General features: G+C 41.7%; 1 protein-coding gene across 2 annotated transcripts; it reads left to right on the forward strand.

The window, feature by feature from the left end:
• Window positions 1-2,131: 2,131 nt before the first annotated feature.
• Window positions 2,132-67,838, forward strand: LOC149318036 (Golgi integral membrane protein 4-like). 2 transcript variants are annotated; one of them, XM_089508899.1, is made up of 16 exons: window positions 2,132-2,949; window positions 28,990-29,064; window positions 34,050-34,099; window positions 36,263-36,316; window positions 38,425-38,575; window positions 38,775-38,857; window positions 42,506-42,589; window positions 46,211-46,372; window positions 49,902-50,258; window positions 53,357-53,595; window positions 55,889-55,968; window positions 57,349-57,464; window positions 59,214-59,381; window positions 62,421-62,489; window positions 64,026-64,106; window positions 66,375-67,838. In XM_089508899.1, exons 1-16 carry the CDS (start codon window positions 2,763-2,765, stop codon window positions 66,531-66,533), a joined length of 2,115 nt encoding a protein of 704 aa, XP_089365025.1. In that variant the 5' UTR covers window positions 2,132-2,762; the 3' UTR covers window positions 66,534-67,838. The 2 variants fall into 2 exon arrangements, with proteins under 2 accessions (XP_089365025.1, XP_089365026.1); XM_089508900.1 differs by lacking the exon at window positions 42,506-42,589 and having other exon boundaries at window positions 2,134-2,949.
• Window positions 67,839-112,500: the final 44,662 nt, after the last annotated feature.

The following is a 112,500-nucleotide window of genomic DNA, read 5'->3' on the forward strand; positions in this document are numbered from 1 at the left end:
GCTGTGTAGAGTAGAATACATCGTAAACATCGCCAAGGGGAAAAGAATAACAGACAAGGCTCACGGGGGATTTAAACAGGGCTATCATACCACCTCTTAACCTTCTCTTCTCCAGGCTGAACATCCCCAGCTTCCTAAGTCATTCCTCATAGGGCATGGTTTCCAGACCCTTCACCATTTTAGTCACCCTCCTTTGGACACACTCCAGTTTCTCAACATCCTTTTTGAATTGTGGTGCACAGAACTGGACACAATATTCCAGGTGGGGCCTGACCAGAGCAGAATAGAGTGGCACTATTACTTCCCTTGATCTAGACACTTTTATTGATGCAGCCTAAAACTGCATTGGCCTTTTTAGCTGCCGCATCACACTGTTGACTCATGTTCAACTTGTGGTCTACTTGGACTCCCAGATCCCTTTCACATGTACTTTCATTCAGCCAGGTGTCCCCCATCCTATATCTGTGCATTTCATTTTTCTGCCCTAAGTGCAGTACCTTACATTTCTCTGTGTTTAATTTCATTTTGTTAGTTTTGGCCCAGCTTTCTAGTCTATTCAGATCATTTTGAATGTGGATCCTGTCCTCTGGAGTATTAGCTATTCCTCCTAATTTGGTGTCATCTGCAAATTTGATAAGTATGCTCCCAATTCTGTCATCCAGGTCATTGATAAAGATGTTGAATAACACTGGCCCCAGGACGAATCCCTGTGGGAACCCTCTGGTCACTTCTCTCCAGGATGAAAAAAGGTGGTTAGCAGTTTGGTTACCACTCCAGGAGATAAAATAAAAATCAAAGTTCATTAGTTCCATGGAAAGAGGGCCCTTGCAGCTGGAAAGGCACAACACAACACACACATCTGGAGTACCATGTGGGTACTACACCAGAAAATAAAAGAGCAATAAAAACCAAAGTCCCATTACCAAGAGCAATGGAAAGGGGGGGGGGGGTCACACAGATACACACAGAGGCCCCTCTTCCTTCTGGAGTACCAAGTGGGCATTATTATTATCATTACTACTAGTAGTAGTTCTGGTAGCACTCCAGAAAATACAAATAAAAATAAAAACCCAAGTCCTATTACCAAGAGAAATGGCAAAAGGGGGGTCTAGCAGCTGGGAAGGCAGCCCCCCCAGACCCCTTTGGAGCACCAGGTGGGTATTACTCCAGACAACGAGACATGATGCCAAGGTCCATTGGGAGGACCCCCAAAGAGCAGACGCCTCCAGGGCAGCCCCCTTGGCTTGCTGCCTCCAGTCCCACCCCCCTCTCTCTCTCTTTGAGGGTTGTGGGGAGGGGGCGGCGAGAGGGAGAGAGGAGAGGCGAAAGGTGGGGACTGGCTGGAGATGGACGCAGCCAGCATCCAATGCGCGCCGGAATTGGAGAGCTAGGCTCGGGTGGGAGCCAATGAGGCGGCGGCCGGAGCGGGACTTCCTTTGGCTGCTGCCGCCAGGAGGAGGAGGAGGAGGAGGAGGTGACACGTCAGTGCGGGGCTGGAAGGCGGCCAGGGAGGAGGAGGAGGAGGAGGAGAAGTTGCGGGAACCCAGAGAGGAGAAGAAGGAGAAAGAGAAGGAGAAGGAGGAGAAGTCCTCGCTTGGAGAAGGGCGCCAAGAAGGGCGCAGCGAGGGGGAGAAGCTGCTCCAGGCTCCTGCTCCAGCCCTGGCAACAGGAGGAAGGAAGGAAGGAAGGAAGGAAGGAAGGAAGGAAGGAAGAGGGGGCAGCCCCGGGGAGCCTTTGCCCCGAGGGGTCTTTCTGGGCCATAACCTTGGAATCCCCCTTCGGGAACTCCCCTCCCCCCTCCCCCCCAAAAGGGCAAAACTTAAAACAAAAACCCAAACTACTAACATCTTTTTAAAAGCTACAAAACAACAGCAAGCCTTGTTTGCGAAGCAGAAGCCCTTCGGCCTCGGCATCCGCTCTCCGCGGAGTGGTTTCTTCTTAGAAAGGTTCACCTCTGTCCCTTTTTCATGGCATTTTTTTCAACATTGTAAGCCGCTTTGAGTCCCATCTTTGGAAGAAGAAGGATATCAATCAATATAGTTATATAACAATATTTTAGTGAGACTTCCTCGCCCTCTCTCAGCTTTCGCTTAGATTTGGGATCCTAGAACAATATTCGAGGGAGACTTCCTCTCTCAGCTTTCGCTTAGATGTATAAATGTAATTATATAGGGATCATTGAGTAAGACTTCCTCTCACTGTTTCAACTTTTTCTTAGATTTGTAATTCTGTAAATAATCTAGTGCAACTTCCTATCTTAACTTTCTCAGATTTATAAATATAATGATAATTGAGTGAGACTTCCTCTCAATATATCAACTTTCCTAGATTTATAATTATATAACAATAATTGAGGGAGACTTCCTCTCGCTACGTTAACTTTTTTCTTAGATTTATCAATATAATTATATAATAATAATAATAATCAAGGGAGACTTCCTCTCTCTCAATTACCAACTTCCTCCTGAGGAGGCCCCATCCAGAAGGCAAGGGCCCCTGAGCAGTTGGTGCTGAGGTTCGCCCTCCTTTGCCCCAAATACAGGTTTCCCCCTCATCACCCAGACTGCTGTCTAGCATGACCTGAGATACCTAGCAAAACTTAAGGGAGTGCCAGTGGGTTGAAGTTAGGGCCTGGGTCTATGGCAGCAGGGGCTGGAAGCACGCCTCCCCGAGTCCCATGCTGCTTGCTCTGACTGTTGCCTAAACGCTGAAGTCTAGTGGTGGACAAGCCCTTGGACTCCCCCCCCTCCAAGGAAGGGACTATGGGCAACGGGATGTGTTCCCGAAAGCAGAAGCGCATCCTGCAGTCCCTCCTGCTCCTCACTGTGGTGTTTGGCTTCATCTATGGGGCGATGCTCTACTACGAGTTGCAGAGCCAGCTGAAGAAGGCAGAGGCTGTGGCCCTCAAGTACCAGCAACACCAAGAGTCCCTTTCAGCACAACTGCAAGGTAAAACGTTGTTGTTGTTTTTTCTCTTACCTTCCTTGGGCAAGATCTACCAAAGAAATGGCCAGGGCCTCCTGTCTTCTGCTGAGTCCAGGAAAACACTTCATATGACTTACCCAACTGTTCTACTTCTATAGCCATTGGGCCATTATTGGTCTGTTGTTTGGGTGTGGTAGTATGGAGTGGAAGCTTCTTTTGCTACAGACAGTTCTGACATTCAGATGGAGCAAAGGTGATTTTTAAAAAATTAAACAATCAAACTAGGGAATAAATACAATGTTACAAATACATTAACATATATGTTCTAGTCAGCATAGCTTCCAATCTGGACATATAGTCTTGGTTAATGAATTAAAATCAGGGGTTCCCAAATTTTGTTCTGCCAGCTGTTTTTGATTTGAAGTCCCAGAAGCCCCAGCCAGGTTGGCCAACTGTCAGGAATTCTGGGGGCTGAAGTCCAAAGCATCTGGAGGACCACCGTTTGGGAATCAGTGGTTTAAACTGTATGTGTTTAGGTGTCTCCCAGCTAGGACTGAGTGTCCATTTGAAAATAGGACTGTTACTTTTAAAAGCCTTTGTTCAACCATTGAGGGGATGGTTGAGGCTGAGTGCGCTCAGTGCTGGGATGGTTGAGAGTTGAGAGTCAACATTCTTGGCCATAACATTCTTCACATTCCCATTCCCATAACCCTCTTTGATAGGCCTCTTTGAAAATTCCATTTCTTTCCTTTAAAGCAGACGGTGTGAAATGAGTGGCCAAGACAGATTTATCAACGCTGCATTTGGAGCAAGTTCACCATTGCCCTTAATGATTAGGAGTTCTATGTTGTTGCTGGCAACAAGCACACATTCTTGTACTGTGCATTAAAGACTCAAAAACATCTGGGGAACTCAGAAAGGGGGCTATCTCTTGTTTGTTTTAATGCTCTTCCCAAGGTTTGGTAGCATTTAGTGCTTGTTTCATTTCCATTTTCTAGCTATACAAGTGAGCTGTAGGCTGGGATCGCTGTCCCTGAGATACTGCCTCAGTCATGCCAAATGGATCAAAGACAGGGGAAATGCCCAGGACTTTGCCCTTCTTCAGGTCTGAAGGGACTGCTTTTCTCTGCCCATCAATGCCATTAAGTGTAATCCACTCCAGCCCTAAGCCAGCCCTCCAATGGGTCCTGCACATATGCCCTCAAAGGACTTTGCATTTTGGAACTGCTTGAGGAACTCCATCACCTTAGTCTGGCCTTGTTTGTGGCCTTCCATATGTTTTTGAACTCCAGCTTCCTTCAGCATCAATAAACATGGGCAGAGTTTGGTAAACTTGGGGACTGCATTTCAGCAACTTCTAGAGAGCCACATTTGCTCTGTCTCTGTTCTAAAGTCATCTCAACCATTGCAACATCCTATACTGGAGGAGCCCATTATTTACCAATGCATCCTCTAAATAATTTCCTTTCAATTGGCTCTAGTATGTGGGTGATGCTGATACCCAATAATATTGGAGAGGGGCTTCCTTTGATTCATTTTATGACATTCATAATGTAATTAATACTGGTTCTACACCATCTCATTCTTTTTGTTTGGAAAAAAAAGACAGTAAGTCTAAAGTCTGAGTACAGCCCTCTGTATCCATGGATTCTACATTCATGGATTCCACCATCCATACTTTGGCAATATTTCTTTTAAAACTCCAAAAAGCAAACCTTGATTTTACAAATGTATACAAAGGAACACTATTTTATTCTGCCATTATATATAATGGGACCTGACAATTCACATATTGTGGTATCCATGGGAGATCCTGGAACCAAACTTCAAAGTCTTACTGTACATAATTATCTGGGATTAAGCACTGTTGAATTAAAATAAGCCTTTCTTTTATTGTACATATTAAAATATTTTAAACCAGTCTTCATTCTGGTGGATCCCAGGGTGATGCAGAAGTATATTTAAAACAATTTGTTGACATGTGGTACACTGAAATAGTGGGAGAGTATGTTTTGAGTAAATATGCATAGGGTTGTTGTACCATTTCTTATGTGGTCCAGGCTCTAGAGGAGTGTTTCTCATTCATTTCTGTGAAGTGGTAGTCATCTAAGTGGGACATAGGTTTTCTACAAGTTGCAACTTCTAATAGAATTACTGTTTTTATTTCATCTGTGATTACTCAAAACATTACAGTTAGTTTTTAGCTCCTTTAGAGTTACCATAAGTCATGTTATAATAATAGATGTCATTCTTGGTAAAAGTGTTTTTTTTTTTTTAATTTGTATCATGGTGAGATCAAAGTTTTTGATAAGAGTATTTGATGGGATTTCAGATGTGAATCACTTCTGTAGAGAATTTCAGTTGTTCATTTGTTTGTGCAGCGCCCTGCTCTATCTGTTTTCAGATTCTAAAAAGAAAAACAGAAAGAAAAATACAGTTTCATCTACTTTAAGAAAGTGTTTTAAACTGTGAGGGTAGCTTGCTGCTCCCATAACCTGCTTCTTTGTTTACATAGCCTCAGATTATTGATAAATAGTTGGATTTAGTTATGATTGTTTGCAAATACTTGATTCAGCTTGTTAACCAGTAACAAACTGATTCTTACACACACGATGTTTCTAACAAACTCTAGTTCACAATTTAATCTAGTTGAGAAAGCACTTGGCAGATCCATTGCATGTTGTTATTAATAATTTGTATTGTCAAATAACATACAGCAGATACTTCGTAAGACAGAATCTCCTGGTAGCCAGGGCCTACATACTGAGTACGTTTGGGTTGCTAGCAATCAGCTGCAAATTTTCATCAAGGGATAAGGAAGTTTTGCCAAGTTGCAAAGCAAATAATAGTAAGTTTTCAAACTGTAAGAAACAAGAAATGTCATGCCAATGGCTACAGGTTGGGAAAGGTTGAGAAAGTCTGCTTTAAAGTTACAAAAACTCCAAAAGATGCATATAAGGGCTGTATTACTTATCTGTCACTCAATCAGTCAATCACTTCATCCCCAAGAGTGGTGTATTATCATGGGGCGTTATTCCCTGCATAGTTATATACTACGTTATACATTACATGTAATATATTGTATCATATCAGATACGTGTATCACATACATGCTGTGCAATATATAGCCGCCTTGGGTCCCATTTTGGGAGAAAGGCGGGATAAAAATAAATAAATAAAATATGTTTTGGCTGCTCTATAACTGTAAAGCTACTTCTTTCAGTTAGTCTCAAATGTACTACAAGATCCCCTTGTAAAGCTATTGTTACTTATAAATAAATGTTGTTGAGGAACTTTGAAAAGGCCCATTTTGTGTGAAATACATTTCTAGCCCTCTCACTCTTTGGCATAGTGGTTTGAGCTTTGAACTACAACTTTAGAGGCCAGAGTTTGATATGTGCTCATCCATGAAACCCACTGGGTGACCTTGGGTAAGTCACATGCTCTGAGACTGCAATGACAAACCTCCTCTGAATAAATCTTTCCAAGAAAACCTTAGGATAGGTGTGTCTTAGGGTATCCATAAGTTGGGAATGACTTGAAGACATACAGCACGCACACGCACACACAGAGTTTTCTTTAGAATGAGGTGACAGTCAGAAATATGAAAGTTGTACTTTCTGTGTCTTGGTCCTAACCGAAAAATACAGAAATCCTGAATGCCTCAGTGGGAAGAGTCAGATGAGTTTCAAAGCAGTCTGAACATGCAAATTCTTCCTTGGGTAAAGCAAGTAATCAAGGCATTCAAACAACAAATCCATCTGAGTTGTCCTACAGATCAGTGGAATGAGGACATGCACTTTATGGCTGGAAAAGATAGGAAAAACAGGGATTGGGATTCTGGTCTGGTAAAGAAGCTGTGGTCTCCAAATTAAGAATTTGCATGTTCAAATTGGGAACCAACTTGGCATTAAATAACTTTGGCACCACTGGTAACAATCACCCTTTGCCTCTTTGTTATTTTTGCAATCTTGGACAAGACAAAAACATGGGCATTGATGAAGCACTTACTGCAGTATTATATGTGTCTGGTAGACTTTGTTGTACTTGGCAATTTAGACATTATGCAGGCCTGTTGTAATTCTTTTCCTATGGCCCAATTGTTTGCATGTTTATTTGCAAGAAAACCCTGTTGAGATTGATGAAACTTGTTTTTAGTAGGTATCTACAGGGTTATGCTGTCAATCTATTTTATATGGAGGTATGGTTTGGAATTATTTCTTTGTCTCTTCAGGGTATATAGGATATCAAATTTAGGTTAACTAAGCAGCATCAATGTGTTAGCCATAAAAAGTAGCATTTGGACTAGGATTTGATCCCAGATTATTATTTTTTTGTACCATAGTAATTGAAGCCTGTAAACTGGAAAATGTGGTTCTAGACACAGAATAATTGACTAGTGCTATTTGTATGGTGCTGATGTGAGAGTAGAATGTACTTTCATGCAATACGTTTGTGAGAATTAATGTTCTGTGAAGCAATACTTGGAAGAGGAATGTAATCTGTAATAAAATAACTACAATTGGATCTTCATTTTGTAATAACATGATGCAGGAAAACGTTGACTTCCCATTTTCTGCAAGTGACTGTGTTATATGTGGCTCAGTATTGGAAATAGTGATGGTAGAGTTAATTAATGCAAAGTTAATAGGGTAAAAAAAATAGGAATCCTTAGTATTTGTGTATAGAGTGTGTACCAATGTCCTGCCACTTTGCATGTTCTCAAGAAATTTGGGAATGCTAGTAGCTGATGGTCTTTGAAGCAATTGTTCCTGTTCCCTGTTGCATCCTATCAGACTTCAACTGAGTTGTTAAAATAACAGGTTGTTGCCTTTTGTAAGTGGGCATGGTTTTCAAAAATCCTGCAATTCCACACTGTCCAGATTATATAAGTAATACTCTATGAGAGCATACACTGTATCATTGTGATGCCTTCTTAGTCAGTGTTAACAGTTCTGCCTACTGACCTTGAGATCGGTGAAATTATTTTTTAAAAATGTCATTTACTTTCGATCTTTCTTTCTGTCTTTCTTTCTTTTTTTGGGGGGGGGGGCTTTTAAAAATCAGCTATACACACACACACACACACACACACACATATAAATTGTTTACAAAAGGTAAAACACAATTACATCACCATTCTACTTTAAAAACATGAGCTAAAATACAGATTTACAGAGCTGAGGTCACATTCAAAACTCCAAACCAAAATCTGCTGTGGTGGAACATGAGTATGAAAGTCGGAGTTTATATATTCTATAAGAGGTAACCACTTTTCCTTGAACTGATTGCAGTTCCTTGCCCCAGATGTTCTCCTGGCATTGTCTGCAAGCTTCTCCATTAACCATCCTTCCCAGAACTTCGTCCACCATTGCTCCATGGACAGATGACCTGTTTTCCAGTTTCTAGCAATTATCAATCTAGCTATAGCAATTGAAAAGGATATAATGGAGAAATTTATTGTCAAATTGAAATATTGACAAGAGAATCAATTCTGGGGTGGGTTGAACCTTTTGCTTAGTGATGTCTGACATCAATTGAACAATCTCTGTCCAGAATTGTTGGACAATTGGGCACTCCAACCACATGTGTAGGTATGTACCTCTTGCCCCACAACCCCTCTAGCACAATGAAGATGTCTTCCTTGTCATTCGTGCTAGCTGGACAGGGGTCAGGTACCATCTGTATACCACTTTCAATGTGTTTTCCCGTAGGGCAGATGACTTAGACTTATAAAGAGGACATGCCCATATATGATGCCATTCTGCATCTGAAATAACCGACTGTATATCCAACTCCCACCCTGTTTTAGAAAAAGTACCCCTCCCATAGGAGTTCTCAGTCATCCAGTTATACAATGTAGCTGAGCCTCCCTTCACTGGGACCTGGGACTGTACACATTTGTTCAAGTGTACCTTCTTAGTCAGTGTTAACAGTTCTGCTTACTGACCTTGAGATCGGTGAAACTATATTATTTTTTAAAAATGTCATTTACTTACCATCTTTCAAGGCAGTATAACTTTCCCTCTTCCCACTTTATGGTCACAATATCCCAGTAAGTTAGCTGAGTTAGAATGATTTGCTCAAAATTATCTCGTGTGTTTTATGGCAGATCATGGATGTGAACTTGAATATCCCAATTCCCAGTCCAACATTCTCACATATGCTGGTATCTAGAAACAGAGGTGTTTGAGAAACTGAAACATCCTAATACTAAAGTGAGCCCTTGGTATCGACTGGGCTTTGGTTCCAGGACCCTTCCCCCTGTGAATAACAAAATCCATGGATGTTCAAGACCCATTAAATACAATGGCATGATAAAATGGTGTCCCTTAAATAATATGGCAAAATAAAGGTTTGCTTTTGTAATGTGTATTTTTTATAATGATTTCAACCTGTGGATAAAAAAATCCATGGATATTGAGGGGCAACAAAGGTTAATAATAATAATAATAATAATAATAATAATAATAATAACAACAACAACTGTATTAACAATGAATAAATCTGTATGCCAAACCTCTGTGTACCAAACAGTAAAAGAAATATTTTAGTTCAGGGTTGTCAGTATGGCAGATAGGACACTCTGGCAATTTGGCATGTTTTTCTAAATCTATTTGAAGAACATTTATTGGGAATGAACATCCTGTTCCTTTGTAAAGTTAAGATTCCTTTGCCACAGTTTGTTTGTACCAAATTGGAAAACACCATGGTCTTGCTCCTGAAATTTTCAGGTGTGGGACACTTTGGCCATTGCTCTTTTCCTCTGAAGCAAATGTTGAATATTTTTTTCTGTTATCAAAATAAAGTAATGCACAAAAGGCCATCACACAGAGGCACTCAGTCAGAAGAATAACATATAATGGATCACAGAGCAGTGTATCCAAAATGTAGATTAATTAAACTCTCATTGTGTCCTGCTAAGTCATTTGTTTACACTGAGATCAGATGAAGTGCAGGAAAGGGTAACCCTTTGTCAGCACATAGTTTGTGTAACAAACAAAGAGATGATGTTATCTGCAATGTTACATTTACAGTCTGTTTTATGAATGATGATTCATACAGAAATGTGCAGCGCTTGAGAGCACTTGATGATCTGCGGTAGAGCATTCGGATTGGTGCCACCCAAAAACACCATGTTCAAGCCCATGCAAAAGTTTGGTTTCTGGCATTTGATTGATGTCTCAGTCATGCATGCACCTTAATATGCATATTGTTGCTTGGTGCTGCAGTTGTCAAATGATCATCAGCTTTCATGTGTGAACCAGCCTTGGCTCCCATACCTATTAGCCAGTCTGCACTTTCTTGCTATTTGTAAAGTTAGCACTCTTGTACAAAACTGTAGTCTTTTGGCTTGTCTTCCTACCTCCTACCTCACATGCTCATTGCTCTTCATCCTGAAGATCACATCAGAAAGGAGGAGATAAAGAAGACACTGGAGAGGAAAGCCAACAGGAACATTCTAAACTTAAAGAATCCATTTCTCCTGGCTGACTGAACTAATACCATGAGGTTACTCTTGTCCTACTTGTGTAAATGTTCAATGTGCGGGGGATAACTCCTACAGAAAGGACGCCATTGTTATAATCTAGACTTTTTCTAGCAATAACTTCTAAGTGTCATGAGGATTTTGCATGTGTGTGCACATGTCTGTAGGTGTTCACTTTCTTCTTTAAACTCTGTAGATGCCACACTCTGTAATTGACTTGCCTGCCTCCTGGGCAGGGTTTGTCTAGCCCCTCTAAGGTTGAGGATAGCAAAGTAGGAAGAAAGAGAGTCTATTGGGATGCAGTTAGGAAAAACATGGGAAAGCGAGTCGTTGGCTGCTGCTGTGAAAAGGGCTTTTACGAAATTGGTGCTCTACTGCATTGTATGCCTTCAAGTCATTTCCAATTTATGATGACCTCAAGGTGAATGTATCATGGAATTTTCTTGGCCAGATATTTTCAGAGGGAATTTGCCTTTGCCTTTCCCTGAGGCTGAGAGCGTGTGACTTGCCCAAGGTCGTCAAGTGCGTATCCATGGCCAGCGGGGATTCAAACCTTTGTTTCCGTAGTCATGGTCCAATGCCCAAACCACTACACCATGCTGAATTTCTCTGTACTTGTCACTCATGTCTTTTCAATGAATAGTGTTTTAATTTTATAATTTGGTTAAATGTATTTTAACATTATAATTCTTTGCCTATCCTGGCTTGGTTCTGTTTTGTTTTGTGGGTTGCTTTCAGTCCCAGTTCTAGTAGAATAATGGGATGTACGTCACATAAAATAAATAGGCTTGAGTCCAGATTGTAAGATCATATCCGAAAGACCATATCTCCCCATATGAACCTGACTGAATCTTAATACCATCAAGGGAGGGCTTTTCCGTCAGTTTCACCCTTATCACAGACACAGCTGGTATGGAGACATCAGAGGGCCTCCTCACCACCCCATCTGCTGGGAGGATTGATTTGGGGGGGGGGCGGTGTGGATTTGTTAATTCACAGTGCTCCAGCCAAAAAGCATGCAGAGATCCCAGGCAGCAATGTTCCCTTTCAAGACCGGTGTGTGGAAAACATGTACTCCCACTTTTAAGATGATTAAATGGAACAAAATACATCCATATATAAATGAACATCTCCTTACAGAGGGAAAATGGCCTCCTCTATGCTAAAAAATGGTGCCTCTATTAAATGTAGGTATGTTTCTCATGTACAAAAAGTGAATATTGTTTGTATAGTACTTCTTGTTTACCTTTTGTTAAGGAGTGAGTTCACTAAATAAGAAATAGAAAAGAATTAAAGGATGTTCTGCAAGGGCCTGTTCATTAACAATTTCATTCGGTGGCATTTAATAACATTTAAGCATATATAACTCTGCAAGATTGTTGTAGAAACCTGTATAAACAGTTACTTTCTCAGTTTCCAGTCCAGTCTGACCAGTTATTTCTTTTGTGAAATGGATACTGATGTAATTTTGGAAGTGCAGGAATGTTAGCTGATCCTGCTGAAGTGCTTTAAATAGGAATTGCTCTGTGGTCTTGAGGAAGAATTAAAAAGCTTGTATGCCAAAACTAGCTTCAAGAAATGTGATAGTGTGGAAGGTCTAGACGGTTACTACATTGCCTTTCAGATGAAAATGGTTAAGTAAGTGATGGGGCAGGAACAAGAGAAAATCCAGGGTGGGAGGAATAAAATGAAGCTCTATATTTATTTTAGTTTACAATCTATGGAAAGATAAATCTCTGTAAGGGACATTTCATCTCTGTACTCATCCTGCCAATCTGGAAATTACATTTTCATTTCCTTTCCATTACTTCTTTAGGCATTACATTCATTGTATTCCTGGACAGGGACAAACTTACCATAGTAATTCAAGTTCTGTTAAATTTCAGACTAGACTATTGTAATGCACTCTGTGTGGGACTGCCCTCAAAGATGACTCAGAACTAGGGTTGCCATAGGTCCGGACCTCCAAACCGGGACAAATGTAGGACAAAATTTTCAAATGTAGGACAAAATTTTTGTGCCCTACATTTGAATAGGAGCCCCGGACCTGGGCCCCGCCCTCACTGCTGTGGCGATGGGGGCGGGGCTAAAGCGGGGAGGGAATACTCCTCCCAGGGAGGCTTGCCCTCCCGGCCTTCGCCCTGCCCTCGCTGCTGTGGTGACGGGGGCGGGGCTAAGGCGGGGAGGGAATACTCCTCCCAGGGAGGCTTGCCCTCCCGGCCTTCGCCCCGCCCTCGCTGCTGTGGCGACGGGGGCGGGGCTAAGGCAGGGAGGGAATACTACTCCCAGGGAGGCTTGCCCTCCCGGCCTTCGCCCTGCCCTCGCTGCTGTGGTGACGGGGGCGGGGCTAAGGCGGGGAGGGAATACTACTCCCAGGGAGGCTTGCCCTCCCGGCCTTTGCCCCGCCCTCGCTGCTGTGGCGATGGGGGCGGGGCTAAGGCGGGGAGGGAATACTCCTCCCAGGGAGGCTTGCCCTCCCGGCCTTCACCCCGCCCTCGCTGCTGTGGCGACGGGGGCGGGGCTAAGGCGGGGAGGGAATACTCCTCCCAGGGAGGCTTTCCCCAGGCCTGGGCCCCACCCTCGCTGCTGTGGCAATGGGGACGGGGCTAAGGCAGGGAGGGAATACTCCCCTCAGCCCGGGGGCGGGCGAAATCCTGGGGGCGGGGCCAAACCGGGGCGGGACTGTGCGGCCCCGCCCAAAACCGGGAAAGTCCGGCCCACCAGCGGGATATGGCAACCCTACTCAGAACCTGCAGTTAGGGCAACATAGCCATGTAGTTTCCAGGGAAGGGTGAGAGGATAGCTGATAATTTCCTGACTATGTCTTGCTAGCTGGTGAACAATGTCCACATTATTATTATTATTATTATTATTATTAACTATAATTTTACTTTGCCTTTTCTCCAAAACAAGGACTCATGGCAGCCAAAATAAATAAATAATACAAAAGACTGAATTGTTGTCGATTGTTATGTGCCTTCAAGTCATTTCTGACTTATAGCAACTGTAAAACATGAGATTTTCTTGGCAAGGTTTGTTGTGGAGGTGGAGTTTGCCTGTGTTCAAGGGGGGCTTTGCTATTGTATTCCTCTGAGACTGAGAAAATGTGACTTTTCCAAAGTCATCTAATGAGTTTTCATGGCCAAGCAGGGATTTGAATCCTAATAGCCCAGAGTCCTAGTCTAGCACTCAAACCACTATCCCATGCTGGCCTTGAAAATAAATTATTAATGACATTAAAAAGAATTTAACACAAACTGATAAAAGACCATTAAAAAACAGTACAGTTAAAACAATACAGCACACATTTTCGATTACACCGAAAGATGGAAAGAGGTCCAGCAGATCCAGTAGGAACGCACATCTCCTATCTAGTTTCTCGTGAAGATTGTGTGCTAATGTGACCCATATGGGGCTGTTTCTGTCCAGGTCTGAAACCAGATTGAAATGGATTAAGATATTATACTTTGGTAGTGTTTTTAAACAAATAATTCCCCTCACCCTCTTTACATTTGTAAGAGGTTTTATCATGTGGAGGTTTTTTTTAAAAAAGGAAGGAAAGAAGAGAGAGAAAGGCCTGAAGAAAGTGAGTAGGTTTTTTTTTACTACTTCTAAGATTGGAGCATAGAAATCATCCAATAGAACAGATTTACAGTACATTCAGCAGAGACAGAAAATACTTTCTATAGATCAGTACCAATTTATAGAATTGGGATGAGAGTCTCCTGTTTTAAGAGAGAAGCTGGGCACATATCAAATAAATAACATGATATGGCAATGGCCACTAGAGCCAGTGTGGCATAGTGGTTTGAGTGTTGGACTGTAATTCCCTGCCCAGCCATAAAACCTACTGGCTGACCTTGGCCAAGTAACATGCTCATCATTGGCAAAGGCAAAGGAAAACCTCCTCCGAACAAGTCTTGCCAAGAAAGCCCCATGATAGGTTCACCTTAGGGTTGCCATAAATTGAAAACTACTTGAAGGCACACAACAGCAACAACAATAATAACTCTGTTAAAAGAGATAAGAGAATTTTATGACTATTGTTTGTGCTAGCTATATGGTATTTGAAAATTCAGAAGCAGAGTGTCATCATAGCTCACAAGTGGGCAACTGCATAATCCCATACCATTGACTATGGTGGATAGGGCTGATGGGAGTTTCAGGTCACAAACATCTGGAAGGACACATTTGCCCACCTAGCCTAGATTAACCTTTAGCTCAGTCCTTCAAGGACTTGTCTTATGTTTTGCTCTAAGGACCTTTACTGTTTTCATACTAAACATACAAAAGTCCCAAATGACAAAAAACCCAAGATGTAAGAACACAAAACCAAACTGAAGGGTTCTACCAAAGAAAATATTTATGTATGTAAAATATGTCCGAATAAAATGTAACCCACCTCCAATTACCGAAACACACAACTGTGAAAAAATAAGGGATAAATTAAACCCTCAAATACATACATAAATATTTTCTTTGGTAGAACCCTTCAGTTTGGTTTTGTGTTCATACTAAACATTCATTGATAAGAAGAAAAAACAACAGTGGAGGAAGCTTAACCTGATTTTTGTTTATATTTTTCTGTGACTTACAGCAAATCCTCTCATAGAGGCAGTAACTGGCACAGCTTTTGGATTTCTAAACTTTCATCAGGAGACTCAAAACCTCTGAGAAAATCTTCGTGTTGTCTTTGAAGGGATCAAAATGTTTGCATTAGTAACACTGACTGCATGCTGGATAGATAAGAAAACATTTCAGTGGGTTGGTAATTTTTGTTGCCAGTGACTGACAACTCAATTTCATCTCGCTGACCTGTAAATAACTACAGTAGTTTATCTTATTATGGAAGCTAATTGTCATTTTCCTAGTCTGGTATAATAAGGTGTTTTGTTTTATTTTGTTTTTTAAAAAATCCTTTGCGTAACTAGGTAGAAAAGGTTGGAGATTAGATTTTCTTTTTCTGCCAGTCTACTGCAAAGTACTAACCCACCTATCTATTTGAGGCAGGCAAATAACACTGTCAGCTACTAAGGCCCCATTCAGACTCAGCTTTTTGCGCTGGATGGAACTGGCCAGATTTGGGGGGGGCTCCTGAATCTCTCCGGAAGCAGGTGCCGACTATCATTTACCTTATTTGGGGTTATTTACCCCTGAAAGCCCTTGCAGCTCTTTGCAGAGAGTTGGTACCGGTTTAAAAGAAGGCTCCTGCTGTCAATCAAATTCTCTTCCGCTTTTGTCAGAGGTGACGTCTCCTGCTACCATTGGCCAACAGAACGGGGGCTTTTCCCCTTCCTTTTTTTAAAAAACTGGCGGCAGCGTTTGCATATTTTCTCAACTTGTGTATGTATGTGCGTGTGTTGTGTGCCTTCAGGTTGTGAGCTTCCCTCCCCGCTTTAACGCTTTGTCCGTCTCTCTGCTATGGAATTCTGGGAGTTGTTTGTTTGCTTTTGTGTGATGCTCCAAATGGAGGAGCTTTTGGGGGTTCCCTCCTGGAGAGGAGGAGGAGAGGATCCTGGGCATCCCTGCCATCCCTGCCTCTTGCACGCTGATGGCACAGGAGCCCTGCTGGACATGACACCAGAGATCCCCGGCAGAAGCAGCCAGACCCGCGCCGCCGGGCCACGAGCCTCCTCTCCCTCTCGCTCTCTAGCCTGGTCCCCTCCTTCCCTTCCTTCTCTCTTTTCCTTCTGTTTTGCCCTCCGCCTTCCCTCTCTTTCTCGTTGCTTATCCCTTCCTCCTTCCTTCCCTCTCCCTCATTCCATGTTGTCCTTCCCTCTCTGTTTCTCTCTTTCCCTCCTTTCGTCTTCTCTTCCTTGTCCCACCTTCCCTCCCTTTTTCCTTCCTTCCCTCCCTCATCCTTTCCCCCTCACACACACACTCCTTCCCTCACTGCAGATGCTCGCCTGTCTGCTTGCCTGCGCGGGAGCCGAGGGTCTTTGGCTCCCAGGAGTCACTCCCAGGCCACCCCGCCTCCTGTGCATTCCTCCTCCTCCTCTACTCTGTTCTTCCTTGGCTGCAGCTGTGGAGGAAGCAGGGAGAGGAGGAAGAAGAGGAACAGGAAAGGGAGGAGAAGGAAGAAGAGCAGGAGGAAGAGGTTAGGAGGAGGAGGAGAAGGAGAAAGAGCCTGCAGGGGGTGGCGTTGGCAGAGGAGGAGGAGGAGGAGGGAGAAGGAGAATGAGGAAGAGCGGAGAAGAGGAAGAGGAGGAGGAAAAAAGGAGGGCAAGCAGTGACAGGAGGCGGAGAGCGGGAATAAGAGGAGGGGGAGGAAGGCAGGGAAGGCAAGGGAAGAGAAGAACGAAGAGCTGCAGGATGCACATAATCTGTCATTATAACAACAAAAAAGGGAGGGGGGAGCCGCTTGCAAAAAGCCAGCAGGAGAGGGGAGGCATGATCCTCCCACTGCCCGCCCTCTGACCTAAATCCCTCCCTGATCTTGACCCGATCATGACTGGGGCTGAGTTCTCATTTGCCGGCAGCAGGGAAGAGTCGGTTTTTCCAAAAAGAAAGGGTAAATAGCCCGCTTTCAGAAAAACCGCGCTAAGGGGGATTTGCCCTGGATCTCTTGTGCAAGCCCCTGATTGAGTAGTGTAAAATTCAGGGCGAGTGAGAACTTCTAACTTTTAAATCAGTTTGGGAACCGGGGTAAAGTGTAGTCTGAATGACCCCTAAATTACTGGCAGAGCTAGTTTCTCCTGTTCAGTAGACAAATCAAGTCGATCTGTCTAACAGTAGTGCCTCCGCCATTACTGTTAGACTGGATCAATTTGAGTCGGTAAGTACTGAAGATGTGGACAAGCTTCTTAGTAGTTTGAAAAAGACGACTTGCCCTCTCGGCCCTTGCCCAACCTGGCTGGCTATCCAGGGGGGAGAAAAAATCATGGTGATGCTGAAAAACATAATTAATGCAATACCTTAGGGAAGGCTCCCTACCTCCCTGTCTCAAGGAGGCAGTAGTTAGACTACTTTTAAAAAAGCCTGCCCTGGACACCCTGGATAAAAATAACTATAGACCAGTCTCGTTACTACCATTTTTGAGCAAGGTGATCGAGAGAGCGGTCGCCAATCAACTACAAACAGTCTTGGAGGAAACGGATTTTCTGGATCCATTTCAAACCGGATTCAGGACGGGATACAGAGTGGAGACTGCCATGGTCGCCTTAGTCGATGATCTCTGTCTGGCCATCGACAGGGGAAGTGTGACCCTGTTGGTGCTCTTGGACATCTCAGCAGCATTCGATACCATCGACCATGGTATCCTTCTGGAGCGACTGAGAGAGTTGGGTATTGGAGGCACTGCATTGCAGTAGTTCCAGTCCTACCTCTTGGGCAGGTTCCAGATGATGTCGCTTGGGGACAGTTGTTCAGCCAAGAGGGAGCTTAAATTGGGTGTCCCTCAGGGCACGATTCTGTCCCCAATGCTATTTAACATTTACATGAAGCCACTGGGTGAGATCATCCAGAGACATGGGGCGGGGTGTTATCAGTACGCTGATGACACCCAAATATATTTCTCTATGTCTCGAACTGAAGCAGTGACTAAGGATGGCATCTCTCCTCTGAATGCCTGTCTTGGGGCGGTAATGGACTGGATGAGGAAAAACCGACTCAAGTTGAATCCAGGTAAGACGGAGGTACTTGCTATAGGAAACCTGAATCCAGGAATTGAGTTGTGTCAGCCAGTTCTGGATGGGGTCACATTCCCCTGAAGGATTCTGTCGTCCACAGCTTGGGGGTGCTCCTTGACTCGTCGCTCCAACTGACAGCTCAGGTGGATGCGACAGTCAAGAGCGCCTGTTATCAGCTTTGTCTGATACGCCAACTGCACCCCTTCCTGAGCCGAGGGACCTGGAAACAGTAGTACATGCACTGGTAATCTCTCAACTGGACTTCTGTAATGCGCTCTACGTGGGGCTACCCTTGTGCCATGTTCGGAAACTTCAGTTGGTACAAAATATGGCTGTCAGATTGATAACGGGAACTTCTAGGAATGACCATCTAACACTGGTCTTGAAGTCCCTGCACTGGCTGCCTATCAGTTTCTGGGCAAAGTACAAGGTGTTGGTGATTACCTTTAAAGCCCTTCATGGCTTGGTCCCAGAGTACTTGAGGGAACGCCTTCTTCCCTATTGTCCGCCCCGCACACTAAGGTGTGGAAGAAATTTATTACAGCCAAAAAAATCTAGGCTAACATCAGTTTCCCAGAGGGCCTTTTCTATTACTGCTCCAAAACTATGGTATGACCTGCCGGAGGAGATCCATCACATTTCCACTCTGACAGCTTTTAAGAAAGCACTCAAGACGGATCTCTTCCGGCAGGACTTTCCAACTTAGTTACCCTCCCCAGATATAGAGATATTTGTTCCCTCATTTGTCTGTTCTTCCCTGCCTATCTTTCTGCCTATTTATACTGTTACTGGTTAATTCTGTTTTAGTACTGGGAATGAAGGGGGAGGTCTACTTTTTTTTTTAAATAACTATTGTAACTTGATGTATTTTATTGTTGTAACCCACCTGGATTCTTTGTGATTGGGCGGGCTAGAAATAAATTATTATTGCTTTTCTGCCATTTTTGCACTGAGTGAGCTCAGCACAAATACAACTTTAAAAATATGCAAAAATGGGTGTTCTCAAACAGTTTCTTTTGATCACAATCAGGGTGTTGCTTGAGGATATTATGTTATTGCTGAAAATTTCAAAAAGTTAACTCTTCTAATAATTCTTCTTTATAAGAAGAGCATAGGAATGGGTTTCTGCCCTAGACAGATTATTCCCCCCCCCACTTTTAACCAGTATTTAAAAGGTTCTAATTAAGTGCCAATGGGGTTTGTTCCTGATATCCAACAGCTTAGTTTCATCCCTGGAAGAAGCCAATTAACAAACTAATTATTGTGCTTGAAGTCTAGCATCTCATGCAGACAGTCATCAGCACTTTACTAATTACACTCATTAGGCACCATAATTTATTGACAAATCCATGAAAAATTATCTATGCTGTAACCTATGTGTTTCTCTCTTGTTAGGTATTGAATATTGCAGAGAAAAATATGCTTTTATTAAAGGTTTCCTTTATCTTATGGGGCTTTTAAGACTCTATGGAGGTATATACAGTTTTGATGAGAAAAGGTTTTTCCAAAAGACTACGGTCAAATGATGTGGATGATGAGGCTGAAGATGAGGGATAAATCTGAATAGAAATTCATTTTAGGTTTATTTTAGACTAGTGGTTTTTAGTCTTTGTTTCTCTGAGGTTCAAAACATACTGCAGAAATAATCCAGTTTGACATCACTTTAACTGTATTGGGTCAGTGCTAGGGAATCCTGGGATGTGTAGTTTATTATGGCACCAGGGCTCTGTGACACAGGAGGCTAAATGTCTCACAAAACTACAGTTCTCAGAATTCCCTAGCCAGTGGTCAGAGATGACTAAAGGATCAAAGGCTGAGAACCACTGTCTTAAATTAATAAAGTATGTTGGAAGGAGAAGCAGAAGGTTACCTGGTTCTTAAACAACATTGGTCAGGAATGATGTGCACAGTATGTAAAAACAACATCTCTCTTAAGCACTCTGCTAATTAATGCTTTAGTCATGAACAATTAAAGACATCAGATTAATAGCTCTTACCCTAGCCTCAGTGTGTACTATGAAGGAAAAGAGTGCCACGTTAAGGGTTGCCATATCCCACCGGGGGGCGGGACTTTCCCGGTTTGGGGCGGGTCCGGACGGTCCTGCCCCGGTTTGGCTCCGCCCCCGGGATTCCCCCCCCCCCCCCGCGATGGACGCCAGGCAGGGAAAGGAGCCTCGCCTCAGCGAGGCTCGTTCCCTGCTTGGCCTCCTCCGCTGGGGACAGAGGCGGCCTGACAGGGGAAAAGGGCTTCGCCTCAGCGAGGCCCTTTTCCCCAGCCTTGGCACCTCCTCCGCCGGCCAGGGAGGCGGCCTGACGGAGGAAAAGGGTCTCGCCTCGGAGAAGCCCTTTTCCCCTGCCTTGCCCCCTCCTCCGCCCTCCTCTCCTCCTCCTCTTCTTCCTCTTCTTCTTCTTCTTCTTCTTCCTCCTCCTCTTCTTCTTACTCTCCTCCTCCTCTTCTTTTTCCTCCTCTCCTCTCCTCCTCCCCCTTCTTCATCTTCTTCCTCCTCTTCTTCTTCTTCCTCTCCTCCTCCTCCTCTTCTTCTTCCTCCTCTCCTCCTCCTCCCCCTTCTTCTTCTTCATCTTCTTCTTACTCTCCTTCTCCTCCTCCTCTTCTTCCTCCTCCTCTTCTTCTCCTCTCCTCCTCCTCCTCCCCTTCTTCTTCATCTTCTCCCTCCTCTTCTTCTCCACCTCTTCTTCTCCACCTCATCCTTCCCCTGTTCCTCGCCTTTTTCTTCCTCTCTACTTCCTCTTCTTCCTCCTCCTCCTTTTCCCCTCTTCCTCCTCCTCTTCTTCCTCCTCTTCCTCCTCCTCTGCTTCTTCCACTCTTCCTCCTCTTCTGGTTTTTGGCCAGTAAGGGAAGCACATTTCTGCCATCTGTCTAGGAATAATGCCAAATGTCCTCCATTTTGATCATGCCTAAGAAACATGCATTTATATGAAAAATTTTTAAAAAATAATCAATTTTTTGCGTGCCCTCGATTTAAAAAAAAAAGCGTCCTACATTTGATCATTTTGTCCTACATTTGTCCCGGTTTGGAGGTCCTGACTTATGGCAACCCTAGCCACGTTTAAAACTTGAGAGTCTTACTATAGAATTCTTACAGAGCTGAAGGTGGAGAATCCATATTACAATTCACAGTCCAGTTCCATCATTTGTTTCTATCATTTTCCTGCCATCTGGAAAGAGATAATAATGGTTTTGTAGGGTTGATGTGATGTGGGATGCATGTAACTCTTCTCTTCAGATCCAGAAAGAAAGGAGTTAAATCTCAGGGGAGGAACAGAACCAATAGCTCTCAAAGGCTGTGCCACCAGTATGTAAGTGGTATGTTTAGAGCAGAAGTAGGGAATGTCTGGCCCATGGGCTACATGTATCCCCAAATATATATTTTGTGGTCTCCAAGGATCTCTTTATCCCAAGCCTCCCCCCCCCCCTTTTTTTTTTTTTGGAGGAGATGAAGGTTTCCCCAGGTGGCCAGGAGTGACCCTTAAGCCTTTAGGCAAGACCAGGTGATAAACGTGGCCATTGTAAAAATGAACCCAAAGATAGTATGGAGTAGGTGTGATCTGCCATGATGGAGAGATGGAATTACAGATATTCAAATATATGATTGAAAAGGTATAGGATCAGCTAGGATAGAATCTTATTCTATTGCAGCTCAGGCTTTATTTCATTGTGTATTGCAGACATGTGGCTGCAACCAAACATCAAACCTGGTGCTCCATCACCATCCTCCTAGTGTTACCACTGCTAAAAAAAACCCCTTTCAATTAGACAGAGGATGAGGAGGATATCAGTGGCAAGTTGGGTGGTCATAATAAAAAGGAGCTTCTTTGCCAGAAGCTTTGTTAACTGAAGTATGCCTATATTGGTCTGGCTACAGTGAATAGCGATAGCAATAGCATTTACATTTCTATACCGCTTCATAGAGAACTCAGTACTCCCTGAATGGTTTACAGTCTGTAAGCCAATTGCCCCCAACAAAGCTGGGTACTTATTTTACCAACCTATGAAAGGATGGAAGGCTGAGCCCTGGAGCCCTGGAATTGAACTCACAACCTTGTGGCTGCAATACCGCCATTTAATTACTGCACCACCAGGGTTCCAGTACAATGAACTGTACTCTCAAGGAAGATCTGGAAATGACTTTTCCTGTTTTTTATAGGCAGGATACAGACCGCCCAAAAAGGGTGGTCTGTCACCGCCTCCATTTCCACCGGCGGGAAGCCTCAGCTGCCAAACAGCAAAGCTTCCTGGCAGCGGAAAAAGAACTCGCAAAAAGCCGGGGGTTTTTTTGGCATTGCGCTTGCGATGCCCGAGTGCGCAAATGGTACACTCGTGACATCGCCAGTGTGACAGGATACACAGAGGCTATGTGCCATTTTCACACCCCCGTCACGTGCTAGGGGTGAGGCTGGTATGGATGGTGCATCCTCGGCCAACCCCTAGCAAGTGACGGGGGCAGTACAAAGGCCCATCTAAATCGAGCCATAGATTACTTTCCAAATAATAGTCCTGAATTATCTGAAGACTTTTCGCAACAGTACTATATCTAATTAGTTTTAATAATAAAAATCATTTGAATAGGTAACTCTTAAAAGGGGGGGGGGAATCTATCTTAAACCCCTTGGAGATTATCAGATGGGGTAATAACATGAGAAGGATGGGAGTGAAGCACAATGCTCTTGTCCTTATTGCACGATTGCATGAAGATTATCAGATGACATCACAATTATCCTGTCAATGACAGGACAGTTCCTCTTCATTGATACTATAATCACAATAAACACCATGTGTCTGATAATCTTTGTGCGATCAAACAATAAGAATGGGAACATGGTGTTTCGCTCCAGTCCTTTCCCTTTAATAACCCCTTCCCCATCTGATAGTCTCCCTTGTAGTGAAACTACATTGAGGAAGTGGGTTTAACAGTTTTAGATTGTAGTGACCACATCTGTCTCTGAGGTTTCCTGTCTGGTCCTAATCTGTTGGAAACAAGGACATGACCAAGAACATTTCTAGTATGTTTAGGGATTGTGTTTTAAAATGCTAATGAAAAAAGTAACTTCCTAACTTTTTAGAAGACTAATGCTGGTGATGCATTAAAAAATGTGCCATGAAACAGATTGCCAGTCAAAAAAGTACCATAAATATTGCAAGAAAAAGATTGTTAAAAGTTGTTGTACACAAATAAAATTATGTTAAATATTTGATACGTGTATTTCATATGTTCAAGTTTTATGTAGAAGCCATGGGGAAATATGGCCCCAGACACACTTGCATGCACCTGTTGTTTTTAGAAGTCAAGCAATATATATAGAGAGAAGGGGGGGGAGAGGAAGTGGGTGAGAAATGTAAAATATAATGGGAGAAATGTTGTATGACTGGAAATAGGGAAGGATGTAAAAGTCTAAATCTCACCCAAATGTTAACACATTCATGATCTCATCTCTCATTGCATGTACGTCTATACTAATACTAGGCTTAAAAACCTCCCTGTCTGTCATTTCTGTGACATTGGGTGACTGCTGAAAATGTCTTTTCATATTTGTAATAATAAGAAGAAAAAGAAAAAGGAGAACAGCCTCAGAAGTACTGTTCTAGAGAACACCAAACGTCCTTCTTATCTAGCATGCTGGACACAGTTAGGCAAGTTTGACCCAGCTGCTAAAGAAGAAGCAGTAATGGTGCGAGACACTTTTACCCATGGAGACAGAGTAGTGTACTAGGTAACAGTGGCAGCAGCATTTGCACCCATATTCAAAGGTTAACAGTGGCAGCAGTGCTTGCACTCCTGGCTGCTGCAGGGAACAGAACACACAGTCTAACAAAAAGGATCCTTACAACCACAGCCACAGCCTCTTTCATTGCTATGAATGAGATGGAAATTAAGATTTCCTGAACTGCCACTAGCCTTCATGAGGCAACTGGTTCAGGTGGCAAATATTCAATCTCCACTCATGGTCTCTGTCTCTGGAAAGTTGACATCACACTACTCTCTCTTGGGGCAGGGATTCCAGCTGCCTCCACCATCCCTTTCAGTGAGCAAAGAGGTGCCTTCTCCCCTTTCTCACACAAGCAGGGGCAGAAGTGTGACTTTTCCTACTTTTGAGCATTTGGATTGGAGCAGGGGACATCATCTAATTTGGAAGGTGTTGGCATCCTCCTCCTTTAGGGAAGGGTGGGTAGGCAGCGGGTACTGCTGCAGCGTGCCCCAAAGGAGGAAGAGTCACGCTTCTACCCATGCTAGACTGCCTGTTTTGTCTTCCTGCAGAAGTCAGCCAGTTTATCCTTGTGAAGATACAGGAGTGTTTGTCCCAGGGATACAGGATATATGTAAAGGTGATGTTGTTTGTCCTAAAAACCTGGCAATGAGAAGTCTCCTGTCCCTGAATAAGTCTTTTGTAGCTAATGTCTATCAAGAGCTAATGTCCATTCTTCTTCAACATTTCAAACCTTTTTTTCCCTAAATCCATGCCCGTTTGATTGTCATGTCATAATAAGGATATGAAAGAGCAAGTGTAGTCCATCCACTCCCTATGTTCAGTGTCGGATATAAAAATGATATTTATATGAATCTGCAAAAGACAATCCTGATAGTGTCCCTTCTGCTGAACAACTGATCCATCCCATGTTCAAAGGAAAATATTGAATCGAGAAGAGATGAATAAGCTCTTGGTTTTCAAGAGCTCCTTCTGCCAAGTGGAAAATTTTGGGAGAGCACAGATTCTGCTTGTTCAGTTGGTCTGTTTTGTAAGTGTTCATACAAACAGCCAGATGAAGCTACACTTCTTCATTAATACTGATGTTTATTTAGGGCCCTACCTCTCAGTTTTTTTCTGTTTTATAAAAATAAAAGTAAAAGCAATAAAAACAGAATTTAATCTTTACAGGCTTTGTTAGTCACCATTCTGTAACACTTGGAAGCTACAGCTATGGTGATGTAATGGGTTATACATTTCTAAAGGCTGAAGTTTTGCTGTTTTTTGAAACTTGATTTTTCATAATGTGTGCAGCACAGAAGAATACTGTTATTAAATCATTTGTTATGGAGGAGTTGTCTCCACCGGAATAGCTGTGTTTGTGTGTTGCAGAAAACAGAACAGGGTTATGTGGCACCTCAAAAACTACCATATTTGCTATAATCTGGACATACTATCATAAATTCCATAGTATTTTAAGGTACTACTGGACTTGTGAGGTCATTTTATTGTTATTGTTATTCTTGCTATTTTAGGTTTTAGAGGGATGAACCTGTAGTCCACTGGGAAAGTACATGATGGTACTGAAAGGTCAAATTTAGACCTCTCTGGTCAAGACGTGCATGAAAACCCTGGGTAATTTGCCATGAGCTCATTTTAAGCAAACCAGAGAGCAAATATAAAATATTAGACTTGAGAATGATGAACAGCCTTTCATTATTTCTGCCAACACTGAAAAACATACAGCGCTCCAAATGTTGGACTGCAGCTCCCAGCATTCTGTACCATTAGCAGAGGTTACTGGGACTTGCAGTGTTCAGAGAGGTATGTAATTTACATCACTGATCTATGAAATGAGAGAAATCATTGCCATAGTGATTTTCTTTCTTGAATGGCTGCAGTAATTTAACATTCGTCATTAGCTTAATTGATTTGGTAAAAGTGAGGCATATTGATACCAGGTGCTGTAAATGCCAATGTGGTATCAAGTAAGCTGCAGTTGGCCAGAATGCAGAGCTGGATGAGTTGTTTTGAACCAGAAATGGCACTTCATACAAAATGTTCTATCACCTTACTGAGAATGTTCTAGATATGAAGGCCTGTAAACCTAGCAGCCTCAGATTATTGCAACCAGCTCCTCTTTAATTTAAGCTATCCAGGATGGAAATGTTTTGTGGAATTTAAGACAAGCTGAACAGCTGTCTGAATTAGGATAGGACTGTGTAAATCTTACATGGTTCCGTTTTAATTTAGACAGCTGCTCTGCTTGTAAATGGAATGCATAGTTTATGTGAAGATGGAATGTAATAAATTGTGGTTGCAGTCATAAACATATACAAAGGGACCTTGCAGCACCTTTGAGACTAATTGTGAAAGATAGAAGTTGGTAGCATCAGCTTTCTTAGACTTGAGCCTACTTCCTCAAATGCATTCCTCAGATGCATCTGAGGAAGTAGACTCAGGTCTACTAAAGCTGACACTACCAACTTCTAATTTTCACTTAGTCTCAAAGATGCTGCAAGATCCCTTTGCATTCTGATTTTCCAGACTAACATGGCTATGTCTGTGAAGTCATAGATGGAGTTAGTTTGCTTACCTGAAATAAATGGGTTGGGCAGATGATGATTTCCTCTTGAGTAGTGATGCAACTTGGGGATAGTGGTTGTAGTTGTTTAGGCACATGGCCTTACGTACATAAGCTATGCTGTATCAAACCAATTGCCTATGGAGTCCAGAATTCTGTTTCCTTTGGTGGTCAGCCAGATGCTAGTTAGAAGCCCTGAAACAGATTATGGGTGCACTAGCCCTTTTTGCCATTGTTTTTCAGTGACTGTTTATGCTGCCTCTGACCCTTGAAGTAATATATGGCCATCATGGTTAGTCACCATTCATACCCTTATCCTTCATTAATTTGTTCAGCTGTTGCCTTAAATTCTATGGATTTTTGTATTTGTTATTGCAGATGGCCGCCATCATCATGTCTTGTGCTCATCCATCAGTGGTACAGAGTATGTCTTGCAGTCACTGAGTGAACTGTGTACACATTGTCACTATTTGCAGTAGGATTCACAGATTGTGGGTTGTTGACTTCTAGCCTGTTATTCCTGAACCACTCCTTATGAACAAACTGTTTTTCAAAATCAGTCAGTAATATCAATTAGAAGCCATGGTTTGTTGATAGATTATGAATTCTGCCATGTTTAAACCATGGTTGTTTGTCCCATTAAAACCAAGGCTTTAGCCTTTTCAAGTCCACCCTGAAATATGAGCTCACAAATCTGCAGAGAGGAGAACAAGCAAGAAATGGGAGAATGAACTGTGGTTTGTTTGGTCATCTTTGGGACAATTTGTGGTTCAATTAACAAATTGTGGCTAACTTAAACCATGCAGGAGTAAATTCATGACGTTCTGAAGATGTTTTTGGACTGTACCTCCTATCTTTCCTCACCATTGGCTCTGCTGGCTAGGTCTGTTGGGAGTTGTAGTCCCAAAACATGTAGAGAGCCACATGATTGCCATTTCTAGCTTAATGAGATGTGCAAATGCAGCCATGTTGGATTTTGATGCAGGAGAAGAGGGAGCAGGGAGCCTACATTTTTTGGTTCTGTCATATTCCATCCATTTCTTGTGCTACAGTAGAAAAAATCTGCATGATCGGATGGAAAATTCTAGCTTTTTGTGCTTTATTAACATATTACTTGATACATACATTACTGACCATGCCTTGATGTCTGTCAGTTGTATTTTTTTAAAGCCATGCAGTAATCTACACAATTGCAAAAAGTATTTCTCTGTTTTCATTGGTATCATTTGTGCTATTACAAAGCACTATTGGCCTCCATGTATTCAAAAATGTTTTTGAGATGCAGGGCAGGTGCCATTTCTCAGAAGTCAAGGCATTTCTTTAAAAATTGTCAGAGACATCTTGTTTTCTTTCAAATATATGCATCTTTCCATCGTAGAGGATAGTGCAAGAAAATCCATTGCATCACTTTAAGCAAGTTTCCACATAGTTAGAATCTTCGTCTTCCCAATCCTGTTCTGCTTGCTATATGTGTGCACCTAGCTTCATAAAGGGGAGAACATACCAGTTTTCAAAGAAACAGGAGTTTTATATGAAGTATCTCCTGTGCAAACTGCAAATGTCACAATTATGAAAATCATACACCATTAGGAGTATCGGCCTCATACTTGGGGAGTGGGGGGGTAGAGACACTCCTGCTGTGCCAAAATGGTCAGTTCTGTCTAGAATTGTAAGAATGGTGTTATGACATGCTGAGAAAAGGTAGGGGACAAGATGGTAATAGTGATGGTGATAATAATGATATGGTTTGTGCCATTTCTTGATGGTGAACCATCACTAGGAATCTTGATTTGGAAGCATTTACTCCAAGCAGTGGTCCATTAGCTGGAAGCCAAGTTCTCACCCTTGTCAATCACTGCAAGTCACATCATGCCCAGAAAGGAAAAAGATCAAATGGGAAGTGGTTGGAATTTATTTATTTTTATTTATTTATTTATTTTGCTGTCAGGGTTGCAGTCAAGGTTCGGTGGGATTGGTGCCTCATTTCCAAGCAAGATCTTTGTCCCCATTTTTTTAGTCTCTGGGGCAGGAGGTTGCCCAAAATGATTTGGGGAAACACTATTTGCCCATCCATGATATAGCTGAATAGAAATTACTGAACCCCAGACTGGGCATACGATGGAATTTTGTAGGACTCAGGGTGGCATAGTAGTTGGACTGTGGCTAATAGGTAACAGGTTCAAGCCCCTATTGAGCCAGGGAGTTCAGAGGTTGGGCCAGTCACACATTCATGACTTTACCTACCTCACAGGTTATGTGAGGATAAAGTCCAGGGGAGAAGAAGTCATAAAAGGTGGCTTGAGGAAAGACATGATTTAAATGCAGCTGACATGTAAAACATAAATACAATACATACTGGAGAATCCTGAGTTATTGTTCGTGAGCAAGTACTAGCATATTCATTTGCTAGTATCCATCGAATTCATGAGAACTTGACAAAACAAAATTTGTATAAATTATATTAATTCAGTGGATTAATTGGGACCAAAAAGTGGATCTAGGCCATAGTTCTGATTTTCTTCCTGTTCCTCAAACATATATTTCAGAGAGATTTTGTATGTTTGTATTTCACCCCCTTGAAGCTTAGAACAACTTTCATGCCCCATTTCTCTCCCTCTCCAAGACTTACATGCCTTTTTTCTTTTTTTTTCTTTTTTCAGTTGTGTATGAACATCGATCGAGACTAGAGAAATCTTTACAGAAAGAAAGGCTTGAACATAAGAAAGCCAAAGAAGGTAACATCATTTTACATTTCAAAATGGACTTAGGCCCTGTACAAGCTGGCTCAAAAGACTGGCCTGTGGGTGGAGTCGAGGTGCAGTGTCCTGATGATGCATGCCTGATTCTGACCCCTCCGGTGCTGCGTCCAGATGATGCAGTGCAGAAGGGGCACCATACAGTTGCGCTGCCATGGCTGTCATGCCCTTTGGAGGGCACAAAAAAGGAGCCGCTCCTTTTTGTGCCCTCCAAAGGCTGGATCGGGGCCACCGCATGAAGTTGCTGCAGCCCCGATCTGGACAAGAAAGGGCTGTGTACCGTCACCCCTTAGGGGCAGCCTGCAGAGCCCCATAATCTTTGAGAGCAAAACTATTTATCTCTTACGCCTAGGCAAGCAAGAGACCCTGTTGGAAGATCATCTGTTTTCTGACTGGGCTTCAAATGGTTGTGTGCCATAAACTTGTTGTTTTGGTCAGGCTTATATAATTATTCCTTTTGTATGATGTTTACTCTGTGTGTGTGTGTGCGTGTGTGTGTGTTTGTTCATCCAGGCTTTTTGTATTTTATAATTAAACTGATTTGAATTAATTTGCTGCTGTTAATACTGAGCATACTTGCTGGGAGTTTGTACATTGAGAATAATCTGAAATTGAGATACAACTTAGTGGATGGGGACAGAGGAGGCAAGTTTAATGTAGCTTTCATTGGGGCAGTGGTTGGTATGAGGAATATGGAGAGATCGGTAAGAGGCATCATGATAAAAGAGAAAAAGGCACATGCAATTTCAATCTAGGCCCTTACTGAGTCAGCTTCTCTTCTTCAGACTTAGGCAGCCACTCCTCCTCCTGCTTCATGGTGCTGTTGTTGAGTGCCATGTCATTTCAATAAAAACAACATAGAACCTTAGAGTTGGAAGGGACCACAAGGGCCTTCTAGTCCAACCCATTACCATGCAGAAATACGAGTACACAATTAATGCACTCCTGAACAATGATCACCTAACCTTGGTTTAAAGACCTCCAAAGCAGGAGAGGCTTTTGCCCTTCAAGGCAGTCTGTTCAACTGTTTAATATTTCTTTTTATGTGCCTTCAAGTAATTTCTGACTCTTATAATCAGGAATTCTTCCTAATGTCTTAGATAGATTTTTTTCTCCTTGTAGTTTGAATCCCAATTGTGCCCTAATCTCTGAAGCAGCAGAAATCAAGCTTTCTCCATCATCTACATGAGATCCCATTAACTAATTAAAGATGACTGTTATATTAGTTCAGCCATCTCTTCAGCATGCTAAGCATACCTAGCTCCCCAAGCCATTTGTCATAAAGCTTCATCAGACATTTAACCATTTTGGTTGCCCTCCTCTGGACACATTCCAGCTGTCATTATCCCCTTTGAACAATGGTGCCTAGAACTACAGTTCAATAAGGGTATGAAGAAAATGGGTAGGACAACCAAGATGATAAAAGGTCTGGAAATTACTTACTCAGCTATGACTTGACAGGTGAGGGGCTGGAACAACAAGTATGGCTAAGACCTAGACTCAAACCATATTTGATGCAACTTTGGCCACTGGTGCAAATTTATAACTTTAGTTTGTGAAAAATTCAACTTGTGTGATTTTATGATTCACTGACCGTGCTATGCAACCTTTGCGAATGTGAACTGGTAAAATGTGCCCTCAAATATGCAGCCTAATGCACAGTCAGATATTCAGATGCTTCTGCAAGTACAGTGGCATCTCACAGACACCTCCATTTCTACAACTTTAAACTGTAAATGTTTGAGATTGTTAGTCTCCTCTTAGATGAGTAGGGTATAAATCAAATAAGTAAATACATTTATTTTGCTTATTTTTCCAAAGAGTTCAGCTAGGATAAAGCCAGATACAGAAGAAATTTTATTCCCATTTGTTTCTTTAATGCAAGAACCCTATGTCACATTTAGAGCTGTGTGCGATTTTCAGAGTAAAAATTAGCTCCTTTAAAGTAGGTTTTGATTTACCCCAGCTTTTGCAAAACAAGTGGTGATGAGTGGGTTCATTCCATTTCAGACACATCCCGCTCTTCACAGCTGTCAAATGCCATTTTGCCCTATAAATCTTGAATCTCTTAATGGTTTTCTGCTGCCATCTAATGGACAACAGTAAAACTAAGATTGCCCATAACAGTAATGTCCAAACTCAGTACACTCTAGATGATATGAGTTTATTAATGTTCTTCCAGCCTTTCTCCATAGCCAGAGTTTAGGAATTGGGGGGACTGGGGGAGGGCAAGTCCCTGCTGATGGTAAGAGGTATATGCATATGTGGAAGATAGACAATGAGAGAGAGGGGGGGGGGTATTTGAGTGAGGAATTACTTAGTTTTATCAAGTGGCCAAGGTGGTTTACTCTCTTTTCACACACTTTTGTTCAATGTTTTAAAAGCAAAGCCAGATCATAAGCTGCTCTTTTATAGGTAAATGAAATTGAGAGAGGAAGTGAGACTTATTTTAATTTGCATGAGAACAAAAAACCTGGAATAACACTCCATGATTACATAGGCTGTGTCTGCACTGCAGAAATAATCCACTTTGACATTGCTTTAACTCCCATGGCTCAATACCATGGAATTCTGGGAACTGTAGTTTGTTGCAGCACCACTCTGGTGCCACAACAAACTACAGTTCCCAGAATTCCATGGCAGTTAAAGTAGTGTCAAACGGGATTATTTCTGCAGTGTGCATGGACTCATAGTCTTGCTTTCAGTACAGTAATACTAGTGCAACAGCACCATGGCTTTTAAAATGTTAAAGGCAAAAGAAAAGCAAAAGCCACCCTCACCCACCTTGTTAAACAGCACCTCAAAGCCAGGCAGATCTGCTCTCCCTATTAAAAAGGTCCTTACTTTTGTCCTTCTACCTTCTCCAGGAAATGGAGGCTATGCAGTGGCATAGGAGTATGTGAAGAGATTGGTGTGGGTGACTGCTCAGGTTTGGGGAACCATATTGGCCCCTCAGGGGCCCTGGAAAGCGACATTTCATTTTTCACCTCTTGTATTCCCATAAAAAATTTCTGACAAGTTGAAAAATACTGAGTTTGGTCCCCAAATAGTATTCTTAGGTTGTAGAGGGGAAGTATTGCTGCTGACCAGTTTGTCACTGTTTCTAGTATCCCTCTTGATTTTTTCAGGCTTGAACAGGGTTTTTTTTCACACCCAGAAGTGATTAGATCCAGTCACTCTTTTTTACAAAAAGCCTGCAAAGGCCAAATGAAATGAGGGGTGCTTACAAGGGTGAGGGGAATTCAAAATGCTGGAAAACATAGCAAAATGGGCAGTACTATCTCTGCAGAGGCTTGGGGATGAAATGTTTGATATGGAGAGAGGTTTCCAATTCCCTTCAAATTCTCTCTCTGTGGGAACCCTTGATACACTTGTACATATGTCTCCTTTTGGATGGGACAGAGGGAGCTATTTGATACTCTCTGTGTATTCATCCTTCTCCCATAGCTGTCAGGACCTATGAGGGGCTGCTATTGCTGCTGCAGTAAAGATGTGGCTGTTCTGGTCTCCTATGGAATAAAATGGAGGGTGTTGTTTGATCTGTGAGTGCATCTTTGTTCCCTCCTCATACACCTGAGACCAGCTGCTTCTACATTATTTGAACTGGTTCCTCCATCCTTCCCTTCACTGTTGTTAAACAGTAGTAACAGGAGCCTCTCCTGGGATTTTCCAGTTGCTGGGGTGCATGAAGCACATGGAACATTTTGCATTACGCTCCAACTCCTTGATACAGATTCTCGGCTTTTTTCCAATCACTTGTCAAGTAGTCTCACTGCAACTTGTGCAACTATCTAGTAAGTCAGTACATTCTGTCCACATCATACTCTCTCAAGGGTGGGCAACTGTATGGAGGGCAGGGCCAATTTACCCTCAGCCTTCACCATCCACATATCTCTTTTGCATGCCTGGATGGCTCAGAGCATGCCCCTGGAGTAGTCTGGCCCCTGTATTCCCTCAAACTCTCCCACTCTCTCACTTGCTGAGGACAACAAGCAGTTGTGGTCTCAGGAGAACTCAAAGGAAAGGATAGGTTTTTAAAATATGGGACAAGTGGTGGAAACCCCAAATCAGGTCCAGCTCAGACTCATTTTGGAGTTTTGGAGCTGCATGGTATAAACACCACACAGACAGTCCGGAGGGGATTTGGGATATAGAGTTGATGTAGGCAAGCCTTCTGTTTTCTTCCATAGCCCCTCTCTAAATGGAAACTGATGGTAGCATAGTGTAAGTTCCTATTGCCATTTTGAGAAAGTCTATAGAAGAGAGAAAAGGAGATATTTGGAGGTTCTGGGAAGGTTGTGTTGGTGAAATGAGAGTGTTTTTGCATATTTTTAAACCTTTGTGGGAATTTTATCTTGTGTTTTCAGTCTAAATAGATGCCTAAAAATCATGCTGATTTTTTTGAGGTGGTGGCTTTGGGGAAGAATGGTGGGGGGCCCACAAAAATATAATGTGGGACCCATGTGAGGCCCATAGACTAAACTCTGCCACCCTTGCACTACCTCCTTTGTCCAGTCTGTCAATGCTTACTACATTTTAAGGCACTATTGCTATATCTGGGATTGTCTGCCATTTGTCTGGTGTATTGTCAGCTTCCTCAGGGAATCCTGATAATCCTGCTGGATAGAGTCATTACATTCTGATTTACTTTTTTTTTTAAGCAATAAGACATCATTGTTAAATTTTAAGACTTATTTGTTATTTATTATTAGGTTTTAAGTGGAGCAGTTTCACATATGCAGTTGACAGTTAAGTGTACAACAGCTGTGTGACAAAATTGAGTTGAGTACATATGTGCAAAGTGGGATGAATTTGTGAACCAGCTAACATCAGTAAAAGTTTGTTTGAACCTTGAAGTGCCTCTACCATCTGTGAATCTTTTGGCTCTTTTTTTGTCTGTATGTTTGTTTTGTCTTTGTAAACATTCCTCAGAAATTTTCATTTTCTTCCCCTTCATTTTTTAGACTTTCTTGTTTATAAACTTGAAGCACAAGAAACATTAAATAAAGGAAGGGTAAGTGAAAAGATACAGTTGATAAGCTGTCTTGTAATAGTTTTCCTCTTGTATTAACATAACTGAAAATAGAGTTCTCAATAATTTTAACTTTAGTGTAGCAAAGTGACGTTCATACTTAGGGATGAGCTTCTGGTGTGTGTGTGGGGGGGGGGGGAGTAAAAAGTCCTTAGGATCCTGATCTGTACTTTAATAGTAGAGAGGTTGCCATTCCATTATCATTATGGTTGATGCTTTTAAATGTAAAGGAGTAAGTCCTGGTTCTTGTAAATTTACTGTTTTAATTGCCTCAGTTTAGAAACATTTTTCAAATTGATCCCCTAATTTGAAGCAGATAATTTTGAATATTTGAGATTACTAGTGAAGAATTGCCATCGCATTTGCTTCCTGCTTCTATTAATGTTGAATGTAATTCTAGTGGCATGCCCAATTTCTTCCTATGTGTACTGATTTCCTCTTCCAAGTGTACCCAACAGCAACCTCTAACTTCCGACAGCTGAAAGATAGTAGCTTCTAGCTGCAAGATTGACTGCAATTTTGTGTTAAACTGCAATGGGAACACCTATCATAAGCAAACCAGTCTTTGGAACAGAAGCAAGTTCTAAAATGATTTAAAATATAGTTCTGCTTTGAAAACACAGAACCAAAAAAGAGAGTATAGTTTCACAGAGCTATTGGAAGTATATTGTCACTGCAGCAGTGTAATACACTTATTTTGTAGCCTGAAAGTGGGGAAGAAGGCAGATAGGACAACCATAAAGACTTTTTTCAAAACTTTGAGTGGGGCATTCCACACTGTATAGCTTAGTTATGTTTGGGGAGAAGTTCTTATAGTAGCATCTCTGGGCTAATCCAGAAAAGCAGTACACAAAACAAAAATTCTACTTGTGCATGTCTATTCAGAAGTAAGACAGACTAGAAAAATGCATTTTAGGAGAAAGCATTGGCAGCACAGTAGTTTCAGAAGATATCCACAACCCACCCATATTTATATAATAACAAGGATATTAATAATAATCTAAAAAGCAACACAAAAACATTGCTTTGGACCACACTTTTTTCCCATCAACATCTAACATTGGAAAGCGAAAGAAACTGAATTAAATTTAAATTTCATTAAATTTAAATCATGAGTGCAGAACAGCTTGCAGGATCTATGTATCTCACACATTCAATCAATTCCCAGGGGAAAATCCACACAGACCACACTCACACAGTCTGACCCCCTATTCAAATACACACAAATTGTCTGGAGACATACACAGGTCCACCTACTCTCCACAGAATATGCACATGAATGAATGAACCTTGGCCACCCATTTCAGCTTCTCATGACCTTTCCTAGCTGTCTGACTGACTTTCAGACTACTGAGGATACTTCCCGCTGTTTCTCTAGAGAGTGAATTCTTTTCATCAAAGCATGGTCAGGTTTGGCTGCAGGCATGTCCAAAAAGGAAAATTCTGGGTCCTGCATAGAACACACAGTATTTATGGAAGTCAGGACAAACAGTCCACCCCAGTAGTTTTGCCTGGCCCCTCTTCTGCCTTTGGAGTTGGTTGAAAAACAGGAGAAAATTTCTGCTTAGTAATTCCCAGCCAGTAGTGGAGGTTTCAGGAGATATAGGGACTGGGAAGGAAGAGGGATCAAGGTCCATTTTTTTCCTTCAGCACTGGCCACCTGAACCATTAATAATCTAACCCTGCAGTCCAGAGATTTGTTCTTCCAACTTCTACACTTATAATGTTGGACATCCAAGTTAGTCAGTTGTGGATGAAAGTCTCAAGCAATACTGTGTGAACTTGCAAATGTGTGATTGAATAATATGGCAGAGTGGTAACTTGTTTTGTACTACAGAATGCACACCTTAGGACATCCTTTCTCCAGTGTGGCACCAATCAGAAGTGTTGGACTCTGACTGCTGTCATCCTCACACAGCTAGGACAATGGAGGCAATGGAATTTGCAGTCCAACACTTTTAAGAGATGGTGGTGTTTCCATCTTGGGGACGGCTACCTTAAAATCGTGCCCTGAGTTCCAGTTACCTCATACATTCCAGAAGCAAGCTTGTCATTTTCTTGTAGTTTGTAGAAAGATCCCATAACTTTTTTAAAGAAGAAGCAATGCATATCAGCTTACTCTGTATTTCTCTTTTTGTTTTACAGCAAGATTCCAATAGCAGATACAGTGCATTGAATGTACAACACCAGATGCTGAAGGTAAACATGATTGTTGTTGTAAAAATCCATTCATTTTCCTAGTTTGCTTCTTTATTATATGTTCACAGACACAAAGGGGAAAAAACCCAATTCATTGGGAATTTAGAAAAATGATATTTGTGCTCTGGGTTTATTAAAATAGCTAATTCTTCCACACAAATTAGTCTTCTGGTGTCTTTAAAAGTCCTCCTTCCTGTTGCAAAATGTTGCTCTCCCATTTGTCATGTGCACAAATTTTGAGCACTGTAAAGTGAAATGAAAACAGTTTTTAAAATGGACAGCCTACAGAAACTGTCTTACTCTTCTAAGGTTTTATGTACGGAAAATAATGTACCAAGCAAGCTTTGAAGCACACAATTTCTTCAGGTACTTGTGGAATAACACAGTTCCTTGAAGAATTTTAACACACTGGAGATGTTCAGACTGCTTACTGATCTGCTTTGCAAAATTGCTTCAGTATTCCTACATTTTCTATTTCCCTCCTTCTCTTCTGGTACAGAGGTGAGTAAGAACTTGTAAACTCTTCATCTGATCCAACATGGCTCTTTTAGTTTTATAAAGCATCTGCTTCCTCTTTTAAAACTAACCACAGATTATCATTCTGTCTAGGAAAGATGAACTGAAAAAGAAAGAGACAAGAATAGACAGCAGGCTTTGTCATGCAGTGCTGTTGTTTATGGTTGTGTGGAAGCTGGGGCATTGAACCAACATTCACTAGGGTTCTCATGAGCCTGAGGCCCTTTCATACTCCACAGTTACAGTGCTATGATTTCACTTTAACTGCGTGGCAACTTCCTATGGAATTCCTTGGTTCCAGTTTTTGTGTATAGTTATGAAACTGAAAAGTGAAGAAAGCTGACAAGAATAAAATCAGTTCATGTCAAATGTGGTACTGGAAGAGAGTTCTATGGTTACCACAAGGAGCTAAAAAGACAAATGCAATGGATCCTCAAGCAAATCAGACCTGAACTATCATTAAAAGCCAAAGTAACTAAACTGAGGCTATCATATTTTGGACATATCATGAGACAATGAGATGTACTGGAAAAAGATGGTAATGCTTGGTAAAGTGGAAGGCAATAGGAAAAGAGGAAGATCACAATACAAGTGGGTTGATTCAATCACGAAACTATGGGTTTGAGTTTGCAAGACCTAAGCAGGGGCAGCTGATGACTAGGACTCTTGAAATCTTTCATTCATAGGGTCACCAACAGCAAATACAACATGAGGTACTGGAGGACTCTGGCTGAAAATTTTGAGAACACCCTCTCCCCCCAAAATACCCTGCAGTTCCCAGAATTCCATAGAATGTTGCCATGACATAATTATGTAATATGAAAGGCCCCATCTTTTTCCATCTTAACCAAGCCCGCTCCTACTTTGCAGAAATAAATTTATACCAGCCTAACATGTGTAACCTTAGGGCAGGCCTGCATTGAAAATCCAAATTGATAAATACTGTACATTATTTTAAAGCTGTGGCGGGCAGCTGTGGTAGTCTGGAGGCCAATTTGCTGCTGTCAAGGCCCTATTATTATAATTTTAATTATTAAATTTATTTATACCCTGCCTTCTTCTCAAAGTTAGGACTCACAGACTTACAAAAATGCCAAAACATAAATGAATGAATGAATGAATGAATGAATGAATATATATCAAAGTATTCACATTTGTTTTTGAAGAATGTGTTGTTTTAAATGTTTAATAGTTTAGGGGAGCCCTGCAACCTATTTAAAAGGTGAATCACCACTCATGCAGGCTTCATGGGGAGGCAGTTTATCCTTTGCAGAAGGGCAGATGAGTGGTCTAGAGAAATAAAAGCAGGCTGTAGGAGCCATAGTTTGCCACTTCTAGTTTCCTGAGCTTTGGGGACCTCCCTTAACAAGACATGCAAAAATAGGGACCTCAGAGCTGACAGCAGCCTCCTTTTCTTACTGCTGCTCCTTCTTCTCTCTGAAAAAGGGAGAGAACTTGCAGCTACCAGAGTAATGGACTGTTAATGTGACCTAGTGTAGCAGTCAGACACCAGTGCCTTTAATGTGTAGTTTGGATTTTGATAACTAATTTGTTGTTGCATACCATTTTGCTTTCTTTTGTCTTGTCTGTAGAGCCAACATGAAGAACTAAAGAAGCAGCATTCAGACCTGGAAGATCAGCATAGAAGACAAGGAGAAGATTTTAGCCATGTGGTCAATGATCACAAACAGAGATATGCAGAGCTACAGCAAGAGAAAGAGCAGGAATTATCAAAGTTGAAGGGTATAAATACTGTTACTTAATCAAACTTTGGAAGCAGAAAAGGAGATAGCCAATACTGTAGAACTGGCTCCCTGCTATTCCATTGAACTAGTTTTCATTACGACCCGAAAGCAAATATTTAAATCTATGAGCAATTTAAATCCTCCAACAGGTAATATATCTGTAGGATCAGTTCTTGTTTGCATTTGATTTTTAACAGAATCCATGTATAATCTGCGAGAAGAGAACAGGCAGCTGAGGAAAGCCCACCAAGATATTCATACCCAGCTACAAGATGTAAAGGTAAGATTCCAATCTCTTTAACACAGAGTGATGCAGCAGGAGGGCAGGGGCTGGCGGTGGAATCTTTCTGTTTGCAAAAGGGAATAGAAATGTTGCAACTGGAATAATAAGTTGATGATTCAAGTATGACCTTTCTAGATTAATAGAAAGAAAATGTGTTGAGAAATTTCTTAAGCACACTCTCTCCACACACATTTCTGTCTTGGGGCATCCACACATAACTCTAAACCATGTGCACCATTGGACAAAGAAACTTGTATTCATCTTCCTGCTCTGGCCATGCTGGCTGGGAAATGCTGTCAGTTGTAGTCAAAAACTTAATTTTCCAAACTCTGATTATAATTTATGTGTAAATTCCTTTTGTCTTGAGAACAGCCATGGTTCATTTATACTGTCAGCATACGTCACACCTCTCAGAATTAAATTCTTTTTATAAACGATTTATATTATTATTCTTAACAGAGCTGGCCTGGGAAATGTAGCTGCAGAACAGCAAATGGTGCCCCCATCCCAAGGTTGTAAAAGCCAACTAAGTTATTTTGCCACATGGTGCAGAAAATATCTCAAGTTCCTAAAGTAAAAATAGAATAAATAAGACATTAAACAGTAAAAAAAAAAAAAGGGGGGGGGGGTTGATGATGTCTAAAATACGCTCTTTACGCAGTTGAGTCACTCTGCCTAATGGTAGAACTGGCTCTGACCCTTAATTAGCAACATGAAAACCAGTTCACAAATTACAATAAAGTAAAGTAACATAAACGGTATAAACTATAAATAGTAGTTTACATAGATGGAAAAAATATGTTTCAACAACAATTTCCACAATCCTCCAGCTAGGATAGAGTGTTCATGATGGTTAAGGATTCTGGGAGTCAAAGTCATAAGCAACATTTCTAGCTTTGAGTTAAAGGGAGAGTTGAAGACAGCTATCACTTAGCAGCTACATAACATGTCACATAATGAACCTGGGTAGGTCCCTGCTCTTAATGGGTTTACATTCTAAGGGCAAGATCCAATAGTGTATAAATGTTTAAATTGTCAGTAAAATTGAGGTTTTCTTCCCCACTGCCTCCTGCTTCTCCACTTGATGGTGCCAGAAATCTGTTCCAGAAGAATCCACAGCCCTCCAGAGCAGATTTTTAGGGTGCATGAAGACTTGTAAGAGGGAGGGGGAACTCTAATACTGGCAGAAAGAGCAGGATCAAGCAAATATATATAATTGAGTAGCCTAATCCTGGCATTTAGAAAACACAAGAAAAAGGAGGGAGAGTCAGAGGAGAATATGGGTAAATGGCTGACACATACCTATGGCTGGAAATGGAGAAAATCGGTTTAAGGAAAGATTTCAAAGATATATAATTTAAACACTAAATATGAGCTGTATTACCTATGCAGGCCAGATTGCCTATGATATATATGTGCTTAAACATGTTTGAGAAATAAGGGCATGTCTCTCTGGGGGCTTCTCTTTGTTGTGTTTGCAGAAACAAAACAGAAGAGGCATGAGGAAAAAATACAGGGCGATATGAATGATCTCTTACATTGTAATGTTGCCTTAGGTATTCAGGGAGGGCACCCTTTATTGAATCCATTTAATTAGTCTCAGTTCTGGAAAAGCAAATCTGCTGCAGGACTGTATGTCCATGAACAGTTATTAGCCAGGTATCAAAATGAAAACTTCATGTTCTGTAGCAGTTTATCTGTTTACTAGATGCTTTGGCCAAAAGACCAAGGATACGTATTGACACCATGTCTGGTTTCCATTGAGTACTCCCTAGCTAGGGTGGGAGACAAAGGGTTGAGCTAACTGGACAACATCAACTTACTTTGGAATTCCAAATACAGTCATCCCTCCAGATTCATGGGAGATCCGTTCAGGACTCCCCCCCCCCCCCCGTGAATATGAAATTTCACAAATATTCAAGTCCCAGAAGGCGCAACCTTTTTCCAAACAGCATGGCCTTGCCTTGGCCAGAGTAAGGCTGCACCATCCAGAAAAGCAGCCATACCAGCTGGGACAATACTGCGCTGGCCAGAAGAAGGCCTTGCCTTGGCCAGGGCAGCCTTCTTCCAGTTGGCACAGCCATGCTGAGAATACAGCTGTGCCAGAAAGGGCAAGGCTGCACCAGATGTAAAAAGTACTTGCCTCGGCCAAAGTGGCCTTGTTCTGGCTACTGTGGCTTTGCCTCGTCCAGAGCAAGACCACACCAGCAGGGAAAACAGCTGCGCCAGCTGGGGCAGGGCCATGCTGGCCTGAAGAAGGTCTTGCCTCAGCCGATTCGGGCTTACCTCAGCTGGCACAGCCTTTCCTCGGCCGGAGCAGGGCCGTGATGGCCAGGAAAACGGTTGGGATGGCCAGAGAAAGGCTGCACTGACTTGAGCAAGGCCACGACGGCTGGAAGAAGGCTGCACCGGATGTAAGGTAAGGGAGGGAGCCACTGGCTTGCCATTCACGAGTAATCGAAACCACGAATGGCAAGTTTGTGGATACAGAGGGGGGACTGTATACTTTTTATCTCGCCCACACCACCACCTCCAATACTGAACTCTAGAGCCTGAGGCACATCTGGAGTCAAAAGGCAAAATCAGTTTAAATTAGTATGGGGAAACCTATTTAGTTTTTGATGTTCTTTGGATTCTGGTGCATTATGCTATCAAGAAATAAAAAATACTAAGATAGATGGCATTGTTTTTTCTAAAGGTGAATGATAGCTTATGTTAAGTATGGCATGTCTCACTTCTTTCAGTATAGGCTGGTACGGTGTATGCCCCCCATGTGAAATTTGTGTTGATGATTAAGAGAAAGAGTGAGAATCATACAGTCTTCTAAATGTTGTTGGATTGCATTTCTAGCAGCCCTGGCTAGTTTTGTTAATGGTGAGGCATCCTGGGAATTCCAACAATATCAGGAGGATTGCATGATTCCTGCGCCTTGCTAAAATGCATTGGACTCTAGCAACAGGAAGATGCACCCTTTTCCTGAGCTAATCCTACCTTTCCCCCATCTAATTGCAGCTAATGAATATGTTTACACCAACCTTAACCATTACTGATGATGTAAAGCTTGGAAAGTTACATTTTTAAGGAAGTAATTCATTCCCATTATTTGTTGTAGTATTTGCCAAGTAATGCATTGCCATTATTCATTGTGATTGTTGACCTGCTTGTAATATTTTCCATTACCTTTTTGGCCTGCTTGTCATCCCTGGATTAATGAACAATAGGCCTGTTTTCCTTGCTTAAATAGGGTTTGAAGCAGATAACAAACATTTATTGGAAGGAAACCTGGCTTCTATCAACCATGGCTAAGGTTGATGTTGATGCAATCAGCAGAGAATTAGGAATTCATCTGTTTGACAAGTCCAGTATGTCAGAGGGAAGGAAAATAAATAAACCACACAGCCTGTTCCTTGCCTCTTAATCATAGTTATATCTGCACCAACTCCATCTCAGAAAGGCATCTTAACTGATGTTTGGGTAAGACTGGAAATATATTTAGTGAGTTGGTTAATAGGCAGCTGATGAATCAGCTCTTCAGTCAGGTTGACAGCCCTAAGAATATCTTTTTTTGCTTTGAAAAATGATTGGCACTTGCCTTGATGAAACAAACTTGGGACCAAATTTGATGTGGTGTTTTCTTTTGTGTAGCTACAGCATAAGAGTTTACTCTCCCAACATGACCAGCTTGTAGTGACATTGGAAGAACACAAGAGTGCGCTAGAAGCTGCGCAGGTCAGCCATAAAAATGGCTTTGAATTAGCCTCCACTTTTAATGAATTTGATTTGGCTTTTTTTTTTCTCTCTTGCTTAATATCTTCCTAAAAATGTCTTTCCCTTTTCTTTCTGCTGATGGCAACTTTTGTGCATGTAAACTTTTTTTTGTTTTGTTTTGCATGGGAATCTCTGCTTAACAACTGGCTGCACTCTTGTGGGGAGAAATCCATGCCTGGAAGGTTTCCTACTGAGCCAAAATTATAGCACAATAAATTGTTGTTGTTTCTTGACAGATCTATTATGGGCTTGAGTGAATGCATTTGTGGATAAAAGTGCATCTTTTCTTTTTTGAAGACTGTTAAATCTTCAGCGGATTTTGTTCTCTTCTGCAGCCTGTATAATTCAAGCTTTCAGATCCTCTATGCTTAGCAGAAAGACTTCATCACTATCTGTGTATGTGTGTGTGCACACATGTGTGCACACATATAATTTTACAAGTATGTTTGCTTTGATGCTTCAAAAAGGGAGCAGGCCAACTGTGTTGTAATTAATGCTCTATATTGATTGGGTTGTGTGTTATCCTTCCTGGAACAAGTTTCATTGTTATCCCATTTGATCCTCAAACAGCCTTGCAAGGTAGTAGAAACAAATTAATAGGAAGTCCATAATCAGCATAACAGTTGTAGTACTATCTGTGCAGGATCCCAGAAGAGATCATATTCTTCCTGTGAACCTCTTCCCCTTCCAAACAGTCTTATGGGTCAATGATCTAATCTTGAATTTGTCTGACCTCTGTCTTTTTCTGAGTAGACCATTCTGCTCATGAAGACCTGTGTTTATAGAGGAAGGGTGAACAGAGGTCTGTTTTCCCACCCTGGAAAATTACTGAGCCCCAAAATCTAGTGAGGCATTGGAAAACAAAACAAAACCAGAAATGGTTGGCTAGTTAAATAATTAAATATTAATAACAATAAAATACAAGTTATTTGAAATGTACATTTCCATTCTTAGAGGCTTCCAGTTACCACCACCATCATCATCCAGTAGAGAAGAATGGCTGAGCTAAAAACTTGCCTTGTAGGTCTACTGCAGAGTAGTACACTTTCCGCTCTTGCTCATTGATGTATGGCTAGAGTACAAGCTCTTCAGTTCTCTCTTTTATCTCTTCTGATCCAGATGTGGACATTAGGTGGCATAGTATTGGTGGTGCTCTCACACCATTGGGGATGTTAGCTACAGGGAGAGTTTGCAAACTGCTTGTTGACTCGGAAGTTGTTACTGGTATATCAGGTGGATAATATGTATGAGAGAGAGAGGTGTTTCAGAGAAGAAGAAGAAGAAGAAGAAGAAGAAGAAGAAGAAGAAGAAGAAGAAGAAGAAGAAGAAAGTAGGATGGTAGAGACCTGGTTTCCTGAGGCTTGCCTATCCTTTCCCATTTTCTGTTCCTGTTTTGTGCAGTACCCATTTCACTAGATATGATAGACACCAAAGAGGCAAGAGTATATATAATTTGTTTTTATTTTATATACCCCTATTCCAAAGATCATAGCGGTGAGCAGCAGGTAAGCTAATTAGCAAGTAAGCTAATTTGCCCCCAACAGTCTGGGTACTCATTGTGTTAGAAACAATAACTAATCCATATCCTTCTGAACTCCCTTAAATTATTGTCTGTCTCCTGTCTACAACTGGAAACTGTCAGCCCTTTGAATTCAACACTGTTATGCCTTTGATTTTCACCCCTTTTCTTCTGCTCTGCTACTGAAGCTTTTCCCCACTGGGTTTTCTCTTACATGATGAAAATATTTGTGTCTCTTTCCTTTTACGACTTTATGGTAAATGAGTACCTTAGGTGGAGTTCAGGTGTACTGGGATGTTTTTGTTTATATCAGGGTTATAATGCATTCCCCAAGCTACTGAATTATTATTGAATGGAGGGGAAAGTATTTATTTACAATATTTCTATGCCATGCAATAATAAACAGTTCTCTGTGGGAATCACATTAAATGGCAAGCCTGGTTCCAGCTTTTCTTTGTAGAAAATACAGTATACAAAGATGATATGGAAGATCTTCAGGGGTGGTTAGGTACATAGAGGTGAAGGGATCAGCTCCATTAATCCTCCATTGGACATTCCCTGTTATTTGTTCTATCATTTCTAGTAGGATTCCTTCCTACATTTTTGCAAAATTCACAATTATTCACAGTCTTTTATTAAGCCTGTTTAAGAGCAGTGATATACCAAAATATACATATCCAAAGAGATTTCTGTACAACTTTACTCTTTTCAAGTAAGACATTTGTCTTTTCATGTTTCCTTAGTGACCTTTTTGTGTCCCTTTCTGCTTATGCTTCTCTGGTACTTTTTAAAACTCTCACCATACACACATTCACACCAGTATTACATTGTTCTAAGTAGTACTACATTTCACTACAATTCAAAGTGCACAGGTGTTACTTTTCTTTTTTTAAAGCAAACCAATCTTGTTTTCTCATTGTACCATCATAGAACTTGCTCTGGTAAACCAAAGGATGGTAAATCAAAGGTCCCTGATGGATTTCTCCAACATTCCTACATTCTGTTCCATTCATGCGTTATCTGCTGCTTTTCTTAAGTGGGAAGAATTGTGTGAATGGAGCAACAGTGGATGAAGCCTGTAGCAGTGGCTTAGGTGTCATAAATACTGGCCTAAATCCTTTTAAGAATCCCAACTGATTTAATCAGTTGTTTGCTTGATTAACTATCAATTATTACAACTCCATTGATTCAGCAGTTCTACTCTAATTGGGACTAGCAGTTGGATTAAGGCTGCTGCTTTTAGATTGGGGGGTAAGAGTAACTGAAGATCTTCCACACACTGTGGTTTTGTAACAAGAGATAAAAAGGCCTGTGGGGGAAAATGGAGAAATTGGAGGGAGGAATTCTTGCCCCTGAGTTGGTGGTGAGACACTGTTTTCCTAAGCCTTCATATCACTAGTTGTGACCCAGTTGGTACACTGCATCAAGACTATTATTGAGCCACCTATGCCACAGTCATTTGCCTTTTTTCTAAATTGTTTTATTTCATAGTAAATGGTAGGATTTTTTTTAATAGACTTCTTGTCGACAGCTGCTTGGCCATAGTGACAAGCAGGTTGTGGAGTAAACAGGCCCCTGGATTGATCAAGCAGGACTCCTCTTAGATTCCCACATATAAGCAGCTTTATTAAGATTGAGTTTTTCTTACAAGTGTTTGAGCAAGTGCGTGAAATTAATCCTTATGCTTTTCTCAGGGGTGGTAGTGGTGATGTCTTCACTCCATAGAACTTTCTGTTTGTGGGTTTCTTCTTTTTGAAAGATTGAAAAGAAGTGTAATATTTCATTTTTGACAGTTTGTTCCCTTTCTGTGTGTCATAAAAATACTAATCCCACTTTCTGGGCTGTGGGGATTTTCCGCTTTGCATGCCTGCTGTAAAGTATTAAATTGGTACACTTTGGTGCATAGAAACATGTTGTTCCAGCAGATGGACTTCTTTTTTTATCTGATGAGCATGTCTAAGTTAAAATAACCATTTTGCCTCTGAGCTGCCAGTTTCCCTGCAGTTTTTAACAAGAAGCAATTCATCTGACAGTGCTATCTAATGGTTGCATTTCAATTCTAGTCCCAGGTGGAGGAATACAGGCAGTTGAAGGACACCCTGAAAAAGATGCCTAGTTTCCAGAAGCCAGAAAGTTTTAACCAGCCGCATGTTCAGCTAGTAACACCAGCACCTTCCCTGTTAAGTGATTCCAAAACACATGGCACAGATGTTGCTGAAAAGCAGGTAATAAAAGCTGACTGACAGAGCTGTCTTTGATCTTCATCATAATCATTAGATTTTAAAGAACTTTTTGAGTGTGCAAAAAAATTCACATGACTTCAAATAATCCTTACCTCAAGCTTGTAAACTGGATCAGCTATCATAATCAGTGGGGCACATGGAGAAACTGGGTGTGGGGATGGCAAAACATCATGTTAAACCATAGTTAAGGAAACTATTCATTCTGGATAATGGTGATGTCGGAATTGACATCCTGTGGTTTGTCATCATTATAACTATTAGAATCTGAAATTGTTGTTCACAGATCATGATTTGCGCTAACTGTGGTTTGGTGGTGTGTCTGAAATAACAGACCATAGTTATAGTCAGTAGTTTGCATCATAGAAATGGGGGTGTTGGACAACTTAAAAACCCAAGCAGATGAACATATCTAAACCATGGCTTGCCTATATATTTTGAAGAGTCAACTGTATTTTGAATTGTATCTTTAGTGCAGACCACAACCCTGGATCAGTAGAAGCTATCCCCAAGCACTTCAAGCTACATAATCCATCTAGGCCTCTAGTGGTGGTTTTGTTTTTATAAACTGTCTTTTCTCAAAAACTGGAGCTCATGGGAATTTATCACACTAGTGAAATCCCGTAGGAAAATGGGATTTAAATGAGAGTTAAATTAAATTCGAATTTAAACAGAACCCACAAATTCAAGAAGTTTATCACACCGAATTGCTGTTAATGATGCAAAGTTAAAGCAGAGAAAAACACCACCTTTTTACTTTTGGAATTTACCAAAAGTAAAAAGCTGCCATTTTTCTCTAGTTTAACTCATGTGATAAACTTTGGGCATTTCTGGGTTTTCTCCCATTTAACTCTCATTTAAATCCCATTTTCCTGCGGGATCTTGCTAGTGTGATAAACTCCATAGAACTGTAGAATGATAGAATGACAGAGTTGAAAGAGACCTCACATCCAACCCCCTGCTATGCAGGAACACAGAATCAGAGCACCCCTGACAGATAGCCATCCAGCCTCTGTTTACAAACCTTCAAAGAAGGGTTTTGCCACACTCTGAGGTAGTATGTTCCACTGTTGAATAGCTCTTATGATCATTGAGGTGGAATCTCTTTTCCTGTAGTTTGCATCCAGTGTTCCATGTCCTCATATCTAGAGCTGCAGAAAACAAGCTTGCTCCATCATCGGTACAACATCCCTTCAAATATTGAAACAAGGCTATCATGTCACCTCCTAACATTATCTTCTCCAGGCTAAACATACCCAGCTCCCTAAGTCATTCTGCATAGGGCTCAAAGTGACCTACAGATTTAAAAGCAATACAAATTTAAAAACAATACGAAAGATCAGCATTTAAAATACAATTAAACTGCCAATGACATTTAAAACAATTTAAACATACAGTTAAAGTAATAAAAACTGCAGAACTCTCCTAAGAACCCTTTGTTTCCAAACCTTCCATTTAAAAAGTTTGTTGGGGTTTCCCCACCACCACCACCACCTTAAATCCTGTCATTCTGGCCTCCCTCATAAAGGACTTGCAGAGCCTATGGACACCTCCAAGAAGGCTTTCCAAACCTATCTCTTTTCTTTCAGGGGGCCCATTACAGGACAGGTCATAGAAGGGATGCACTATCCAATTGATGTGGAAGCTGATAACTGCCTAGGACTTGGCCTCGGCAACAGTTCCTGGTACCTGGATATTCTTCCCTTTTTTTCAATAATTGGGGTATTGAAGGAGATGCTTTTCAATTGGAAGCCTGCTTAATTGCAGCAAAAAATGCAGCTCTTACCAAAGTCCCCAGTACTGCAGTCCCCAGTACAAGTTTTTATTTTTGTGTAGGCTTGGTGGGCCTAGAATTAGTGTGGAAGGAAATGCTAATGTCCTTTGCTTGCTGTATGGATAGCCATGTGTATTCAGCAGCTAGTCCTTTGCGAGTGCTTATAGTTAATAAACCATTGAAAATCTTTGCTCTTTGCAAATGTCACATTATGGCAGCTTAAGCAAGAGAAAGCAGCTTTAAAAACCGTAGGTCTCTCATCATGTTTGCATAAAGCAAACCTCGGGGTGTGTTCCTTTTTTAAAAATGTAGACAGTATTTTTTCCTCACTCTTTTTCTTTAAAAAAAACTAATAAAAACAAAGGAAGACAGAAGGACAACTACAGACTGTCATGGATCTTTAAAAACTAGCTCTAGGCAAAAAATGCTGGTTATGGGCTGGGAGAAGAGGGTCCCTAAATATTGCTGATGTGGGATAATGGCTGCAAAGCAGAAACTATAAGCAGTTCAAACATGAATGATTTGCCCAGACAGCTCAATTCTAACTGGAGCATTTCTGAATCAAAATAAGATAATTTCTCTTAGAGCTGATTTCCCACATGGATGTCTGCCGGTTGATGTCCTGATGCTTGGCGACTTTACCACTTTGATTTATAAATGAATGTCTGAATTGCCTCCATGGTCCTTCAGGGTCATTATATGTGATAGGAAAGCTCTGGCTTTTGAACATGGACCTTTGCAGAGCAAATATGTGCAAATTCATCTTTAGAGGACTGCTCACATTTTAAGGGAAGTGTGGGGACCCACTCCAGTCCAAGGGCAAATTCAGTTTTAGAGAAGCCCAGCAGAGCACTAGATTATAGTGTTGATGTAGCCAAAGGTTTGTTTTTTTAAGAACCCAAAATATCAGCATATTTTGACTACTTATAGCAGCTAAGCATAATAATAATAATAATAATAAGAAGAAGAAGAAGAAGAAGAAGAAGCAGCAGCAGCAGCAGCAGCAGCAGCATTTGGGGTTTGTTTTGTTTGTTTTTTTAGACTGGGAGGGGGAGAGTACAAAAGCTGGAAACCACTAAATGGTGGTGTTATGGAGAAGATGACTATTTGAAGGATCAGTGTTTTGTTCCACTAGTAACAAGCCATAAGGAAATTCAAACTCAAGCTGAGTTCTATAAACCAAGGAACATTGAGCCTCCATGTGTTTTTAGCAATAACTCTTAGTCCCTTACTATTGACATGATGGCCGGGGCCTCCAGTGGCTGAACCCCAAAATATCTGGCAGGCAAAAGTTTCCCCAGTCCTGCATAAAGGCTCCATTTAACTTTTGTATGCCATAGATCGACTGGATGGCCCTTGCGGTCTCTTCCAACTCTACAATTCTATGATTCTAAAGCATTCTACAGTAGTGATTGCTTCTGTTAATAATACTTTGCAGTAGAACCTCAGGTGAATGTAGGACTGACAGTTACTTTTTTATTTAGCCATAGGTTAATTGTTTAACTTAGCCGTATTAGCTTATTGATGATTTGTCATATTTAAGACTGACCTCATAGAAAGGTGACCTTATAAGAATGCTGTTATTTTGTCCCTTCATTTAGTTTGTACTCTTATTCCTCCTGATGATATTTTAGAGGTGCTAAATCCTATGTTGTACAGTGCATTGTCATAGTTTTTATCCAAGAAGCAGCATGGTATTTGAAGCAAACTATCTAGATTGAATCTTCTTTATGGCTGCAGATTACACTGAATGACAATCAGCCACTAGGAGGAGAAGAAACCAACAGAGGAGTTCACTCAGAAGATAGAGAAGAGAGAGCTGGACTGTTTCATCTGGGCAGAAAAGAGATTGAGGGTCACGCACTGCGGGAGTTAAATATCCAGGAGAAGCAAGAAGCTGGAGAGGATGAGGAGCAACACGTGGAGCAGGTTGCAGAGGAGAACAAAAAGGAACTTGAGGAGGAGGAAATGGAGCAAGCAGGACAACCTGAACGATTAACAGAGGATCTAGACCAAACTCCTGAGGAACATAACTGGAAGGAGAAAGATCAGACTGAAGAAGAGACCAACATTCTGCGGGAACACAGTCATTCAGAGGTAGTCTGTTTTCCTTTTTATTGATTTTGTTTAACTGTCTCTTTCAACCTAGGGGATTCTAGGAGTTAAAGTTAAAAAAATAACTTTACATATAGAGATAGACAGACACAAACACATATGCAATCTCACCAAATAAAGCAGGATTTAACTAAATACACACACACACACACACACCTTATATAACAGTCACACGTAGGAAGAAATAGAGAGAAAGCTCTAAAAATATTAAGCTCTAAAAATAACTCCGTGTGTGTGTAATTGAAAAACATTTATAAATCATTTCCAAGGTAAAAAACAGTCGTTTGGAAAAAGTAACATTTCCATGTTCTGACATAAATAAAAACACTTGCATGTTTTCTTGGAATTAAATTCTGCTTGGCTCAGTGAAATTGCAGCACTAAACATATTAGTATGCAGCATTAAGCATACTAAGATCACCTAGCTATGTTTGGGTGTAGTTATTCACAAGCAGTGAGCTAGTGTGCATTTCCTGCTCTCCTTTTAATGGAAAGTGGCTAAACCAGAAAATACTGAGGAAGCAAATGTCTTGTGTTCAGATTCTGAGTTTATTTTTCCTCTGACACTGAAGGTCTGTAGTTGGTTTCTCTTTCAATGCTAAGGAAGTGATAAGTCAAGAATTCAGGGTGAGGCGTAATGAGAAACATTTGCTTCCTTATTAGTTTTGCTAGTCCTTATGATGGGGAGGCCATGTTGAAGTGATGGAGCAGTGTGCACTTCTTGTTGCATCCAAATGTGTCTCCAAAATAGAGAGTAAGTCTTACCCAATACATAATAAATAATTTTAGGATTGCAGCCTGAAGAGCTTACATAAGAGACAAATACATACCTGTGTACAAAGGGATCTTGTATCACCTTTGAGACTAACTGAAAGTGGCACGAGCTTTTGTAAACTTGAGTTTACTTCATCAGATACAAGAACTCTTCACCTTCATGGCTGAGTTCCACTTGTTCAATGATGGAACATGTGTTGGAAGCTATATAGTGCAGGAGAGCATAACCTATTGATATTGACTAACATATTAGACAAATGAACTGATTCACTATAGGGCAATTCCCCTTGTTTTTCCTCATCCCACATTTTGACTTGATTGTAGTCTAAAGCAGGCATGAGATCTTGCAGCAGCAACATTTGGCCTTTTAAAGAGTGCTTTTCAAAAAGATAAGTGAGCTTCTGGTCTTTTCTCTTTAAAAATTATTTTTAAATCCCACATTTTCATCAGGGATGTGCCTCTGGTAAGTCCTGACAGAAGGAGGGTAAAATAGGCTGTGAACCCATGTTTTAACCGGTCAGTGCATGAAGTCCTAATAGAAATAACTTTAAAATTAAAAGCTTATTTTTTAAAAAGAACTTCTTTGATACACCTAAGCTGAGGATGCAGCATGCAGATGTTCTGTCTACACTGGAGCAAAAACATTATTTTTTATTTCCCTTCGTTCTCTGTTCTCTCCATCCGGATGTGCCCCAATATTTTGACTGACTGTTCTATAATTCTAAAAGTAGCATGCCCTAAGGAGCTGAGGACTTTGGAGTACAGTGCATTCAGGCCTTGTTTTATGTTGAGCTGTAAATAGAATCTGAGAGAGATGGCTTTGCCTTCTGGGTCATGTCTCAGGGGTAACAAGCTGTACTTATTTCTTTGGTTTCCACCTAGATCAGTGCTTTTGTTTATCCAACTGACAAAGTCATCCTGTTTTTTCAAGCTTCATTAGAACTCATGAGTCTCTTGTAGCCAAAGATTTAACTTCTGCTTGATTTTTACATGATTTTTTTCACCTTGTCTATCAGTTTGGACTTCCTTGGCTACAGCCCCCTGATTTCCCCCTAAATACCACCAGTGACATACAGTTGCAGGGGGAGGGGGGAAGAAGAGAGAGAGATCGGAAGGATGGACATCAGTCATCCAGCCTGATTTTGTGTCCACTTGTCATTTACCTCTTTCCTTTAGTGTTCCCTTCAGTTCTTTACCTTTTTGGAATGCTGTTAGTGAGGGAATGAAGGAAAAACCATGTGGTGGCTTCCACTTTTACTTCTTTGCTCTTCTGTTCCCTTCCACATGTATACTTTGCCCTCACTGTTCTTCTGACAAACTCAGGTCAGTGCAAATCTTCTCATGACAACCCACTGAGTTTGTGTAGTCAGAAAGACTGACCAACTCAAGATCATCTAGTAGATGCAGGCTTGACTGGATTTCAGGTCAGGCCTTCCTCAAGTCATCATCCAGTACTGCACCACTTGAAGTTTTCCAAGAATAGGAAGGAAAGGAGCCATTGTACTCTCAATCTGTTACTTACTGATTGTTTTATATGGGGTGCCATACCTGGCTGGTCCTCTTTGCATTTCTGAACAAGTGTAGGAAAAAAAATGAGGATTGGTGCTTCTAACACTGTATGATTTCTGACCTAGCTCTCAGTTCTGGTACCATGATTTTAGTCTCCAAATGAGGAGAGCAATGTCCTATGAAGGGAGACTAGGCTGGCTCATCTCCCCCGTGTTTCCTTCCACCAGCAGACCAAAAACTTTCTTTTGTATTCAGGCAAGCCTTTGTCAATGAAGTTTGATTGGGAAAGAAGCCTGTAGCTGGGCAATGTTGTTTTTACTGCATTTATTCATTTGTTTCAATTGCTTTACAAATTTCTCGTATGTTTTCATCTGTTTTATGTTGCAAAAGTACTTGATTTTGTTTGATTTTATTATTATCCCTCTTGAGTTTGGGGAGAAAGGTGATATTCAAATTTTACAAAATGGAATAAAATAAGAGCCGCAGATGATCAAATTGGAATCTTTTTTTGAGGAGAGGAAGCAGTGAGGTTCTCCTTTTGAACACATGCAAATGATAAAACATCTGGCTCATCCTTCAAACAGTAACACAAGAAAAGAGCATAAGCAGATGTATGGTTTGCTCAAATATACAGTTACTTGTTATCTTCTTTTCTCCATTTCCAGGCTTTAGCAAATATGTATAGCATAGATTGTCACAAAATCCTCAGGAAGGCAAGTTAACTTCCTCTCCCACCATCCCAGCTGTCCTCCCCATAGTTCTTATTCAACTTAAGGAACACTCTCTGTCTTCCATCAGGAACCTCCAACTGCAAAAACTGTAACAAGGTACAAGTCAGCCTATGAAGAACAGCTGGAGCAGCAGAAACTGGCCGCTCAAAGAGCAGAAGAAGCCAGTCGCCTCAGACAACGTCAGGAGTCTCTGCATCAGGGGAGACTTCAGGAGCAGTTGCTAAGGCAGCAGCAGCTTCAAGAAAAAGAGCTGACACTACGAAGGCAGGCAGAGCAGGACGAAGAACAATTTAAACACCGACTGAGGTTGTCTTTAAAATGAACTTCTGAATAGTTTAACATTACAGATTTAGAAGCATCTACAATTGCCTGACTATTTACTTTTTATGCCATTTCCATGACACGATTTGAGTTCACACTGTGAATATGTTAGCTTTGTGGGGAGCATCATGTGATTCCTCTCAGAGGCTTGGACAAAGCCAAAGATAAATGGAAATAATTATCTGAACAATATTAGGCCTTGGTAGCAAGCCATTCTAAAGTGGCATTTATAATGCCTTATTTACAAATAATGCTCTCTCCTATCCAATATAGGGTTTCTGCCACAGTATGGAGGCTGGGAAGGAGTCTTGATGGTGGTCTGAGGAGGAGCTCAAAAAATGTCCCTTTGGAAGCGTCATGTGTTTTATGTGCCACAGTTTGCCCACCCTTATCATATAAAAGCATCTGTGGCCCCTGTTATACTGGATCACTTTGAGTTTGTTAGTACCGAGGAAGTGGACAAGATCCTTCGAAGTGTTAGGAAGACGACCTGCTCCCTTGATCCCTGTCCCTCATGGCTGGCAGCTCAGGGGGGAGATGCAGTGTTAACACTCTTGCATCTCATTATCAATACATCTCTAAGAGAGGGCCTGTTTCCATCTAAATTGAAATTAGCAGTGGTTAAACCCCTGCTAAAGAAGCCCTCCTTAGACCCCCTGATCCATAATAATTATCGGCCCATCTCGCTGCTGCCTTTCTTGGGGAAGGTGATCGAGAGAGCAGTCGCTTTCCAGCTTCAATTGATCTTGGAGGACACTGATTTTCTGGACCCATTTCAAACCGGCTTCCAGGCGGGCTATGGAGTTGAGATCGCCATGGTTGCCTTAGTTGATGACCTCCGTCTGGGCATGGACAGGGGAAGCGTGTCCCTGTTAGTGCTTCTGGACATCTCAGCGGCTTTCGATACCATCGACCATGGTATCCTTCTGGAGCGCCTGAGGGGGTTGGTTATCGGGGGCACTGCTTTGCGGTGGTTCCGGTCCTACCTCTCGGGCAGATTCCAGATGGTGGAGCTGGGGGACTGTCGCTCCGATAAGAGGGCCCTTACATCTGGTGTCCCTCAGGGAGCGATTCTGTCCCCTATGCTATTTAACATTTACATGAAACCGCTGGGAGAGATCATCCGGAGACACAGGGCGCGGTGTTATCAGTACGCTGATGACACACAAATAGTTTTCTCTGTGTCTCCGACTGATGCAGTAACTAAGGATGGCATCTCTCCTCTAGATGCCTGCTTGGCGTCAGTAATGGGCTGGATGAGGGAAAACAAACTCAGTGTGAATCCAGGGAAAACGGAAGTACTGGTGATAGGTTCCCCAGTTCCGGGTGGTGAGATCTGTCATCCGATCCTGAACGGGGGCACGCTCCCCTTGAAGGACTCGGTGCGCAGCTTGGGTGTACTCCTTGACTCGTCGCTCCAGCTGACATCTCAGGTGGATGCGACGGTCAGGAGTGCTTGCTATCAGCTTCGGCTGATACGCCAGTTGCGTCCCTACCTGGACCGTAGGGACCTTGAAACTGTTGTACATGCTTTGGTAACCTCTCGATTGGATTTCTGCAGTGCGCTCTACATGGGGCAACCCTTGTACCAAACCCGGAAGCTGCAAATGGTGCAGAATATGGCAGCTAGACTGGTCGCTGGTAGCTCCAGGTCGGACCATATAACACCTATTTTAAAAGATCTTCACTGGCTGCCTATTCACTTCCGAGCTCAATACAAGGTGTTGGTTTTGACCTATAAAGCCCTAAATGGCTTGGGCCCAGGGTACTTGGAGGACCGCCTCTCCCCATATAATCCGCCCCGCACTCTTCGAACATCCGGGACAAATTTACTGGAGGTCCCTAGGTCACATTTTGTGAAGACCTCACAGAGGGCTTTTGCCATCGCTGTCCCTTCTCTTTGGAATAAGCTCCCTGAAGAGCTTCGCTCCGCCGCTTCATTAGCTTCTTTTAAGAAAAATTTAAAAACGCATTTATTTCGGTTGGCCTTCCCACCTTAGTTAATTGTTCTTTCTCTGCCCCTTGTCTTTTTCCTTTTGACCCCGGACTATCGTAAATTGATTTTTCCCTTTTCTTGCCCTTGACATGTGTATTTTATTGATTCCTGTTCCCATTCCTCGTAGCAATGTTTTTAACCCTATATTGTAACTGTTTTATCTTGTATTGTAATGTTTTTAACCTTTGTAAGCCACCTTGATCATTTCCAATAATAATCATTATTATTAAAAACAGTGACTCTGTGTGAATCTGAATTAACTTATTCATGCAACCTTTTTAGCCAACAGTCCCATTATGACAACCTGGATCAGGATATTGTGCAAGGAGAAGAACAAGGTGCCCAAGAAGAAGATGAAGAAAGTGAGTGATCTTTTCAACTTCTTTGTTTTTGGTCTAATTGAAAACATATAGCAGTCCTCATGGACCAGGTTGGAACATTTTAATATGCATTTGTTTTAAATTATTGGGTTCCTGATGCTAGAAAGGTAGGCTATAACTTCAATTGTGAGTGAATAAATAAATAAATAAATGACAAAGGATGTTAACAAGTAGGAGCGTGTCCAGAGGAGGGCCGGCAAAATGGTGAAGCATCTGGAAACCATGTCTTAGGAGGAAAGACTTAGGAAATACCTGTATAGGTATTTGAAGGAGTGTCATATTGAGGATAGAGCAAACTTGTTTTCTGCTGCTCCAGAGACTAGAACACAGAAGAGTGAATGCAAGCGCCAGGAAAAGAGATTTCACCTAATTGTTAGGAAGAACTTCCTGAGAGTAAGAGCTGTTTAACATTGAAACACACCCCCTTGGAGAGTAGGGGAGTCTTCCTCTTTGGAGGTCTTTAAACAGAGGCTGGATGGCCATCTGTCGGGGATGCTTTGATTGTAATTTCCTGCATGGCAGGGGGGATCAGACTGGATGGCCCTTGTGGTCTCTTCCAAATTCTATGACAAAAGTACAGAGTCTACACCAGAATAGGTCTACGGTTTAGACATTTTGCAACATTGCCACCTAAGTTACAGTTACCTGTAACTTTCCCATGTACATTTTTTTTTTCTTTGCAGAAAACAAAACCAAATCCATCCAGGACCAAAACAGGAAAAAAGTCTAACAAAAATAGTTTTCCACCATAGTGGAAACCATTTCTGTCCTGGTTGATGTGATGGATTTAGACAAAAAATATCCCATTATGTTTTTCAACAAATGTCGATGTTCTGATACAGAAGTTACATTCTCTGGTTATCACAGGTTGGCCCTAGTCAGTGAAGTCAGGAAATACAAGAAGTTTACATTATATTTTAGTTGTGAACCTAGCCATTAATACATTAAAATTCCTGTTGGGTCAGAGAATATCCCCAGCTCAGTTTTAAAATGAAGTTTAAGGATTATAAAGCATTTTAATTGATGGGTCCTACATCTAAGCAGAACTTAACCTGCAGAGAGACGCGATGATCATTAGCCAGCCAGCCAGTGTGATTCATCCATTCATTTTGTTGTGTCTACATCTTCAGTTTTACTTGTAAGTCCTAGATTTTACTCTTGTCTCCATTTATGAGAGCCCATGCCTGTGGTTACTGTTCATGTGATTCTCAACTTGTGGTTTTGGTGGTCTTTCTAAATATAAGAAAGGATGGATAAAGAAAAGATTTGTATGTTTGTATTTACTGTCTGTTACATTTTTAGACTCCCAATAACCAAAGTTCTCTGGTATTTTACAAATACATTAAAATTACTTGTGATCAGACTATGAGCGACAGAACCAGCATCTAGAAGAACCAGAGGAAGACCAAAATAATGCAAATGAACAACACGATCAGGAACTGGACCACCGAGCAATGAGTGAGCAGAATGAAGAACCGGTAGGTAATACAGCCATATGCTGATACTTAGTGTGCTCTTTGACATCTTTATGATAGGCATGACTAGACTTCATTCTAGTTCTGGGAGGGATGATGTTGATGATGATGATGACGATAGCAATAGCATGTGCATTTTGGTAGGCCATGTGCCATAATAAATTCATTCAGCATGTACATTTCTATATATCAGTGAACTCAGCACTCTCTAAGCGGTTTACAATCTGTAAGCCACTTGCCTCCAGCAAACTGGGTACTCATTTTACCAAGACATGAAAGGATGGAAGGCTGAGCCAACCTTGGAGTCCTGGGATCGAACTCACAACCTTGTGACTGTAGTATCATGATTTAACCACTGTGCCACCAGGGCTCATGATGATGATGTGGATGATGATCTTTATTTCTTACTCATCTCTCCTATGGATCAAGGTGGGAGAGAGACAGTTTGGACTACAGTTGTCATAATCGTTACCTATTCTCCATGCTGGCAGCGACATATAGGAGTTGTAGTTTAAAGCACTTGGCATTTCCCATACTGAAGGTGCTTTTCATTGCAGTAGAGGAAAACAGATCTAGTCAGGCTTGGAGTCAGACCCTGACATTTTCCTGAAACTACTTTGATTTTCTCAAAATGCCTTCTATAGCTGTTCTTATTGGGACCAATTCACTCAACTAGGATTCCAAACCAGTCCTCACAGAACATCTTGAGAGTTGTTGTCAAAAGTTTTTTTTACCATTTATCATGTCTAAAAATGATATCTTGAAGTGAAGTACAAAAAAGATAAAAGCCATTCAAAGCACATTCAAATACAAAGCAATAAATAATACACAGTGGAAACGTTAATTATTTCAAACATTTAAAATCAGAGACTCAGGCACTTTTCTCAAACTGGGCACCATAATCAGTTAGGAAGTCTGGGGGTGAAAAATTGGGTCTGTGAAGATACTCAAAGCACAGCATAATTAGTGCCTCATTGACATCTGGTGGGAATCTGTTTTCAAATACCTGGAGGGAAGGCATTCTAAAATCAGAGGAGGCATTCTAAAATCAGAGCAGCATCAAGGAGAAGCTGGCAGGCTGCAGACAACTGGCAATGCCTCCTCTAATGACTTTAGCAATCCTACAGGTCTATATCAGAAAAGTGATCAGTCAGGTAGTCTTGTCCTGATGTGTCAGGGCTTTATATGTCAGTAACAAGATCTTGCACATAGCTTGGTAACTAATAGGTGACCAGTGAAATTATTCATCACCACTGAAATTTGTGTGTGGTTTCGCATCCTAGCTGTGACTTTGTGCAGCAGTTGAATGTAGTTTTCCACTGAGTATGCATACTTTCAAGTTAACTGGTGGCCTTGGAAGATCACTGTCTTTCAACATTTGAGGTCTTATTTGAAGCGACTGAGTGCAAAGTACAGCCTTTTTTAGTTGTGGCATCTAGAGAGGCCAGTATGTTCCCATTATTAGAAACCCATGCCTTCCAGATTCTGCTAGGCTGCAGTTCCCAATATCCCTCAACATTAGTTACGTTAGGTCAGTCTAATAGCAGCTGTAGTCTTGACAACATTTGAAGGACCACATGTTTCCCACCTATTCATTATTACCTATCTTCACATGCATAACAAAGACCCAGCTCTAAGGAGGTCCTCAGAAGAAACTAAAGAACTCCTTTTCTGCTTGCCAGTTCTGTTATTTTATGATGGGCTATCATGATGTTGGCTATGGTCTTTGTTATTTATTCATTTGTAATTTAGAAGACAGCTGGAGATGATGTCAACCCGGCTGATGATCCCAACAATCAGGGAGAAGATGAGTTTGAAGAAGCAGAGCAGGAGAGAGAGGAGAATCTACCTGATGAGAATAAGCAGCTAAAACCAAATAACCAGAAACAGGAGAACCCTGAAATGGATGAGCATTTAGTGGTGAGTATAATAGAAAATGATGTCTTTGAGTCAAAAGATGACTGCAACTTCAAGTTATGTCTTGTACATGTGAGAGAACTGTTGCAAATTGAAGTTTCACAGAATATTACCTTGCAAGGCCATTTAGATCCAAACATGGGCTGTTGCTAGAAAAAGGGTGGCTTTCCCTTTGCTTTATTTTCTTTGCCTCACATGCTATTCCCTTTCCTTCCAATTTAATGTGGATAATTTTTAAAATTGATCCTAAAGTTAGTGCATCTGTGGTTTGCCACAGTTAGGGGCTATACAGACTGGCACTTTGTGCCGGCCTGTGCGTGGGATGAGGGCTGAGTGTCTACACACTCCAAGCCCTACTGCCACTGGCAGGGCACCATTGTGGCTGCTGCAGTGCCCAAACAGCACAGCGTGGAAGAGGCATCATGGTGTGCCGCCACACCTATGATGCCCCTTCCAGGTAGCAAAAAACCCCTGCTTTTCGCAGCTTCTTTTTACTTCCTGCGGAGGCTTCAACATGTGGGTGCTGAGGCCCCAATCTGGGGCGAAAGGGGGCAGTGTCCCACCACCTGTCTGCACAGCCACTTAGTATATTTGTATTCTACAATACAACTCAATACAGAATGCATAGGGCTTCCACATAGTCTGTTCTTCATGAGCTGAATATATTTTCTGTCTGTTCACATCCTCTGCATTCAGTTTAAGAATATAATGCAAGACCTAAAATGCAGCACAGAAAAAGAATCATGGTGCAGTTGTACACACATTTTTTCTTTATCTGCTGTGTTTCATTCATCTGCCAAGGCACATACAACTTTAGTAGAGGTAGGGTGATTCAAAGACTGAATGCACTGGGTTTTTAGAAACGGTTAAGTAAATATTTTTATTTAGTACTACCTGTACCTGGCCATGCGTTGCTTTGGCTCAGTCTGGTAAAACGGAAAAGAAAGAAAAGAGAAAGCACACGTTTCTGAAATATTTCATTTTACAATGCTTGTGGGTATACAATACTTTTTGTTGTTCCATTGTCTGTGTACATATAGGGATTGTCTGGTTTGCTGACTCTAGAACACGCAACATATAATTGTTCATGTGAGAAGCAATATGTGTCTAGATCTAAACCGCAAATAGGTGCTGGCCCTTACATCCAACAGATGGTGCTGTTTTTTTTAAAAAAAACCATATTTTTACCTGTCACAGGTGTGACATATATATAATAGTAGGTATATAAAACATAGTAGGTATATAAAAACATGCATGTATTTCAGTGGAATGCTGTGGCAACATTTCAGAGCAATCAGTGAAGAACTTTCGGAGATTTAAGATTTTGAACAAACGAACATTTACATTTTTATTTCTATAGATACTTTTGGCAATGATGCAATGTAAATGTTCCTTTCCCCTTTCCTCAGCAAGAAAGGGTGTCTCTTCATAAGATTCCTCACTGATTAAAAGATTAAAGCCCCTGTCCCATGAGAACTTTTTGCTTCTTGGGACATCTTGCAATAAATACGTTTGGACAAAAAAGAAAAAAAAAACATGAAAGTAGTGTATTTCCTGCAGAGCATACTGCCTTCTGTGTAAAATTCTGGCAGTTTCTTCCCCCCCCCCCCCCATCATCTCCCTTTGCCTCCTTTTTTTGTGCAACAATTTTTTTCCAGAAAAAAAGACCTGAAATATAAAATATAAAAAAACTGTTTGACAGCATTACGACCTCTCAAACTATTTGTTGTTGTATATGAAACAAAAATTTAAGATTTACTTCCTTCCTCATAGCTATCATATGTATGTGTGGTGAAGAGAAAAGATCATGTTAGGAAAGGAAAGGGAAGAGAACTGTCCTAAAATCCTATGCTTTATTTTTTTTAAAAAAAATATTGCACAAAATAACATGAGAGGCTCAGTGTAATTGCTAGTCCTCACTACAGTAGAACTTCTTGAATCAATGGGACTTAAATAAGTGTAGAATATAGCAATTGATTCTTTGGGTGTATTCTGGCTAAAATGTCCTATTGGATTTAGCTTCAAATCTCATTTACCTTACACAAAACACATAGTGCTTCTCCTAAGGCATTTAAAAAACTATAATGTCTAAACTTTCAATGTAATTTTGATCCTGTCACCAAGGCAGATTCATTATAAACATATAGATTAAGAGAGCAATAAAAAAAACATGTAACCAATAAATATTGAATAAGTCATTGTATTTCTAAAGACTACCCCACCTTTACAGTTAGATGAAAAGGGATATAGTGTCAGGGTGAATTTCAATTTATATCTTATTCCAAATAAGTGGCAATACCACCCATTCTTCACAAAGTTATATTCATATACAGGATTTTCCCCATCTGATAAAGAAGAGGCAATACCCTTATTTTTCCAACAGGCAGTGCTAGATAATTATTAGCTTTATAATCTCTTTCATTGTTACTTGCACTCCTTTTACATAATTTCATCACAGTATTTGTAACTTTCTGTCTAGTAATTAGTTCATTGTAAATTATTGTTGACCACTGATGTGTCTTGCTTTCTCCTGAAATACGTGAAAATAATGAGCATACAATTGACCTTATTGACAGTACTGATAATATATGATATCATATGCATGTTAGATTTTATTGGGGTGTGATTTTAATCTGTTTCCAATTTTTTAACCACAGCTAAATGTTATGGTGTACCTATAACAGGCCACAGAATAATAGTGGATCTTGAAACCTGAGGCATTGCCATACAGACGTTTGTTATGTCTGGTTGCAGAATTTATTTTAAAAGAATACAGTGGGCTTTTTTTTTAACCGTCAGCTTGCCCTCTGTGGACTTGAGCATCCAAGGACAGCAACCCCCATTGTTTTAAATGGATGCATGTACACATGGCTGCATGGCCATAGGAAAGAATAGGACTTGAGGTCCCATGGTTTTTGTTATTCACCGGGGGGGGGAGGGGGGGTCTGGAACTGATCTCCCACAGATAAGAAGGGACAACTGTAAATATTTTACATTGACTGCAGAAGTATTGCTTGTGAAATGTGTTTGTTTTGTTTGCAGATGGTGGGTAATCCTGATCAGCAAGAAGACAATGTTGATGAACAGTACCAGGAAGAGGGAGAGGAAGAGGTAATAACCCATATATCATCTGAAGGTTTTTTTTTTAACCTTTTAAGGTTCATGAATGCAATCTAATAATAGTTTGAACTCTGTTTAACAACACAGTGCTGGATGGACTTTGATTTGGTAGCTCTGTATAGAATTCTTACAAAAGCATGCATTGAGCAACAAAAGGCTAGACATACATACAAACTCACCAATAAGGAGTGAGCACTATTTTCAGACTATGAATGTTACACTTCTTCTTTGTATCTGATTCCAGTGTTCTTGAAACCACTAGGAACTTACATTGTTTCCTCTGTCTAAGGAAACTTCACCATGCCTGTACCTCATTTAAGCCTTATGGTCATTTTTTGACTTTTCCCCCCTTCAAATTCTAATCTGCTTCTCAGGTTTTTTATGAGGATAAAATGAGGGAAGAGTGGACAACATTTCCACCCTAAGTTATTTGGTGAAAGGGCAGGAAGTTATAAGTACGATTGGAACTGCAAACATAACACAACCACTAAATGAAGGCTGTATGTGGTCCTCAACATAATTCCAGGATTCCCCTGCAAGCAATCAATTGAGACCTCCAGCAACAGTAACATGTCTCTTTCTCTACTAGTAGACCCCTGGATTGCTAGAAGAAAAGGGGGTGGCAAAGAGGGTGTTTTACTCAATTTTGATTCTGGCCCAATTACTTGTCAACCCATCCCTCACAGGTATGTGGCTCTTAAAAGAGAAAAATGTTCCAGAAGATAGGGAATAGAGGTCAAGGAATAACACAGGTACAGCTGCAGCATCCTGTAGAGCTAAGGAATAGTCAAAGCCATATTCCATGATAAGGGGCTGCATCATAAATTACTACCTGCAGAACTATGCAGTGGTTGTACTGCACTGTTCTTATAGTAGATTTTAGCATTGCTATCCAACTGCATATCCCAAATTACACGCAGCACTCTTCTTTTGTACAATAGCAAAGAGACAGTCAAGGAAATTATGGATTAGGATGCTGCTTTTTGATCCATGATGGCTGCTGCTTGTGAAACACGTGTGGAATTCTTTCACAGCCAATAAACTGAATACATCTATTGTGCAATGACTGGGGAAAAATACAGCTGCTAGGGCAAGGGTGCATACAACCAGCATGTTACCAACAAAATGCTGGCCAAGAAGAGAAAATTCCTTTCCTTCCCAAAGAATCTTAATATTTTTTAAAAAAAAATTAAATGTCTCCTGTATTTTGGTATTATGAAGGAATATTTCTAAAAACAGCAATAAAGCACAAGTGGCTTTTAGTGGGTGTTTGTTGTGTTCCTTTCGAGTCATTTCTGTCTTATGGCAACCCTAAGGCAAAACTTTTTGGCAGGATTTGTTCAGACAGTGTTTATCTTTGCCTTCATATGAGTCAAAGAAAGTGTGATTTGTCCAAGGTTACACAATGGGTGCTGTGGCTGAAGAGGAATTTGAACCCTGGTCTGCAGAGCCATTATTCAGTGCTCAAACCATTACACCATGCTGGTTGTTACTCTCCCAAAAATTGTATGTGTGTGTTTCTTACAGGCCCAGGGTGATCTGACAGAAGAGAAGAAAAGGGAGTTGGAACACAATGGTGAAGAGCCATATGGTGAAAATGATGAAAATGTAGGCATTGTTTAGATGGAATACTAAATAACATGGGTGGGCATGGAAGGCTCAGGTATCCAAGGAAATTTTGTTTTAGCAGATGGGACTTGTTCCTAAATTCTGTGAATCTTGGGCCTCTTAACTGCCATCCTTGAAGGTACTGTTGCAACTCAGACATTAGTAAGAACACAAAACAAAGACACGGAATGGTGTGAGGACACGTGATGCTGTTTTGCCTTTGATGTTAAGCACCTTTTGATCTGGTTAGTGATTGCACAGATGACTGCCACATCAGCTTAACAAAAAGGAGAGATAAAAGTTCAGCAAATAAATAATGGAATATTCCTGTATTAACAGAATCCAAGAGGTAATTCAAAATTATGTTGTAGGAAGCCAGTACAAATCCTGGCAGAGGTTTAGTTATGGGGGATGCAGTGGGAGAATTCTTGTTAAAGTCCCAGTGAATTGATGTGTTGTCCTGAAGGTAGAAATGGATTAAATAAAGTTTTGGTGTACTGATTCCATTATTCATATCTCCAGAAACTGTTCCTGGTTGCCAACAACTTTAATGCCTTTCCAGCTGACAGATCTTTATTACTATTTATCTAGCATTTGATTAATCTGTCTTCTATTTGAAGGCAGTTGCAAACATTAACTTCAGCTGCTTTTGAGCTAGCGTAGAAGCTCCTGCAAATTAACTTCAGATAGGATTGGAATATGACTCGTGACAACAGAAAAAAGTAACTTGACCAATTACTGTCAAAAGCAATCCAGCATCTCTAAAGAATTATTGTATTTCAACAAAAACAATCATAAAGAATTGAAGTAATGTCAGATTTGTAGCAATGTCAGTCCATCACAGATGTCCCTCATTAAAAAGAGGCTCATGGCACTGCAGCTGTGCTTCAAGCTCTTTGCATGTAACTGTAGCACCAACTATTACTGTATATATTCTGTAGATGCTTGCTGGCCACTCTGTTACTGCTACAGCCACCACTTAACTGCTGGGGGTGGAATGACTTGTAGTCAATTCTCAGAGATTGGCTACAGAGGATATCTCAGGCAACCAGCAGGGTCTGTAAGAGTAGCAAAGAGTAGAATGAGCAATCCATGATCACATGCTTCTCACTTGGAGGGAATTCACTCCTGTTATTCTCTCTTGCTTCTGCTATTTAGACTGTGAGAGGGGAAAGTAGCTACAGGACAGTATTCCAAACAAGGAAAGGGAAATCAGGGAGAAACTCCATCAAAGCAAGATCACATTGATTTTTTTCTTCTTCCCCACAATGAATTCATTGGTCTTGGTGGTGGTCTTGAGTTGTGCAACCTTTGGCATGGTGATATGTAGGTGTTCATTTATTTCCTAGATGGTTGTTCCAAGGTAGAGATACTTTGCACCTCGAATAAACATTAAGATAAGACTAAGAAAACTGTGGCCCTCCATATTTTGGACCATTGGCAATGATATACCAGGCCAGCGAGAGTTGCCCTCCAGCATTATTTGGGGTGGGATGAGGGCATAAATTACCTACTGTAGCAGTGAAGGAAGCTAGGCATAATTCAAAGGTGAGAGGGCGGGTCATCTCTCAAGTGGAGTGCCCATAATTTGGACTGAGATCAAGAGCCCTGACTGCTCCAAGGCTGAGAAGCAAGCAGCACCAATTTTACATTTGCTATCAGATGGACCTATGAGCTAGTGAAGACCTTTAGTTGCAATTGAGAGACATTGTTGATTTACTTTAGCATTTGGCACGTTTGACCTTGGTCAGATAAAACATGATCAGTTGGCCCTCTTAACTATCTATGACTTAACTATCCAACATCTCAAGTCTAATTCCAGGGGTTTGTTTTTTTTAAGAAAATATATTCTTTTCAGCTCTGAAGAGAGCTTCAAAGATCTGTCTGTAGGCACAGTATGTCTATTCAGCTGTTTAGTCACAATTCTATGCTTTGGCTTCGGCAGAAAGTAACACATGGAGGACAATGCCTGGGTGCTCCTTGAGCTGCAAGCCTTCAATTATCGGAGAATTTCAACACCTGCAGCAGCACAACAATCTTGAGTTTTTTTATTCTGTCCCAATACCTCCAACTATGTAATGTGTGTAGGCTTTTAAAAATATTTTTTAACAGATGCTGTTGAAATCCAGTGTAGAATTTTAATCGCAAAATATTCAGTGCAGTTGTTCCCCACCCCAAAAGAGGAATCATTTTCTGCTTTGTTATTTTTGTTTCTGTTTGCGCTCTCACCTCATTCTCTCTCCCCCCCCCCCCCACCCTATTTTTCAGGCTGAAGAGAAAATGAGTGAAGGTGCTGATCAGGAAATTCCAGATGAAACCCATCAGAAAGAAGGTCATGATGAAAACTATGAGGAGCAGGAAGAGGAGGAGGAAGAGGAGGAAGGTGGTGCTGTGGCAGCAAAAGCCCATAGACGGGGAGAAATGTAACTCCCAAGCTGTTTGGCACTGCTTTGAAATAGACTATGCAGATGATAGAGGAGGACAGAATTAACCTTTTTAAAGAAAGGAATATATATGTATTTTTTGTTCTGTTAGATTTTTTGCTGCATTTTTATGAATACAATATTTTAGGCTAGAGTTCCTTTTATACACGATTATATGTGACAAAAACAAACAAACAATAGAATACAAGATGTGATGTTTTCTTCCACTTTATTTATCCACTTTCCCTCCCCTTTATTATTATTTTTTATAATGTCTTTTTTTTAAAAGTTTCAGCTTTGGCATTGAGTTTCAACTTCAGCATTGCCCCAATAGTCAGCAGCCTTTTAGCCTGAGATGCCATTGTTTGCAAAACAGCAACAAAACAAGTGCCTGGGCCTGGTGTTTTGAGAAAGGGTTGGCTGCGATGCCTTGCACCTGTGTCTCAGTGAAATAACTTGATATGCATTCAGTTCTGTGAACCTGCCCACTCTGGTGCCTTATCCCATAATCATTTTTATTGGCATGAATGTGGCCTGCATCTTGTCTGAAGTGACCAGATAAAAACTCTTGGTGGTTGATGTTGCTCCTCAGTTACCATGTCAGAAACAGCAGTGTTTTAGAAACCTTTACATTCAGGCACACCTGTTTGTTGCATTCCCTCCTGGGATTTATCTTGGATTTATCAAAACACAGCTTGGAAAATAACGTTAATTAGTTACCTCCAGTTAATTAAAATTTGGGGGAGGTTTTTTAACTTCATAATTTTAATTGCTAAACTCCAATGGCATTGTTTTTGTGCAACATCTGATGTTTCTCATTACTTTCAACATTTGTCACTTTTTTAAACATTGTAAATGATTTTTTTATTAAGTGAGAAATTAATTTTTATAAAAATATTCTTAATATTTTAGTGTTAAATTAAATATTTTTAGTAATTTAATACTAATGTTAGTACTAACCCTAACATTTCCATGCTCTATAGCCAAACAATTAGTCCTATCTATGCATCAGTAATATTGGAAACATTTGCATATACACACATCACAGCAATGTGTAGTTTTATCACAAGGCTTGGTAATGTGCGTAAGGGAGCGTCAGACTTAAAAGTTACTTTGGCCCGTTACAAACGGGCCATATAGTGTGCGCGGAACGCGTACTAGGGTTAGGAAGGGGCGGTGCTTCCGCACCCCCCAACCCTAGTCCGCGCTCCGCGTGCACAAAATGGCAGCAGCAGTTCCACACGGCTGCCGCCATCAATACGTCACGACCGCGAGGCGGCGCGGTTGTGACGTATTGGGGCCGCGCCAGGGCGCCTATGGCACCCTTTGTGCAACCCCGGAAGGAGCTCCGTTTCGGAGCTCCTTCCTGCTTTGCGTCACTGGGCGCAGCCTTCAGACGGCTGTGCCCAGCGACGCAAGGGAGAAAGGGGCCAAACAGCCCCTTTCTCCTCCTCCCCGCTGCCGCGGGGTGTCCTTGGGGCTTGAAGCCCCAAAGACACCCCTTTCTAGGCTGCGGGGAAGCGGCCTTTTGCCGCTTCCCCGCAGCCTGCAAAGCGGCGGATTGGGGCCTCGGAGGCTGCCAGTCTGGCAGCTGAGGCCCCAATACAGCGGGGAAAGGGGCGGGAGCAGGCCGCCCCAAACGGGCGGTCTGTAACCTGCCTTTATGCCATTTCAGATAGCTAAAGATTTCTAGACAAGTTTCCAGGTGTTTGACCAACAATTAGTTGTCCTTAGTGTGTGGAGGGGGGTGTTCCTACTTTTCTTACAAGCTCAGAGATAACATATTAATAACATATGTTGCCTTAGTGATTTTTAAAATAGCCATTTCAGGTAGATCAGTGTTGTTTTCCTTAACATTTCAATGTTGAGAAAAGGTGCCTAACCAAAGAGTCTCTTCCCTGTCTTTCCATTGATCTGAGATATCATACCACTGGAGTTTATTCCCATTCAACAACCTCTGGAGGGCCACTTAATTTCCAGTTAAACAATAGATTCAAATTCTGGCACATTGTGCAGTGTGATCCACCCTGCAACAGATAATAAGAGCACGGGTTTGGATAGACAAGCTGCAACAGGACTGGAGTCTGTTATCCTAGTAAACATTACTTACTTTGCATACCAAGTGATTTTTGCCACATGCTATCACTTGTGAAACAAACACACGATGTCTGTGTGTATTTTTGCTGGGAAGAGTAGAGTTAAATGCTCTGAACCTATGACTGGGAAGTTTCAAGAAGAACAGGATTAGGTTTTATGAATCAATATTGTGATTAATGAGCTGCAAGATGGGAAGCTCAAATTAAATATTTCATGATCACTGTGAATTACATTGAAGGCCAGTACAAACCTCAATACTTTCCAGTCTGTACCAATGGCTAAGGTATCAAAAGGAAGCCTGCGTGCTCCCTCCTGTAACCCTCAACTTCCTGTTGCACATGAAGATTTTTATAGCCTACCTTCCTAAGCAGCTTTTGAATGAAATCAGTTTTAAATCCTAGTCAAGCTTGGAAAATTAGCTTTTATGGATTACAACTTCTTTTTGACTATGACTCCTAGAATGTACCAGCCAATATAAATACAGGCCATGCTGGCTGGGGGATTCTGAGAGCTGTAGTCCTCCCAAATTTGGGGAGTGTGAGTTAAAGTCTTCTTTCACAAGGATGGGAGCCCTAATCCAAACATGAATTCATTTGTGACTTTATTGTTTACCACATGTTTTTAGAAGGGGAGAGATGCATTTGTTGATTTCTCACCTATCTGGTTTGACCCTGAGATGAGAAACCTATGTGGGTGTTGTCAGTGGCTTGTCCAGTATGTTGGACCTTGCTTATGTTAATGTCATGCAGTACAGTGGGCCCTCCCCATATGTGGGGATCCGTTCCCCCCCCCCCCGTATGGAGAAAATCGCGTATGCTCAAACCCCATTAGTTTCAATGGAGGAGCGTTCAGTGCAGTGTGCATGCTATTCATTTTATGGTGGCTTAATCTTCCGCGTAAGGTTAAAGCCACATATAGCATGCTTGTGTATGGCACAGGCACGCTGTAGATCCCTTTCCTTGGGTCCATTATGTCATCACTTCTCCAACTGTGTTCTTCAGATTGTCCAGAGAGGTCAGCCAAGCCTATATTTGTGATTTACATGGATGATGTGGCTTGTGACACTAGCATATGAGGATGCACTGCAGTTCATGAAAGATGCTCAGTTTTTGTAATCATGGCAGAGTCCTTAGACTTGCTGCTGAGTTTATGCAGTTTATACTTGTAGACAAGCTGTCTCTTGTGTGTGTTTCTGCTCCAGCAGATTATTTGAAATACATTTGTTAGAATTCACTAAGGCAGATTAACCCAGAGTTATATATTTGTGACTGGTTCATATTCACAGTCCTTATATATTCACTGTTTTAGGGGATTATGTAAGGACTGAAAGTCCTCCAATCCACATTTATCTGGCAGCAGCTGACTGATCCCTTCCCTTCACATGAGTGATCTCTGGTGTGTCAGTCAGTTGTTTACTGATCAGCAGGAGATCACAGCAGCTGCTGCTTGAAAAATAGGTATGGGGGGGAGGGGGGGGAACAGGCCAAGAGATACTATGTTGCTAGTTAACTATAGTGGTTATGTAGCTGATAGAAAATTCCAGCCAATGTGTATCCTGCTTTTGACTTTGGCATGCTGTCCATAGTTTAGCCTGGCCAGCATTCAAAGGGTCCACCTGTAGAGGTCAAATAAATTAGTGTGGGAACTCCTTGAAACCTATGGAGTTTAAATTCTCAAAAGCATCAGTATAGTCCCCCAGTAGACAAACCACAAGAGCTTCAAGAACTCTTGGAACATAATGCACTTTTCCAACAAATGGGGAATTTGTTATATTTATATAAGGCAAGGCAACATATATGATACTCTCCATTTTTATCTTCATAACAACCCTGTGAGGTAGGCTGACTTTGGTAGTACATTTTCAGAATTAGTTCAGGAGCGATATCTTGTGCTATATCAGTTTTTATTGTCCAAGACAGCTGTGCAAAAATGTTCCGTCGGTTATGCGTTTTATCCCAATTTGTTGTACCACCTCTTCTACAAGCACAAATATACCAGTGGGAATTTTCCAGCACAAATAGGAAGTTTTATTTCACTAGTATTAAATTAGATTGAATCATTTTGTGGGGATTTGTACTTGAGTCTTCTCAGGTCATGTCCACTGAACTCTAACCACTGTACCACATTGCCTCTCTTTCCACTGTATTCTAGCAGAGGGTTATATTCATTGAAGGAAAATCTTCAACACACACATTTCTGTTTTCAGAAGCAGCATAAGATTCACAATGTATGGTTTATGTTACTTTATTCTTTTTTTTTTACATAAGTAATCTAATGTAATATAGTTCATTTTGTACTAACCTGATAATTTGCTTTTGTAGATGTTTTGAATTATTCTCTATATAATTTTTTAAAAAGTAAACTACTCCTAACACTTCATTGGACTGTATGTGTAAAGTGAAGATCTGAGGTTTTCTGATAGCCACAAAAAAAAAAAAAAAAGGATTTATCTTAAATGTAGGGGGGAAATAATTCCTGTTTACATATATAGCTGTAAAGTGTATAATATGTACATACTCTTTGGAATACAAATTTTGATACATTTTGGTGTGTATTTTTAATGCCAGGAGGCAGTATTTAATAATTTTAAGACACATTTGGAGGCCATCAATAAATGATAAAATTTAAGGTAACAACTGTTTTAGTCTGGATGCCTTTTTGGGAGGGGCTTATTCTGGTTGCTGTTGATAACTCTGTGCCCCTTTGCCAAGTATCTTTAGGAGAATGCAGTCATCAGTAGGAGCTGACATGGGTTTGTTAAGGACAAATGCTGCCAAACTAATCTAGTATCTTTTTTTCAATCAGGTTACTAGTTTTGTAGATGGTGGGTATGCTATGGATGTCATTTACCTAGTTTTCAAGCAAAGCATTTGATAAGGTCCTTCATGATATTCTGGTTAGCAAACTGATTAAATGCAGAATAGATTGGAACACCATCAGATGATTCATAATTGCTTGGAAAACTGCTTAAACAATTATCATCAATGACTGCACAAGTTTGCAGCTAGGAGAGTTGGCTAATACAATAGAAGATAGGGACAGAATTTTAGAAAACTAGAAAACTGGGCAGAAATTGATAACATTCAACTGAGATAAATACGAAACTCTACATTTAGAACACAAAAAACATGCACACTTATACATGGCTCCAACAGTACTACATGCAAAAGGACCATGGAATTATTATTGATCATAACTTGAACATGACCCAGCAGTGTGATGCTGCAGCAAACGAGTGCTATTTTTGCCAGAATTAATAAAAGCATAATCTCCAAGTTGAGGGAATTAATAACTTGTCAAGCCTCATCTGGAGTACTGTGTTAAATTCTGGGCACTTTATTTTAAGAAGGAAGTTGGAGCAGGTTCAGAGATGAGCAACAAGACTAACAAAGAGGTGTAGAGAGCAAACATGATGAAAGTTTGAAAGAACTGAGCTTGCTCAGTTTGATGAAGAGAAGATTGAGGGGCGATATGACTACATTCTACTTGATAGTAAAAGTGGTTTGGGAATGGAACCAAATCCCTAAAGAGCTGGCAGTGTCTCCTCTGGACATCTTCAAGAAGTTGTACAGATCCCTGCTGGGGAGGTTTAGCTGGAAATCCTGTACTGAGTAGGGATTAGACTCAGTGATCTATGAGGCCCCTTCCAAGTATATGATTCTATTATTTTATGAATGAATGCTTCATGAAATAGGTACCTCAATTTCTTTGTCCCAATATGGGTTGAAAACATTGAAAATGGTACACATGCATGGTAAAATGGAACATTTATATTCCTTAGACATTACAGTTTCTGAAAAAGGTAGAGTGTCAGGATAAAGACAATTGTTGCTGTTTCTTGTCAAGTCAGCTTTGATTTAGAATCACCTAAGGCTGAGAGAGCACCAAGTCATTCTCTTATTAACAGCTCTGCTAAGGTCTTGCAAATTCAAGGCTGTGGCTTCCTTGTTTGAGTCGATCCACCTGTAATGTCATCTTTTCCCCTAATGCCTCTCACTTTATCAAGCATTATCTCAGGGACAAAAGGATGAATCCATGGCTAATCCTTGGTAGTAATGCACAGGAGGCAGTGGTAAACCACTTTCCCATGCCTTTTACAATAAAAAGCCTTTGATGAACCAATTCAGAATGAAGCAAGGACAATGATTACTAGAGGTCAATGGGGGTATACTCCTATTATGACATATATAGGAAGAGAGAGCTGGTACAGACATCCCTAAAAGGTCAGTTTGATGTCGCTGCTTTGAGTACCGGATTGGGCAATGGCTACTGCATGCCACAACCCCAATCTGGTATTTTTCTGACCCAAAAAGAAACAGCAAAATGCTGCTCCTTTTGGGGGCGGAAAAAAGCTGCCCTTTTTGCAGTGTCTCTTCAGCCACGTGGCTGGGTGGGTGGTGTGATGCCGGCTTGGGGTCAGCATCAGGGTGTGCATCATTTAAATACCATGCCCCCATGCCACCCTCAAGCCAGTACTTACTGCCAGTCTGTTTCAGTCCTTACAAGACAAAGGGAGGCTATATTTAGGATGTAAGAGAAGGTAGGAATGTGGGAAAGAGACAGTCCCATATCTTCTGAAAAGAAGAGTTATGTGCTGCATAAGAATGAGAAATGGAGTTGGAGAGATGGAGTCAGGAACTTGAGAGAAATATTGCATAGCAAACCAGGCCAAGAAGAGGTTTCCTGGACAGGAGTGAGGAGACAACGGGGGCAATGAAAGTTATTTTTTTCATATGACCATTCTGTCCTGAGCCCAGTGCTATTCATTTTTATCAATGACTTGGATGAAAGAATAGGGGGCATGCTTATCAAATTTACAGAGACAGAGTTTACAAAGGAGGAGTAGCTAATACTCTAGAGAAGAGGATCAAAATTCAAAATGACCTGAACAGATTAGAAAGCTGGGCCAAAGCTAACAAAATGAATTTCAACACGGAGAAATGTAAGATACTGCACTTAGGGCAGAAAAATGAAATACATAGATATAGGTTGGGGGACATTGGCTTAACAAGACTACATGTGAAAAGGGTCTAGGAGTCCTAGTAGACCACAAGTTGAACATGAGCCAACAGTGGGATACGGCAGTTAAAAAGGCCAATGCGATTCTAGGCTGCATCAATAGAAGTATAATGTATAGATCAAGGGAAGTAATAGCGCCCATCTATTCTGCTTTGGTCAGGCCTCACCTGGAATACTGTGTCCAATTCTGAGCACCACAGTTCAAAAAATATGTTGATAAGCTGGAACATGTCCAGAGAAGAGCAACCAGAATAGTGAAGGATCTGGAAAGCATGCCCTATGAGGAGAGACAGAGAGCTAGGTATGTTTAGCCTGGAGAAGAAAAGATTAAGAGGTGATATAATAGCCTTGTTTAAATATTTGAAGAGGTGCCATACTGAGGATATAGCAGGCTTGTTTTCTGCTGCTTCAAAGAATAGGACCCAGAACGGGACTACAGGAAAAGAGATTCCACCTCAACATTAGAAAGAACTTCTTGACAGTAAGAACTGTTCCAACAGTGGAACACACTCCCTTAGAGAGTGGTGGGGTCTCCTCCTTTGAAGGTCTTTAAACACAGGCTGTATGGCCATATAATATAAATAATAAAAACTTTATTTTTATACCGCTTTTCCAGCAGATCAAAGCGGTTTACTGTTCCTTAAAAAACATGCGAAAGTATACAACAGCACAACACAACAATCAAAAATAAGCATTCAATTCAATAAAATTTTTAAAATCTACATACAGACAGCAGGATAAAATCTATCAGTCAGAGAATCTTATCTGTCGAATCCTAAAATGAACTTTCCATCAGGGGATAGCATTCTACTAGGGGTCCGGAGGGTATGCCAACCGAAATAAATGAGTCTTCAAGGCCTTCTTAAAGGCATCCAAGGTGGAACAGAGCTGAATTTCGTCTGGAAGTTTATTCCAGAGAGTTGGAGCTGTCGACGTAAATGTCCTTCGGTGAGTTGTTGTCAGTCTCACCCTAGGGCACTCTAACAAATATTTCCCTGTTGTTCTGAGAGTGCGGGGCAGATTGTGTGGGGAAAGGCGCTCCCTCAAGTAACTCAGGCCCAAGCCATGTAGGGCTTTATAGGTAATAACCAACACTTTGTATTGAGCCCAGAAGCTAATAGGCAGCCTGTGAAGAGATCTTAATACCGGTGTTATGTGGTCTGACCTGGAAGTTCCAGAGACCAATCTGGCTGCAGCGTTTTGAAAGTAGCCATCTGTTGGGGATGCTTTGATTGAGAGTTCCTGCATGGCAGGGGGTTGAACTGGATGGCCCTTGTGGTCTCTTCCAACTCTATGATACTATGATTCTATGAATAACCATCCAAATGAGTTAGCAACATGACTGAGGGGTTATCTGCAGAAACGAGACACTCTTTCACGTTGTTTTGAAATCTACCTGTATAAATGATGCATGTGGTCAACATAGGAGGAATTCAGGATGAAGCCATGCTCCAGGGCTAAACAACAGAGCAAAATAATCCCCAGTTTGCTTCAGATCAATTTGAAAATTGTGACCTATTGCACCAGTTTGCAAAGATGAGTAAAGAAGCTGGTGAACTGCTGATGCTACTGCTGTCCCTAACATTTCTTGTCACATGCCCATGAATTGATCACACATGAGTACAAGTGGTCAGCTGTACAGCTGACCCATCACACACCCCATAAAGTGAAATGATGACCAACTGAGGATGTTGCCAACAATACAATAGATTTAATCACAACATTAACAAACTGAGCCTTGAGGGAAGTGGGGGGGGAAGGGACATGTATAAGGGGTCTGTGCCAATGTGTCACTGTGTGCACTGATGTGCCATACAGGTGGTAGATTGCTTTTGCTAGCAAGTAGCCTGTCACATGGCCAGTTGCACATGGCATTTAATGGGCTGGCAGGTAGGTGGATGAGAGTGGTGTTTGATGGCTGGTGTCATAGAATAGAATCATAGAGTTGGAAGAGACCACAAGAGCCATCCAGTCCAACCCCCTGCCATGCAGGAAATCCAAATCAAAGCATCCCCAACAGATGGCCATCTAGCCTCTGCTTAAAGACCTCCAAGGAAGGAGACTCCACTACACTCCAGGGGAGTTTGTTCCACTGTCGAACAGCCCTTACTGTCAGGAAGTTCTTCCTGATGTTGAGGTGGAATCTCTTTTCCTGTAGCTTGCATCCATTGTTCCGGGTCCTGTTCTCTGGAGCAGCAGAAAACAAGCTTGCTCCCTCCTCAATGTGACATCCTTTCAAATATTTAAACAGGGCTATCATATCACTTCTTAACCTTCTCTTCTCCAGGCTAAACATCCCCAGCTCCCTGAGTCGTTCCTCATAGGGCAAGGTTTCCAGACCTTTCACCATTTTAGTCGCCCTCCTCTGGACATGCTCCAGTTTCTCAAAGTCCTTTTTGAATTGTGGTGCCCAGAACTGGACACAATATTCCAGGTGGGGCCTGACCAGAGCAGAATACAGCGGCACCATTACTTCTCTTGATCTAGACACTATACTATTATTGATGCAGCCTAGAATTGCATTGGCCTTTTTAGCTGCCGCATCACACTGTTGACTCATGTTCAACTTATGGTCTACTTGGACTCCTAGATCTCTTTCACATGTACTTTCATTCAGCAATGTGTCTCCCATCCTATATCTGTGCAATTCATTTTTCTGCCCTAAGTGCAGTACCTTACATTTCTCTGTGTTGAATTTCATTTTGTTAGCTTTGGCCCAGCTTTCTAGTCTATTCAGATCATTTTGAATGTTGATCCTGTCCTCTGGAGTATTAACTATTCCTCCTAATTTGGTGTCATCTGCAAATTTGATAAGTGTGCTCCCAATTCTGTCATCCAGGTCATTGACAAAGATGTTGAATAACACTGGGCCCAGGACAGAGCCCTGTGGGACCCCACTGGTCACTTCCCTCCAGGAGGAAAAAGAACCATTGTGGAGCACCCTTTGGGTTCGGCCGGTCAACCAATTACAGATCCATTTAACAGTTACTTTGTCTAGCCCACATTTTACAAGCTTGTTTGCAAGAATATCATGGGAAACCTTGTCAAAGGCCTTACTGAAATCAAGATATACTATATCCACAGCATTCCCTTCATCTACCAAGCTGGTAATTTTATCAAAGAAAGAGATCAGATTTGTCTGGCATGACTTGTTTCTCTGAAACCCATGTTGACTTTTTGTGATTATGGCATTGCCTTCTAGATGTTCATAGACTCTCTGTTTAATGATCTGCTCTAGAATCTTTCCTGGTATTGATGTCAGACTGACTGGACGATAATTGTTGGGATCCTCTTTTTTCCCCTTTTTGAAGATGGGGACAACGTTTGCCCTCCTCCAGTTTGCTGGGACTTCTCCTGTTCTCCAGGAGTTCTCAAAGATTATTGCCAATGGCTCCGATATTACATTTGCCAGTTCTTTTAATACTCTTGGATGTAGTTCATCTGGTCCTGGAGACTTATATTCATTTAGATTAACAAGGTATTCCTCTACTATCTCTTTACTTATTCTGTGCTGAAATTCCCCTGTTCTGTCCTCTGCTCCATTATCTTCAGGTTGAGCACCCTTTTCCTTTTCTGAGAAGACTGAGGCAAAGAAGGTGTTGAGTAATTCTGCCTTTTCTCTGTCTTCTGTTAGCATTTTGCCATCTTCTCCACGCAGTGGCCCTATCGTTTCCTTCTTCCTTTTGCTGCAGACATATCCAAAAAAGCCCTTTTTGTTGTTCTTAACCTCTCTAGCAAGCCTGAGTTCATTCTGCGCTTTAGCTTTTCTGACTTTACCCCTACACATGCCTGCTATTTCTTTGAATTCCTTTTTCGTGATTTCCCCCTTTTTCCATTTCTTATACATGTTCCGTTTCAAACTTAGCTCGGTTGAAAGTTCCTTAGTCATCCATCCTGGTTTCTTGAGACACCTCCCATTTTTCTTTCTCACTGGAACTGTTTGAAATTGTGCCTTCAGTATCTCTCTTTTGAGAAACTCCCATCCGGTCTGAACTCCCTTCTCTTTTAGTATTTCTGACCATGGGATCACCCTCAATACTTCTCTAAGTTTACTGAAATCCGCTCTCCTAAAGTCTAGAATGCATGTTTGACTATGCCTGGCTTCTCCTCTCCATTGTATAACAAACTCCAGGAGAACATGGTCACTTCCACCTAAGGATCCCACCACTTGCACCCCATTAACCAAGTCATCCTTGTTGGTTAGGATCAGATCCAAAATAGCTGACCCCCTTGTTGCCTCTTCCACCTTTTGGACCATGAAATAGTCTTCCAGGCAAGTGAGGAATTTGCTAGACCTTGAGGATCTGGCTGAGTTTGACTTCCAACAAATATCAGGGTAGTTGAAGTTGCCCATCACTACTACATCTCTCTTTTCTGACTGTGTAGTCATCTGTTCTAGAAAGGCATCATCCAATTCCTCAGTCTGACTTGGGGGTCTGTAGTAGACTCCCACTGTAACATCCTTGTTGTTTCCCTCCCCTTTGATTCTTATCCAGATGCTCTCCACCTGGCTTCCATGATTGATGCCCTGGATCTCTTCACTGGTGTAAATATCTCTGACATATAGTGCTATTCCTCCTCCTTTCCTGTTTGGCCTATTTCTCTTTAAAAGGTTATACCCCTCTATTTCCACATTCCAATCATGAGACTCGTCCCACCAGGTTTCAGTGATGCCTATTATATCATATTTGCTTTGCTGTACTAGGAGTTCAAGTTCATCTTGCTTATTTCCCATGCTCTGTGCATTAGTGTAGAGGCATCGCAGACCATGGGTCCCATTTACTTTTTGCTTGTGCAAGTTTATTTGCCTCCCACTGTTGGATCCTTGCACTTTTTTTCTTGTTTCCTCTATGTCTGTTTGACTATTTACTCCATCCCTTTCACCTTCCTTAATATTGTCTCCCTTCCCCACGGAACTCAGTTTAAAGCCCTCCTGATCAAGTTCTTGAGACTGTTGGCAAAAACATTTCTTCCAACTGGCGTGAGATGCAACCCATCCATTGCAAGAAGTCCCTCCTCATGGAACCGCAGCCCATGATCAAAGAATCCAAATTGTTCTTGGCAGCACCATCTGCGAAGCCAGTTGTTCACATCCACTATTTTCCTCTTCCTTCCTGGACCGTGCCCTTCAACTGGCAGAAGAGATGAGATGACAACCTGTACATCCATTCCTTTCAGCTTCCTACCAAGCGCCTCGTAATCCCTTTTGATGTTCTGTAGGCTGTGTCTTGCAGTATCATTGGTTCCCACGTGGACCAAGAGGAAGGGGTATTGGTCAGTAGGCTTGACCAGTCTTGTCAGCCTCTCTGTCACATCACGGATCTTTGCCCCTGGGAGACAACACACCTCTCGAGACATCTTGTCAGGCCTACAAATCACTGCTTCTGTACCCCTCAGCAAGGAGTCCCCCACTACGACCACACGCCTCCTACAAGATTTAGCAGCAGCTGTTCCCTTGGGTGGGATGCTCAAGCTTGCCTGCTCTGTCCCTGAAGTCTGTCCATGCTGCTCTTCTTCATCCTCCTTGATAAGGGAAAGAGCTTTGAATCGATTCTCTAGCTGCAAGCTCCCCAAACAAGCCCTTCTTGGCCTACTTCTCTGTGTGACATTTCTCCAGCTGTCTGCCTCCTGTGTATGTGAAGTGACCCCCTCGGCTCCAGCATCTTCCTCTGCATGGTATTCGTCCAGGATTGTTAGTTCTGTTCTGTCCAGGAAATCCTCCTGCTCCCTAATATGCTGAAGTGTAGCTACTCTGGACTCCAACTGCTGCACTTTCTCCTCCAAGAGGGCTACCAACTTGCACTTGGGGCATGTGAAGTTCTCCACTTCTTTAGGCAAGAAGACAAACATCCCACAAGTGTTGCAGGTGACTGCCGTGGTTCCGTCAGTGTCCATACTGAAAAGTCTTAGGAAATTACTGGAACAGGACTGTGGGCTTCCTCCTGAAAAAAAGAATCCTCCAGAAAACACCAACACTAAGCCCCTGATGCTTCAACAATTTGTGGCAGTGAGCTCGATCAATTCTGCCTTTGCTGTAGATTTCCTCTCTCCTCCTCTTCTCTGTAGCAGGAACTGCACTGCAGAGGCTCTGGGAGAAGAAATAAAGAGCTAGTCTGCTAGCTCCACCCCTAGTGACTCACATGTGTGACTCACTGAAGATGTGACTACAAGCACACTCTTCCTAGAGTTTAAAAAACAATTAAACAGTTAATTGTGCACTTGTGTGCTTGTACACATGTTTGCAGCAGAACAGAACAAAAGTAATGGTGTGGCACACTTTGTAACTGCAAATGCTCCATTTTGGTGGGTCTGTCCTGGCAAAAAAAAGGGAACAGTGCAGTGCAGACTGCCCATGGGTGTTCAGCCTGTTGTGGGAGCTGACAGTCCAGGCATCAGGGTTCTCCCTGCTGTTTGCACTCAGATCCTATTCAAAACTTGCAGAGGGGTACCTACACAGCAGCAAGAGCCCAGTGGCCATTCTGTTGACTGCTCCAGGAAAAGGGCTACACATCAGAATGGCCTTTAGTCCTTTGCATCACATACAAATGAGGAACTGCTTATGTAAGGGAGTAGTGGATATCTCCTTATACAAACATGTATAAAGTACAGCTGCCAGTGTATCCTGAACTGTATACTGGTGTAATGTCCCAACAAGATTCCACCCCTTGGCTAAATTTGAATCCAACCCAGGATAAATTAATTTTCCATTCCAGGTCACAACAATTTTGTGATTTCTTCAGCATCTTTCAGATGATTGTTTTCCCAGTTCTAAATAACCATGATTGTTTGCTAGGCATAAACAGTTGCATTTATATTTTGACAATTGAAATACTTACAGAATGTTAGAAACCAAACACCAAAAGCAGCAAAAATAAAACATTCCCTTTAATTTGCATGACATATAATTTTACTTCAAACAATTTTTCTGGAAGAAATTCATGATTATTATTTTTTTGAGTTGGCACAGTTTTGGAATTATTCATTGTTTTCTCAGTCACCATCCATCATTTTAAAAAAAAGAGTATAAAAATAAATGTGCCTGCCACATTAAGTCTAAATGTATGCTTACATTTTTATTGGAATTTAAATGCCATCATTGGGGCTCAACTGAGTCCTGGAATATAAAAGCAGTGCTGCCATGCTTCATATTTAATATCAAGATTCCCAGCTGCTAAGAACAGAAATCTGGGCAGATATGCATCTCATCACGTCTATGGGAAGAAAGACACTGCATTTCTTAAATTCAAATTTCATCTAATAGATTATATTAATTTGTTTGGAGACACATATTTTAGAGATGCTGAAGGTGAAAATACAGTGCCTACTCCCTGATTATGGCTGTATCTACACTGCAGAATTAATGCAGTCTGACACTGCTTTAACTGCCATGTCTCAATGCTATGGAATTCTGGGATTTGTAGTTTTGTGAGATATCTAGCGTTCTCTCTCAGAGCGCTCTGATACCTCAACAAACTATAAATGCCCACTGTATTTCTTATAATTTGTTGCTGTCCACCACTGTTAATCATTTGGATGTATTTTTCTTTATGGTATTATATATTTTGTTCTATTTAAAGTTTTGGTATTAATTGTTGTCACTTCTTTTCAGACTGGTTTGCCTGTTATAACACTTAATTTTTTCTCCAGACCTGGTCACACTGGGCTTCATGAAATAGTCAATGTATCATACCAATATAGGGGGCACACAGGACAGAACACAGCCTCTTTGTAAACTGTTTTTGTTGTTGTTTTGTTGTTTTTGTTGTTTTTGTTTTTTGCACATCCAACCCATTTACAGAGTAGTATGTATTTTAAAATCTGTGTATTTCACAGATATGGACAATATTCAGCCTTGGGACCATTATTTGTGGCTCCTTCAGGCCCCAGGAGGTTCCTACAACATATGTTTTCAATGGACCAATGTTGGTGTGCTTTTGTGCCCTCAAACCAGTGAAAATGTGTCCAAATAAGAACAGTTTTCCCTCCCTAACATGCCAAAACCCCACAAACCCCTCAGAAAGATAGAAATGAAAAAATCAACTAAAACCTGGTAAAAATAGCAGACAGAAATCATGCAACATTACTTTGGGTATGCTGAATTGCACCAGTGAAGCCCAGTGGGTACAGAATGGAAAAATAGCTCTCACTCCATGTGTGGTTGTTCATTTCTAAATTCATCAATTTTGCTAATTGGATTCAAGACTATTTTCTACAACTTAAAATCTCACTTACAATATCGCTTCTCACAGACCAGATTTGTTCTTTAATATGTCTCTGTAGTCACTGGGCTTATCATCACTGTATTCTTCCACCATTGTTGTGCAGTATCCACAGATTCTGCACCCACCAATTCAATCATCCATGGCTTGAAAAAGATCCGCACGGAAAAGATCCAAAAACCAAAGCTGGATTTTGCCATTTTATATGAGGGATACTGTTTTACTATGTCATTGTATATAATGGTAGTTGAGCATCCACAGATTTTGGTATCCATCGGGAGAGGGGGTATGGAATCAAACCACACCAGATATCTAGGGACCACTGTATATGACAGTGATGGTGAACCTTTTAAGGTCGCGTGCCGGGGGTGGGGCTTCTACCCCCAGGATGGGGGCTGGGTACTGGGGCGGGGCTCCTCCCTCCAGGGGGCGGGGCTCCCACCCCCTTTTCAGAGGGTCCCTCCTGGGGCAGTCAGAGGCCAGCAAAAGGGCCATGGAGGACGGCGCGCTGTCCTCCAGGCTTTGACGGCCCCTGGGTGTCCATCCTGGGGCCGTCAGAGGCCGGCAAAAGGGCCGTGGAGGACGGGGCACTGTCCTCTGGCCTTTGCCGGCCCCTGGGGGTCCCTCCTGGGACCGTCAGAGGCCGGCAAAAGGGCCGTGGAGGATGGGGCGCTGTCCTCCGGCCATTGCCGGCCCCTGAAGGTCCCTCCTGGGGCCGTCAGAGGCCAGCAAAAAGGCCTTCGCCCTTCCTTCATTCGCTGGGAAAGGACTCTGCAGAGCCCTTTCCCGGCGAGCCAAGGCAAGCCGGGAGAAGGAGGAGGCGGCTGGGACGCATCCTCCTCGGCCTTGTCTCACCGGGAAAGGGCTCCGCGGAGCCCTTTCCGGGCGAGCCAAGGCAAGCCGGGAGGAGGAGGAGGCGGCTGGGCACGCGTCCCAGCCGCCGCCTCCTTGGCCTTTGCTCCGCGCAAAAAGGCTCCATGGAGCCCTTGTGTGCGGAGCGAAGGGAAGCCGGGAGGGAAGTCGGCTGGTAGGAGGAGGCAGACGCGCACGCGCCTCTGTCTCCTTTTCCCAGGTGCCATTCTCTGGCTTCCCACTAGGCCCGAAAATGGCAGGGAGGAGACGGAACGGGCACGCACCCGGTCTGCCTTCTCCCTCGCCCCCCGTGCCTGGCGAAACCGCACCGCATGCCATGGGTTTGCCATCAAGGGTATATGAATTTTGTTGTAACATATTTTGTTATATTTTTTAATTTTGGTGCTAACTTTGTTTGAGGTGTGTTTCAATTTACTTTTTCTGGATGCTTCTTTTCGGGGTGATTTACCTCTTTGGGGACCTTCTGAACAGATTGTTCTGTTCTTTGGTTGTGAGAGACAAAACAGTTTAATAAGAGCCAAAGTAGATTGCATTACCTTGGGCTGGAAAATCAGGTCCTGGTGAAATATGACAAACAGTCCATTCTCTCCAGGTTAGGATTTCCCTATTTAGTGGCTCTAAGTTCAATATTTTCAAATCTAAAAAAAGTGCAGGGGTAACCAGGTTGACCACAAGTACACTGTGGAGACAAATCTTTGTTAGGCCAACCAGAAGATGCAAATTTCACTGTGCTGCCTTTCTACGCCCCTTGGATTCATCAGACAAAAATTGGTTTTTCAAAAATCATGTGGAGAAGAGAACTGATGTTAGAATCACAGATTTGCATTTTGCTTGCTGAGCATAAATTAAATATAGTAGATAAAGTATAAACCATGAGCACAGCAACATTTTCACACTGCGTTTAGTTTTGTGAAAAAGCAACTGTGTTGTCTGCAGCTGTGAGCACTTACTACTTTGAGAAATATATAATGCCTACTTTAGAACCAACTGTTCATTTGGGTTCAGTATTATTCAGTGAAAGTCCTCTCCCTCCAGGCAGCATTATAATGTCATTCTAGTCATGTGGAATGAGATGGTGACAAGGTAGGATTTTTGGCAGCATGACTTCAAATTGTAGACAGGCAGTCATGCTTTGGAAAACCTCCCTCCACATGGCAAACTAATATTCAATCTTTCCTCTTTAAGAGTAATATTTCTACTGATAGCAAAGGTTTTTATTTAATATACTGGTGAACGTATAAAAATCTGATCATTTGCATGAAGTGGTACAAATCAAAAGCAAGAGAACCACCTCACAGAAGAAGAAACTATGCTATTTTGGGCCAAGATGGCCATCTAGCACATTGTTAGCTATGGTGACTGCCAGTGACTCCCCAGAGTGTCTGTCAGACATCTTTTCCAGCTCTTGCTACTTAGACATAGAATTACAGAGTTGTAAGGGGGCATCATGGGCCATTGAGTCCCATTGTACAATGTCTATGCTACTGTGTGCCTTCAAGTTGTTTCTGACTTATGGTGACGCTAAAATGACCCTATCATGAAGTTTTCTTGCAAGAGTTGTTCAGGGGGGTTTGCCTTGCCTTCCTCTGAGACTAAGAGAATGTGGCCTACCCAAGCTCACCCTTGGTTGAGCTTGGATTTGAACAGGGACGTAGCCAAGGGGAAGGGGGGGTTAGGGGGTTTGGACCCCCCCCTTTCAGGCTTGGGGACTTTCAAGCTCCTTCCTCCCCCCCTCCTCCTCTCCATCAAAAGCATGGAGGACTCAGAAGTCGCAGCCAGGGAGGGAGCAGGGAGGCTCAGAGAGAGAGAGGGAGGGAGGGAGGGGGAGTGGGCGGGGGTCTGTGATTTCTTTGCCTTTCGTTTCCTCTCCATCCATGTCCATCTTCCACTCCTCCTCCTCCTCCTCCTCCCCTGTGCTTTTGCCAGAATAAAAATTTCCCTTCCTGGGGAAGAAGAGAAGGAGGGGGAGGAGAAAGAAGAAGACAGGAAGGAAGGGAAAAAAGGAAGGAAGAGGAAGGGGAGGAAGAAAGAAAGAAAGAAAGAAAGAAAGAAAGAAGGAAGGAAGGAAGGAAGGAAGGAAGGAAGGAAGGAAACTTCTAAAAGGAAATATAAAAGAAAGAAAAGGTGATTTCTGACTTTCCTTTCAGCAGTTATATCCATATACAATATAGTAAAATAATAATAATAATAATAATATCTTATCAACTACAGCTTGAGTCTCCCTTACCCAAAATGCTGAGGACTAGATGTATTTTGGATTTTGGATTTTTTCAGAGTTTGGTATATTTATATATGTCTAATGGGATATAATGGGAGATGGGACCCAAGTCCAACCATTAAATCCTTGCATGTTTCATATGCATCTCATAGACATGGGCTGAAGGTAATAATATTTTTAAAATAATGTTGTGCTTCTGTACACTGAGCAGTCAGCGAAATCCTGAGATCACTATTCCTTGTGTAATTCAATAATCCAGTAATTTCTCTAAACCTTCAGGATTCCCAAGTTTCCTTTTCTTGGGGTCAGACCAGATGCTCTCATGGCCAGTTTTGGGTTTTGGAATAATTCAGATTTCAGAAGTCCAGAGAAAGTAGACTGGGGCTCTACTCTGTACATTTCTTCTGATAATGAACTCAGGTTTTCAAAACCAGTCATTTCTGAATTTTTTCAACAACAAAAAAGAGGAGGGTCTGTGATGCAAAAAGCAAGATGCTTCCTTCCAGCCTTGTTTTTTCTCTTTTTTAAAAGACAAATAAAATAAAATACAGTTAGCTGGCCCCTTTTCAGCATGTCAATGGGGATGCTTTGATTGAGAGTTCCTGCATGGCAGAATGCGGTTGGACTGGATGGCCTTGTCAGGGATTTGAAGGGTTAAAACACAGCACACAGGGAAATGCTTGATGTGTGTGTGTTTGGCCATGAGCATTCAGCAGAGTGGCAAGGCTGATCAGCACAGCTGAAGCCCATTGGCTCAAGGACACTTCAGTGTCCAAGTGCATGTAGCCATGGATGATGAAACCATGTGTCTAGATTGCACAGGAGACACATGACATGGTTACACACCTGAACTCACTGGGTTTGGGGGACCACATGGTCTGGAGACTATATAAGCCCAGGGGTTGCAAGGGTGTGGTGTGCGTTTGTAGAAGGAGTTGGATTGGTATGGTTTGGAGTTTTAGAGATCTAGTTTTGTATAATAGCACTGTGAATAAAGAGCACTTTGGGAGACTTAGTTTCTCTGGTGGTTTATCAGAAGAAGCTATAGCATCGGTTTGCTGTGTGTCCCTGGAGGTTCCTGCATTGCTGCAGTTCCTCGAAGACATCCAGTTGCTGTCATCCCAACTTGGACTTTGGAGCCACGCTTCAGCTTCTCGAAATTTGCCAGTTCTGCTCCAAGGGTCTGATTTAACCCCAGGACTCGTTTGAGTTGCTGACAGTGGTTGTTGGACCCCAGCAGTTGCGCTGACAGGCCTTTCTTGGGGTCTCTTCCGACTCTATGATTAATTAATTAACATACAGAATCAGTCTCAGTGGGTCGCCAATGAAAGGTCGGCTGCAAAGGTCTGGACCTCTCTGCCCTCCTGCCTTGGAAGCAAAGTCCATTGGAAGACCTCTGGGTTTTACTTTGCAAGGAGTTTTTGATTTTCTTTATTTTGGCCTTTTAAAGGCATTTCCCCCAAATTCTGTCAGAGGATGAATCGGGGCTGTGGAGTCCTATGGCCCTGCTCCAGGCAATGCTAGACTGCAGGTCCCATCATCCAGCAGCACCACAGACTGCTGGGAACTGCAAATAAGGCTGCACACTGCAGAAATAATCCAATTCGACACCACTTTAATGCTACAGAAAATCCTGGGATTTGTAGTATGTTGTGGCACCAGAGCTCTCTGACAAAGAAGGCTAAACGTCTCATCAAACTACAATCCCCAGGTATTATTATTATTATTATTATTATTATTATTTTCTTATACCCTTTTTCCCAATATACGGACTCAAGGCGACGATTTTCCATACCATTAATCTAAAGTAGTGTCTTTCTACAATGTAGCTGGACATCCCCATTACATAATTTCTTGGGGATGCTTTGATTGAGATTTCCTGCATGGCAGAATGGGGTTGAACTGGCTGGCCCTTGGAGTCTCTTCCAACTCAATGATTCCATGATTCTATAGCACTCTGATCCTACTGTGATTTTAATTGTTTTTAAATGTATAAAGTTTTAAAGTTATAAAGTCTTATAATGCAAGCCATGCACTGATGGACAATTGCACAATAATTCTGTATTGATTGATTTTATACCCTGCCTTTCTCCCAAAATAGGATTCTCTTAAAGGGGTTTGTTTTTTTATAAAAAAAGGAAGGTATAATGTCTTGTAATTTAAAATTATGATAGATAGATAGATAGATAGATAGATAGATAGATAGATAGATGGATAGATGAGTCTTGGAATTAAAAAGTGTGTGTGTGTGTGTGTGTGTGTCTTGGAATTAAAAAATCCCTCTTGGAAGTGGGAATGAAATGTTGTGAGCATGAACAGAGTGTCTCAGAGCATGAACAGAGTGTCTCAGAGCATGAACAGGGCGGCTGCTGCTCATTGCGTGAGCAGCTGCACTTTGCTTTATGGAGCTGAATTTATCTGCTGTAAACACCTTCAGAGGAAGGACTCAGTTTGCATCTGCACTGAAAAAATAATCCAGTTTGATGCCACTTTAACTGCCCTTGGCTCCATGTCGTGGAATGCTGGGATTTGTAGTTTGTTGCGACACCTGACAAAGATGACTAAACAGCTCCTCAGAACTACAGATCCGAAGATTCCATAGCACAGTGCCATAACGGAAGTTAAAGTGGTGCCATCGTGAGGTAAACGCTCAACCCTCTTTTTGTGTCTTGGGGGCTGTTCTTAGCCTCTCAAAATGGTGGCTCTTAGTCTGGACCCCCCCTTCCCAAAATCCTGGCCACGTCCCTGATTTGAACTCTAGTCTCAAGCATGATAGTCCAATGATCAAATAACTATACCATGCTGGCTGTTATGATGCCTATAATATGGATTTAATCTGGCCAATCTGTTCACTTGGGAAATTTACAGTGTGAGCCTTCAATACCTCCTCCCCCCAACCCTGAAAAATCTCCACTGGACTCACCATTCTGCAAAGAAGAAAAGGCACTGAGGGAGAAAAATTATAACTCACATTTGAGGATGAATGCAAAGAAAAAAGAAAGGGAAATGTGTGGGGGAGGAGCTTTTATGGATATCAATCCACTTCCTCTGTCATTGCATAGGAGGAAGTGAACTGATATGCACAAATATCCATGCTAAAATATAAATCAGTCTTAAAGGGGCTCATGAGCAATCACCAGGGAATGTCTGCTTCTTCTGTAGAAAGCAGAGAAAAGTTATATCCCCATGTATTCAAAATGTAGAATTGTTGGGCTAGAAAAAAGAGTAGAGAAAGCCTGAGAAAGTTGCTTTTGTTTGGACTACACTGCCAAGAATTTCCCTGGGTAATGCTTGGAGAAGTACCCACCACTGGACTGCCTCCAAATTCCTTCAGATCAGTTTTTTTTTTTATTTAGTATTCACTGTCACAGGGATTCTTTTAGTGTATGTCAGGTTATTTAACTGTGAGCATAGGAGCAAATGTTCAACAAAGAAGTGACAAAATCATCTCAGGCACCTATGGACTAACGTGCACAATTGTCCCTCCTGAAACTGGTTTGAGATGCAGGCATCAAACTTGAAACAAGTTTTCTTATTAGTTTTTTTTTAATCTTTTCTCTTGCATTTGTTTTAGTGGAATAATATAGTTCTGGAGGGGAGCCAGCTCTAATTTCCACAAGAGTCTATCTAGCTCTTGGTGCACGTCTCTGTTTACTGATCATTCAGCTGCCAATTAACACCCCCATCTGCACAGACATTTAATACTGTTATGCATTGTGCAGTCTAGCTTACACAGATGACTTTATAACATGAATGGATTTGTATTTTAAGGATCAAATTCCGTGAAATACTACAGTGATGTGTGGGAGATGCTCTTGGACCTGGATAGGGTTGCCACTTCTAGACCTATAGAATTTCAGCTGGGAAGTTAATCACTCACCTGCATCCTCAATGTCAAGACTGCCATATGTTGCCATATGTTGTGGCAGTGAGAGAAAACAATTGCTGTATGTTCTCCATTGCCATAATCGTATGTTATGGTATTATCTTGGTACTAGGACCCCGTGACTAAACCTGTTATAATTCTTTGCAGTTACAACAGGCATCCACAGGTCCCTGAAGATGATCGTCTTGCACTGCATCACTACAAATAGCTGGGAAATAGCAGGATGTGTTTCTGGTGCTCACCCTGCTCACCACTGACCAGGAAATGAATATGATGGAGGACTACATTGCTTAAAGGGGAAGGTTTTGGTTGTTGAGTGATCAGTAAAGAACCTCTGCAAAAACAACAACAAAAAAAGTGGGTCATGATTTGGACTTACACTGCAGTAACTCATTGACAGGATGCCAGGCTTATTTTTCATATCCTGAAACTGGTTGGATTAACCCTACAGAATTAATGCAGTTTGACACTGCTTTAACTGCAATGGAATTATAGGATCTGTAATTTAGTGAGCTATTTAGCCCTTGCTTTTAGAGATCTCTGGTGCCACAACATACTACAGATTCCAAAATTCCTTAGAATAGGCCCATGTTAGTTAAAGTGGTGTCAAAGTGCATTAACTCTGCAGTGTGGCAGCAGTCTTTGGTATCAGACAGATGGCCCAAAAGGGCCACTGTCAGGCCATTCCTGGGGCGGATCATTCAGAGGCCATGCTGGGGCTACTGAATGTGGCCCAAAACCAGCGGTTTCTAATTGCTTCTTTTTGCAGCCCACTGAGGACCACAGCAGCAGGTGCCTTCAGGACTGCTGCATCTGGTTGCTGCGGGCCCAGGGCAGTCAGGGACTACTGCTCTGTCTGCTTGAACCCTTTGTCTCTATTTGGCATTGGATTTGGTGGATGACTACTTTTGGTCATCTGGATCACTGGCATCCCCACATCAGGTGAGACCTGGTTGGGGGGGGGACTTCTGGGGTGGGCAGGACTTTCGATTTCCAAAAGTCCAGGGCAGGAAGCACATCCATGAGTGCCAGAGCCAGGCCCCTGCTCCCCTGTGGCCATGAGCAGCACTGGTGCAGGCCCAGGGAGCAGCACTGGTGCAGGCCCAGGGAGCACCGGTGCAGGCTAGAGCAGGCCTGGGGAGAGCCAGGGAGAGCTAGCATGGAGTCAGGGAGAGCTGGGGAAAGCTGGTCCAAGGCCAGGGAGGGTTGGCACAGGCCCAGGGAGAGCTAAGGAGAACCGGCATGGGGCCAGAGAGAACTGGGGACGGCTGGTGTGGCCCAGAGAGAGCCAGTGTGGGCCCAAGGAGCTCCCACAGGGGGTGGAGGAGCCCCCGTATGGGCCAAAAAAATGCCCACAGGGGCAGGGAGATGACCAGGTGTCACCTCCAATTCTGGGGTGTCACCCAGAAGGTTCTACACACACACCGCACCCACACACCCCTAGTGATGCTACTGATGTAGACCATTATTATTTATAATTACTATATAGTTTTACAATGGTTGAATCTGTGAATAAAGAATCTGTAGATTCGGAGAGCCAAATGTATTGAGGTCAGGCTGACTGGCCTATAGTTTCCTGGACCTCCTTTTTTGTCTTTTTGCTTTTTTGAAGAGGGGAACAATGTTTGCCCTTCTCCAGTCCTTTGGTACCTTATCCGTTCTCCAAGATTTCTTAAAAAAACGATGGCAAGTGGTTCTGAGAGTACATCAGCAAGTTTCTTCAATACTCTAGGATGCAGTCCATCTGGGCTTACAGATCTGCACCCATTTAGGTTAACTAAGGAGATTATTGCATCATATTTAAAGGGACTTATCCCTGACAGGATACAGTAGAGTTTAATTTTAAAATCAGATGTTATCGCACACAGACCTGGCTGGGTGAGTGCAATCCAGATCCCATCCGCACTTATTCTGCGGCTTTTCAAAATGGCCAGCTCCTGTTTTTGAAAAGCTGCTGGATAAGCACAGCTGGGATCCAAGCTGCACATGGGCTGCACTTGCCCATGCAAGTGATAACATCTGGTTTTAATAATAATAATAATAATAATAATAGGATTTATTTATATCCCACCCAATCACTGGGAATCTGGACGGCTTACAATAGTGGAGATAATACAAAGCAATAAAAATAAACATGAAAATAATAAAACAATATAACATAGCAATACACAGTAAATAATAATAATAATAATAATAATCTCTGGCTTGGCTTCGTGAACGAAGATTCAGGAAGGACTCATCCCGCGCTTTGTACAAGTGCATTGGTGACAAAAAAGGCCAATCCGGGACAAACAGGTCCGGTTGCAGAAAGCACAGCAGAAAGTCTCTTTGGGTGATGTTTCCGGGTTGCGGTTCTTTCTGCGTTGTCATTTCTCTTTGAGACTCATTCGGCGTGAGCTTTCGAAAAAAGCTGCAGCATTGTGAACAGTGCGTCTCCATGCCTCCCGATGCAAGGCCAGAGCAAACCATTGTTGGTGATCAATTTGGCCAAGCCTGAGATGTTGTTTCAGGGAGTCCTTGTATCTCTTCTTTGGGGCGCCCCTCTTAGGCTGACCCGTGGCGAGTTCACCGTAGAATACTATTTTTGGGAGGTGATGGTCCTTCATCCTAGAAATGTGTCCTGCCCAGCACAGCTGCGTCCTCAATAGCATGGCCTCAATGCTGATGATCCCTGCTTGCTCAAGGACAGCAACATTTGTCACATAGTCAGTCCAGTGCAGGGGTAGGCAACCTTTTTGAGCCGGGGGCCGGGTTGCTGTCTCTCAGACAACTGGGGGGGCCGAAGCCAAAAAATAAATAATTAAATAATTTTTTAAAATTTTAAATAAATAAATAAACCGGGACAAATGTAGGACAAAATTTTCAAATGGTGGACACTTTTTTTTAAAAAGTGGAGGACACGCGAAAAAATTTGCTGATTTTTAAAAAAATGTTAATATAAATGCATGTTTCTGAGGCGTCTATAGACAATTGCCTCTGCACGCGAGAGGCCAAAGGCCCCGGTGGCAATCGGCGGCAGGACCGGGCTGGGGCCAGTCCCAAGGCCTTGCCGGGCCGCATCTGGCCCGTGGGCCGCAAGTTGCCTACTCCTGGTCCAGTGTATATTTAGAATTGTGCATAAACAGCACTGATGAAAGCGTTCAAGGAGTCGTAGATATTGGTGATAGGTGACCCATGTTTCAGACCCGTAGAGGAGAATAGACAGTACAATGGCTCTATACACACTGATTTTTGTGCTTCGCCTCAAGTGTTTGTTACTCCAGACTCTTTTGTGAAGCCTTCCGAATGCGCTGTATGCCTTTGCCAGTCTGTGATCGATCTCTTTATCAATCTTGGCGTCTGAGGAGATGATGGTAGTGTTCTTCGTGAGGTGCCGGCTGGTAGAGAACTTCCATTTTCTTCAGACTGACTTCCAGCCCAAAGAGCTCTGCAGCTGTTGCAAAGCAGGATGTCAGGCGCTGCAGAGCTGCTTCCGTATGGGCAACGAGGGCAGCATCGTCAGCAAAAAGCAGCTCACAGAGTAGATGCTTTAGAGTCTTAGTGCGGGCCCTCAGGCGACTTAAGTTAAACAGGCTACCATCAGTACGGTAGTGTATATAAATGCCATCTTCCTCTTTGAGATCTGCCATAGCCCTTTGGAGCATCATACTGAAGAAGATTGTAAATAGAGTTGGAGCGAGAACACAACCTTGTTTCACACAATTAGTTATTAGAAAGGGCTCCGAGAGAGCATCGCCATATCTGACTTGATCTTGCTGGCCTTCATGTATAGCAGGATGATCATTTTGAGGAATTTTTTGGGGGGGGGGCATCCTAGTAGTTCCAGGATCTGCCACAGACCTTTTCTATTCACAGTGTCGAAGGCTTTGGTGAGGTCGACAAATGTTACATAGAGTCCTTTGTTCTGCTCTCTACATTTCTCTTGCAGTTGTCTAAGGGCAAATACCATGTCTGTAGTGCTCCTATTAGCTCTAAAGCCACATTGGCTTTCAGGAAGAAGTTCTTCTGCAATAGCAGGAACTAATCTGTTCAGCAGTATCCTTGCAAGGATTTTTCCAGCAATGTTATACCTCGATAGTTTGAGCAATCCAATTTTGCTCCTTTTTTCTTGTACAGGGTGATGATGACTGCATCTCGGAGATCTGATGGCAGTTCGCCTTTTTCCCAGCAACTCACAAGGAGCTCGTGGAGTTTAGCATGGAGTACATGACCTCCGTGTTTCCAAGCTTCAGGTGGAATTCCATCAATCCCGGCAGCCTTGCCATTTTTCATCTGCTGTATGGCCTTAACCGTTTCTTCCAAAGTGGGAGCTATGTCCAATTCCTTCTTCATCGGTTGTTGTGTCATATGTTGAATAACTGAGTCTTGGACTACTCGGTTGGCACTAAAGAGGCTTTGGAAATGTTCAGCCCATCGGTTCAGAATGGAAGCTTTATCTGTAATTGGTGTTTGACCATCTGTACTGTATAGGGAGCTTTGGATCTGATATGTAGGTCTAAACACTTCTTTAAGAGCTTCATAAAATCCTCTGGAATCACCCAGATCTGCACAACATTGTGTCTTTTCTGCTAAATTGATCCACCACTTGTTCTGAATGTCTCGGAGTTTTTGTTGGAGTTGACTACGTGCAAAGCGAAAGGCTGCTTTTCTTACATGGCAAGATGGCTGGGCGAGGTGTGCCTGGTGAGCAGTTCTCTTTTTTGCCAACAGCTCCTGGATCTCTTGGATGTTTTCATCAAACCAGTCTTGATTTTTCTTGAGGGAGAATCCTAAGGATTCTTCCGCATACTGCAGGACGCTGTTTTTGATATGTTGCCAAAGCACTGTAGGAGAAGAGTCTACAGGATGGTCTTCAAGTTTTGTTTGCAAATTTCCCTGGAAGTTGTCTCTTATGACAGCTTTTTGAAGATTGTTGACTTGGAGGCTCCTCTTTAGGTTGCCACCCCTCTTAGGTTTCAACTTAAAATGAAGATTTAGTTTGCATCTTACGAGGCGATGATCTGTTTGACATTCTGCACTGGGCATCACTCGAGTATGACGGACATCGCGAATATTTCTCTGGCGCACTAGGATATAGTCAATGAGGTGCCAGTGTTTGGATCGGGGATGCATCCAGGTTGTCTTCAGGCTATCTTTCTGCTGAAAGATGGTGTTTGTAATAGTCAGCTGCTGTTCTGCACAAAACTCTAGCAGGAGGCGTCCATTATCATTACAGTTTCCAACATCATGCTTGCCTAAAACACCTTTCCAGGCTTCGAAGTTCTTTCCTACTCTGTCATTGAAGTCACCAAGGATAATGATTTTGTCTTCTGCAGGGACTTTTTGTATAAGGTGGCATAGGTCTGAGTAGAATTTGTCTTTCTCCACAGGGTCGGCTTGCATAGTTGGGGCATATATACTGAAGAGAACAACATGTGGGAGGCGTAAGGAGATAATGCGATCAGAGTGTCCTGTTGGCAAGGTTTCGAGTTTGGAGACAATGGAGTTTTTGATCATAAAGCCTACACCTGAAAGATGTTTTTCAGTTTTGGGTTTGTCAGACCAGTAGAGTGTGTAGCCGGCACCGTGTTCTTTAAGGCTGCCTTCCTCGTGGAGACTAACTTCAGTAAGAGCAGCGATGTCGATGTTAAGTCGTGACAGTTCATGGGCTATTAGGACAGAACGATGCTCAGGACGTCCACTATGTGCAGAATCTTGCATGGTTCTGATGTTCCAGCATGCAAGCGTTAGTCTATTTGCACCTTTGGAGGCTGGTGTGTGCCTTTGTCTCTTTGTCGTTGTTTGACTGCATCAGAAGATGCCCGTTGGCCACGGCTAGCCAACCGGGTTGTTGGGGATGAACTTTCTTTCGGCCACCTTTTCTAGGCCCCTCTCCATATAGAGCAAGTAGTGCTCTCCTTAAAAAAGGCTGCTTGATCATTCAGGATGCTGCCAAACAAGACTGTCATCCCTGGTCAGTCTCAAACGACCAAAGTCCTGAACCACCTGCATGCAGGGTTGGGTCTGCAGCTTCCAGTGCATCTTTACACCTGCCGTTTTGTCCCTCACCTATCGCTGCAGGGCTTTTTCGGAGATTGGATGTATCCTTCGAGCCTGTGCAATGGATTTTTCTGGTGGAGCGCAGCATGCACAGAACTGGCCTCACCCTTTAAACCAGAGGTTCGTCTGCTGAGGCCTTGACAAGCATGGACAGTGGCAGTGACGTCCTTGGGTCGTAGGTTTGATTAGAGTTTCCTTCTCTTAGATGGTTGACCTTACAGGGTTAGACGAGCACCATCTGCCCGGGTTTGGGATTAGAATTTTCCTTCTCCTAGGATGGTTTCCATAAGGCTAGTGAGCCCATCCTGCCCTTTGGCGCTCTTGGTCAGACCCTTCGGTTGTGACCTGTCTGGCATGGGAGGCCCTGCCAGTGGCTATTATACCACCACCAGCATAGCTCACAACATCATTAGGGTGCGCAAGCCTCTCCCCCACGACAAGGGGGCGTCAATGGAGAGGAATAATAATAATAATTTCTTAATAATTCAATAATAACAAAGGATAACACAAAAGATTACATTCAAATAAAAAATTATCAAAAGGAAATCCCCATTTCCAAACCCTCATTCAAAAAATAACGAAGCAAATGCCAATAAACAATGACATAATAAAACAAATACAATATAGCAAGTTACACGATTACAGTTAAGAAGTTACAATTAAAAGATTACAATCTAACACCCTAAAAAGGAGAGAGACTAAAAAATTAGCAACAAAATAATATAAAAATTAAATATGAATGTATCCCGTTGAGGATAAATTGCTTTAAATACGATAATCTTCTAAGTGATTCCTGTCTGACTCCTTCTCAATGCAACCCAGATTCCTAGTCAAGGTCTCTGCTGCTGTGTGGAAGCACACAGTCCTCTTTTTGGTGAAATCAGTCAGAATACCTATTGAGCAGTTCTGCTTTCTCATTGTGATCTGTTAACACAGATCATTCTTGCTATAAAGACCAAGAGAATGACTTCATCATTCTCTTGCTTCAAATATATTTTTTGTTGCTTGCCAAGCCCATCTCAAATTATTTTGAGCTTTAGCTTTCCTTACACTATTCCTTCAAGCTTAGACTACATATCTGTAATTTTCTTTGGGGACTCATCCTTCCATTCTTTATGCATGCTCTCCCCTCCCCCTCTTTTCACTTCTGCCTCAAGTTTACTGTGCAGCCACATTGGCTTTTTCAGATGTTTCCTAGTTCTCTTCATCCATGGAATAGTTTATGGAGATTATCACACTGACAAATAATTCGACTGCTCCCTAACAGAATGCACCTGGGTTGCAAACTAATTTAATTTTTTGCTGCTGCTGCTGGGCACCTACATCCCAGCTGCATCTTGGATTCCAGCCGTGCTTCGGAGGTGGCTTTTTGAAGCTTGAAGCTTTCCAACAATTCCCCCCAAATCCAATGTTCTTATAAAACTATACTTTTCCTTGGCCTGTCTTGCCATCATGAATTCTAGCATTACATGGTTACTTCCCCCTGATGTGCCAACTGCTTTAATTCCAGTGATCAACTCATTCTTATTGGTTAGGATCAAGTCCAGGATTGCTGATTCCCTTGTCCCTTCCTTTTGAAAGAGGAAATTATCATCAAGGCACATCAAGAATTTGTTGGTGAGCCTATGCTTAACTTTAAAAATTATTTTTTTAACTTTTAACTTTTAAAAATACATTGCTTTGAGGGAACATCCATTACTCTATAAAGACCATTTTTGGTCTAATCAACAAATAAAGGATTTAGTCCAACCATTAGATGATTACACAAATTAATCCATATTGTAACAAGGTTATAAGAAACAGATTATGTATCTCGTACAGCTGATTTTGACAAAGAGACTATGGTGGAGGGGAAATGGTATCCTGTTAATGGCATACACAGGCCTAGGCCCACTGTACACCTGTACATCTTTTCTTGGTTGTTGTGGAGGTTGGTATTTCTTTACATCTTGAACAGCTGGATGAAGGAGGGGAAATGATTTGCATCATCCAATTTAAAGAACTTCCCAGTGTACTCATGTGGAGATAATTTTTATTTGCCACAGGCAAGTAAGCAAATAACTTTTTACAAACCTGACTGATTGAAGTCAGCTGAATATATGTGCCCAGATGTTGCCTATCATAACCACTGAGGAATTTCATTTCCATTCACTCATATTTTACAACCATGATGAACACTCCAGCAGGCAAATCTGTTTAAAAAACTAGAACCTGAAACTCAGTAATAGGCTTAAGTAGGAAAAGGCTTCTGTGACAAGGATTTTAATATTGTATTAGGAATAGCAGATTGCCTTTCTGGTCCATTCTAGCTACTGCTTGAGATACTATGTCCAGGGATGTAAGGAAATCCTAGTGACATTTGATAGCAGGTGCTAAATCTCTTCTTTTTTTTTTTTGCTTTCTGTTTTCCCAAAGTGTTCTTGCCAATTGGCTGGGGGAATGTTGCCTTCATCAGGAGTGTTCAGATAAAACCAATAATAATAATAATAATAATAATAATAATAATAATAATAATAATAATGTTTATTTATATACCGCTTTTCCAAATTAGATCAAAGCTTCCATGCATTCAGATGACACATGGAGAACTGCATGTTTGGTTCAATGCCTTCCTGTTCATTACAGCAGTAGGTTCTTCAGGCAATTCAAAAACTGAACTATGCATGCTTTCCAGCTGGGTGGAGTGCCAATGCTACTGTTTTATATACATAACCTACTTTCCAGATGTTATGCTGAGCACACAAACATCTGCATAGTGCTGAGTGATGTACAGATATGACAATACAAGAGTCCCACATCCCTTCCCATGCATTGGATATTAATGTTAATGAATCAGAGCTTAATGGAAAAGTTGCTTTATAGACTCCAGCTCTGAGAACCTGCTAGCCATGCTGTTTGGAGAAATAATAGTTGTTGTCCCAAAATACTAGTGGCCAAGATCCTGTATAATTAGGCACAACTACAATGAAAGAATTCCATTGTTGTAGCTACATCTGACAATGACACCCTTTAAAACCTACCTGTTAAGTCAAACAGCACCCCATCTAAAAGGTATCTTGAATCATAGAATTATAGAGTTGAAAGTTGAACAAAGGCCATCCAGTCCAACACCCAGCCATGCAGGAAGACAGAATCCACTCCTGATTGATGGCCATCCAGTCTCTGTTTAAAAACCTCCAAAGAAAATGACTCCACAGCCCTGAGCAGATGGGTCAGGATAGCATTGGCCAAACCCATGTTATCCTGGCCTGGGTCCCAACCCAGGTTGGTCCCTGGTTTGGCGCAGGTGGGCAGGTGTTTACATGCCTGTCCATCCCCACACCATGGACCCATTACTGTCATGCACCTCTTACCTCTGTCCGCTGTTGCTGCCACTGCATCTGACATGGAAATGGGGTGCCTGGCTGCACCCATTTGGCCAAGCCCCCTGTTTCCACGTCAGATACAGCAATGGGGGGGTTTCTCATTAGTGGCAGTGGTGGATGGAGGTAAAGGGTGCATGAGCTTTCTGGTCTGCAGAGTTTCAGAGAAATTCCACAGAAAACAGTGAGCCATTCTGACCTGCACTAAGGCCCCTTTGACCCAGGATTGGGCCAGATCCACTGGATCTGTGTCTGGTCTGCTGAGATCCTACCAGCCTTATCCTACTTATTAGGTGGAATCTTTTTTGTTGTCATTTGAATCCATTACTCTATGTCCTAGTCTCTGGAACAGCAAAAAACAAAACAAAACAAAACAAAAACAACCCCCCCAAAAAACAAAACAAAACAAAAAAAACCCCCAAAAAACCAAGCTTGCTCTTTCTTCAATAAGACATGTTTTCAAATATTTAAACATGTCTATCCTGTCACCCCTTAACCTTCTCTTCCCCAGGATAAACATACCCAGTTCCCTAGGTTGCTCCTCATAGGACATGGTTTCCAGAGCTTTCATCATTGTGTTCACTCTCCTCTGGATATGTTCCAACTTGTCAATATCCTTCTTGAATTGTGGTTTCCAGAACTGGCCATAGTATTTCAGGTGAGATCTGACCAAAGCAGGACAGAGTGGTACTGTTACTTCTTTTGATCTAGTCACTATACTCCTCCTGATGTAGCCTAGAATCATATGGGCTTTTTAAGTTGCCATATCACACTCTGCAGGTTGGGTCACTTGGAAACGGTGCCTGTAGTGCTCTCCCAGTCATGGGGTGCATTGAGAACAAGTAGCTGGAATGACCTTTCAGGGTCCTATTGCAGCTGCTTCTCTTCATGTGCCCCATGACTGGGAGAGCACTGATGTCATCATTTCTGAATGCCCCAGTCTGCAGCATTTTTGGTTGAAACAACTGGCTGAAAATGTAGTTTTTTGGAGTCCTGTAACTGTAAATGTGAATCGCAGAACTTACAGGATCATAAGTCCAGTTCATGATCATATAACAACTGTACAGGAGGCCAGCCAAGATTTACAAGCTCTGGCTCTATACCTTAACCATGACCTCTTCCCTAATTCAAGAGAAAAAAAAACCTTTAAGATGAGACCATGTTTCCATTAAAGTGTTTATACTTTATCATTTGCTATTCCACAGCATGGCAGTGAGGATGAGGAGAAGGTGCAATAAATTTATATGTACACTTCCACAGCTTCCTGCTTATCATGCAGCTGCTAAAAGGCATATGATCCAAAAGGTGCCAAGCCTTGTTCTTTACCACTGTTAATGTCATCTAACTCGGACTTTGTACCTGTTCACTGATATCTACCTGGACCAGAGAACAATAATTATTCAAAACAACTATTTGCTTTCAAATAAAGCAAACAAGCTAGTCTGGGATCATCATGCCAACAAAAATACAGGTCCTTTTTTCAATAGTTCCATATAAAAATCTTGAACAGGCAAAATTAATTTCTGCCTCAATGATCTAATATGTCATTGGACTTAATAGGAGACATCCAGGGAGACTGTAAATCAGAGGGATGTTTTGCAATGAGATTATAACAGACAGGTTTTCAATTGTTTGCTGTGCACATTACATTCTGAAAAGTTCCAACAGCACAGCAGTTGAACCCTGCAACCATTACAAAATCCTGCAGGGAGATGTGCATAATAAACTATCAATTTATTCTGAGGTTAAGTAGGACTGCAGCTTGAGCCATTACATGGGTTTAGAAATGGTAGAGAGTTGCAATCATGAAAACACCAGTAGTAGCAAAAACGTTATTCTGAATTCTTGGAAGTGCAAGCAGAGAAAATGAGTATCATTAGACAGATTTTGTTTTTACAGCTTGCCTACTGCAGGGCTGGGGAAAACCTGTTCTCCTTCTGATGCTCATGCAATGAAACATTCATAATTCCCTATTATTAGCCAGGTTGTCAAAGATTGATGGGAAATGGAGTCCAACAATTTTTTGGAGAGCTACCATTAACCAGTCTTTTTCTAAAGAAATATAATTATCCTATCCAACTAATGTTATTCTTGACTTAGGGCTGAAGCAGACAGCCTGGAAGGAATGGCCAGAGGCTGCACTGGCCCCGATTGGGCTGGGACTGCAGTGACCGCATGGCCCACTCCCAAAGCAGGCCGTGGTAGCAGTCCCAAATGGGGCTCTGGCAGGAGCAGATTAAATCTGCTCTTGAGAAGTCCAGCTCCTGCCATCTCAGTGTGGCCTCGGAGTGGCTTCCAGCATCTTTGGGGGCATGCATCATCTGAATGGTACACCCCTTCAGTAGCTGGAAGCTGCTTCTTTTGTCCAATCTGTTTCAGGCCTTAGTCCAACTGAAACGAATAATACAAGTCAATTGGTTGTTAATTAAGTTGTACCTGCAAACAGGTAAGTGTGCAACTGGTGGCTCTGAGTTAGGATGCTCTTCCCTGTTCATATTGGGTACATTCATCAAGATCAATGTAGACTAGATTCATATTGCCATGTCCATTCCTATCAGCTGCTCACTTGTTTCTAGTGGTGTTGCAACCACTAAAAATCATTCAGGTTCTATATAGAACAAACCCACAAAGGATACAAGGGCATCAGGTCAGACTGTAGAGAAACCAGAACATGGCTTTATATTCCAAAGGACTAGCTATTTTAGTCTGTGGCATTAAAAACCTAATAAATTTATTAGAATATGAACATTTGTGGAGTACAGTCCACCACATGCATGGACTATAAAAGAGAGAGAGAGAGAATTAACTTATTCCAGTCAACCTTGACTTATGGCAAACATATGAATAAAAAATCTCTAGGACATCCTCAATAGTTCTGCTCAGGATTTGCAAACTCAGGACCATGGCTTCTTTGATTGAGAGAGAGAAAAAGAGAAAGAGACAGATTGAGATTTAGTACATCTCCCCAATGGGACTGTAGAAATTGAAGTAATGTGGAAATTAAATGCAGAGAATACCAGCAGTCTCAGGGCCTAAACACAGCCCAGATGGGCATGAAGCCACCCCATCCGAAGATGGATTGGGGCCTTGGCAGCCACGTGCCATGGTCTCAATCTGCTGCAGTGGTGGTCAAAAAAGGAGCAGTTTTCAACTGCTTCTTTTTCTGATGTGGAACTGCCACATCCCCAAGATGCCTGTAAGCTGGCCTGCGTGTGGGCAGTGGGGCAGCTGGAAGCCACTCAGTACAAAGCAGTGTCCGTTTCACCCCTCATATGGCCCTTGAGGTTTCTTCCAAGTGAATGATTCTATGAATTACCTCCAGTGACTGTCAATACCTCCTGCATTTAATTTCCCTCTGAGCTCACCCATCAGTTGTCTCACCTCCCATATTTGTCTTTGCATGCATGCATGTATGTGTGTGTAGATGTATCTTCCTGTATGAGCCTGCTGAAGTAGGCTAAAGTCTAAAAGAGCACATCTGTTAGTGTTAACATACCAAATATGTTTTGGGATTTTGCAGCAATTGTTGCAGGAACATGACAGCAAGAGACTATCACTTCTTGAAAATTACATTTTTATTGTTGTTGTTGTTGTTGTTAGCTGTCCTCGAGTCGACTTTGACTCATGGCGACCTTGTGAATGAGACATCTCTAAGTCTCCCTGTCCTCCACTGCTTTGCTCATTTCCTGCAGACTCATGCCTGTGTTCTCCCCAACTGAGTCTATCGATCTGGTATGCGGTTTACCTCTCTTTCTGCTACCCTCGACTGTCTCAGCATGAGTGTCTTTTCCAATGAGCCATGCATTCTTATGATGTGGCCAAAGTATGACAGCCTCAATTTAATCATCTTGACATCCAGCAGTATTTCTGGCCTGATTTGCTCAAGGACCCATTTGTTTGTCTTTCTGGCTGTCCTCAGCATTCTTCTCCAACACCACATCTCAAATGAATTGATTTTCCTTTTATATGCTTTTTTATTTAAAAAAAAACAATCCAGTTCTCATGTCCTTACATAATGGTTGATAATACTATTCTAACTTTGGTGCTCAGCTGTATCATCCCAGGTACACTGGTGCCTTGGGATACGAAATGATCGGGTTACGAAATTTCCGGGATACGAAAAAGTTGGATTGGCAAAAACTGTTTCGGGTTACGAAATATTTTTCGGGTTACGAAATTCATTTCGGCGCGAAATTCAAATGCTGCAAAGTGCAGCTATAGGCTTTCCAGTGCTAACGGATTATTTTTCGGGTTACGAAATTTTCGGGTTACGAAAGGAATGGCGGAACGAATTAATTTCGTAACCCGAGGCACCAGTGTATAAGAAATCTTTGACTATTTCAACTTCCTCATTGTTTAATTCAAATTTACATAGGTCCTCCGTGGTCATTATTTTTGTTTTCTTTATGTTCAGCAGCAGGCCTGCCTTTGTATGTTCTTCCCTGACCTTCCATACTAATTCTTCTAAGTCATTTATGTTTTCTGCTATTAATATTATGCCATTCAAATATCTTAAATTGTTGATGTTCCTTCCTCCTATCTTCACTCCTCCTTCTTCTGAGTCTAGCCCTGGTCTTCACATGATATTTTCTATGTACAGGATGAACAACTATGGTGATAATATGCAGCTTTGCCTGACTCCTTTGCCTATTGGGGACCATTCTATTTCTCTATATTCTGTTCTGACAGTAGCCTCTTGTCTTGAGTATGGATCTCACAGCAGAAATACCAAGTGTATTGACAATCCCATGTCTTTGAGAGCATTCCATAGCATTTCATGATTGATGAAGTCAAAGGCTTTGCTATAGTCTATAAAAAACATGTTGATTTTCCTTTGGAATTCCTTGGTGTACTCCATTAGCCATTGTGTTGCAATGTGGTCCCTAACGGAAGTAATTTATTTAAACAATGTTCTTTAAATACCTCAATTTGTTTGCTCCCACTGCTCTGATTCTCCCTTTGCTGAGTCATTTTATACTCATTGTTTGAAAAGCCTGGAAAAGCTACCTTTTTAAAACTGCAACTCCTGAGACCTCTTAGACAGCAGTCTTGTGGATGTTCACTCAAGTTGTGGACTTCCTGTGTGTCACTGAGCTACTCTGCCTCTCTACTGCCTCCACCTTCTCTTCTCAGTTTGGTGTCTGTTTATACACACATATTTGTCTCTCTTGCTGGGTGAAGGATGAAAATTTGTAACAAAACATACTGTAACTGGGATTATTTAAGGCAACTTATTCAGACCTTAAAAAGAGATTTGAAATATTCACAAATCATTACTAATTTAATTCAGAAAAAGTGTTATCTAGAATTCAAAACAGAGCTAATTATCTGCCTTAGGGAATTTAAAATTCACTAGACAGGAACAAGTTCCAGAAAATATCTTAAAAGAAACAAGGAAAGAAGTAAAATAGTAAATAAGAACTTGGTGATTTGACTTTGGCATTTAGCTGGCATTTAGTATGAAGGCGTTCAGTTAATATAATTTTTTTGCTCTTCTTTGAAATGCTTATTCATCTTCAAGTGCTCTATGAGAACTTCTTAATAATACATTTATTTTGCTGAGGATGATCTGGTTCACTTTAATTTCCCAGACAGTTATTCTGCAGATCATCTTATGTTATGATTTAGGAGCTGTCCTTCCCTCTCCCCCCTCTCCCTCTCAGTCCAGATGCTGTTTATTGGATGGTGCAATTCAGTCCCATACTGCCAGAAAATGTAAAATGCTGGGGCAGTTTCCAATTATGATACAGGAAGAAAGGCTAAGTGCTTTGGATTCTGTCCAGACAGAAGTCTATTCCTTTATTAACCTCACATTGGCCCTCTGTATTAATGGAAAGGAGTAAAATCCTATGACATTAGTTTGTGGGCCTGCAGGTATATAAAGAGAAGTAACATTACTAAAATAAGTGGAAATACCAAGGAGAAGAAGCTTTGGGATTATAGTCAATCAAGCAAGGTTTTAAATTCCAGGGGATACAATATAGACATGGACCTCACTCTTATGAAATATGGTGGTTATAAATGGAAATGCAACCCAAAAAGGAGGCACACATTTCCATACAGTTTAATAAGAAATATGGGCTGACATCCTGTTGAACAGATATGAATACATAAGCTAGACTTACCTATTTATGTATAACTGTTCACTATTCATGTTTACAATCATGGCCTATTGCGACAATCACAAATGCCACCCAAACATATCTTAACAGCCAGTAGTCACAGTGACAGAGGCCTGTTCTGCTGGTGACTGGGGTACAGAAGAATGATGTTTCCAGTCCCTTCCCACCAGTTATATATAGTGTGACAATCAGAAGTTCTTCATCACAGCACAGGTTGCTGGCAAGAGGGGGCTGGAAATATCTGTTGTGCACAGAAGAACAGACCTTCATCACACCATGTGGCTGCTGGCTGATATACCAGATTTGGGGAGTTGGGTCAAGAGATAATACATAGTTACACATTTGTAACTATATCTGTGAGGTAGAATCTCAGCCATGGATCTCCATAATGAAGACAGTATTAGCAGGTGGTGTGTGTGCCTCTTAGTCCTCTGTCTAGGGCTAAAAGTGGATGGGCAGCTTTGTGGCCTCTGTTGGCTCTCCTTTCTTATGACTCATCTTTAAATCAGACTTGGACAGGCCTTCAAACAGAGATGGATGCTTTCAGATAGAACCATGTTCCCCATGCTGGTTTTTCAGAAGCATTTTATGGGAGTCATCTGTGGTGCTGAATCTGAACTGGGACTAAAATTCAGCATCTTGGATAGCTCCCAGAAACCTAGTATTGATTCATAATCCCAATGAAACTAAGCCATTGGTTGCTGCTGTTAACTACTGTCACCAGTCCCTTTTTTTGAGCACCAGCAATGGTGGGATTGGGCACAGCCACATCTCATTCATTCATTGGTGTGCAAGTGCCGCTAGCTCTTCTCTGCTGGAGAATCAGAGGGGCCCATTGTTATTGTCTACTGGTGAGCAATCATTATTAGAAACAGATACCTATGATTCCTCCTTCTCTCTTGTCCTCTTTTTTTTTCCACTCTGGGCTAGCCCAAAACATTTTGCAATCTGAAGAACAACAACAAATAGCCAAAACCAAGGTGAACAGTATTCAAAACTTTGGCACATGAGGCAGAAAATGTCACAAACACCTCTCTCCATCCTCATCAGTAAACGTAAATGATGTCAAGGTACTCACTGCTCTTTCATGACTTTTTAAATCTGTTATGTACAGCAGTTGCCTCATTATGCCTAGTGGTCAGGCCGGCCCTGCGCTCTCTCTCTAAAAGCTACTTCTAGAAGCATCCATCTCTGAATGCCTGATCAAGACGATCAGCAGGAGAAAAAAGTTGCAGATATTGTCTTTTACCCTCTACAAGTGTGGAGGAAGGAAGGCTATGGAGAATGTGGTCTCTCTGGGTAGCATGATTCTCCATAACTGGGAAGTAGCCCTGGTTGGAGAAAGTGCAATTGTGAGATCTGAAAATAAGAAAACCACTCTTCTGTACAAAATGAAGTTATGCTAAGCTAAAACCTAGTTTTGACTTTAGCATATTCTATTGCTTCTTGAATGGTTCTGTTCTGTTGAAAACCTTTCTTTCATTGTTCAAATGTTTTTTTTTTAATTTTTTAAAAAAATCCCATTTCCCAAGTGTTTTCTGTGACTTTAAAGTCCTTTTAAAGGGTGGAACGTGTTTCCTACTATATCTACCTGATTATTTTAACTAAAATAATACTGGATGAACTGGAGATGCCAGATCCTTTGTCCCTGTTTGCTGTAGCCTGTTAAGTCTGAAAGAAATGCACTGCCCATTTCCCTTCATGTAGTTGGTGTGAAAGAAAAATGGGTGTCTAAGAGAAAGATGCAGTTCTCTCTATGGTTCATTACTTTATTTTCAGGTTTTACATCACTAGTTTTGTTCTTCCCATTACAGGAAGAAGCTCAGTCATTATTTCTTCTCTCTGTATCTTGTTTCATCTTACAGGTGTCAGCAATCCTGATGTGTGTGTTTTTTATTAGTAATTTCTCCCTAGCATTTTTATATCCTATTTCGGACGTTGGTCATGAAGAAGTGTTTGCCTTTTAAAGACTGTCCAAGGACGCTGTGTGCAACACTGGAATTGATGAGGGCCTTGATTGATCTGCCTGTTCCCAGATGCACCTGCTCCACCTGTGATTTATGGGACTTACGTGGGCTACATAGCCACCAACCTCCTAATGTTGAGCACACTGCTTGCAGTGATGGATGATACATACAGGAGAGAAAAACAGGAGTGAACTCAGAAGCTGGAAGGCACTTAATGGATCGTCTGTTGCTTCTTCTGCTCCCAAGCTAGGATTCCCTTTATCTAAAGTACTTCCAATGTATACCTGTCTTCCAAGAAAGAAGAAACTCTACAATGAGCCAAGGAAATGGTCTAATGTTATGCCAGAATCATTCTTGGTCTTTTCATTTCCTTCATTTTCAGTGGTGGGAAGCAACTGCATAGAGCCCATATTTTGTCTGTAAAACAATGTAACATAATGATGGAGGGCCAAATTCTAGCAGATGGGCATAAATATATGGTCATGGAGTTAGGCAGCAGTCGTGCAACACAGCGTCATTAGTGAATTGTGACAATGCATAATGTAATGAGCTACTAAATGTGCATGCAACTCCATAATGTGCATTGTGCGATTTGTTTCTAAAAATTAACACTCTTTTAATCCATCTTTTAAATAGTTCACTCTGTTTTATAAAGCAAAAACAACCAAATGTTATAAATGTACAGGACTGCAAGAAAATGAAGAGTAAATTGTTTTAACTGCACAACCATGATTACACAAAACCCAATGCCCCAAAAACATAGATAAACACAAGAACACTAAATGAACATGAAAATGTAATCACAGAAAACGGCCTTTTAAAATAATTTTTATTATTACTATTTTAAATTTGTCAGACTTACTTTATTTTATACTACCCTGAGATTTCTGAGGGTGGGATATAAATATTTTAATACATAGATTTATAAAATGAAAACTACGCAGTAAGACTGTGAATAATGCATATCCATGTGCAGCTATGCACCATATGAAATATTGTGCATAATGGAATAAGAAACTATCTGTAATGGCACTACATGCAATCACTTGATTTTCAACCTTGAGGTGAATGTGGCTGTTTCTCATTGGGGAAAAATGTCCAGCTCCTCCTGTATGAATTTACACATGCATTAGCAAATTCTGGCTTAGAACTTGGGGATTATCCAACAAAATTAATCCGAAAATGTTGGCTGAATGTCACCTTGAAAGCACCTTCATACAATGGAATGAATGGAATTTGTGAGCATTAGCTTAAATGGTTTTTAAAAGAAGATTGGACCAGGTATGGGGCATTTTGGCTTCCACATTTTGTTGGACATCAACTCTCATATGACCTAGCCAGTGTAGCCAATGGTAAAGTAGTTCAAGCTGAAAAAACATGGAGCTGCCCATGTAAATATTTACAGAGGAGAAGCCTATCACATAGAGGCTACACTGTGATCCAGTGTGGTGTAATGGTTTGAGTGTTTGACTAGGACTACAGGAGACCAGGGTTTGAATCTCCACTCAATTTTGAAGCCCAGTGGATGATGTTTGGACTATGACTCTTAGCAATGACTAATCTCCTCCAAATAAATCCTGGCAAGAAAAGAAGAGCTACAATCGTGTAATAGTCTAAGTGTTGGGAATAGGACTCCAGGAGAACAGGGGTTTGACTCTCCATTCAGCCAGTGAATTCAACTGGGTCACCTTGGGCCAGTCACACTCTTTCAGGCTAAGGGGAAGGCAATTGCACATCTCTTCTGAATGTGTCTTGCCAAGACCACTGTCTGATAGGGTTGCTTTATCTTGGAGATGACTTAAAGGCCCATCACAACAACAAAGTTCTATCAGTTGCTGTTATGAGGAAGGATGTCACTGGAAAGCAATTATTTGAAGATAGATTATTGCCTACATGTCTGAAGAATAAAATAAATGCCCTGCTAGATCAGACCCAAATCTTTTACAGTCCAGCATCTTGTCTCCCACATTATCTGACCAGATGCCTCTGAGAAGGATATCGCAGCAGTAGCTACTACTGGTGCTCCCCAACAACTGGTATTCAGTGAATTCACTAATTTATGAAATGATTTTTGATGGCTTCCTAGAAATATTTGCCTAGATGTTGGGTTGGTTTAAGTGTGTGCTGGTCTGACTGAAGTGGACTTCCATACCTCGACCTCTCCATGCCAGTCTCTCCATCTTCACAGAGGGAAAATACTATAGAGAGGAACAGGGAACTGTGCTGAATGGGGAGAATGGGAGGCAAAGTAACAAGAGGGCACAGTGTTGGGCAAAGACACTTTTCATCTATCTTTTGCAATGAAAGGGTAGTTCATTTAATAGGGACCTTTCATATGATACAATTACAGCACTATTTCTACGTAAACTACCATAGAAATTTCCTCTGGAATCCTGGGTTTTGTAGTTTAGTGAGGCACTAGAGCTCTCTGACTGAGAATTCCAAATGCTCCTCCCTAAAACTCAGAATTCTATAAGCATATTGACATGACTGTTAAAGTACAATTATAGCCCTATAATGGAATACTTTGAATAGATCTGTTGACTAAATCCCTTATCCAGTCAGTCTGAGGTCAGCTGCAGAACTATCTTTTTCCTGATAAACTGTGATATTTCTGATTCCCCTCTGTGTCTGTCTACATCAAGCAGGCCATTAAGCATAAATATGTATTACAGAAATAATAATCACATGTTTACCACTGCCTTCACTTTCATTGTCACCCTGATTCTTCCACTGTTTTTCCAGCACTGAGTTTGTGAATTGTAAATCCTCTGCAGGGAAAGGACTGGTTTTCTTACACTCTCCGGTAGAGTTTGGATTTGACCTCTTCTAGGATCTATTTGTTTGTCTTTTTGACCATTGATGGTATCCTCAGAACTCTTCTCCAGCACCACATCTCAAATGATTTTATTTTATTTCTCTCAGCTTTCTTCACTGTCCAGATCTTGCACCTGTACATGGTGATGGAGACTACAATGGCTTGGACAATACCACTCTCTAATTTTTTTTAGTATGGGGATACATTTTATCTTACTGTAGAACAAGCGTGGGAAATGTGCAAGCACCACACCACTTTGGGAGGCTTCCAGGGTACTCTAGCATCCCTCACATTTTTTTTTTACATTTTTTCTCTCCCCTCCAAACACCACTTTTGGCATGGAGACCAATTTTGTTACCTTTCAGGGTGCCCTCCAAGATCAGCGGAACCCCTCAAAACACGACAATTGATAACTCCTAATGAAGATATACAATGGGCCTTTGGTATCCACTAGGGTTTGATTCCAGGCCCCACACATGAATAGCAGAATCTATGGATGTTCAAGTTCCATTGTTTTTTATGGCATAATAAAATGGTGTCCCTTATATAAAATGGCAAAATCAAGGTTCGCTTTTTGGATTTAAAAACAAACAAACAAACCCTAAGCCATGGATGGTGGAATCCATAGATGCAGAATTTCTGGATATGGAAGGCCAACTAAGTAAGCGGATGAGCCCTCCCTTTGCCAACTACATCATCAGAGGGAGAGTGAGACCTACCAGCTCCATTGGGGGCCTGGCCTGAACTAAGAAGAAGAGCCCTCCCTCCAGTCTATCTGCCTTGGTCCAGGCTCAGAGTGAGAGAAGAACTGCTGGACCTGATCCCCTTCCCTACCACCATTCCCTTCTCCTTTTGTGTCACGTCCTTTTAGATTGTAAGCTTGAGGGCAGGGAACCACCTAATTAAAAATAATAATTGTAAGCTGCTCTGAGAGCCTTTAGGGTTGAAGGGCGGGGTATAAATACCATAAATAAATAAATACATGCATACATACATACATGCAAACTATGGTGGGATACAGACCACGCAAAAGGGGCGGTCTGCCGCCTCCTCCATCTCCACCAGCGGGGAGCCTCAGCTGCCAAATGGCGAGGCTTCCCGGTGGTGGAAAAAGAATCTGCAAAAAGTGGGTTCTTGCGACACCAGAGTGTGCAAATGGTGCACTCGTGAGGTCACAAGCGCAACATGACGTGCGGACGCTATGCGTCTGTCATGTCAAAATGGTGGCACCCGTGTGTACAGGGGGCCGCCATTTTGAAGCCCCCATCACATGCTAGGGGTGAGGCCAATATGAATGGTGCATCCTCGGCCAACCCCTAGCATGTGACAGGAACATCGCAAAGGCCTGTCTAAATCGGGCCTATATTGCTATTCAGAAAAACAGAACCATGTCTCTTTGATCATCACAATCTACATCTAATTAAAATCATTTTTTCCTCATTCATTCATTCTAAAGCAGCTGTCATTTTGTCCGTACACTTGGTCATCTGCACAACTGATAACTACATGCACACTGTATGCCTCTGCTATCAATATTAAAAGAGAAAAGAAGGAATTTAAGACACGCACTCATAGATACTTTGATCAGTTCTGATATATATATAAAGTTCACAGGGGCGCAGTTGCGGGAGCTACAGTCAGATGCATGCTATTAAGCTGTTTCAGAGCTATCGTTTTTCATTTGTGATCTCTATCTAAGATAAGTGTGTCTGTGTCTATGTGTTCTTATCTTAGATGGAGATAACAGATGAATAATACACCCCCACACACATTCAGGTTGCATACACTGTGCCACATTTTATAACTGAAAATGCTGACAATAAGGAATGGGAGTTCACAGCCAGCATATGCCAGGGATGAAAGGAATGGTATAAATAGATGTAATCAATTTAGGAAGAAAGTTTCAGACTGGGACAGTGATCAGTTTACAGCAAACAGTGACATGACTAGTCAAGGCACAAAGATCCCATGAGATTTCTAAAAATATCATTAAACATGGTTTTGAAATGGAAAACAAATTAAGTGGCACATAAGATTGTGCTTGTTACCCTAACACAGTGGTTCTCGGTGGTATGACATGAGTATCCCTGGGGAAAATACAGAACTGACAAAAAGGGTAACTCACAGAGCTCAGAAAGTTTGTAATTTCAGCCAAGATTCTGCTACAGAGGCATAGTTACGCTATTGTAGCCACATTTCAACTCCTGAGCCAGTCCTTGAAATCAAAGCCAGGATAACCATGGGAGGAGGTGGAAATGGCAACCAGCTGCTTTTCAAGCAATAAGGGAACAGATATCTGTCAATTGCAGCAACTGCTGCCTGGTAAGTGAATAGGAGACCTATGAATGGGAGACCTCCAAGTCACCCCTGCTCAGGACTTGCAGACTCAAGGCTGTAGCTTCTTTGACTGAGTTTATCCACCTGTAATGCAATCTTCCTCTTTTCCTACTGCCTTCCACCTTACCAAACTTTATTGTCTTTGACAATGTCAGCTACTCTAATGAGTCAGCTAATGAGTAGAAACAGCTGTGAGTATCTCTCACAGACAATAGCCATGTCACTTTAGCAAACTCTTGTTAGTACCGTACAGAAGGAGGCATTTCTGAATGTCTTTTACCAAGGAGAACCTATGTTGAGACAATACTATATAGTGACTGATACCCAAGAGATTCTCACCCTTCCATAAAAGCATTCTTGCTATAAACTTGTTGTAAGGTAACAAAAACAGCAATGATTTTTAACGTCTCAAGCAAGCCTGAGCTTATTTTGAACTTTACTGATTCTGCCATTTCTTATACATGTGTCTTTTACATCTCACCTCATGTGAAGGCTCTTTGCATCCATCCTGGGTTCTTTAGACTTCTCTCACTTTTCTTTATCATTGGCATTCTTTGCAACTGTGCCTTCAATATCTCACCTTTAAGAAACTCCCATACATCATTAATTCCCTTTTTTTTTTGGAGGATTTTTGACAAAGGGATCTCAGTGTTTCTCTAAACTTATTGAAATAATCTTCCTTAAACTCCAGAGTGCATGTCTGGTTTTATTTGGCTTATTCTTTCTTCTGTCTAAAAGTTCCAAAAGAACATAGTCACTCCCAATCAACTCTTTCTTCTTCCACTCATTAAACAGTTCATTTCTGTTGGGTAGGATCAGTCCAAAATATCTGTTGTCTCCTCCACTTTTTGTACAATGAGATGGTTTGCAAGACTAGTGAGGAATTTATTGAAACTTACATTCTTAGCAAAATTTGAATTCCAGCAAATATCAGGGTGGTTGAAGTCTTTCATTGCCACAGTATCTCTAATTTCTCAATGTTTCATCATGTGTTTTAGGAAGTAATAAGCCAAA

Source organism: Sceloporus occidentalis, unplaced genomic scaffold, assembly GCF_023333645.1.
Source record: "Sceloporus occidentalis isolate IW3139 unplaced genomic scaffold, rSceOcc1.0.p SCAF_2, whole genome shotgun sequence".
Classification (NCBI taxonomy): domain Eukaryota; kingdom Metazoa; phylum Chordata; class Lepidosauria; order Squamata; family Phrynosomatidae; genus Sceloporus; species Sceloporus occidentalis.

Bases quoted from the DNA above. Each gene is read 5' to 3' on its own strand.
- LOC149318036 (XM_089508899.1), top strand. From the start codon at position 2,763: ATGGGCAACGGGATGTGTTCCCGAAAGCAGAAGCGCATCCTGCAGTCC. The intron at 38,576-38,774 runs GTATAAATACTG...GATTTTTAACAG, and splicing joins GGAATTATCAAAGTTGAAGG to AATCCATGTATAATCTGCGA. The intron at 50,259-53,356 runs GTAGTCTGTTTT...GTCTTCCATCAG, and splicing joins GGGAACACAGTCATTCAGAG to GAACCTCCAACTGCAAAAAC.